This window comes from Hyperolius riggenbachi, chromosome 7 (assembly GCF_040937935.1).
Source record: "Hyperolius riggenbachi isolate aHypRig1 chromosome 7, aHypRig1.pri, whole genome shotgun sequence".
Classification (NCBI taxonomy): domain Eukaryota; kingdom Metazoa; phylum Chordata; class Amphibia; order Anura; family Hyperoliidae; genus Hyperolius; species Hyperolius riggenbachi.
In genome coordinates, this window is record NC_090652.1 from 163,672,998 (window position 1) to 163,817,176 (window position 144,179).

General features: G+C 45.3%; 2 protein-coding genes across 4 annotated transcripts in view; one reads left to right on the top strand and one right to left on the bottom strand.

Annotated features, from left to right (window-relative positions):
• The first annotated feature begins 1,319 nt into the window (after nucleotides 1-1,319).
• TBCCD1 (TBCC domain containing 1) lies at nucleotides 1,320-71,263 on the top strand. 2 transcript variants are annotated; one of them, XM_068246893.1, is made up of 7 exons: nucleotides 1,320-1,762; nucleotides 19,422-19,577; nucleotides 24,269-24,635; nucleotides 43,745-43,931; nucleotides 52,582-53,076; nucleotides 61,117-61,272; nucleotides 70,953-71,263. In XM_068246893.1, exons 1-6 carry the CDS (start codon nucleotides 1,427-1,429, stop codon nucleotides 61,244-61,246), a joined length of 1,671 nt encoding a protein of 556 aa, XP_068102994.1. In that variant the 5' UTR covers nucleotides 1,320-1,426; the 3' UTR covers nucleotides 61,247-61,272; nucleotides 70,953-71,263. The 2 variants fall into 2 exon arrangements, with proteins under 2 accessions (XP_068102994.1, XP_068102995.1); XM_068246894.1 differs by lacking the exon at nucleotides 19,422-19,577.
• A 71,139-nt stretch (nucleotides 71,264-142,402) lies between these two features.
• The window catches only part of VPS16 (VPS16 core subunit of CORVET and HOPS complexes), a 165,995-nt gene continuing 164,218 nt past the window's right edge, over nucleotides 142,403-144,179 (bottom strand). For both annotated transcript variants that reach the window (XM_068244836.1, XM_068244837.1), the window contains one exon: nucleotides 142,403-143,885. In XM_068244836.1, coding sequence (XP_068100937.1) covers nucleotides 143,741-143,885 — 145 coding nt within the window. In that variant the 3' untranslated portion in view covers nucleotides 142,403-143,740. The remainder of the gene's footprint in view (nucleotides 143,886-144,179) is intronic.

Consider the following 144,179-nt stretch of genomic DNA (forward strand, 5'->3'; position numbering starts at 1 on the left):
ATTAGAGCGCCCTCTACTGTTCAAACTTCCCCTGGACAGGATGTTCAGTGAAGCAAGCCAGCCGGACCGGAGACTAGCTCGGAGAAGAGAACAGCGGAGACCAGGGAAGTCGCGCAGGCCAGATCAGGTAATGTATAGCTGGCAGGCAGGTGGGCGGCAGCTTCACAGATTGTGATCGGTTTCATGCTGAAATCGATTCACAATCTGTTTGCAGTAAAGGCAGCCATACGATCCCTCTCTGATCAGATTTGATCAGAGAGGGATCTATTTGTTGGTCGAATCTGATGGCAAATCGACCAGTGTATGGCTACCTTTACTGGCATGGGCAGGAGACTCAATTCCACTGTGCTCTCTGCAGCAAAGTGCAGGCGACACCCATCCCCCAAACCTCCCCTAACTTGGGAATGGGTCATCGCATTAACTCGGGACCCAGTGCAAAGGAAAGCCGGGACTTTCAGCTTTCCAAAAATGGTTAGATCTGGCTAGAGGATCAAACAGAACTTTAACAAAAAGCTGCCAAACTTTCCAGACAGGATAATAGGTAAGTACCCTTTTTTTGTTGGGGATCTGTAGCAAAAGTAGAGATCAGATCTTCTGACTGCGGAGCAGTGCTTTTCGGCGCTGCTAGATTTGGGCACAGCCATAGACTATAACAGGAATCACAACTGAGTGGCGCTCAGTGAGTAAAGTCGGCGCCGTCACAAGACAGAGCCGAGGTTGCTTAAAAAACAATAATTTGGCCTCCAGCAATCGCTGGAAGCCAAATTATATCATTCCCCCACTATCCATGGCGGCCTGGAGGGGGAATAGTAATACGGCCCGGACTTGTGCAGAAGCAGGATCAGCCATATGTCGGCTGTATCCTGCGCCCAAGTCTACAGGTGCGGATTTCAAATGTATGCTCTGACTGTTCTCTTCTGTACACTCTGGACCTTTATCTAAGCAATAATAGTGAAAACTATCTAGTTATGTATAAAGTGACAATCAAGCTGATGGCACTTCATAATGAATCCCCAGTGTAAGCATGATGCTCTGCACTGTTTGTTTGTTTTTTAGGGTGTGATATTTATTTGTTCAGTATAATACCAAAATTATCCTCGATCGTAGTTCCTCTTTTGCAGCATGTCTTTTTAGGGCGAGATTATAATCGATTATAAATATGTGAGCAATATTGCGGATGTTTCCACAAAGAACATGCTTATCTTCGCTGTGAGGGTACAGGTACTTCGGTTACGATTTGCCTGCATGGCATTGGCTTCCTCCTTGTTCCTCCTGCTCCCGCCTCCCCGGCCGCCCCCCTCTCTCCGCCCCGGCGTCTCCTTGGTTTCCCATCACGCCCTGCCACTGCCACTGTAGTTGAGAGGCAAGTCCTCGCCGGGCCGGAGTGCGGCGGCAAGTTGTGGATGTTACTAATGTCTGAGCCGTAATGGAGTTGTACAGAGTACAGATGTGGGCGAGGACGGATCCATTTCTGATCGGAGTTCTGCAGTTTCCTCCTCCGGCCAAGTTCAGCCTGCATTACCTACGGAAGATGGCTACGTACGTGAGAACCCGCTCTTCGGACGGCTGCTATCCGCGCCTCAGGTGGCCTTCGTGGCGGCACATTGCCTGCGGCAAGCTGCAGCTGGCAGAGGATACGGCCTGGCTCTATTTCGAGGCGTTTCATTGCTTGTCTGAACGGAGCCCGCCAAAGAGCCTGGAGTGGGCTGAGGCAGTTTCAAGCTGCAGATCAGTGGAAGAATATGACAGACTGAAGAACAGGGTAAATTCTCTACAAGTTTCAGTGCATTATGATGAGAGTAGGAAATAGATACATATTTATTTATTTTATTTATGTATTTATATAGCGCCGAATTATTACGCAGCGCTGTACAGACTATATTGTCTTGTCACTAACTGTCCCTCAGAGGGGCTCACAATCTAGTTCCTACCATAGTCGTATGTATGTATCGTGTAGTGCATGTATGGTCTAGGGCCAATTTTTTGGGGGGAAGCCAATTAACTTATCTGTATGTTTTTGGGATGTGGGAGGAAACCGGAGTGCCCGGAGGAAACCCACACAGACACGGGGAGTACATACAAACTCCTCCTTGCAGATGTTGACCTGGCTGGGATTCGAACTGGGGACCCAGCGCTTGCAAGGCGAGAGCACTAACCACTACGCCACCTTGCTGCCCACATATTGATAAAGATATATTAGTTATAATTTGAGGAGGCCTTTCTGGTTAAGTATACAGTCTCTACAAAAGTAAACATACCAGTGCATTAGGGGACATCTCCTATTACCCTCTGACACAATTTCGCCGCTCCTCGCCGCACTAAAAGTGGTTAAAAACAGTTTTAAAAAGTTTGTTTATAAACAAAATGGCCACCAAAACAGGAAGTAGGTTGATGTACAGTATGTCCACACATAGAAAATACATCCATACACAAGCAGGCTGTATACAGCCTTCCTTTTGAATCTCAAGAGATCATTTGTGTGTTTCTTTCCCCGTTCTCATGCACTGAAGTTTCAAGAGAACCCGAGGTGGGTTTGAAGAATATTATCTGCATACAGAGGCTCGATCTGCCTATACAGCCCAGCCTCTGTTGCTATCCCAAACCCCCCTAAGGTCCCCCTGCACTCTGCAATCCCTCATAAATCACAGCCACGCTGCTGACAAACAGCTTGTCAGAGCTGGCTGTGTTTATCTCTATAGTGTCAGTCTGCTGCTCTCCCCACTTCCTGCAGAACTCCAGTCCCCGCCTGCATCCCATCCCTCCCTGCTGATTGGAGGGAAGGGATGGGGGCAGGGACCGGAGCTATGCAGGAGGCGGAGGAGCAGCTGAGACTGACACTACAGATGTAAACACAGCCTCACAGCACGGCTGTGATTTATGAGGGATTGCAGAGTGCAGGGGGACCTTAGTGGGGTTTGGGATAGCAACAGAGGCTGGGCTGTATAGGCAGATCCAGCCTCTGTATGCAGATAACATTCTTTAAACACACCTCGGGTTCTTTTTCAGGCTGCTTGTTTCTTCCGGCAAACAGCTTTGCCCTTGTCTGTAATTCTTCAGTATGTGAAAGGCCAGCCAGCTCAGAGGACGATTTATCCAGCTTGTAAAAGAGAAGAGAGAAGCTTCTCTAATCCTAAATAACACACAGGCAGTGTGCATAGAGGGGCCTGGAAGGGGGAGTCCATAGCAGAACCACAACACTGAAGAACTTGGCAGCCTTCCAGACACAGCCCGACAAGTCTGACAGGGGAAAGATACATTGATTTATTACAGAGACAGTGATAGTATAAAGTGCTGCAGTAAGCCAGAACACATTAGAATAGCTTTTTGAACTTGTAGGATGAAAAAAAACAGGATGTAATTTTTGTTACGGAGTCTCTTTAAGGACCAGAGCCTTTTTTTCCATTCAGACCAGTGCAGCTTTCACGGTTTATTGCTCGCTCATACAACCTACCACCTAAATGAATTTTACCTCCTTTTCTTGTCACTAATACAGCTTTCTTTCGGTGCTATTTTATTGCTGCTGCGAGTTTTACTTTTTATTATATTCGTCAAAAAAGACGTGAATTTGGTCAAAAAAATGACTTTTTCAACTTTCTGTGCTGACATTTTTCAAATAAAGTTAAAATTTCCTATACATTTGAGCACGAAAGTTATTCTGCTACATGTCTTTGATTTAAAAAAAAAAAATTCAGTGTATGTATATTGGATTGGGTAAAAGTTATAGCGTTTACAAACTATGGTGCCAAAAGTGAATTTTCCCATTTTGAAGCATCCCTGCCTTTTCTAACCACCTGTCATATTTCATGAGGTGCTAAAATTCCAGGATAGTATAAATACCCCCATAATGACCCCATTTTGGAAAGAAGACATCCCAAAGTATTCAGTGAGAGGCATGGTGAGTTCATAGAAGATTTTATTTTGGTACTTATCTGTTAGCCGGGCGCATCCGGCAGGTGGCGCTAATTACTATTCCCCCTCCAGGCCGACATGGATAGTAGGGAAAGATGTAACTCTGGTGGCGTTTTGTCGCCACCTAGAGGATGCGCCCGGCTAACGGATAAGTACCTTTATTTTTTGTCACAAGTTAGCGGAAAATGACACTTTGTGACAAAAAAAAAAAAGTTTCCATTTCTTCTAACTTGCGACAAAAAAAAATTGAAATCTGCCACGGACTCACTGTGCTCCTCTCTGAATACCTTGAAGTGTCTACTTTCCAAAATGGGGTCATTTGTGGGGTGTGTTCACTGTCCTGGCATTTTGGGGGTGCCTAATTGTAAGCACCCCTGTAAAGCCTAAAGATGCTCATTGGACTTTGGGCCCCTTAGCGCAGTTAGGCTGCAAAAAAGTGCCACACATGTGGTATTGCCGTACTCAGGAGAAGTAGTATAATGTGTTTTGGGGTGTATTTTTACACATACCCATGCTGGGTGGGAGAAATATCTCTGTAAATGACAATTTTTTTGATTATTTTTACACACAATTGTCCATTTACAGAGATATTTCTCCCACTCAGCATGGGTATGTGTAAAAATACACCCCAAAACACATTATACTACTTCTCCTGAGTACGGCGATACCACATGTGTGGCACTTTTTTGCACCCTACCTGCGCTAAGGGGCCCAAAGTCCAATGAGCACCTTTAGGATTTCACAGGTAATTTTGCGACATTTGGTTTCAAGACTACTCCGCACGGTTTAGGGCCCCTAAAATGCCAGGGCAGTATAGGAACCCCACAAATGACCCCATTTTAGAAAGAAGACACCCCAAGGTATTCCGTTAGGAGTATGGTGAGTTAATAGAAGATTTTATTTTTTGTCACAAGTTAGCGGAAAATGACACTTTGTGAAAAACACAAAATCAATTTCCGCTAACTTGTGACAAAAAATAAAATCTATGAACTCACCATACTCCTAACGGAATACCTTGGGGTGTCTTCTTTCTAAAATGGGGTCATTTGTGGGGTTCCTATACTGCCCTGGCATTTTAGGGGCCCTAAACCGTGAGGAGTAGTCTTGAAACCAAATGTCGCAAAATGACCTGTGAAATCCTAAAGGTACTCATTGGACTTTGGGCCCCTTAGCGCACTTAGGGTGCAAAAAATTGCCACACATGTGGTACCGCCTTACTCAGGAGAAGTAGTATAATGTGTTTTGTGGTGTATTTTTACACATACAGATGCTGGGTGGGAGAAATATCTCTGTAAATGACAATTGTTTGATTTTTTTTTTTTTTACACACAATTGTCCATTTACAGAGAGATTTCTCCCACCCAGCATGGGTATGTGTAAAAATACACCACAAAACACATTATACTACTTCTCCTGAGTACGGCGATACCACGTGTGACACTTTTTTGCAGCCTAGGTGCGCTAAGGGGCCCAACGTCCTATTCACAGGTCATTTTGAGGCATTTGTTTTCTAGACTACTCCTCGCGGTTTAGGGCCCCTAAAATGTCGGCAGTATAGGAACCCCACAAGTGACCCCATTTTAGAAAGAAGACACCCCAAGGTATTCCGTTAGGTGTATGGTGAGTTCATAGAAGATTTTATTTTTTGTCACAAGTTAGTGAAAAATGACACTTTGTGAAAAAAACAATAAAAATCAATTTCCGCTAACTTTTGACAAAAATTAGTCTTCTATGAACTCGTCTAGAACTTTTCTAAAAAGAGGTCACTTGTGGGGTTCCTATACTGTCCTGGCATTTTACGGGCCCAAAGCCGTGAGTAGTCTGGAAACCAAATTTCTCAAAATGACTGTTCAGGGGTATAAGCATCTGCAAATTTTGATGACAGGTGGTCTATGAGGGGGGCAAATTTTGTGGAACCGGTCATAAGCAGGGTGGCCTCTTAGATGACAGGTTGTATTTTTCTACATATATTATATATTATATCTTCAAACTCCTAAACAAAGGACTGTGTTTTCAAATCCATGCTGTCCATCCATACATCTCTGTGTAAGGACAATTCAGTCTATACAGGCCCTTTGATCTCTGCAGGATACCAGCCACAGCCGTGAAAGTTCACACCTTGACTTTAAATAGGGCCTTTCTTAGCAGGAGCCCTGAGCTGTCTCTTGTCCATCCTAATGTGTAAACATCAATATTCAGCACAGACACTTCTAGCTGTATACCAACCAAGAAATATATATCCAATTGACAAATCAACAATAATTCTACTCAAGTCTGTTGGAATCTACAGAAAGACAAAGAGAGGATCCAGGGGACGTGGGAAAAGACGTTATTCACTGCAGAACCAAAATAACTTTGTGACAAAATCTACAGAGTACACCCAGCCAACAACCCTAATAGCTCCAGCACAATCCAGCAGAGATGACAGCCACACATCTGGAGACTGTTCCCTCCTGGAGTCCTCAATCTCAGACCTCAGCTCCCAGGGTAGCCCCATCAAGGCTGTCCTCTGCAACGTCAGATCAATAAACAACAAAACAGCAATCATACATGATCTAATAGAGTCTTCTGATCTGGCCTGCCTGACTGAAACCTGGCTTTCTGAACCTGTTGGCCCCACCCTGGAGGCAGCTGTGCCAACAAACTATTCCGTGATATACTGCAACAGGAAAGAACGCAGGGGAGGAGGGGTTGCACTTTGCTTTAGATCAGCTTTGAAAATCAGACTACTTACTGTAGGTCCTACCAACTCGTTTGAATGCTTGGGGGTGCAACTTTCAGCTGAGGAAAACATTAACATATTGCTGATCTACCGCCCACCAGAAAAATACTCAGACTTCCTTGAGGAACTTGTAGACCTCCTATGCAACCTAACACTGGAACACCCCAGATGGATTGTTCTTGGAGATTTCAATACATGGGTGGACGACGACTCCTCACAATTTGGAAAAGAGCTACCTCGTGCCTTACATGAACTGGGCTTCCTCCAATCAATCAGCTCTGCTACTCACAGGAAAGGTCACACTCTGGACCTTATATTCCATACTGGGCTGTCAATAGCCAATGTGGAAATTAATCCTGTTGCCTGGTCAGACCATCACACTATCCACTTCTCCCTCTCAATACCAGCCGTCAAACACCAGGTCAAGAATCAAATAAAATATTGCCGCTTAAAAGGGCTAACACCTCAACATATCCGAGATAACCTTAGCTTTGATGAATTGACTGACTCCAGCTTGGACCCTGATACTCTGGTGTTTAAATACAACAAATGTGTGTCCTCCACCTTTGAGACCATTGCTCCTCTGCGCACCAAATATCTTACTCCACACCATCATGCACAGTGGTTTGATAACGCTATAAAAGAGCTGAAAAGACAAGGCCGAAAACTTGAGAGGCTGTGGCGCAAATCTCAGTCCCCAGAAGACAAACATGCCTTAATCTTCCACTTGAAGAGCTACCAAAAGGTAATCACGGGAAAAAAATCATCCTTTCTATCACAAGAGATTGCAAATGCAGTTAACAAACCAGCCCAACTGTTCCGCACAGTGGAAAAACTCTGCAACCCAGCATGTCAAAAACTTAATATCGAGTCTTCAAAGGACCTCTGTGACCAATTTGCCCATTTCTTCACAGACAAAGTCTCCGCTATAAGGTCCGCCATCCAACTTACAGCATCTGAGCCTAATATAGCGCCGAAGACCATTAGCAGAGACAATGTAACACCTTGGTCAAACTTCAAAGAAATTGATGAAGAAGTCACATCAAGCATCCTCCTTCACGTCCGCCTAACTACCTGTGACCTGGATCCTGGCCCAACACAGTTCATGTTGAACTGCCCCGACCTGTTCGTACCGGTATTCCTCAAAATTGTTAACTGTTCCTTACAATCAGGGATATTTCCTGCTTTACTGAAGGAAGCAATCATCAGGCCTCTCCTCAAAAAACCCTCCCTGGACCCAGATGCAATGACCAGCTACAGACCTGTCTCTAACCTCCCCTTTCTGGGAAAGCTAATTGAAAAAGCTGTATACCTCCAGCTAGAAGCCAGAATCCTACAAAATAACAGTTATGACCCATTCCAGTCTGGCTTCAGGAAACACCACAGCACTGAAACTGCCCTCATCCAAATATGCAACCACCTGCTCATGGCAAGAGACAGAGGAGAGTGCTCGATCCTCATACTGCTAGACCTTTCTGCAGCCTTTGACACAGTTGACCATGACATCTTGATAAACAGGCTACAGGAATACTGCGGCATTGATGGCATAGTACTTCAGTGGTTTCAATCCTTCTTGAGTGGCAGAACCCACAAAGTGTCTATGGGGCCCTTCCTGTCCACCCCTGTAACACTTAAGTATGGGGTGCCCCAGGGCTCAATCCTCTCTCCCCTGCTTTTCACGATTTACATGCTACCGTTGGGAAAACTAATCCAAAAACATGGCCTGACATACCACTGCTATGCAGACGACACCCAACTATATCTTTCCTTCAAGCCTGGTGTGACAGACCCAACTCTAACTATAAACGCCTGCTTACGTGAACTACAGCAATGGATGAATGACAACTGGCTGAAACTAAATGCAGACAAAACTGAAGTCCTTCTGATTGGAGGGCAGAGCATGATAACAAAACAACTTAACTTGCAGTCTTCACCACTGGGAATAGGAGGCACGGATCTACGCAGCTCTGATCATGTGCGTAGCCTGGGAGTTCTAATTGATGGGGATTTAAACTTCAGAACTCAAATCTCTGCTGTGGTGAAATCATCCTATTTTCACCTGAAGAACATTGCAAAAATCAAGCACCTCATACCCCCAGAAGATCTGCCAACCTTAGTCCACGCCTTCATCACATCCCGACTGGACTACTGCATTGCTCTCTACACTGGCCTTCCAAAAAAGGACTTGTACCGCCTACAGCTGATACAGAATACTGCTGCCAGACTGCTAACCAACCAACCCCGTCACTGCCACATAACGCCAGTCCTGCATTCCCTTCACTGGCTACCTATAGAATGGAGGGTCCTATTCAAGATCGGCCTACTGACATTTAAATCCCTGAATAATCTGGGCCCTGGATACATGAAAGATATGTTACAGCTGCGAAGCAATCCCCGCATTCTCAGATCCACAGGTTCTAATAATCTAGTCATACCCAGAGTCCACTTAGAAACTTTTGGTCCCAGAGTCTTCTGTCATGCTGCCCCTACGTTTTGGAACTCCTTACCTCAACAGATCAGGACAGCCCCATCCCTGGACGTGTTTAAATCCAGACTGAAAACCCACCTGTTCAGTCTGGCATTTGCAGAAATATAACTTTTGTTGTGTGAATACTTCATCCTACTAATTACTGAATCTGAGAGAGCCTAAGCGCTTTGAGTCCTATGGGAGAAAAGCGCTATAGAAATGTTATTGTATTGTATTGTATTGGGCCTGATCTGATGGATAGGAGTGCTAGGGGGTGACAGGAGGTGATTGATGGGTGTCTCAGGGGGTGGTTAGAGGGGAAAATAGATGCAATCAATGCACTGGGGAGGTGATCGGAAGGGGGTCTGAGGGTTTGGCCGAGTGATCAGGAGCCCACACGGGGCAAATTAGGGCCTGATCTGATGGGTAGGTGTGCTAGGGGGTGACAGGTGGTGACAGGAGGTGATTGATGGGTGTCTCAAGGTGTGATTAGAGGGGGGAAATAGATGCAAGCAATGCACTGGCGAGGTGATAAGGGGTGGGTTCTGAGGGTGTGGGCAGGTGATTGGGTGCCCTAGGGGCAGATAGGGGTCTAATCTGATGGGTATCAGTGACAGGGGCTGATTGATGGGTGATCAGTGGGTGATTAGATGGCAGAACAGATGTAAACCATGCACTTTGGAGGTGATCTGAGGGTAGGTCTGGGGCAATCTGAGTGTGTGGGTGGGTGATCAGATTGCCCGCAAGGGGCAGGTTAGGGGCTGATTGATGGGTGGCAGTGACAGGGGGGTAATTGATGGGTGGCAGTGACAGGGGATGATTGATGGGTGATTGATAGGTGATTGACAGGTGATCAGTGGGTTATTACAGGGAAGAACAGATGTAAATAATGCACTGGCGAATTGATAAGGTGGTGGCTGAGGGCAATCTGAGCGTGTGGGGCGGGTGATTGGGTGCCTGCAAGGGGCAGATTAGGGTCTATTCTGATGGGTAACAGTGACAGGAGGTGATAGGGGGTGATTGATGGGTAATTAGTGGGTGTTTAGAGGAGAGAACAGATGTAAACACTGCACTTGGGAGGTGATCTGATGTCGGATCTGCGGGCGATCTATTGGTGTGGGTGGGTGATCAGATTGCCCGCAAGGGTCAGGTTAGGGGCTGATTGATGGGTGGCAGTGACAGGGGGTTATTGATGGGTGATTGACAGGTGATCAGGGGGGATAGATGCATACAGTACACAGGGGGGGGGGGGTCTGGGGAGAATCTGAGGGGTGGGGGGGTGATCAGGAGGGAGCAGGGGGCAGTTTAGGGTTAAAAAAAATAGCGTTGACAGAAAATGACAGGGAGTGATTGATGGGTGATTAGGGGGGTGATTGGGTGCAAACAGTGGTCTAGGGGGTGGGCAGGGGGGGGGGGGGGTCTGAGGGGTGCTGTGGGTGATCAGGGGGCGGGGAGGAAATCAGTGTGCTTGGGTGCAGATTAGGGTGGCTGCAGCCTGCCCTAGTGGTCCCTCGGACACTGGGACCACCAGGGCAGGAGGCAGCCAGTATAATAGGCTTTGTATACATTACAAAGCCTATTATACTATTTACATGCGGCGATCCGGGTGCTAGTAACCCGCCGGCGCTTCCGAACGGCCGGCGGGTTACAGCGCGAGGGGGGCGGAGCCAGTCGCCGGCGGCTGATCGCGTCACGAATGACGCGATCGCCGCGTAACTACGCCTGCCTCCGCCGATGGGCGTATTACGGTCGTTAACGCCCAGTCTTTGCCGCCGCCCATCGGCTGGGGGCGGTCGGCAAGTGGTTAAATGCGATTGAGCTCTATTAAACTGAGTTTAGTAGCTCAAACGCATAGTGGAATTTGAAACACGATTGCGTTCGATTACAATCGTGATCGCGTTTCATAGCGGAAAAGAGCCCTGAAGTGTACTTTTCTTTGTATGCGACGCAATGCACAGTGCGATTTTCCTGTTCTGTTTGGGTTTTTGTAGGGAATGCTATGTCGAAAGCAGTGGCGAAGCTGTGGGTCCTGATGCAAGTTTGAAATTGGGGCCCCCTAAGCACTAATTGATATGACGCAGCAAAACTAAGGACAACCACAGTGTCGGAGGGGCAAAAAGGGGACAGGGGAACATTTTAAGGATTACTACTATTCAAAGTATCTATAGAAGTGAATATTATCAGATCAGGACCAATAAAGAGAGAATACTGTGATTGAGGGATGGCACCAAGGGCCCGAGGCGGTCTCAACCTTTGCACCCACTGTTTCTACGCCACTGGTAGAAAGTGCTTTAGGATAATGTGATCCATTACAATGCAGAGATGTGAACTTGCCCATACAACTATATGAGCAGTGCAATCACATGCAACACAGTGCGCATAGTGTGAACTTACCCAAAGCTTTACACACAGGTTATATGGTTTTCAGCCAAGGAGGCTGTTGGGACTGCCTTTGCCAATATTTTAGTGTGTGTACAGCAGTTCCAATGCGTCAGTGAGATATCTGGTCTGCAAGATGATCTTTTCTTGGTGCATGTTGAGGCATTTTGTTTTCCTTACCTCTCCTGCTCCATCGTGTGCCATGCCAATAGCACCCACAAGTGTAGAGAGCAACACAACATGGCGTGTCTGTGCAGGACTCAACCTTGACCCATTGCCTTAGAGATTGAACCCTGATTCTTATGAGCGGCAGTTCTCAAATGTGTGAATGAGGCTTGAGAGCTTAATTCTAGTTAAAGGGAACCTGAGATGGGGCTGAATTAATAAAATCTATACATAACTGGGGCTACCTCCAGGCTGATCGCTCCCACGCCGTCATCCTCCAACTTCCTGGAAAGTCCTTTGGGGCCAACTGCGCATGTGTGGCCCGGTTGTGTTCACGTCGCTGGGAGCGTTCTGCACCTGCACAGTACTACTGCTCTGGCACAAGGATTCTCACTGCCTCAGTTCAGTGTTGTTTCATTTTAAAGAGGATCTGTAACCTCAAAAAATCCCCTGGGGGGTACTCACCTCGGGTGGGGGAAGTCTCCGGATCCTAATGAGGCTTCCCACGCCGTCCTCTGTCCCATGGGGGTCTCGCTGCAGCCCTCCGTGCAGCCGTGACGTAATATTTACCTTCCTGGCTCCTGCGCAGGCGCTCTGACGGCTGTCGGCTCCGAACTACACGGAAATACCCGATCGCTGTCGGATCTGCTCTACTGCGCAGGCGCAAGTTTCCGGCGCCTGCGCAGTAAAGCGGACCCGACTGAGATCGGGTATTTCCGTGTAGTTCGGAGAGGAAAGCAGCCACAGCGCCCCCGCTGGAGCCAGCAAAGGTAAATATTGAAATTACAGTCGGGCCTGTCGCCGGCTGTTCAGAGGGCTGCAGCGAGACCCCCGTGGGACAGAGGACGGCGTGGGAAGCCTCATTAGGATCCGAAGGCTTCCCCCACCCGAGGTGAGTACCCCCCAGGGGATCTTTTTCATGTTACAGAGTCTCTTTAAACAACTTGGACCCAATATTTGAATTAACTTGTGAGCTGAATTCTATTTTCATTGATGCACTGGAGAGTTTCTGTTGCTGACAGTTTCTATTAGCTTTAAAGAGACTCTGTAACAAAATTTTCAGGCTTATTTGTTCTATCCTATAAGTTCCTATACCTGTTCTAATGTAGTCTGTCTTACTGCAGCCTTTCCTAGTTGCACAGTGGCTGTATTATCTCTGTTATATAATCTAATCTTCTTTCCTCTGACGGCTTTGTCGGGCTCAGGCACTCATGCTGGAATGTGCTGTGCTGCTTGTGATAGGATAGAAGCTATACACACCCTCTCCAAGCCCCCTGCAGGCTCTGTATGAGTCACAGACTGAGCTTCTCTCAGCCTATCACACTCTAATAAGCAGACATGTCTTTTGTTTGTAAACACTGCCTAAAACTGGCAATTAACCTCCTTGCCGGTTATCCCGAGCTCAGCTCGGGGTAACCTGCGCAGGAGGATTTCTCAGGCCCCGCTGGGCCGATTCGCATAATTTTTTTTCCCTACACGCAGCTAGCACTTTGCTAGCTGCGTGTAGTACGCGATCGCCGCCGCTCGCCGCCGATTCGCCGAGCCCCCCCGCCCCAGACCCCTGCGCAGCCTGGCCAATCAGTGCCAGGCAGCGCTAAGGGGCGGATCGGGGTTCCCTCTGACGTCTATGACGTCGGTGACGTCATCCCGCCCGGTCGCCATGGCGACCGGGGAAGCCCTGCAGGAAATCCCGTTCTCAACGGGATTCGCTGCATACTCTGATCGCCGAAGGCGATCGGAGTGGGTGGGGGGATGCCGCCGCTTAGCGGCTATCATGTAGCGAGCCCTGGGCTCGCTACATGATTTAAAAAAAAAAAAAATAAAAAAAAAGTGCGGCGCTGCCTCCTTGCCGGATTTTTTAGACCGGCAAGGAGGTTAAAAGCCAGGATTGCAGCAGGGAGTGGCAGAAACAGCACAGAGTGGCCCAGGAGAACATAATGAATAGAATGGTATGCTTTTTATTGTAAGAATTTTAGAGTACAGATTCTCTGTCCATTAATAACACAACATTACAACTTCTACCTAAAAAGTATCCATTTAGGCCTCTTTCACAGTGGGACTGTGCGTTTGATGCGACGTTAAAGTCGCACAACATGCCCCTAACGCAGCGCATGTAGGTTATAAAATTGGACATTATTTTGCACTGCGTTATGTGTCTCTTGGTGTGCTGTTTTCGTAGAATACTGAAGGAATGAAAACGGTGCATGCGTTACATTTAAAAAAAAAAAAATTACTGAGTATGTGCAACACACAACGCAGCAAATGTATTGCTAAACGCACAGCATGCAGCACATTCTGAATATTGCTACATCAGTGTTCTCCCCAGAAATATTTTCCAGCCGGGTGGCATGAAAAAGTAGCCGGGTGGGGAAGTAAGGTTACGCAGGGTGCTGCTGGGTCAGAAAGTAAGGAAACGCTGAAAGGAGAGTGAGGGTCATACTGGCTGGGGAATCGCACTGGCTGGGGAGAGGTCAGCATCACACTGAGTGCTACTGGGTGGGACGATAACTTGTTCAAGAAACAAAAATCGCATTGCGAATACTCACAAAATGCTGTATGCAGTGCATTTCTCATACAAATCGCAACTGCAGTGTGAATGCCACCATAGGGCAGCTTTGTCATAGCGATTCTCTGTTCGCTGGCGTTCAGCAAAGCTCTAAGGATTCCCTGAAAAGCACCTGTGTGAATGGGGCCTTAGTGCCATAGCCCCATCATCACATATATGACCTGACACCATTCACCATCCCTGCATGCAATGTATGTTACTCCTGCTGCTGCACACACTAGTTGCAGAGGAGTGCTGACTTAAAGCTGATCACACGGGCAGGCGACATGAGTGGTGAGAACTCCAGCGAAGACTTTGCAAAAGCCATGCTAGTTTAAAGGGGAACTGAAGTGAGAAGAATATGGAGGCTGCTATATTTATTTCCTTTTAAACAATACACATTGCATGGCAGCCCTGCTGATCTACTTGGCTGCAGTAGTGTCTCAATCAGACAAGAAACAGGCATGCAGCTAATCTTGTCAGATCTGACAACAATGTCAGAAACACCTGATCTGCTGCATGCTTGTTCAGGGGCTATGGCTAAAAGTATTATAGGCAAAGGCTCAGCGAGGCTGTCGGGTAAATAAAGATGGCAGCCTCCTTATACCTCTCACTACAGTTGTTCTGTACAGCACAGTGATTTGTGAACATACAAGTAGTCTGTCTGAACTCAATGGATGTATGTCTTTGTCAACCTAAATAACTAACTGCTGAGACAAAAAAAAAAGGCTAAACTTGATGTAAAATGCTGAACTAAACTTTTTGCCATTGCCCATACTGAAAGCTAGATAATACAGTGATGGAACTGAACTGAACAATTTGGGGTTAATAGCTAGCAAACCAAGTGTCAGCTTGTGATAAAGTGCAGAGACACAGGAGGCAGAATGAAAGCTGCCTTTTACAGCCTTTGTAAACCACTTATCTCTCTCACCGAATGCTCCAGAATAAAGAAACATGCTGATATGTTAATGTGCCACACTTCTTTGAGGTCTCTGACATTCTTGTGACCTGAAGGACCTGGGGAAGGGGGCATTGTACATGCTGCTCTGACAGGGAGAGGAAGAGAAGAGCGTCTGTCCACTGTAGTAGCCAGCGGGAGTGACTCACCAAAAGATAACAAATCAAACCGCACATTCTTTTCAGTGCGGACTCCAGCTGAAAGTTCCCTCGGTCTGCCTGTTCCTCTCTCTGCTATGAGATTTCCCCGCCCTTCCACGCTGCTGATAGGAAGGAAGGAGCTGAGGAGGAGGGCGGAGATGGTGTCTCTGCTTGCGTTCCAAGCTGTCATGTCTATCGTGCGGAGGAAAGAATTAATGATGCAGAAAGCGGCCAATCACAGCAGCCGGGCGGGGACAGAGATCTGGTGGGCGCTCCGCCCGGGTAATAGGCTCTGGGGAGAACACTGTACATGTTACACACAACGCAACATTTGCACTGTGAATGTCACACAGACTTTGTATTGCTGTGCGTTAGTCTGCGTTATAATTTTTTATAATGTGCGACTTTAACGTCCCACTGTGAAAGAGGCCTTAAAGTACATTCACTCAGATTACCCTTCAACTAGATAGATTTGGTACGACTGTACCATTAAGATGGTGTCATTGATTAGCACCTTTACATCTGTTTGTTTGTTTTTTTTGCTTCAATTAAATATGCAATGGATGAAAATGCACAGTTAAATAGACACACAAACTGTGAAATCTGAGTTGAAATTTGAACACCAGCACTAACGCTCAGGTCCCTATGAATGTCCGGGGGGGCTTTCTTCCCCCTACACGTATGCTCCTATGCAGAGCTTTATTGACATAGCGTAAGATCTGACAGCAATAACAAACACATGCGTTATAATGCAAGTTGTAGTGTATTAGCACTGGAATGGCCAGACCTGCCCCTTTTTTCTTTTCTCCCTGGTGGCTGATGAAGTAATTAATCTTTGTGTCCACCACATACACACATCACAGTGTTCTTGGCTTGCTCCCTTGTATGATCACTCCCCGCCTTTTGTTTTGGAGTGGTGTGGACCAGAAATTTCTGGAGAGTCAAGCATATACATGCAGTGTTCTCCCCAGAAATTTTTTCCAGCCGGGTGGCATGAAATAGTAGCCGGGTGGCATGAAAAAGTAGCCGGGTGGGGTGAGATGAGGATGCAGGGCCAGTGCTTCTGTGAGCAACTCTGCTTACAGCATAGGAAGAGGAGAGCCGATGACAGCCGGGTGGTCACCAAAACTAGCCGGGTGGAGTACCCGGCTAAAATAGCCTGGGGAGAACACTGTACATGCCTCTTTCCCCTGTTTACTTGCATGATAATGTCATTGTGGAGAGGAGCAGTTGACATTTGATAAATTCACCGCCTTCAGCTGCTAGTAGAAAAGAGGCCTAAAGCAACTATATGTGGAATAAAGACTTTTTGTTGTGTGTGTGTGCTGTGCAAGAATTCGGGTCAGCATTAATATGCATTGTTATCCTATCTGTTTGGATTGTTCCCAGCTAAGGAAACAAATGTAGCTGCCTGTATATTATAAAACTGAACTAATCTTGTGAAGAGGTGTTTAACCTCCTGAGCGTTATGCCACTCAGGAAGTTTTGTTACTTTTTTCCCGATTTTAAAATAAATGGGCCTAATGGCTGTAAATCCTCTAGCTAGCACTAGGTTAGCTAGCACCCTCTGATCGCCGCCGCTCCCCCGATTATACTTTACCCAGCCTGGATCCAGCGATCAGTGCAGCCTCCCCAGACAGCTCCGGTCTTCACTATGGGAAGGATCGCAGATGACATCATGCACAAACCCGATCCTCCCCATAGAGAGACCGAAGCTGTGCCGGGAGGCTGCGCGACCGCTGGTCCCGGGTGGGGGCGGGTAATGTATAAACGGGGAGATCGGCGGGGATCCATGGGTGCCGGACACTTACTAGCTAGCCTAGTGCTAGCTAGAGGATTTACAGCCATTAGGCACGTTTATTTATGAGGGACTCCTGGAGCCACAGAGCAGTATGCCCGACACAGTGTCGGGCATACCACTAAGGAGGTTAAAGAGGAGCTGTCAGCCATACTATGCAAGATAAAAAAAAGACATATATAAGTAGATAAATACTAGCTCTACTTGCATAACGTGTATTGCACGGTCCAAGTGTTGATTTCAGTGAACTTTATAAAATAAAAAAAGGTAAATGGAGAGAATTCTGTTCGCTGGCAGGGGCCATCTTTACTCCCTCCAACTGAAGCTAATGGTGAGGTAATTTCCTCCCTTACTCCCCCTCCTCCCCACGCCAATAGCGAGCATTGATTGTAAATGCAGGGAATCCCTAAGGAAATGGTAGCAGGGACGAGGTCCCCATGAATGCGATGCAGTGGTGGCAGCCACTGCCCACATGACTTAGAAGAGATGCCTGTCGGGCTGGCGTGTGGGGAGGGGGCAGACACGGACAGTCATGGAAGACAGCCAATGAGAGGAAAAGGAGTGAGAGTGACACAGGCTGCAGCCAATCAGACTGAACTAGCTGTGTCTGTGCAGAAACTCCCCCCCCCCCCCGCCCCAGCCTGCACTGCAACTTCTCTTCTGCGGCTGATTGCGTACTAAGGAGCTGGGGACATGAGGATTAATCTCTGCAATAAAAAAGTAAGATTGATTTTAAAGTTATGCATTGCCTTTTTAGCATTTCTTTTATATACTCTCATATAAGCATTACCTCCGAAACAAGGAACAAATAATTGACCCGCATATAAGCCCAGGGTGTGATATAGATCTGTGACTAGGGTGATAGCTATGGGTTTAGGGCTGTGGTGTGATGGCTCAGGGTTCAGGGATGTGGGCTGATGACTGAAGGTCCCCCCATATAGAGCTTTGGGGTGATGGCTGTTTGTGGGTCCAGGGATGTGGGCTGTTTGTGGGTCCAGGGATGTGGGCTGTTTGTGGGTCCAGGGATGTGGGCTGTTTGTGGGTCCAGGGATGTGGGCTGTTTGTGGGTCCAGGGATGTGGGCTGTTTGTGGGTCCAGGGATGTGGGCTGTTTGTGGGTCCAGGGATGTGGGCTGATGGCTGTCCCCAGATATATAGCTCTGGCTGTGCCAATGCAGAGCGCCTGTGTCGGATTCCCTGCCTGCCTGTCATGTGTTGTGAGGGTGTATGTAGTGATGGCTGTGTCCCGTGCCTCCTACCCTCCCACTCCAGAGCTAAGCGGAGTGCATACCTGATGCATGTGTCCCTCTGCCGTGTGTCCTCTGGAATGGCTCTTGCTGCTTTTTTTTCCGGTCTGCACCACGTTAGGATCCCTCTCGACTCAGTCGCAGCTTCATCTCTGACACTGGTAGCAGTACACGTGATGAGAGACGCCACTAGATGGCGTCATAGAAATGAGACTGCGGCAGGGAAGTAAAGAGCGGCACGGATCAGTGAGCAGGAGACGTAAGATCCGTTCTCCTGATGCCGTGCGGACACTTGTCAGAGGGACACAGGCATTAGGTTCGCATGCTGCTCAGCTCTGGGGAGGAGGGCAGGGGGAGCTGGACATAGCCATTAACCAACACTACATAAAACCGCACAACATTGCATATGACGGACATGCAGGGAATCGGGAGCCAGCTACCGCTAATATTGCATCGGTGCCACCTATTGCGGTAGTTTTTGCATACAGGGGGGTCGCTACCATCTGGAGACTCGCACATAAGCCGAGACCCCAACTTTTGGGCCACTTTTTTGGTCCCAAAAATTCGGCATATATGCGAGTATATACGGTAATCAACAGATAGAAATAGAGAATTGATTTTGTTTTTCATGCCTAACAGTTACCCTTTAAACAAAACTATTCCTGTAGTTGTTCCATTTCTGCCCACTGTACATTACTGTTACATGTGTTGAAGCTGGCAAGAGTTTTTTGAGTGCTGTTGATTTGAAAAGCTTTGCTAATGCAATGCTATAGGTGATTTTTTTTTTTATTATTATTATTTATTTATTTTTTGTAAAATCCCATCACTCAAGTGAGAACACACAAACACAGCATTACATTAGCAAGAGCTTTTAAAATGCTTAGAAAAAGCTTTTGCAGTATGAACCATCCCTGAGCTGTTTAGCCTTAGAGCTGTTTCTACCACGTAGGCTCTAATTTATCTACTAGATATAAAAAAAAAAAAAATAATACATGCTAGCAATTGGAAGCCTGTTGATTGGAAAGCAAAGAACTGTTTTTTTGTTGTTGTGTTATTTAATTTTTTTTAATGTTCCTATTTTTCCCCCAACAGTTGTCTGTGGACACTCTCCAGTTCCTTCTCTTTCTATATATTCAGCAAATAAATAAAGTTTCTTTGCGTACTTCTTTAATCGTAGATGAATGGCCGAGTCCTAGAGCCAGATCACCTACTGCTGATTTGGCTGGACAGTCGAGCTTTCATAATAAGGTATGTTTGTTTTCAGTTCATGTTTTAAATGCCACTATTGCTGAGAAGGTGGCAATCTGTTCAGCTCAGCTCTATACATTGCAGGGATCAACAGCAAGCCCAATTTCAGCTTGCTTAAATGTAAATTAGTAATACATGTATATAAAACCACTATTCAACACTCTTCCGAATGGAGACTGTGTTATTGGAGTGTACACATTTTCTGTCAGTGAGTGGATTAGTTCAGGAGTGGAAAATGAGTAACATGCTTCCGCTGTCTGCAACCAATTACTTTTGCAGCAAGATAGAAAGGTTCTAGGCTTTCCATACGTTGCAAAGAGAGTGCAATAGGTTTGAGACCCACTACAGTGCTTCTTGCAGCGCTTTCCGATCACTGGTAATTTGGCAAAGCCCTATGACAGTGTTTCCTCTTACAGCGTTGGATCCCTCTGGGATTCACTGTAATTCTGGGTATACACGGCACTTTCTTTCCTTATCAATCGAGCCGCTGATGGGCTCGATTGATAATATCTGACAGGTCCGATGACCTGCCGGATAGATTCCCCGCTTGATCCCTGCCGGCGGACAATAGTGAGGAATCTAGCAGCTGATGAGGAGCACCGGCGGGGAGGAATGGGAATCAATCCGAGCGGGGATGTGCCGGCATCGAGCCAGCGGCGCGATCCGGCGCATAATTGCATCCAGAAATGTGCCGTGTATGCCCGGTATTAGCCTTAGGAAAAAAACAAAAGCGTTGTCTCCTCTGCTCAGTGTAAATTTTCTGAATGAATTTGGTATAATACAGCTATTGTGATGGCAGGTCAAGCATTGCTGTATTCTATGCTAGGGTGCTTGTTGGCATTTATTTGGGGAATTGAAATGGTAGGGTCAGAATTTGGCATAAACATGTAAATATGGATCCATCAAGTCTCTTGTCAACTGTTCACTGGTGGTGTAATGGTGTGGGGGACATTTTCTTGGCACACTTTGGGTCCCTTAGTACCAGTTAAGTGTTCTCCCTAGAGATTTATTCCAGCCGGGTGCTTCTCTGCACAACTTTGCTTACAGTAAAGGAGGAGGTGAGCCAATGACAGCCGGGTGCTCGCCAAAACTAGCTGGGTGGAGCACCTGCCTAAAAGTCTGGGGAGAACACGAAGTTTAGCATGGTTTGAATGTCAGTCTGAATAAAGAGGCTATTAAGTGTGTATAAAGTAGGACATTTTGAATTGAGATGATACCATTTATTGGGTTACTTTAAAGGGAAGGTTCAGGGAGGGTGGGTAAAAAATAAAAATCAATTTCCACTTACCTGGGGCTTCCTCCAGCCCGTGGCAGGCAGGAGGTGCCGCCGCTCCGGTGGCCGACCCGACCTGGCCAGGCCGGCTGCCAGGTCGGGCTCTTCTGCGCTCCAAGGCCCGGCACTTCTGCGTCCCACGCCGGCGCGCTGACGTCATCGGACGTCTGCCGGGCTATACTGCGCAGGCGCAGAACTACTGCGCCTGCGCAGTACAGCCCGGCGGACGTCCGATGACGTCAGCGCGCCGGCGTGGGACGCAGAAGTGCCGGGCCTTGGAGCGCAGAAGGGCCTGGTCGGGTCGGCCACCGGAGACCACCGGGAGCCTGCGGAGCGGCGGCGAGGGCACCTCCTGCCTGCCACGGGCTGGAGGAAGCCCCAGGTAAGTGGAAATTGATTTTTATTTTTTACCCACCCTCCCTGAACCTTCCCTTTAAAAAAGAAAGAGTAAGCTTTTGGCTAATAAGCCTTCTTCAGACTCTATCCCTGTATGCTGAGAAGAAGTTAGAACACAGAGCTTATATAGGTACTTCAAACATTATAAGGAGGTACAGTGTTCTCAGAATGTTTCTCCAGCTGGGTGGCATAAAAAACTAGCCTGGTGGGGTACGACGGGGGAATGCAGGGCCGGCACAGCTCTGCTTACAGCATAGGTGGAGGAGCGGATGTCAGCAGGGAGTTTACCAAAATTAGAGCCTGGGAGAAAACCTCATACAGTGGAGGAAATGATTATTTGACCCCTCACTGATTTTGTAAGTTTGTCCAATGACAAAGAAATGAAAAGTCTCAGAACGGTATCATTTCAATGGTAGGTTTATTTTAACAGTGGCAGATAGCACATCAAAAAGGAAAATCGAAAAAATAACCTTAAATAAAAGATAGCAACTGATTTGCATTTCATTGAGTGAAATAAGTTTTTGAACCCCTACCAACCATTAAGAGTTCTGGCTCCCACAGAGTTAGACACTTCTACTCAATTAGTCACCCTCATTAACCACTTCGCCATATCTGGACGCATATATCCATCCAGATAGGCAGTGGTGCTGCAGCCGTGTGGTGCGCGCGATCGGGCGCCCGCGCGCGCTCCCGCTGCCTTCCGCTGCCCCCCCGATCAGTGAATGGGAATATAATTCCCATTCACCGATCTAAGTCCCTGGCAGAAATACCGACGCTTTCTCATCAGAGAGCGTGGTATTTCTGCCCCCAGGAAACTTCTTCTCTTCATTTTAGTTCCTAGATGCAACATCGTTCGCATCCAGGAATTTTTTGAATGTGGCCATCTTGTGGCCAAATAGTAAACTGCACCCACATACCTGTATTGAATAAAAGAATACATTATATTCCATCTAAAATTGGCTATTTACCTCCCAAACTAAAATTACCCAAATACATTTTTGTATTAAAAAAAATTACAATTAAAAAAAAAAAATTACATAAATAGTTACCTAAGGGTCTGAACTTTTTAAATGTACATGTCAAGAGAGTATCTTATTGAATTTTTTAAAATTATAAGCTTGTAAATAGTGATGGACGCAAATTGAAAAAATGCACCTTTATTTCTAAATAAAATATCGGCGCCATGAATTGTGATACGGACGTAATTTAAATGGTGTAATAAGCGGGATAAATGTGCACATAAAATGCATGGGTTTTAATTACTGTAGCATGTATTAATTTTAAACTATAATGGCCAAAAACTGAGAAATAATAATTTTTTTTCCATTTCTATCTTAATCTTCCTGTTAAAATGTATTTACAGTAAAGTGGCTCTTAGCAAAATGTACTACCTAAAGAAAGCCTAATTAGTGGCGGAAAAAACGAGATATAGATCAATTAATTTTGATAAGTAGCGATAAAGTTATTAGCAAATGAATGGGAGGTGAACATTGCTCGGATGCATAAGATTTTCGAAGCTGTAGGCTGAAGTGGTTAAGGACATCTGTCTTAACTAGTCACCTGTATAAAAGACACCTGTCCACAGAATCAATCAATCAAGCAGACTCCAAACTCTCCAACATGGGAAAGACCAAAGAGCTGTCCAAGGATGTCGGAGACAAAATTGTAGACCTGCACAAGGCTGGAATGGGCTACAAAACCATTAGCAAGAAGCTGGGAGAGAAGGTGACAACTGTTGGTGCGATTGTTCGAAAATGGAAGGAGCACAAAATGACCATCAATCGACCTCGCTCTAGGGCTCCACGCAAGATCTCACCTCGTGGGGTGTCAATGGTTCTGAGAAAGGTGAAAAAGCATCCTAGAACTACACGGGAGGAGTTAGTGAATGACCTCAAATTAGCAGGGACCACAGTCACCAAGAAAACCATTGGAAACACATTACACCGCAATGGAATAAAATCCTGCAGGGCTCGCAAGGTCCCCCTGCTCAAGAAGGCACATGTGCAGGCCCGTCTGAAGTTTGCCAATGAACACCTGAATGATTCTGTGAGTGACTGGGAAAAGGTGCTGTGGTCTGATGAGACCAAAATAGAGCTCTTTGGCATTAACTCAACTCGCTGTGTTTGGAGGAAGAAAAATGCTGTCTATGACCCCCAAAACACCGTCCCCACCGTCAAGCATGGGGGTGGAAACATTTTGCTTTGGGGGTGTTTTTCTGCTAAGGGCACAGGACAACTTAATCGCATTAACAGGAAAATGGACGGAGCCATGTATCGTGAAATCCTGAACGACAACCTCCTTCCCTCTGCCAGGAAACTGAAAATGGGTCGTGGATGGGTGTTCCAGCACGACAATGACCCAAAACATACAGCAAAGGCAACAAAGGAGTGGCTCAAGAAGAAGCACATTAAGGTCATGGAGTGGCCTAGTCAGTCTCCGGACCTTAATCCAATAGAAAACCTATGGAGGGAGCTCAAGCTCAGAGTTGCACAGAGACAGCCTCGAAACCTTAGGGATTTAGAGATGATCTGCAAAGAGGAGTGGACCAACATTCCTCCTAAAATGTGTGCAAACTTGGTCATCAATTACAAGAAACGTTTGACCTCTGTGCTTGCAAACAAGGGTTTTTCCACTAAGTATTAAGTCTTTTATTGTTAGAGGGTTCAAAAACTTATTTCACTCAATGAAATGCAAATCAGTTGCTATCTTTTATTTAAGGTTATTTTTTCGATTTTCCTTTTGATGTGCTATCTGCCACTGTTAAAATAAACCTACCATTGAAATGATACTGTTCTGAGACTTTTCATTTTCTTTGTCATTGGACAAACTTGCAAAATCAGTGAGGGGTCAAATAATTATTTCCTCCACTGTAGATTGTTTTGCAAATATAAATAAATGTCGTTCAGATGTCTTCATTACTGTGCTATATTTTGCACAGTATGCTTTTTATTATAGTATGCCCGCTACAGTTCTATTTCTTCTACAATATGTAATGGTATTATTTTCATGTGTTCCTTTTTAGAACTGGGATGATTATAGTCACCATCAGTTTATACAGAACCACATTCCGTACCTCTTAGAATTGCTTTTGGATCATGATCAGCTTACAAAATCTTCCCACTCAAGCGAATTCAGTCTTTTGTTTATTGAGGCAGCACAAGCACTGGGCTTCCTTATTGAAGGAACAATGGACAAAAATAGAACTATCCATCGCTTCATTGACTTGGCCACATGGCTACCTTTGCAATCTAGAAGTGGTTACTCAAAAACAACTGAATCATTTTCAATGAAAAAGTTACAAGCGTGGATAAAGGAGTGTTTGGTGGTGAATCCATTTGGGTTGTCTAATTGCATAAAGTCTGGTCAAATATTAGCATGGGCGCAACAAGGTAAGTTTAAATACTACTGTACTTCTGTCTTAATATGAATGGGGTTCTGGCAGATGAATATTGTATATTGTTCTTCTCTCATCACTTCATGGACCTCCAAGAGCCCATTTAGCTGGCCTGCTGACAGCTACCCAATCTCTAGAGCTCTTTTACAGTAGCTTCATCCCCATCTTCCTCAAATGCCTCAGGTTTCTACTAGCATGGCTTGCAGTCTCATCCTTGTTTGTTTAGTGGTGCACATACACTGTGTACAATAAAAATGTTCGATTTTCCTGTTCATTAGACCAAAACGATTGAATTGAAAAAGCTGAAAAGAATATGTAAGGAAAACTAATGATTATCCCGTTTTTGGTTTTTGTTTGTTTGTTTTTGGGGGGGGGGTTGTGTGTTTTTTTTTTTTTTTTTTTTTTTTCTCAATAAAAATCTGAACTTACATGTTGGAAAAATCTTTCTATTCAATCTAACAGAATAATCAAACAAAATGATCTAATCTAAAAAAAAAAAATGAAAACCTTGCACCAGAAGTTCCATACATGCCCTTGTGGGGAACCAATTAACCTGGCTGTATATTTTAAGGATGTGGAAGGTAACCTATGCAAACTCGGGTAGAACCTATAAACTCCATGGAGGTAGTGTCCTGGCCAAGATTTAAACTGGGGACTCTGGCACAGCAAGGTGAGGGAGCTATCCAGTACCTCACCATGCTGCTTCATGGTAGTAAAGGAAACCTGGTTTGACTACAGGTGTAAATGCATAGTCGACGTGGAAGGATACAGCATGTTTCACAAGGATAGGTTGGAAAGTGCAGGTATTTGTTTTGCATTCTACGATTGAGATTCAGCCTAGGATAAATAAACAAATACAAACATGACTCTTAAAGCGGAATATAACCCTGCATTTCAACTTTGCTCTAAAACATTATTTACAGCATATTATATGCAAAAAGCATTTTTTTTTTACTAGACCAGCATTGGAAGGGTTAAACACAGAGGTTTTAAGTTCCGTGCAGACATTCAGATGGTTACATTCTATTTAGTTAGTGTGTAACTGTTTATCAATAGATACATCTCTTTGGCTGTCCTCCAAGCTCCTTCTCAGTGAGAGAGATGAGTCATAATAAACACATATTTGTAAACAAAAAGTATCTAACTCAAGTTCGGATTCGGTTGCAGAAATCTCTAGGGACTTTAAAGCCCTGTGTAACCCTTCCAATGCTGGTCTAGTAAAAAAAAAAATGCTGGTTGCATATAATATACTGTAAATAATGTTTTAGAGCAAAGTTGAAATGCAGGGTTATATTCCGCTTTAAGTGCTAACTAGCAGGGCTGTGGAGTCGGAGTCGTGGAGTCGGGCAATTTTGGGTGCCTGGAGTCGGAGTCGGGAAAAAAATGCACCGACTCCGACTCCGACTCCTAATGAATTTGTAACTGTAATTAAAATAGAAAATATGATAAAATGTTCTATTTCTCAGATAATAGTCATTAAAAATAATGTATAAATACAGTATATATACAGTAATAGCTGTCCACAAAAATGAAATAAACCAATCAAAATTAGTTACTTGTGCTGCTTCAATAAAGCAGTTCCCGTATTTTTAAAGAGGAGCTGTTAGGTATAAGGTCTCAGAGAAAATAAACACATATATCAGTAGCTAAAGATTGGCTGTACTTACATTACATATGCATTTCACTGTCCACGTTTGGATTTCACAGAATTTGTATATAGTATATGCAGAGATAGATGCTCCTGACAGCTCATGGCAGGCTCCATGTTTTTCTGTCAAATGTGTCTTCATGTCCTGCCTGCTTCCTGATCACAGATAAGCTTGTACTGAATAACACCGTGTGCAGTGAATATTAATGAGCCATGTGGCTAGGAACAATAGCTGACTCCTGCAGTGTACTCTGCCCCGGAGATTTATCAGTGCTATGCGCTGGACTGAGTTACAAGCTGCTGAAACGTCTCATTAGCAGCCGAGGGGAGGGCCCCAGAATGCTTTGCAGTATAGTATGCGGCTTGCGTCCTCTTAGGTCTAACAGCTTTTCTGATAAGAACACATCAAAGGTAAAAGAGATTTTTATCTTCAATAATGCCTTTATGGCTTCCTTCTAAACTGTTTAACACAGGAGAATAGAGGTTTAAATTAGCTTCTGCAGCCTGACAGTTACTCTTTAAGGTCAGATATACATATCTGATTGTGACTGTACAGTATATATGATGTGTACACAGGAATCTCTTATATATACTAAATAACATCTATGCTGTAAGAATACAGCCTAATGTGTAGCTGTGTCACTAATAGAGATGGTCAATGAGATGGAAATAATTGTGCACTGATGCTGATTTATGCAAATGTATGCACTCCCTTTGCTGATGAAATAAAAAATTTGACATGTTGTTAAAATTTGGTTTGGTGACTACAAATTAAAAGGTACCTGAGACAGATGAAAAGTAAAGTTTTATACATACCTGGGGCTTCCTCCAGCCCCCTTCAGGCTAATCAGTCCCTCGCTGTCCTCCACCACCCGAAACTTCTGCTATGAGTCCTGGTAATTCAGCCAGTCAGCGCTGTCCGGCCGCATGCCGAACCCACAGCCAGGAACATTCTACACCTGCGCAATAGTGCTGCACAGGTGTAGTATGCTCCTGGCGGCGGAGAGTGTGCATGCGCACTACGCCCGACTGGCTCAAGTACCTGGACTCATAGCAGAAGATCCAGGTGGTGGAGGAGGACAACGAGGGACTGATTATCCTGAAGGCGGCTGGAGGAAGCCCCAGGTATGTATAAAACTTTAATTTCATCTGTCTCAGGTTTACTTTGTTACACAGTAGTACTATACTCTACATATGCACTCCCCACAGAGCTGCAGGGAATCCACTGAGAATGCTGTACACATTGAACACAGAGGTGTTGTCTGTCACCCATAAACCTTGTTCAGATTGTGCATGAAGAATGTGTAATAGAGGAAGAATCTCCTCATTCCCCTGCAGAGTACCTGCACATCATTCTTACATGTACCCACACTTACATTGCCTAGGGCCTGATAGATGTTCTTTGTTCCGGTTTGTACCTTTTACAAGTACTCTTACCAAGGACTAGTTTTAGTCTAAAGGGAATAAATATAGTAGTCTACATATCCTTCTCACTTCAGTTGTCTTGTAAAATTCCTAGGCGTTGGCAGTTAAGAGACGAATTTCATGTTATATACTTTTAATCAACAAAATTGTAATATGCAAATTAGAGGAGTCGGAGTCGAGGAGTCGGAGTCGGTGGAATCCTAAACTAAGGAGTCGGTGGATTTTTGGACCGACTCCACAGCCCTGCTAACTAGTGGGAGAAAAGGACACAACAATCTAACCTAAATGCCTACACTTATTAAAGAGGAACTGTCAAACTGTCATTCTGTAAACCCCACATACCTGTAGAGCTTTTAGCCAGTAACAATAGAAAGCTTTTCAGAAGTCTCTGATCACATCCTGTGTGAAAGGAATACCTTGTGTATCAGCTTTTTGTAACAAAGTCGGTGTCAAGACCAGAGCTGTACCATGTAGATAGGTGCTAGGCCTGAACGATTTTAGGGAAAAATTGAATTGAGCGATTTCTGTCTGAAATTGCGATTTCGATTCACGATTTACTTCAAATCAAGCTTTGTTCCCCCTCTTTGCCTAGTTGTTCCCTCCTCTGTCTCTCTTTGTGCCCCCTTTGCCTCTTTATGCCTTTTCTGGGTCTCTGTCTTGCCCCCTTTGTGTCTCTGTGCCTGCTCCTTTCTCTCTCTCTCTGTGCCTTCTCTGTCCCCCAAACTGCATCAGTTCTGGACATAGCCTCTAATGCACGGAATACTTCCTGTATGTCATGTGACATACAGGAACCCGGAGTTTTACCAAGCAAACTTCTTCAAACTTCTCCCATGTGGAAATGACGTGATCGCGATAATTGCCGCTTTGACGATTCCGAAATTGTGATCTTGGTGATCGCGATTTAGATTTAAATTCGATTTATTTTTCAGGCCTAATAGGTGCCACTTCCCTGTTACTGTTGACAGAGGAATGATTTACTGTTTGTTTCTGCCCTGCCCCCTCACACTGATTTCTTCTTACAGATCATATGAGAACAGTTGAGAGATTTTTCAGCTACAGAGAAATGATCTGAAGAGGAGCTGTATTTTATTCTTGTACTTGCATGCTTACACCCACCATTTAGAATGAGCTCTTCCTGCCTGCAATCTCTGTTTACTTTACATTGCGAGGTAGATGGACACAGGAGTAGCTGATGAGTTATTAACATAATATTTGATGCTATATTTCTGCATTCTATTATTCTGAAGATATTTCAGTCACATGATTACAGCCAGTGAGGACTGTTTCTGTATGCTGGATGTGCTGGACACAGTCCTACATAGTAATGCCCAGTGAAAACTGTTCTCTGTAAATGGCATATTTTCTTTACGTTAAAAATGAATATAAGCATTTGTATTACTATTTGCGAGTAATTACTGGAAATATGTGGCATTTAGCATTTTAGTTAACTTTGATAGTTCTCTAAAGTGTACCTGAAGGGACAGAATGGTAAACATAAGTATATGAAACACTAAGAACTACTAAAAAAATCGTCTGAAGTCCCTTTTTGCTGTCCTGAAAAGTAAATAAGGTAAAACGCACATTTTATGGCACCAACAAGGATCAGCTGATTTCACATAAGTGTAGTTTCTGGTTGCTTGAGAGTCATCGATAAAAATAGGGCTAGTTAACAGTATTATACATTGTATACTTGCCATAAACCTTGTATTCATAGTTATTTGGATTGAAAAAGACAAACGTCTATAAAGTTCAACCAGAAAATAAGGTAGCATGCATCCTCATATATCCATGTTGATCCAGAGGAAGGCAAAAACCCTTACAAGGCATGGTCCAATTGGCCCCAAAGAGAAATTTTCTTCCCAACTCCAGAAGCAATCAGATAAAATCCCTGATTCACCACCACCAGGAATAACCTAGTGATTTATAACCATGGATCTCTTTCAACACAATGAAAGTATCTAAGCTCCTCTTAGCCACAGGCATAGAATTTGCCTTAAAGTGGATCCGAGATAAACTGTCATTGCATAATTGTGTTCCTTTCATATAGTTTGTAGGGCTTTCCTCAAGCCAAATACTTTTTTTTGTTTTGTTTCAATACTCTAATTCCCTATAAACTAAAGCCTCGCAGCTTTTTAGAGTGCCTTGGCACTGTAGCAAGGGCTTATGGGAGCTCAGTCTGGGCAGGAGGAGGAGGTTACTAGCCAGAGATTTCAGAGGGAGAGGGGAGTGAATTTGTCACATTACACACAGGCAAGCTGATAGCATCTCTAGCCCTCAGCCTGTGACAAACAGAACATGGCTGCCCTCGTATCACAGGAATAAATAAACATAAACTGTTGAAGCTGTTTGCAGCTCGGTTTGCTGAGTAAATTATCTAAACTTTTTAGATAAGATATATAGACAAGTTTCCTGTTATAGTTAGTTTTTCGTCTCTGTTCCGCTTTAACTACTTCCTGGAGTAATGCATTCCACGTTTTAAGCACTCTTACTGTAAAGAACCCTTTCCTAAATAAATGGCCAAAGATTTTTTTTCTCCATGCACAGATCACTTCCTCTAGTCATTTGCACAAGCCTAGGGACAAAAAGCTTACCTGCCAAGCTTTAATATTGCCCTCTGATTTATTTATACATGTTAATTAGATCTCCTCTAAGGTGTCTTTTCTCCAGATTAAATAAACCCAGTTTATCTAACCTTTCCTGGTAAGTGAGACCTTCCATCCCTCTAATCCGTTTTACTGCTCATCTCTGCATATGCTCTAAAACTGCAATGTCCCTCCTGTAATGCAGTGCCAGGAGCTGAATTCCATATTCCAGATGTGGCCTTACTAGAGAGTTAAACGGGCAGTATTATGCTAGGCGCAGTACACTCCAGAGAACGTGGACTAAACGTGGAGTGGCTCTCGTGCAGGCACAGAAGATCCTGACCTGGCGTGGTCGCCATCGCGAACAGCTGCGGCAAGGGACATATCGGCTGCCCAGGGCTGGAGGAAGCGCCAGGTAAGTAGATGTCCATTTTTTTTAGTTCGGACAGTTCCTTTTTAAAGAGGGTCTGAAGCGAGAATAAATCTCGCTTCAGACCTCATAGATAGCAGGGGCACATGTGCCCCTACTAAACCGCCACTATCCCGCGGCTTAACGTGGGTCACTTCACCCCCAAATCCCCTCGTTTCAGCGGGGGAGCGCTTCCTGGTTGGGGCAGGGCTAACCGCCGCAGCCCTGCCCCACGCGCGTCTGTCAGCGTGTATCTTCGCCTCTCCCCCGCCCCTCTCAGTCTTCCTTCACTGAGAGGGGCGGGGGAGAGGCGGCGATGCACCGCTGACAGACGCGACTGGAGGCAGGGCTGCAGCCGTTAGCCCTGCCTCGAGGAGCGACCAAGTGTCGCAGTGGGGGGTTTAGGGGTGAAGGGACCCCCGTTTTAGCGGCGCTATAGCGGCGGTTTAGCAGGGGCACACGTGCCCCTGCTAACTATGAGCTCTGAAGCGAGATTTATTCTGCATCTGTAATTTGCAACAATGAGGTTTCCCTTGTGAAAACAGAAGCAAAGCAAGCATTTAATAGCGCCGCCCTACTTTGGTCATCGACAATTGCGTTTCCTACCTCATTCTTTAGGAGTCCACTACAGTCTGCGTTTCTATTTTTACAGTTAATATACTTGTAAAACTGTGGATTTGATCTGATATCCCCAGCGATTTCATTTTCAGCTTAAATCTTTGCCAATCTAATTTCTTTTTTATAAGTTTTAATTGCTTAACGCAACCTCGGTCACCTCCTGTTTTAAGGCTTTAGGCCTAGTGCACACCAGAGCGGACACACAGGAACAGTTTTTTTCCTCAAGCGGTAGCCATACTTAATGCTGAACCACGTTAGAGCTGCTAGGACTGAAAGTAATCAGCACAGAACTAAACATGAACAATTCTCACATTGCTTACTGCCACTATACTTATAATGTCCTTAACTTGTAATATTCACACTGTCTGTCCTTGTATTGTTTTTGTTTGTGTTTGTTAACCTCCTTGCCGGTTTTCCCGACCTGAGCTCAGGGTAGAAAAAAGCAGCTGCTATCGGTGATCCCGAGCTCAGGTCGGGGTAGACATTGCAGAGCTTTACCTTTAGTTGTGGAGTCCCGCGCGCGATCTCGCTGCGCAGCGGGACTCCAGCCTCTCTCCCCGGCAGTGTGGGGTCTTTCCCTGGCCGCCGGGATCCCCCATGTCCCCGCTATTCTTCCGGGGACCCGGCAGCCAGTTGGAGCAGCGCAGCCGTGGTGGTGGCAGCAGAGCGGTGGTGGCAGCGTGACGTCATCGGGGGCGGGGCTAACATTGAAAACGAACTTCTCTATATTAGAGAAATATAGAGAAGTTCGTTTATATGTATATTAGCGCCATCTTGTGGGCAAAGAGAAAACTGCAGCCCAGGAGCCCAGGAAGGTAATTTTTTTTTTATTTTGCTGCAGATCTCCCTGCCAGAATGATTTTTTTCATGTTTTAGGGTCTGAAAGAGTGAAAAAAAATTGCACCGCTTTTAGACCCTAAAATCTGGAAAGAATCAGACCGCCAAGGAGGTTAAGCAACTGCCAAGACAAATTCCTTGACGGTGCAAACTTACTTGGCGAAAATAAATTGATTCTGATTCTGATTCAGCAGCGTTTTGTGATCCGCTTGCGGCTGCAGATACGCTTGGTCAATGTATCTCAATGGACTGGTGCACACCAGAGCGGGAGGCGTTTTGCTGAAACGCATACTCCCGGGCTGCTGCAGATTTTGGATTGCGGAGGCGTTTTTGCCTCCAATGTAAAGTATAGGAAAAAACGCAAACCGCTCTGAAAAACAGCAGTTCAGAGCGGTTTTGCAGGCGTTTTTGTTACAAAAGATGTTCAGTAACAGCTTTACTGTAACAATATAAGAAATCTACTACACCAAAAACGCTTCCCAAAATCGCAAAATGCTAGGTGAAACGGTACAGAAAAATGAGAAAAAGCGTTTCAAAATCTGCTAGCATTTTGCGGATCTGCTAGCGGTTTTTGGTGTGCACCAGGCCTTATAGGCCATTTTTTTCCACTTCATTTTATCTCTAACCTTTCTATTCATCCATTGAGTCATCCCTCTAGTTGGTTCAGTTACCATTTGAGTCAGGTAACTGTCCTGTAGTGTTATCTGCCACTTTTTTACCTGAATGAGTAGCTTCAATATCCATCTGGATCAGGCGTAGGGAAGCTATGGCTCGGGAGCCAAATGTGGCTCTTTTGATGGCTGCATCTGGCTCACATACTAATCAGTAGTGATTGATTCACTAAGCTACACTGCTCAAGCAGCGCAGCTTAGTGTGGCAGCGCAAATAACATTTTTAAAGTAGTACTGCTGTATCATGCACTACTAACTTACTCACGCTACCCCAAAACCAACGGCTGCTCCAATTGTCCCACTGTGGACAATGTCAGGTCCAGTGACTTTGTAGGACGAGATACCCGCACTTTGATTGGCCCAATAGGCGGCATGTAACTTGAAAGGCAGCCTATTGGGCCGAGGTGCGGGTATCTTGTCCTACAAAGTGAATCAACCCCCAAGTCAGCTAGCTAATTGTACAAGCTGTTAGTCTGTATTTCTCCTGTCTGTTTTTTTGTTTTGTTTTGTTTCAAAAATTTTATTAAATTTTTCATTTCCAAAAGATACATTAAGGCTAACAATATTGCCATATAGTATCGTAACAGTCAATTTAACATTGGTCAGATGTCATACAATAACCGGGTGATAAACATAACATCGGTCAAATATCATGCAACATAAGAAATGATAACATAATCAAAATGTAAACTAGGGAATAGTGCATATTAGGAACTTTATAGAGATGTGACCCAGAGGACCATGTCCAGCTATCTGGGGCAAGTATATGGGTGGGAAGGGGGTGGTCCTAGCCGATGGCTAGGGAAAACTGTGATCCCCTGAGCCCATCGTCCAGCGATAGACGGGCAACAGAGAGGTCGCTCATGATAAGCTCAACTGAGGAGTTTAGGTAGAAGAGAAAGAATCAAGAAAGAGAGGGTGAGAGGAAGATGGAAGGAGAGGAGGAGAAAGGAAGAGGAAGAAAGAAAAAAGAAAGAGAAAGAGAAGGGCCGTCCCGACTCATAGCCTCCTGATCAGGGAATTCTCCATGAGGGGGTGTTCTAATTGGATCCAGGGGTCCCAAATCTTCTCGAATTTTTTGTGAGTATCCTTCAGGATACTAGTTAGCTTTTCATTAGTCATGAAAGAGTTGATTCTGGATTTCACCTCGTTAATGCTGACCGAGGGTTTTTTCCAGTTGTTGGCAATGGTCATTGTAGCTGCTGAAAGGACAAAAGAGGCCAGTTTGTTCTGGGGTAAAGTTAGCAATTCTATTTTTTCGTGTAAGAGAGCCTGCCAAGGGTTTTTGGGGATGGTTATGTGAAAAAGGGATGAAAGTAGCCTAAAAACTTGACACCAAAATCTAGTGAGCCTGGGACAGGTCCACCAGATATGAAGCATGTCTCCGTGTGATCTACATCCACGAAAGCAAAAGGGGCTGGCCGAGGGGAACACCTTTGCTATTCTTGCCGGGACAAGATACCAGCGGGTCATAACCTTATATGCCGCCTCTATGGTGTGAAGATTCGATGAGCAGCAGGAAATCCTGCTCCATATATTAAGCTAGTCCTCTCGGTCTCTCGTGCCCGACAGGTCGGATTCCCATTTGGTAATGTAAGCGTGGGTGAGTGGGTGTTCCGGGCGGGTCAGGAAGGAATAGATTGTGGAAATTAACCCTTTGGAATTAGGGCGGTGGAGACATATGTTCTCGTATGGGGTAGGGTCGAAAGGGGGTTCCCTATTTTGAGTGAGGGACTGCATCCAATGTCTTATTTGTAGGAATCGAAAGTATTCTCTCGGTGGAACCTGGAAGTTTTCTTGTAGGGCTGGCCAACTGTATACCCCTCTAGGGTTAATGAAGTGCATAACTTTGGTGAGGCCGTTATCGACCCACCATCTGAAGGCTTCCGGGTTCTCATACCCTGGGAGAAAGAGTGGATTGTTAACCAGAGGTAGCAGGGGGAGGTGGGGGGATAGGAGAAGGGAAGAATATCGGACTGAGTCCCAAACTTGTAGGCTATGAAGCATGGGGGGGCTAAGGGTAGTGGGCCGCGTCTTTTGAGGTACCCAAAGGAGGGTGCTCGGGAGCATAGGGGCACTGTCTGGGATCTCGAGAAACACCCATAGAGGGGTATCATGGGTTTGAAATACCCGTGTTAGTTGAGTTATAGTTGCTGCTCGGTAGTAAGAGCTAATCTGGGGGACTCCCAATCCACCGTCTAATTTGTGAGCAAAAAGGGTTGACTTATTAACTCTGGGATGTTTACGACCCCAGATAAAGGATTGTATTTTATGCTGGAGAGTGCGTAGATAATGGGGGGGCACTTTGACGGGGAGGGTCCGAAAGTAGTAAAGAAGCTTAGGTAAGAACGTCATCTTGATTGAGTTAATTTTCCCTAGCCATGAGAGCGGGAGTGTGGACCATCTATCTGTTAGTGTAGATAGGGATTTGAGCAGTGGCGGGTAGTTGGCCGCGAAAAGGGAGGCATAATTGGGGGTTAAGGTGATGCCAAGGTAGGGTATAGATTGGACCCATTGAAAGGGGCAAAATTCTTGGAGTTGAGTAGCGAGGTGCGGTGTAAGAGAGATGCCTAAGGCTTTAGATTTTGTCATATTAATTTTTAGACCAGAGACCAGAGCAAATTGTTCAAGGGCTTTGAGGGCGTTTGGGATGGAGATATGAGGCTGTGTGAGGAATAAAAGGGTGTCGTCTGCAAACATAAGTAGCTTATGGGCTAGGCCGGCCCTCTCTACCCCCCTAATGTCAGTGTTTTCACGTAGAAAACATGCGAGTGGCTCTAGAGCTAAAATGAAAAGTAAAGGGGAGAGAGGGCAGCCCTGACGAGTACCTCTCTGTATGGGGAAAATTTGTGAGGTGTGGCCTAAAAATCTCACCGAGGCTGTAGGAGTGGAGTACAGTCCCCCGACCCAATTCAGGAAGTAGGGATCAAGCCCCCATTTGCTTAGAGTATGTTTGAGGTAATTCCATGAGAGGGTGTCGAACGCCTTAAAAATGTCTAGGGATAAGGCTACACTTGGGATTTTTTGGGAGTGTAAGTAATGAGACAAAAGGACTGCTCGTCTAGTGCTGTCTTCCGCCTGACGGCCCGGGACAAAACCTACCTGGTCACGATGAATGAGATTTGGCAAAACTCTAAGCGTAAAGCTAATATTTTCCCCAGCAGCTTGAGGTCTACGTTAATGAGGGAAATGGGGCGAAATTGGTGGGGTGCAAGACAGTCCTGTTCGATTTTAGGAATCATAGAAATATGGGCGGATAGCAAGGAGCCAGGAGGCGGTTTACCCTCGCGTAGTTCATTGTAGCAATCAGCTAGGGTTGGGGCTAGTGAGGTTGCTAACTTTTTATAGTATTGTGCTGTGAAACCATCTGGGCCTGGGGTTTTGTTGACCTTGAGGGTTTTTATGGCGGAAAGAACTTCCTGAGAGGTAATAGGTGCACTGAGACTAGTAGCAGTGTCTGTAGTGAGTTTTGGTAGGTTTATTTGGTCTAAGAAATCATGTATGGCTCTATCGGAAGTGGAGTTAGTGTTGGTGTATAAGTCTGATAGGAATGTGGTAAAAATGTCCACTATCTTGCGGGGGTTGGCAGTTGCCTGACCAGAAGTGTCGCGTACTTTCAGGATGGTAGGGTGAAGGGGCTTGTTGTTAAGGCATTTAGCTAGAAGGGCCAAGGGCTTATTGGCGTTGTAGTAATATAATTGCCTTCTCCAACGCAGTTGCCGTTCTACTTTGTCCATTAGGAGTAAATCTAATTCTGTGCGGAGTTTGTCTTTGATAATTCTGTTGATCCGAGTGGGATGTTGTTTCCAAGTGTGTTCAGCCGCTTCGAATTTGTTGGTTAAGTCTGTAATCTTTTGGATACGTTGGCGTTTAAGTGAGCTAGCCAGGCCGATCAGAAAGCCCCGGATGGTAGCTTTGTGAGCTTCCCACAAGGTCAGTGAGGAGGATACGGAGCCTGTGTTATCAACAAAGTACTCCGTGACTTTGTCTTTTAATTGGTTGAGGATTTCTTCTCTAGAAAGCATAGAATCATTTAAACGCCAATGGAACTCTCTTTTAAGCGGGAGCGACAGTGAGCAGCAGATTGAAATTGGGGAATGGTCAGACCAAGTAGTGGAGTGGATTTTGGCAGCTGGAGCAAGGTGTAAATATTTCTGTTGGGTAAAAATATGATCGATGCGACTAAAGCTGTCATGGGGGTTTGAGTAAAAGGTAAAGTCTTTAGTGGTGGGATGAAGTTCTCTCCAGATGTCTGTATAACCATATTTATCAAGCAGTGCTTTGATTTTGATACCTTGGAGGTCGGTGGGTTCTGGAGAGGAGCTAGGGTTAGCAGATCTTTGTCTATCTATTTTAGGGTTGAGGGTGACATTGGTGTCGCCTGCGATTTATTATTTGGCCAGTTCCGTGTTGTGTTAGGACTTGGAGGAAGTGGGAGTAAAAGTTGGACTGGTGTGCGTTAGGCGCGTAATAAGAAGCAAAGGTAATTTCTCTATCGTATATAGAGCCAGTTAAAATGAGGTATCGGCCCGTAGGGTCAGCAATTTGTTTCGTGCAATTGAACGGGAAGTTTTTCCGGAATGCAATAATGACGCCTCGGACTTTGGTACGGGCGCAGGCAAAATGAGCGATAGGAAAGTGGCGGCTTAAGTGCCTAGGGCAGGAGGATTGGTCTAATCTGGTTTCCTGTAAGCAGACTACATCCGCTTGACATGCTTTGTAGTATGAAAATGCTTTGGAGCGTTTATTAGGGGAGCCAAAACCCTGGACGTTGTGTGAGAAAATTTTGAAAGTGTCAGAGGTCATGGAGGATCTGTATGAGGATCGAGCCAGGGGTGGGAGACCATGAGGCGGGAGGCCCAGAAGAGAAAGAGACAGAGAGGAGGAAGGAAAAGAGTGAAAGAGATAAGAACAAGTGTTAAGAGGGTAGACCTGAAATAGGTCAACAGTAAGACTAGCTCGGAGAGAGCAGAGTACCAGGTGGAGATGAGCTCTAGCCGGTACATAGGGAGAGCATGTGTAGACCGACTGCCCTGCCGGCTACATGAGAGCCTGAGATGATTGGGAGAGTCCCAACGACTGTAGTCAGGGTGGAGGAGGGGAAGAGGAGAGGTCGAGGTATGGGGTGTGTGAAAATGATAACCAAAGAAGACTGGAAAGGGTCAGAAACACTAAAAGCGTAATATTGAATATACCGGTCCACTCAATGGTCGCGGCAACAAAAGGTTTGGGAAATATTGGTGGTCTTTTGGCGCCACCTGATGGAAAAGGAGTGAGTTTATTAAATAAATGCAACGAGGGAGATCCCTCGTATTTGGCTTAGTCTGTTAAACAGGGGAAAGGCTGTGCAATTTGATGCCATGAAAGGTTAAAGGAGGGCAAAGGATTTAGAGTGCGACCAGTGAGTGTCCGGCATTCATTTTTATATGAAACCATACAAGAGTGGAGATAACTCCTATTAAGTTTAACAGAGGCTAACAACATTGTGATGAGCTAACCACACAATATATTGGTGTTCCAGTGCATATCATGGATGGATATTAAACAGCCAGGGGGAGAGGGAGAGGAATGCTCAGTGACGGAGGGGCACCCGTAGCGCCCCTGGGGTATAAGCAGGTATTGGTTAGGTTTAGGGGGAGGGATAGTGATAAGGTTATTAACGGGGGGGGGGGTAGGAAGAAAAGGGTCAGGGAGGGAGGAAGAGGGGTGCTCAGTGACGGAGGGGCACGCACGGTGTCCCTGGGGTATAAGCAGGTAGAGATCGAAAAAGGGGGGGGGGAGGGTATAGAGGCACATTGGTAATAATCCTGTAAGCATAAACGCGGTGAATGGCGCCTCATATGCAGGTAGCAGCACATATTATACACCAGTAGCTCATATTGAGCTAGATAAAAAGTTGGTAATCATGTAATAGAATAACCACATGTTATATCACTATTATAATACATATCCTGAAAGGGCTCGGGGGAGGGAGGGGGGGATAGGGAAGGAGGGAGATGGATGCTCAGTGACGGAGGGGCACACATGGTGACCCTGGGGTATAAGCAGGTAAAGGCCAGGTGTAGGAGGAAGGGTAAAGGGGAGGGAAGGTATAGGGGTACATTCAAGAGATCTTATAGTCATACAACAATAAATGGTGTCTTATCTGTAACTAGCAGCGCATTCTGTACACAAGTGGCTCATATTGAGCCAGATTAAAAGCTGGTAACCATATAATAGAATATCCACATACTGTATCACTGCCATAATACATAACATGAGGGTTCGGGGGGGGGGGGGTCGAGGAAGGAGGGAGAGGAGTGCTCAGTGATGGAGGGGCGCACGCGGTGTCCCTGGGACGCGAGCAAATAGTGGTCAGGTGTAGGGGAGAGGGTGGGGGGGAGGGAGAGAGGGTGTAGGGGCACTTTAGTAGGGTCCTATAGTCCTAAGCACAGTAAATGGCATCACATATGCAAACCACCGCACATTCTATGCCCAGGTAGCTCATTTTGAGCCAAGTTAAGAGCTGGTGACAATGTTCTAGAGTAACCACGTGCTACATCACTGCCATGATATACCGTCTAGAAAGACTCGGAAGGGAAGGGTGTAGGAAGGAGGGAGAGGGATGCTCAGTGACGGAGGGGCACACATGGTGTCCCTGGGGTATAAGCGGCTAGTGGTCAGGTATAGGGGAAGGGGTAGGAGGGAGAGAGGGTATAAGGGCACATTAGCAAAAATATGCAATCATAAACACAGTAAATGGCACCTCATATGCAGATAGCAGCTCATTCTATACACTGGTAGCCCATATTGGGCCAAGTTAAGAGCTTGGTAACAGTATTATAGGGTAACCACATGTTATATCGTTATCATGGTACATATCATGAGGGGACTGAGGGAGGAGGATAAAGGAGGGAGGAGAGGGAGCGCTCAGTGACGGAGGGGCACGCTAGGTGTCCCTGGGGTATAAGCAGATATTGGACAGGTACGGGCAGGAGGGTAGAAGGGAGGGTAGGTGTAAGGTGATATTCACAAAGCAGTTTTAACCGTAAAGATAACTGGTGGTGCAGTCAGTAGCAGTATGTCTCAGACGAGGGTACCATAGAATGAGCTTACTGGAAACTAATAACCGTGTTGAGAGTTCTCAACAGCAACAAGGCACACATGGCGATCCTTAAGTGTGAGCAGGGATGCAAAAAAAAAAAAAAAAAAAAAAAATTATTACTAAAAGCTGTTGCTCAAGCTAGGTCATTGTTCGCCAACTGGAAGCCATATGTGCGGGAGCTATAACAAACATCCTGCAGCACTGTTCGTACATGGGCGTTCTAAGGGGGTTAGGGAGCCCCTGTCCGGTTATGTCCCATGGGTGATCGGGATCTGAGGTGGGGGAAAAAAGAGAAAAGAAAAAGGGGGAGAGCAGCTCTCATAGTCTTACCCAACCGTGTCGGCAGATGGCAAGTTCAGCGTGGCCTGCGCACCGGAGAGGCCTCGGTGAAAAGTGTCAAAAGAGAAACGAGGAGTGGAGTCGAGGAGAAGCAAGACAAAAATCAATCTGGCGGTAGATTGCTGCGTCCGGGAGAGGCTCTTGCCTGGGAGCTGAGGTTGGATCTCGGTTTTCCGGTGGTGGGGACCTGTCGCCATTCATCTTGCAGCGAAGGTGACCTCTGGGAGGGCTGCTTCGGAGGAGATCTAGAGGTGCTAGAAGTGTCGGCCGGCAGGAGAAGGCGAAGCTGTTCCAAGAGCCGCTGAGCGTCATCCGGAGAGGACACTGCATAGGATTTCCCAGCGTGTACAAAAATCATTTTGAAGGGGAATCCCCATTTATATTTAATGCCCTGTGAGCGAAGGGCAGAGGTAAAGGGCTTCATAGCCTTTCTTTTTAGAATAGTAGCAGGTGCCAAATCCGCATATATTTGGTATGGATGATCTTGAAAGGTGAGCGGTTCTTTCTCTCGTGCCGCCTGCAGAACTGTTTCTTTGGTGCGATAGAAAGTAAATTTGATAAGGATATCACGCGGTGGTCCATTGGGTTTCTGGGGGCCCAGTGCCCTGTGAATCCTATCGAATTCTAAACGTTCTATGGGGATGGAAGGTACCAGTTCCTGGAACAGAGCTGTTGCGGTAGAGTTAAGATCCAAAATGGACTCCGGGAGCCCACGGATCCTTAAGTTACTGCGACGAGAGCGGTTCTCCGAGTCTACTCCTGTCTGGTTTTTAGGCAAATTGGTGATGTTGCTCAAACCCAAGTGAAGCTGAAGACGTGTTTGACACTAATGCTGCCTGGCGGATCGACTGTATACACATCGCCTTGACAACAGGGGCTTGAGCCCTCTACTGCGTGTGCGCACTGTCCCAGTTTGAAACATATTGTATGGCTCGCACAGAATTGCATTTTAAAATACGCGGTGTTTATGGCTCTCTCAGCCAAAAAGGTTCTTGACCCCTGATCTGGATAGTTGAAGTCGCCCATAATTTTGACCTCACTTTGCATCTTTTTCAATCTGCTGTAGCAGTTGCAGTTCTGCAGCATCATGAATATGTGGCAGCCTATCATGAATATGTGGCACCCTAATAAGCAATTGGAAACAGTTATTTCCATCATGAATATTTACCCAAATGGACTTCACATCTTCACAATCTGCATCCAGTTCATCGTTCATGGTAGCTGTAAAATAATTGTAACAGAGACAAACCCCCAGTTCTATCCTTCCTAAGCACTTTGTATCCCTCTGAATTTGCAATTCAATCATGGCTTTCATCCATCCATCCATGCCTCTGTTATTCCCACATTGTTATAGCCTTTTTCGATCAGAACGAACTTTATTTCATCCATTTTATTTGCAAGGCTCCTAGCATTGGTTACCATGCACTTTATATTTTTACCACTACCCCTATAATGCTAGGCTCTTTAAAGGGAACCTAAACTGAGAAGGATATGTATTTTTCCTTTTAAAATAATACCAGTTGCCTGACTCTCCTGCTGATCTTGTGTCTCTAAGGGCCCGTTTCCACTATAGCGTTACGAAATCGCCGGCGAATCACCGCAGGCAAATCGCATGCGGGTGCGATTCCGCATGCGTTTTTTGCTGCGATTTCGCATGCGTAAGGCTGTATGCGATTTTAACCATGTCACTGCCTGTGTGAATTAACATGGGTACCTATGCGAAATCGCATGTGAAATCGCGGCAAAAAAACGCATGGGGAAAACGCATGCGATTTCCCTATTAAATACATTGCGTGCGATTCGTCTGCATTCCACACGCAGGCGAATTCTGAGGCCCCTACCCTGCAGATTTTTTCTGCACAGAAAAACGTGCGGGGAAACGCACAAGTGGAAACAGTCCCATCCACTTGTACTGACTGTGCGAATCCGCATGCGTTGCCCGCATGCGGATTCGCGATAGTGGAAACGGGCCCTAATACTTTTAGCCACAGCCCCTCAACAAGCATGCAGATCAGGTGCTCTGATTGAAGTCAGACTGGATTAGCTGCATACTTGTTTCAGGTGTGCAATTTAGCCACTACTACAGCCAAAGAGATCAGCAGGACTGCCAGCAACTGATATTGTTTAAAAGGAAACATCCATAACCCTCTCAGTTAAGGTTCCCTTTAAATCTTTTCCAACTGTTTAACCATCTTCTCCTCCCAATACAGATGTACTCTCCCCATTTAGGTGCAGCCCATCCCTGCTGTAGAACCTGCCGCCAACTGCAAAGTCTGCCCAGTTCTTCAGGAACTCGCACACATTCTTCCTGCACCAATTTTTCATTCACTTATTTAACTCCATAAGATCCATCTGTCTCTCTGTGGTAAAACGTACCTCTGGTAGTATTTCAGAAAGTACCACCTTGGAGGTCCTTGCTTTTAGGTTTAACTCCTAATACAGTACCTGAAAATCCTTTGAGGACCTTTCATCTTACACTAACGTTGTCATTGGTACCACTGTGTGCCATGCCATCTGGGTCTTCCCCAGCTCCACCCAAATTAAAAATACAGCAAACAAATTAAGACCAAAAAAGACAAGCTTAACTTAATGTAACACAAGTTTATATATGATCCAAAAAGATATGAAACTGTTTGGCACGCTATATGGTATAAAATTAAAGAGAGGAAAGTCTTTGGAAAAGGCAAGATCACAGACCAAATTTACCCCATTCCATGTAGTATGAGAGCCATACCTACACAGTCTATTCTATGGAGCTGAACTCCCCATCAGCTAAAACCTTTGCAAGATGCTGCAGACAAAGATGCTGTACACATTCAAAAGATCATTATCTGCAAAAGATCTCTTCCTGCAAAAGATCCATTCCTGCAAAATGCATTCATAGTCTGAGATCTGCAGATCCTCATACACACCTTGTTTAACAGACTTCATCTGCATATCTCGCAATCATCTGCAGATCTGAAAATCCATCCTGGTGGATCTGATCTGCAGATTATCTGCAGATGATTGCCTGTTAAACAAGGTGTGTATGATGATCTGCAGATCTCATAGACTATGAATGCATTTTGCAGGAATTGATCTTTTGCAGGAACAGATCTTTTGCAGATACTGATCTGTTGCATGTGTACGGGCATCTTTGTGTGCAGCATCTTGCAAAGATCTTATCTGATGGGGAGTGCAGCTCCATAGAATAGACTGTGCAGGTATGGCTCTCATACTACATGGAATGGGGTAAAATTGGTCTGTGATCTTGCCTTTTCCAAAGACTTTTATCTCAAGTGTGTATGCAGCATTACACTCACACTCACTCACACACACACACACACACACGGTAGAATCGCATTAGCGTTTTCCACTATGTGCTATGGAAAACGCATATGCAATTCTGCCTAGAGTGTTCCTACCCTCCATTGTGTTTGTAGAATTTCATTTACATCCTTTTTGTTCCAGTTAATATTTTTTGACTGATTTATGTCTCTATTTTGTTTTAGTTGATGGATCCAGTAGAAAGGCAAAGATTGCTTGCAACGTTTACAAAGTTCCACCTGGTAATCAAATGGTTGTTATGAGTCACATATCCAAACAAACACTGGCCAAAAGCTCGGAAACTCTGGTAGATGCACGTGTTAAATTAATTAACTGCAACGAGTCGTATATATATTTATTATCTCCTTTAAGGTGAGATTACTGTACATATTTAAGTGACAGTTTGGAGAAATATTGCATATCCAGAGTATACTATTCACACTAGTTAGTGAGTTGAAATGCATGAATAAAAACGCATGAATGGGTTTGTTGTGCATTTTCATAACTTTTACATCTGGACGAGTTGAAATGCCCTGCACAGCAACTTGCTGAAGTAGTGTGAATGATAAAATGAGTCTATGGAAATTGTTACCAAGTAAAACGTACACTATGGCCTCGATTCATCAGGATTTCAGGATTCATCAAAGTTATCTACAGCTGTTAGCGAACATTCGGTAACGATTCGGTAACGATTCGCTAAACGGAATAAAGTGCAATTCATGAAAAAGAAAGTGGGCGTGGTTTAGCGTTACATTTAGGATTAGTTATCTCCTTCACTGCTCTGTCGTTATTCCTGTCAGATCATTGCTGACAGAGAAGGGAGCCATTTGAAGTGGTTAGGTATCAGCTGAGAGTGATTCAAAGGCACAGAAGGGCAAGAATAAGGTCTGCAACCATATAAATTTGTAAGAGAATAGATTTATTTGCTATAACACGCAGTAGCGTCCCTACCATAGGGCGGCAGGGGGCGCCCCGCACCGGGTGTCGGGCGCCCCAGGGGGTGTCATCAAGGCCTCCCACAGAGGCCTGTGCAAGACAGGAGGGGAAGCAGCACGGAAAGGAGGGGTGGCGGGGAAAGCGGCGGGGAGGGGGGCCGGACCCCCCACCTCCCTCACCTGGGTCCCCTCCTTCTGGCGCTTCCCCCTCCTAATTAGTCGCAGCGGGCAGCAGCGGGCAAGAGACTCACCTTCCTGCGTTCCAGGCGATGGCAAATAGCGTCATCGTCACGTGACGCTGGTCTCCGCCTTCTCCACCGCTCACTGTGCTTCCTGATTGGCGGAAGCACAGTGAGCGACAGAGAGGTCGGAGACCAGCGTCGCGTGAGGATGACGCTATGCGCCGCCGCCATCGCCAGGAGCAGGTGAGTGAGTCTTCTTCGCCGCTCCTGCCCGCTGCTGTTAATTAGGAGAGGGAAGCGCCAGAAGGAGGGGACCCAGGTGAGGGAGGTGGGTGGTCCGGCCCCCCTCCCCGCCACCCCTCCTTCCAGGCTTTCCTCACACTGGGGGCAATTGTACTAGCTATTCTGGGGGCAACTAAATTAGCTATACTGGGGGCACCTAAACTAGCTATACTGGGGGCACCTAAACTAGCTATACTGGGGGCAGCTATACTAGCTATACTGGGGGGCAGCTATACTAGCTATACTGGGGGCAGCTACACTGGGGGCAGCTATACTAGCTATACTGGGGCAGCTGTACTGGGGGCAACTAAACTAGCTATACTGGGGGCAGCTATACTGGGGGCAGCTATACTAGCTATACTGGGGGCAGCTGTACTGGGGGCAGCTATACTGGGGGCAACTAAACTAGCTATACTGGGGGCACCTAAACTAGCTATACTGGGGGGCAGCTATACTAGCTATACTGGGGGCAGCTATACTGGGGGCAACTAAACTAGCTACACTGGGGGCAGCTATACTAGCTACACTGGGGGCAGCTATACTAGCTATACTGGGGGGCAGCTATACTGGGGGGCAGCTATACTGGGGGCAGCTATACTGGGGGCAGCTATACTGGGGGCAACTAAACTAGCTATACTGGGGGCAGCTATACTAGCTATACCTGGGGGCAGCTATACTAGCTATACTGAGGGGCAGCTATACTAGCTATACTGGGGGCAGCTACACTGGGGGCAGCTATACTAGCTATACTGGGGGCAGCTGTACTGGGGGCAACTATACTAGCTATACTGGGGGCAGCTATACTAGCTACACTGGGGGCAGCTACACTGGGGGGCAGCTATACTGGGGGCAACTAAACTAGCTATACTGGGGGCAACTATACTAGCTATACTGGGGGCAACTATACTAGCTATACTGGGGGCAGCTGTACTGGGGGCAGCTATACTGGGGGCAACTAAACTAGCTATACTGGGGGCAACTAAACTAGCTATACTGGGGGCAACTAAACTATCTATACTGGGGGCAGCTATACTGGGGGCAGCTATACTAGCTACACTGGGGGCAGCTATACTAGCTATACTGGGGGCAGCTATACTGGGGGCAGCTATACTGGGGGCAGCTATACTAGCGATACTGGGGGCAGCTATACTAGCGATACTGGGGGCAGTATACTAGCTATACTGGGGGCAACTAAACTAGCTATACTGGGGGCAACTAAACTAGCTATACTGGGGGCAGCTAAACTAGCTATACTGGGGGCAGCTATACTAGCTATACTGGGGGCAGCTATACTGGGGGCAAATATACTAGCTACACTGGGGGCAAATATACTGGCTATACTGGGGGCAACTATACTAGCTTCACTGGGGGCAGCTATACTGGGGGAAACTGTACTAGCTATACTGGGGGCAACTATACTAGCTAATACTTTAAAATACAGTTAGCTCCGCCCTCATCTGGTCATGACGACGCCCATTTTTGCTGCGAAGCACGCCGCAGGTTGTGGCCACGCCCATTTTTTTTAGGAGCGGGGGTGTCTTTTAATACCCAGCACCGGGTGCCAAATGCCCTAGGTACGCCACTGATAACACGACATCTGCATTTCTCTTGAATCATCTTGTAAGAGAACACAGGCAGTGTCAGGGTTAACTAATTTGCTAGCTGCACTATAATTTTTTTTAGAAAAAACTCCTATCAAATTGTGGGATTGTCCCAACCACTTCCAGATTCCTGGTCCAGGTGTTAAGCCCTATTCAGAATGTTGCTACGTAGTGCTCAAAGGACTGCCTTTTACCCACAATTCCACAGTAATCTTATGGCCTTGTGTTAAATTACCACTGTAAAATGGAAATATCGACACGTTACCGAATGTTTACCGAATTGTTATCGAATTCACACCGAATGAGGAAAAACCTTGATGAATACAACTAGAAATCGCTAAACTTCGAATTCGGTAATTTAACAAACTGGAAAAAGTTATCTCAAAGAGAATGATGAATCGAGGCCTATGTGCAGTGAGTCAAGACTCGCTGCAATTCGCATAGTGTGAATGAGTTCTAAAACATTATTTTCTATAAGCATGGCAAGGAAACTTTCTAATCAGGAGAGATTATTCCATCCCAAGCTATTGTGTTCCTGTTGGTGAAGGTTTGTATCTATGAATAATTCTTAGATATTATATTTGGGTGCTCAGACTAGTCTCTTTTTAACCTCAAAGCAGAAATCTGTTTAATCTCTGTGGCAGAAATCTTAAATTCCACCTCCCATCTTTGTTTTATGAGTATCGTGTACTTTCTCCTGAAATCGATATAGCAAAAGGGAGGACATGCAGAAAGAGGAGCAATGTGAGAGTGTTTTGGCCAGGCGTGCATTCTGGCTTTGGCAGTTGGGCACATTTCATGTGAATGGATGTTTGTGCACACACTCACACGCACGGGCATACCTATGCATAAGGGCATGCCTCCAGAGCTGCTCGACTTGCTGGTGCTGGCCATTCTAAAGATAAAGACCTTCGTATAAATTTTATGAAGTTAAAATATAATGTGATGTTATATACACCTACTATTCACATACAATAGGAGTGCCATAATGTTGTTTGAAATCTGTGCTGAAAACCGTCTATCATTTCTTTTAGCGTAAGCTTTTCTTCTTTCTGTGACTAAAGAAAAAAATTACCAGCTACAAACAAGATAGTTTCTTTCACCTTGTTAATAAATAAAAAAAAATCATACCAGGAAACTGAAGCACCCTAGAATACCTGTGTAAAGTTGGAGAATCCCTGCTAGTGCTCCAGGAGATCTATACAGTGCATCCAGAAAGTATTCACTGAGCATCACTTTTTCCACATTTTGTTATGTTAGTCTTATTCCAAAATGGATTAACCACTTCAGAACCAGGGTAAAAAGTAATAGGTTTCCCCATTATAGATAGCCAGGCATAGGTATTCCCAGCAGGGTTTCTCACTATTACTTGTGGTTCAAATGAATTTAATTGGCGCAGGTGTGCGGCGGGGATACAAAGGGGTTATTTACCCATAATTCCGCTGTCCACCCTGCATTCCAAACCACTTACATGCGTCCTATTGGTCGCGTTGCAAGCCTCACACCGGCGCACTTCCGGCTTGAAGGAGGTAGTGCGCCGTGGTGAGGCTTGCAACGTGACCAATAGGACGCGTGCAAGCTGTTTGGAATGCAAGGTGGACGGTGAGTTATGGATAAATAACCCCTTGTCACGAGTAATTACTCATGAGAGCAACCCTGATTCCCAGTATAGAAAGCAAAGCTTAGGTGTCCCCAGTATAGGTAGCCAGCAATTACTCACCTCCCATAGATCCAGCGAGGAGCAGTTCTCCCCGTCATCCAGCCTTGCACTGCCACTAAGTTCCGGGTCCCGGCTTGACGACGTCATCAAGCCGGGACCCGACACTAGAGACAGTGCGAGGCTGGATGCTGAGCAGAGCAAAGGGGTGACTATCACCAGTGGAACGTCTGGGGTGAGTGGATCCTCTTCTCCCACCGCCTAGTGATCACTGCGATCGTAGCAATCACATGATCAGGAGCCAATCGCCATGGCTCCTGATCAGTGAGGGGAGATGTCTGCTGTCATACACAGCTAAATCTCCACATTCAGCTGCGTGCAATGGGATCTAGGGACGTTACGTCCATTCATCAGCACAGGACGTAAATGTAATGTCCTTGGTCCTGAAGGGGTTAAATTCTTATTTTTTCCTCAGTTCTACACACCCCATGATGACAACGTAAAATACAAGTTTACTGAGGTTTTTGCAACTTTATTTTAAAAAAAAAATTGATACAGGTGGATCATGTTCAGGGCTGCTCATCAGGATTCCGGGTAACCAACTTCCGGATTTTTTAAAAAATCAGGTTGGCTATCTGCGGATATTTGGCCGCATAACCCAGATATCCGCGGATATCCGGATCTGAAATACTGTAACTAAGGAGATGACATCCTGGAGTCAATCAGAGGGCTCCCAGCAGAAGCCCTAGCAACCAATCAGAGGGGAACCCTGGCCAGCCCCACCTGACCTCATTGAGCCAATCAGAGGGCCCCCAGCCTAAACCCTGGCACCCAATCACAGAAAGGAACACTGGCCAGCCCTCCTGTATAATGAGGCCTGCCATGAGACATATAGTCTTAGCTTGCTGAATGCTCACTGAGAGACATGCTCCAGTGCTGGTGGCCTAGCAAGGGGGCTGTACACCGTTATAAACCTAAAGCTGTGCAGTGATAAACCCCATCACTACTATTACTACACTATTGTTAATCGTTAATTAGCTTGATTGATGTCATAGTGTGACAGTCAGCGTGTGCTCCAGTACTACTGGGCCAAGGGCTGTACACAATAAGCTGTTCAGTGAGTAAGGCTACTTGCACACCAAGACGTTGCGTTAGGTGCTATGTTAAGGTCGCATAACGTGCACCTAACACAACGTATGGTGCTGCAAGTGAGGACGGTAGAGTGAGCCGCGTTAGGCGGCTCGATTCCTATAATGTCTCCCAGAGTGGCGCTGATTGGCCAGTGGGACCACGTGATGCGGAGCGAGACACTCCGCATCACGTGGTCCCACCGGCCAATCAGCGGCCGCCAGTGCAGTGAATATTAAGTAGCCATGTGCGCGGCTACTGTAGCTGGCTCTCCCCGCCTCCTCTCCGCCCCCCACTGCGCATGTGCAAACAGTCTAACGCGGCTATAGCCGCTGTAACGCCGTAGCATGCTGCACTTTCCGGAGAACGTGCAGCGTTACATGTAACGCAACGTGGGCTTTGTGAACAGCCCACTTGTGTTACATTGCTGTGCGTTGGGGGAGCGTTACAGGCGCCTGTAACGTCTTAGTGTGTAAGCAGCCTAAAGGTAGCCATACACTGGTTGATTTGCCATCAGACCGACCAACAGATAGATCCCTCGCTGATCGAATCTGATCAGAGAGGGATCGTATGGCTGCCTTTACTGCAAACTGTGGAGCTGCCGCCGACCCGACCCCCCCCCCCTCCTCCTGCATTGCAGGAGTCTTACAGCCACAGTCATGACTCATAAAGACAAATGCATTGTGGGACTTGTAGTTCCTTAAAGGGGAACTTCAGCCTAAACAAATATACAATCATCAAGTTACATTAGTTATGTTAATTAGAATAGATAGTGAATCTAATCTCTTACCCACCCTGTTTTAAAAGAACAGGCAAATGTTTGTGATTCATGGGGGCTGCCATCTTTGTCATGGGGGCAGCCATCTTTTTGGTTGAAAGGAGGTGACAAGGAGCAGGAGACACAGTTCCAACTATCCTGTGTCCTGATTACCCCTCCCAGCTGCACACACTAGGCTTCACATGTCAAATTCAAAATGTAAAAAAAAAAAAATAATAATTGCACCTAAACGGCAGAATGAGAACAACATCAGAAATCCCATCATGCTTTGCACAGCATAAGGGGAAAACTGCCCGGACAGTTTTCTTCTGTGCAGCTAAAAATGAGGCTTGTATAAGAGAAACCAAGTTCTGATGCTGTGAAACTGTTAAACACCAGGCCTTTCCAGTGCTGCTGAGTCTATTTTTAGTCCGGAGGTTCACTTTAACATCTAGAGGGCCAAGTTTGCCCATGCCTGGATTAGGGGATAGGAGGATTACTGTTATTGTGTAGTTAGTACTATAGTACTGCAGTCAGTGTGCTAGTAGTTGTTAGAGTAGTAGTACTACTGTGTTAGCTTTCTACAGAACTGCTGTGCTGTGAGCAGTGGCAGTGTGACAGTTAGTGTGCACTAGTGTCTTCTCCTCTGCTGTCTGACTATCACTCGGCACGTGTCACGTGGCACTTGCCAAGTGACACGTGCTAAGTGCCAATTGCAATGTGCCACATCCGACATACTCCTTGCACACATTACAAATGCTGCTGCTGCATTGCCCTGCTCCTGCAGCCTGTGCAGCTCCCACTGCCAGGCCAGGGTGCCACAGGCCACTGATACCACCTGTATTTAACCCAAAACACAATTGCTACGTAATTTTTTGGAGGTGTCTTGGCTGAAAACTGTCATGTACCAGTTGTGCGGTTGGACTTTGGACACAATGTGGGCTGCACGACCGCTGTCTGGAACCTAGGCCTAATGTTAATTGACAGCCATTTTTTTGGGGGGGAGGGGGGATTTTAAGTTCCCACATCATTAGTGTTCCCCTTTACAAATGAATGATGCTACATGCCTCATATACCCTAAAAAAAAAGTTTTTAAAGCCATTTAAAGGCCACTTCCGGTTTTCTACCCGGATTTCCGAATCCGCCGGATACTAGGGTCTGATATCCGATTCGGATCTGAAAATTTTGAACTCTGTTATCCGACCCCTTACATATAGTTTCTGGGGTTACACCCCCCCCCCACCCATGCTTATTTTCATTACACTAATAGATTATAAATCAAATAAACTATAGGAGCACTGCCTTCAACTCCTCCAATGCCTCTGTGTTCAGTCCCATGCTGCAATGAATCATAGAAGCTGAGCCTGGCGAGGAGGAAGGTCTCATTTACATTTGCCTACCCCACTGTGCGCAGATTGGTGGAGGCGGACAGTGGGGCTGGATCAGAGGCAGGAAGTCGCTGTGTGAGGAAGGGGCCATGGGCAGCGCACACTGGCATCTAGGCGGGCGGCCGATTCTCTTGTAACTGTCTCCTTCTGCTACTTAGACCCCATGTCACAGTCAGAGCGACCCGCTGGAAGGAGGAATGGCTGTTCTCGTTTTGAGGTAGAAAAGTAACAGACAAAATAACACTAACCACACCAACTAACCACACCAACTACACTACACTTCACTAACTAACCCCTTCTGCCCCCCCACCACCAACGACACTACACTATGCTACACTTCACTAACTAACCTCTGCTGTATCTCACCTGATCCTGCCGCCGCGCTCCTGTCCTAAGCTCTTTGGCGTCCCATCCGCCGTGTTCCTCATCGCTGCAGTCTCGGTATATAGACTGCAGCCTTCCTGTGTACTCGTTCCTCTGCCGATACTCTTCATAGTTACCGTGTGTCTTATATTCTGAAAAATACGGTAGGTTTGTCTGTGTTGTTGTTGTTGTTGTTGTTGTTGTTGCTAACGTTTTTGATGTAGCAAAATATAAGATTCTCCAATTGCTGTCTTTTTTTTTTTTTTTTTTTTACTTTTCAAAGTACTTTTGATGGTGGCAGCTTGGTACCGTATTTAAAGGACATCTGAATTGAGAGCGATATGGATGCTGCCATATTTATATCCTGTTAAACAATACCAGTTGTCTGGCATCCTGATGATCTTTAGCTGCAGTAGTGTCTGAATCACTTACCTGACAAGCATGCAGCCTACCCAGTCATACGATCGTCAGAAACCTCTGATTTACATGCTTGTTCGGGGTCTATGGCTGAAAGAGGCAGTACAGCCAGACAACTGATATTGTTTAAAAGAGAATACATATGACAGCCTACATATCCCTCTGTTCATGTGTCCTTTAATTTTTGTTTACTTTAGCCAGTTGAATTTTGCATATGATTTGTGGTTTTGTTTTTTTTAGTTTGTTTTCAGGTTTTCAAATATGTCATCTTTATTGAATCTAAGATATATTTTCTATTCATTGTCTTTTTAGGTGTGTGACCATTGAAAAATGTCGGAATAGCACATTTGTCCTGGGACCTGTGCAAATTGTTCTTCATGTTCAGATGTGTGACCATGTGAGAGTCATAAGTGTTTGTCAGCGACTGTCACTGTCTTCTACCACAAGTTGTACTTTTCACATCCTTACACCCACAAGGCCTGTTTTATACTCTGGCAATCAGAGTGTTACATTTGCACCATATCATACTCACTATGCAATGCTAGAAGATCACATGGGACATGCTGGTATAGCCACCCTACCAAATTATTGGGACAGGCCACAGTTTTTTTCTACAGAAAGTGACTCTCAGGTATGGAAACTTATGTCTCCTCGAGAATTTTATACATTTGTTGTGCCTTTTGAAATGGAAGGAGACACAACTGAAGTTCCTGGATCCTTGCCACCAGCATTCCTGAAATCAATTGAACAGAGACAGCAAAAGGTACAAATGTGGCAGAAAACTGTTAAAGAAGCAAAATTAACCAGGTACTTTTATTTTCCGTGACTCTTATCAATTCCCTATAAGTTTAACATAAATTGTGTGTAAACTGTTCGAAAGTATCCTAAAGCATGCCATACAAAATTATATAGCGCAGAATAATGGGTGTTTCAATTCACTATCAACAGCTAGCAGGATTTGCTAAACATCAGTTTTGTCTGACCAACGTGGTCAGATTTTTGAAGTCATGTTTTCAAATTTAGATCTTGGGAAAGCAATAGATATAGTATACTTGGATTTTTCAAATGCTTTTAACACTGTTCCCCACAATAGCCTGGTGTAGAACCGGAACAAGTTCTAGGGTATGAAGAAATAATCAAGGGACAGAAGGCAAAGAGTGGTGGTAAAACAATCCTACTCAAAATAGAAAACTACGTCTTGAAAGATTCAGTTCTAGGTCCAATTCGCTTAAATTTACTTGATAACCTAGTGTATTGAATAAAAATGTATGTTGCCATCTTCGCATATTGTAAACAATTATGCTGAATTGTCAACATGCATAATAATATAAGGATAATTATATATTACATCAGGATCTTGACAGCATTGGTATGTAAGCATGTATAACGCAAACTACATTTATTGTTGATAAATGTAAGGTCATGCACCTTGGATGTGCCAGTGGCAGAACACCATATAAAAGGCATACAGCTGGGAACATCAGACTTGCAGAAGAACTGTTTGATAACAAGTTAAGCAGCCATATCTGATGCCATGCAGCTGCAGCTAAAGACAGTCAAATTCTGGGATGCATAAAATGTGAAATCACGAGTTGCTAGTATGCTACTACCTTTGTATAAATCACTTGTAAGGCCACAACTGTGGTATGGGATATACTTTTTGGAGTTTTAGAACAGTTACAAAGATAAGCAATTAAATTAAAGGAAGGAAGGTCTTTCTTACCAAGAAAGGTTAGGAACTGGGCTTAATTGGCTTGGTAAATGACGGCTAAGAGGCAACCTGAACAATATGTATGAATACATTCAATGGAAATATAAAAGCTTGACAAATGCATGTTTTATCCCTAATCCTGTACAACTGATAAGACTTGATATATGCATGGTAGGAAAGGAGTTTGGATGCTTTCTTAACTTTGATTTATGAAGCTGGACCTGATGGAAATGTCTTTATTTTTTTTTTCCTAACTTGGTTAATTATGTAAACTTCAAAAGTTTGAGATTTTGTACATAGCTGGAGTGTTTGAGAAACTCAAGAGAATCTTCAACAAAGCTCATTACCTTGTTACTGCAGACCCAGTAACATCCACTGAAACAAACGTCTACATCTTTTAGATAAATTACATAAACCACAGCAAAGCAACTTAATTTTTGCAGCCCATATACTGAGGAGTGAAAAGATTTCTCCATTGGAAAGGCTAAGCAGTCATCCAGTATACTAAGGCTAACTGCAAAACAAAACTCTGCATTCTATCTATACCTCAAGGCAAATGGACGTCTTTTTGTGGATAATGATGTTCATATTTTGGACAGAAAATAAAACCAGTTCACAAAAAGGGAGTGAAAGTGGTCATCTGTGTCAGAACTCTATCTCATGGAGGTGGGTTTTTACACCACTTGTCATCAGCATACCTTGAAAATAAAGACCTTTACATTTAATCAATTAGGGAAACATTTTATTTATTTTAGACTCTCTGTCTTCAGTTTTTTTCTCTACATAATCTAGGGCTGTGGAGTCGGTACAAAAATCCACCGACTCCGACTCCTCAGGTTAGGATTACTCCGACTCCTTAACTCCTCTAATTTGCTTATTACAATCTTGTTGATTTGAAAGTATGTAATCTCTTAACTGTTTGTATCTCTTAACTGCCAACGCTTAAGGCAGCCATACGCTGGTCGATTGTCACCAGATCTGCCTACACTGCAAACAGATTTTGAATCGATTTCACTATGAAAGGATACATTACCTGATCCGGCTGGCACGAGTCCTCGCTTTCCCCGCAGTCTCTTCTCCACTCTTGGCTCCGGCTTCACTTTACTTCCTGTCGGCGGAAATTTAAACAGTAGAGGGCGCTCTGTTTAAACTTCCCCCGACAGGAAGTGAAGCCAGCTGGAGCTCAGCGCGGAGAAGGGACAGCGGGGACTCGCGCCGGCCGGATCAGGTAATATACTGTCACTAGCGTCGGTCGTCGGACATTCGACGCACTCCCAGCCCGCTGGCGATCAAACGAAATCTGGATGGAAATCGGTCGAACGGTCAGCGTTTGCGTATCGATTTCACAGCAGATTTGATCACAGTGATCGCATCTGCTGTCGGCAGGAAATAGTGTATGGGCACCTTTAGGAATTTTAAAGACAACTGAAGTGAGAGGGATATGGAGGCTGCCATATTTATTCCCTTTTAAACAGTACCAGTTACCTGGATATCCGGCGGATCTTCTGCCTCTAATACTTTTAGTCATAGACTAAAACTAGTCCTTGGTAAGAGAACTTGTAGAAAGTACACACAGGAACAAAGAACATCTATCAGGTCCTAGGCAATGTAACTGCGGGTACATGTAAGAGTGATGTGCAGGGGAATGAGGGAATTCTTCCTCTATTACACATTCTTCATGCACAACCTGAACATGGATCAGGCCCTAGGCAATGTAACTGTGGGTACATATAAGAGTGATGTGCAGGTACTCTACAGGAGAATGAGGCGATTCTTCCTCTATTACACATTGTTCAGGTACAATCTGAACCAGGTTTATGGGTACAACACCTCTTTGTTCAATGTACACAACATTCTCAGTGGATTCCCTGCAGCTCTGTGGGGAGTGCATATGTATAGTACTACTGTGTAACACAGTAATCCTGAGACAGATGAAATTAAAGTTTTTTTATACATACCTGTGGCTTTATACATACCACACGGCTGGACTGCGCTGACTGGCTGAAATACCGGGACTCATAGCAGAAGATCCAGGTTGTAGAGGAGGACAGCGAGGGACTGATTAGCCTGAAGTGGGCTGGAGGAAGACCAAAGTATGTATAGAACTTTAATATATATATAGATAGATAGAGATAGAGATATATACTGTATAGATATATATAGAGATATTGATAATAATAATGGCAGTATTTGTATAGCGCCTTTCTCCTGTCGGACTCAAAGCGCTTGCGAGGCAGCCACTAGAGCGCACTCAGTAGGCAGTAGCAGTGTTAGGGAGACTTGCCCAAGAAACTCCTTACTGAATAGGTGCTGGCTTACTGAACAGGCAGAGCCAAGATTTGAACCCAGGTCTCCTGCGTCAGAGGCAGAGCCCCTAACCATTACACCAGATAGATAGATAGATAGATAGATAGATAGATAGATAGATAGATAGATAGATAGATAGATAGATAGATAGATAGATAGATAGATAGATAGATAGATAGATAGATAGATAGATAGATTTATCAGAGAGTTTGCAGAACCCAGGGCAAGTCACATCTACTGATCAGATTGTGGATAATGAAATAGTGTGCAAAGATGATAGATGACTGGGAATACAGGTAACCTCAAATTACTAGATCTAGACTGAGGCAACAGTGCTATCAAATAAAATACAACATGCAGCCTGAGGCAGCAATGCCATTAAAAGTGCATCCTATTCTGCCTTTTTGGGTAGAAGAGGATCTTCAAAGGGTAGTGGTAGGATGCCCAACAGAAAAGTCCCATCACCACCATGCCATAGCACAATTGAATGGTGACTTTTAGTAACTTTTTTGCAGCCATTTCCCAGATAAGCACATAACCTAATATTGAACCATTTTGAAATTATGTAAAATCCACCTTTCTAGAGAACTGTGATGTATAGGTCCATCTGGTCCATCTTAGATCTAGCCATACCCTGGTTGATCGTAACCCGATAAGCTAAGCCGGTAGATCCTTATCAAATTGCAATTTGATAGTGATTAATTCTACGCAAAGTAAAATCAACAATTTCTGACGGTCGCAAACATGCAGCATGTAGCATTTTCCCAGCAATTGCATCGCAATTCTCATTCTCAGTTGCCAAAAAAACGCAGAACACAGCACATCTAGGCAGTTGCAATCGCTATTTGCAGTTCCAAGTGTGAACAGGGCCTAAAGGCGACCTGATCTCCTCACATAAACCAGTGACCTCTTTTCTTGGACATCCAGCCTTTGCTTCGGGACTAAGGGATGGAAAAGCCTTTCCAGTGGTGGGTTGGGGCAAAATTAACTACAGGTTATGATTTAATGTGTGATACACAAATTAAATCTTTGTTACTTCTGGGAACATAAGTTTGCCACTCACTGAAATGTTCCGCTTGCTACAAGAGGAGATATGGTGGTTATCTAATAAATATTGTATCCTCTAGTTTGTAAGCCTTCTGCAGGGTCCTCCTCCTTCTGTCTTTATGCACCTCCATTTCTGTACACCCATCCTATGGATCTGAGTGAACTCGAATTGCATTATCTCCATGCCATACCTCCCAACTTTTGAAGATGCCAAAGAGGGACACTTAAGCCATGCCCCCTGTGTGGCCTTAAGCCACACCCCTGCTTTTGCAGGAGGGTGACAATGGGATGGAGGAGGGTGCCAGTGGGTGGAAGAAGGTGACATTGGGTGGGGAGGAAGGTGCCCGTGGATGAGGAGGATGCCAGTGGGTGGGGAGGTGAGTGCCATTGGGTTGTGAGAAGGGTGCCACTGGGTGGGGAGGATGGTGCCACTGGGTTGGGAGGAGGGTTCCACTGGGTAGGGAGGAAGGGTGCCCGTGGGTGGAGAGTAGTGTCCATGGGTGGGGAGGAGGGTGCCACTGGGTGGGGAGGAAGGTACTCATGGGTGGAGAGTAGGGTGGGAGGAAGGTGCCCGTGGGTGGAGAGTAGGGTGTCCAAGGCTGGGGAGGAGGGTGCCACTGGGTCGGTGGGGAGGAAGGTACCCAGGGGTGGAGAGGGGGGTGCCATGGATGGAGGGTAGGGTGTCCATGGGTGGGGAGGAGGGTGCCCATGGGTGGAGAATAGTGTGTCCATGGGTGAGAAGGAGGGTGCTACTGGGTGGTGAGGAAGGTACCCATGGGTGGAGAGTAGGGTGTCCGTGGATGGGGAGGAGGGTTTCCAGGGGTGGGGAAGGAGGGTGCCACTGGGTGGGGAGGAAGGTACCCAGGGGTGGAGAGGGGGGTGCCATGGATGGAGAGTAGGGTGTCCATGGGTGGGGAAGAAGGTGCCTGTGGGTGGGCAGGAGGGTGCCAGTGGGTGGAGAGTAGGGTGCCTGTGGGTGGGGAGGAGGGTGCCACTGGGTGGGGAGTAAGGTACCCAGGTGTGGAGAGGGGTGTGCCACTGAGTGGGGAGGAGTGGGGAGAAAGGTGCCCATGGGTGGGGACGAAGGTACCAGGGGTGGAGAGCAGGGTGCCCATGGGTGGGGAGGAGTGGGGAGGTGAGTGCCATTGGGTTGTGAGAAGGGTGCCACTGGGTGGGGAGGATGGTGCCACTGGGTGGGGAGGAAGGTACCCATGGGTGGAGAGTAGGGTGGGAGGAAGGTGCCCGTGTGGGTGGAGAGTAGGGTGTCCATGGGTGGGGAGGAAGGTACTCATGGGTGGAGAGTAGGGTGGGTGGAGAGTAGGGTGTCCAGGGGTGGGGAGGAGGGTGCCACTGGGTGGGTGGGTGGGGAGGAAGGTACCCAGGGGCGGAAAGGGGGTTGCCATGGATGGAGGGTAGGGTGTCCATGGGTGGGGAGGAAGGTGCCACTGGGTGGGGAGGAAGGTGCCCATGGGTGGAGAATAGTGTGTCCATGGGTGAGGAGGAGGGTGCTACTGGATGGTGAGGAAGAGGTACCCATGGGTGGAGAGTAGTGTGTCCGTGGGTGGGGAGGAGGGTGCCACTGGGCGGGGAGGAGGATGCCACTGGATGGGGAAGAAGGTACCCATGGGTGGAGAGTAGGGTGGGAGGAAGGTGCCCGTGAGTGGAGAGTAGGGTGTCCATGGTGCCCATGGATGGGGAGGAGGGTGCCACTGGGTGGGGAGGAAGGTACCCAGGTGTGGAGAGGGGGGTGCCATGGATGGAGAGTAGGGTGTCCATGGGTGGGGAGGAGGGTGCCACTGGGTGGGGAAGAAGGTGCCTGTGTGTGGGCAGGAGGGTGCCAGTGGGTGGAGAGTATGGTGCCTGTGGGTGGGGAGGAGGGTGCCACTGGGTGGGGAGTAAGGTACCCAGGTGTGGAGAGGAGGGTGCCCATGGGTGGGGACGAAGGTACCAGGGGTGGAGAGCAGGGTGCCCATGGATGGGGAGGAGGGTGCCACTGGGTGGGGAGGAAGGTACCCAGGGGTGGAAAGGGGTGTGCCACTGGGTGGGGAGAAAGGTGCCCATGGGTGGGGAGGGGGGTGCCCATGTGTGGGGAGGAGGGTGCCACTTTGGAGAGGAAGATGCCTGGGCAGAGACGAGGAAAAAAAATGATCGAGGTGCCAGCCGGGCAATGCGGGGAGGGGGGGGGGGGGCGGCATCATTCCTCCGTCCCTCTGAATGAGCTTCCTACTGTGTGTCCCCCACCTGCATGCAGAGTTTGCGCAGCGGAGCAGTGATCATCTTATCAGTCTATGCACGCATACCGGCAGCCATCTCTTCTCTGCTAGTTCCTGTTTCCTATGACGCCATAGGAAACGCAAAGCAGAGTGATGACGGCTGCCGGTATGCGTGCATAGACTGGGAAGATGACCTCCGCTGCGCACACTCTGCTTGCAGGTGGGGGACACACAGTAGGAAGCCCATTCAGAAGGAGGGAGGAATGATGCCGCCCCCCTCCCCACATTGCGCGGCTGGCGCGCCTCGATAATTTTTTTTTTTTTTTTGCCTCTGCTTAGTGGCCAGGATATTGAGGGGTGATAGCGGGAGGGGCCCCCCAACCCGGGACAGTCCCGCAGAATCCGGGACAGTTGGGGGTCTTGTTCATGCTCCCATCCAATAACTGACTAAGCATTACCTTGGACTCATACTGTGCTGCATGATCTGGTTTGCATGTATTCCTGTATTGTCTTATTGCAGTATGTCACCCCTAAATATTGTCTGTAACCTTAACTAACATCCAGCGCTGTGTAATATGTTGGCACTTTATAAATACAATAAATAAATCCCAATAAAGATCATAATTGCCATTCAAGAAATGTTACATTTTGTTTTGGCACTGTATTGTTTTTGCAGAGGACAGGTCAAAAGTTCCTAGCCTGCTCTGTAAAATCATTTAGAATGCTGAGTAGTGTGTAAACTGCAAATATTAAGGAATGATGCAATGTTATAAAAAAAACTGTATAACTGAAAATAAAAATATATTTTCTTTGCTGCTAATGTTCTCGTAATTAACCGTACTACACAACCAATTCATTATATAATTTTGTTTTTGCTTCAATGTCTCGAACTCTCCCTCCCTTAAAGAGACTCTGTAACAACAAAAAGATCCCCTGGGGGGTACTCACCTCGGGTGGGGGAAGCCTCCGGATCCTAATGAGGCTTCCCACGCCGTCCTCTGTCCCACGGGGGTCTCGCCGCAGCCCTCCGAACAGCCGGCGACTGTGCCGACTGTCAGTTCAATATTTACCTTTGCTGGCTCCAGCGGGGGCGCTGTGGCGACTTTCGGCACGGAAATAGCCAGAAATACCCGATCTCCGTCGGGTCCGCTCTACTGCGCAGGCGCCGGAAACTTGCGCTTGCGCAGTAGAGCAGACCCGACGGCGATCGGGTATTTCCGCCTACTTCGGCGCCGACAGCCATCAGCGCGCCTGCGCAGGAGCCAGGAAGGTAAATATTGCGTCACGGCTGTACGGAGGGCTACAGCGAGACCCCCGAGGGACGCAGGACGGCGTGGGAAGCCTCATTAGGATCCTGAGGCTTCCCCCACCCGAGGTGAGTACCCCCCAGGGGCCGTTTTGTCGTTACAGTTCCTCTTTAATGTGCCAAAACCTTATGGTGGTCGATTTTATGATGCATTTGTTTTGGGTCACTACTGTATTTTATTCTTGGCTGTATTAATGTAACAGATTCATATAATGTTTAGCTTTGATACTTTTAACACAATTTATTTTTATTTTACCTTGCAGGGAGCAGAGAAAAAAGTTTCAAACACTTGTAGAACATAAGTTTAATGAATGGCTGGTTAAAACTGGAAACCGACATCAGCTGGATAGTCTGGTGCCAACAAATGATAGTACAAAACAAGCTGCTGGATAGCCTGTGCAATTAAGAACCAGAAAAAGGTAAGTGGGGTTTTGTGGAGTTCTCGGGCTTAGTGCACACATAACAAAGTGTGAAAGGTCGCGTTTTCTGTCATGTGCGTTTTTACTGTTAGCGTTTTTTTCCGCAGATGTGTTTTTCGAGCAGTTTGCATGTGTTTGCGTTTTTCAATTGCGTTTTTTGCTAATCACTAGGAAGACAACCGGGAGCGGAAATGCATCACAAAACAATAAAAAAAATGCATATAAAAACGCATGAAAAATGCATACTATTGCTTTCCCATTGACTTTCATTATGTGCGTTTTTGATGCGTTTTTGAATATTATGCAACAAAACCTGCGGTTTTTAAAAACGCATTTTTATAACCGCATGTGCGTTTTTTATACGCGTTTTTTCCTGCGGCCCATAGACTTCCATTAGCGACTAAAACAATTGCCTAGTGAGCTTGGTAAATCTATTCAGAATTAAAAAGAAAACCAAACACAACTTCCTTTCCCAAAAATGGAAATAAAAACATAAGGGCCCGTTTCCACTAGCGCGAATTCGCATGCAGACAACGCATGCGGATTCGCATAGGCAATACAAGTGGATGGGACTGTTTCCACTTGTCAGTTTTCATTTGCGTTTTTATGTGCAGGATTTTTCTGCACGGTAGACCCTGCAGAATTCGCCTACGTGTGGAATGCAGGGCGATTCGCAGGTAATGTATTTAATAGGGAAATCGCATGCGTTTTTTGCATGCGTTTTTTCCCGCGATTTTGCGTGCGATTTCGCATTGAAAGTAATGTAAATTGACACAGGCAGTGACATGGTTAAAATCGCATATACCCTGCCTATGCGAAATCGCGGCAAAAAACGCATGCGGAATCGCACCCGCATGCGATTTTGTCAACGGTGATATGCGGCGATTCCGCACCGCACTAGTGGAAACGGGCCCTTATACTTGAAAAAAATGAAAATTGTTTGACTATTACTTTTTATGAGTTTTGTTTTTTTTTTTGTTTGTTTTGTTTTTTTTAATTCAGAATTTTATGAACATATTGGTTTTCTGTTTTCTAGTACAGCAAGTGGGGGTTATCTATGCAAATTAGTTTGTTAAACAGCTTGTTGAATTTAGTATGTTTCCTTTGAAATTAAATGGAACCAAAAAGAGTGCGAGAGAGTAAATGGCCCGTTCACACTAGAGCGATTAGCGGGCAATTCCCGCTAATCGTAGCGCTAGTGCTATTCTAACCTTTGGCAGTGTTCTCACTGCTGCGATTGGCACCGACCGCAATCAGCGCCAATCGCAAAACTCATTACTTGCAGCATTTTTTTCTGCAATTCTGGAGCGATCACGGTACAGTGCTTAGTAAACCTCGCGGTTTTGCAATTTTAAATGGGAATAAGTTTAAGCTTAGGCTTGTGCTAAGATTTTAGCGCTGGAAAGTTCAAGGGACATTACTTCTGTTATTAATATTTTTTTCTTCAGCTGAGCTTGGCAGATTTGTCACAGCTGCTAAGAATTAAGTCTTAAAATTAAGTACCGTATATACTATAGTATAAGCGGACCCTGCCCCTCACCACCCCTCAACTTTTTATGTAAAAAAAAAAATTGATTCAAATATAAACCAGGGTAGGAAATACAGTGGCTATTGGTAAGCACACCATGTACTACGATAACTTGTACCAGCCAGCATAAGTAATACATCTCTCCAGACAGCATTAATAATGGAGAGGTTGTGTGCGTTTATGGGAGCAGATGGGAATGTACAGATAGCAATGGGACATTTGCAGACAAGCTACGCTATATCGTCCCCAGAGCAGTGTGGCATGTATAGCTGCACCCTGAGTGCACCCACCTTCACCTGTAGGTACAGCAGAGCTGAGCAGTGATGGCATGTATAGCTGCTGTTTTTTGCTATAGTGAATGTGTGCATGCTGATTTGCAGCCCCCAATGTACAGTGAGCTGAGGCCAAGCCACACTTCACTCCCAGTTTGCTGGTGCTATCAAGGCCATGGTCTCAGTCTCCTGCTGTGATGGCATATGTAACTGCCGTAGACTGCTAAAGTAAATGTGATTGTGCTAATTTGCAGCCTGTGATGTGCAGTGAGGTGAGGCCTAGCCACGCTGCTCTCACCTGCTTGATGGTTCTGCCCAGGCCACCCGCAGTGTCTCCCCTCCTCATTGGCCCTTCGCACCACTGTCCACTCCACCTCTTTTAGCAGCTCGGCACTTGAAACACAGTGCAGTAATTCTCGCTGGTGCTGCCCGGGACACCACCGGTGTCTCCCATCTTCATCGGCTCGGCTGTCGGGACACAACGCAGTGTCGTTGCCACAATTTTTACAGTGGTGCACGTGATTAACCTCCTTGCTGGTCTAATTAATCCGGCAAGGAGGCAGCGCAGAACTTTTTTTTTTTTTTTTTTTTTAAATCCTGTAGCGAGCCCAGGGCTCGCTACATGATAGCCGCTGAGCGGCGGCATCCCGTCCACCCACTCCGATCGCCTTCGGCGATCAGAGTAAGCAGGAAGTCCCATTCAGAACGGGATTTCCTGCAGGGCTTCCCCGGTCGCCATGGCGACGGGGCGGGATGCCGTCGGGACATCACAGGGAATCCCGATCCGCCCCTCAGCGCTGCCTGGCACTGATTGGCCATGCTGCGCAGGGCTCTGGGGCGGCTCGGCGGGTAGCGGCGAATCGACGGCGAGCGGCGGCGATCGCGTACTACACGCAATAGCTGCGTGTAGGAAAAAAAAAATTATGCAAATCAGCCCAGTGGGGCCTGAGAAATCCTCCTCCGCAGGTTACCCCGAGCTGAGCTCGGAATAACCGGCAAGGAGGTTAAAGGCGCCACTACAGGGTGCTACAGATATGAGACTGGTTAAGCGGGATTACTGTGCTGTGTCTTGAGCGCCGAGCTGCTGACAGAGGGGGAGTGGAGAGCAGCGTAAGAGGGCCAATGAGGAGGGAAGACACAGCGGGTGGCCCGGGCAGCACCAGCAAGGATTACTGCACTCTGTCCCGAGCTGCTGACAGTCCCCTTCTGTCAGCAGCTCGGGACAGAGTGCAGTAATCCTCGAATTTGGCCATGCACCCAAGAGAGCGGCGTGAGAGGGCCAATGAGGAGAGGGAGACAGCATGGGTGGCCTGGGCAGCACCAGCAAGCAGGTGAGAGCAGCGTGGCTAGGTCTCACCTCACTGCACATCGTGGGCTGCAAATTGGCACAAACGCATTCACTTTAGCAATACACGGCAGTTACACATGCCATTACTGTTCAGCTCCGCTGTTCTCATGGCAGAAGGTGGGTGCGCTCAGAATATTGACTCGCGTATAAGCCGAATGAGACCTAGTTCTATTAATACAATACAATTAATAATTGTATTTCAATTGCTGCACTTTTATGTTGTTTACAGTGTTTGATAGTAAACGCCTTCCCATCTTTACTTCTAAGGCACCTTTCACACTATCACGGTGTGTCACGTTGCCCTACTCTCCTCTGCCACTTGAACGTTGCAGTGGCCATTAGTGTCTATGTGACTGGTCACAGTACCCGCGGTGCGACGGAAGTGCTTCAGACGACCGAGGCTCTGGAGTGCATTGCTGAGCGGTACTGCTCGGCACGCAATTGCATTGGAGTTAATGGTAGCCGTGCTCATGCACAGATCGTTCAAAATCCTGTGATGTATTTCCTGTCCAGCAGGGAGCATGTCACTGTTCATGGGCGGAGCTAGTTAAATTACCGTCAGTGCTCTCTGGTGGATTATCTGTAAAATGGTGGTGTGATTGTCCTGCAGTGAGATCTCCTGCCACAGGACAATCACACTGCACCATGTGTGCAATTAGCCTGAGAGATTCCACCTCTTTGGGTGCATTGTTTACACCCAATCATATTGCTGACTCATGGCCCATTACCCTAATTGATTGTGAAATGGTTTACAGGGGTTTTCTTGTGTGTGTTGTTGTTTTTTTTCTCCTAGTTTTTGTGTTCTGCAGCTTTTGTAGGTTTTTGTATTTTGTCTTTGCTCCACCTAAGATTGTTGCTGAGATCAAATTCAAATTAAACATTAGTTTTTATATTTGTTGTCTTTGTAAACTATTTAGTAAACAGGGTTTATTGGCAAATCGATACGTTTTGGTTTACATGACAACCAAACTTTTTGGGAAATGTGGTTGCTCAGTTCCCACTGCTTTACATGCCCTCATAGAAACTTTTTTCCTAATAATTCCCATAGCTTTAGAGCTGTATTTCTCAGTTATTATGACATGTGCCCTTTTATAAAAGATGTTGTTTGCCAAGATTTCTCTTGTGAATTACATCCCAAGTACCTCTTGAGAAGCTTTATTTATGTATACATGATTTTATCAGACTTTTAATCCCAAAATTTACTGTAATTGACTGTATCCCCTAAACACAGTCAAGGTACTCGCACCACATGCTGAGAACTAGATATAGACGTCAATTCATCAAGCATTACCGCATTCGGTAATGCTGAAAACAGCTGAGTTTACCGAGCACTTAGGAAAATGTCAATTCATCAAGGCTGTTACTGCAAGTAAAGCTGAAATTACTGAGCAGTAGGGTTGCTGCGGTGCGGTATGACGGTATACCACGGTTTCAAAATGCATGATATGATATATATATGAAATGCACCATACCATGCACGCAGGGGAGCCCTCTCCTCCCGAGTCGCCTCACATTGTCTGCCTTCCTCGCATCCACCACCACCAGGCTCAAACAGAAGACACGACCAGCTAGTGTCCTTCACACCACCTGCAGATGCCGCTGCTCCAGCGGCAGACTAGGCCACCCATGTAGAGGAGCACCTACCACCTATGCTGCAGTCACCTATCCTGGCGGCTACACTTATCCCTGGCTACCTACGCTGCAGATACCTATCCCTGACTACCTATGCTGCAGGCACCTATCCTGGCTACACCCATCCCTGGCTACCTTTGCTGCGGCCACCTACTACTGGCTACACCTATTCCTGGCTACCTATGTTGCAGCCACCTACTACTGGCTACACCTATTCCTGGCTACCTATGCTGTGGCCACCTACTACTGGATACACCTATCCCTGGCTACCTATGCTACGGCCACGTACTACTGGATACACCTATCCCTGGTTACCTATGCTGCAGCACCTATTACTGGCTACACCTATCTCTAATTCCACCTGGACTTTTGCAGGAGCAGAATGAGCCTTTTTTCCAGTTTTACCCAGAGCCCCAAATCTCCCGGCGGCTTAATCATGTATGCCGAAGGAGTGGGGTACCCCACACTGGGGTGGGGCACATTATTTAATGTAAGGGGGCCCCAGGTCCAAATAATTGTATAATACCGTCATAAAGTGGTGGTATTCTTTTTTTCGATGGTTATCATACCATGGAATTTCATACTGTTGCAACCCTACTGAGTAGTGAGGTAAATTACCGACTTATTCGGTAAATACCTCCACAAATGTCAGTTCATCACGGTTACAGCATGGTAAAACACATTACTGGCAGTTCTCCTCTGTCAGAATCGGTGCAGGATTCGCAGAAGCAGAGACCATTACCTATGACTGACAGAAGCAGAGCCAATAGAAACAGCCCCTGCCTCCTGCAAGTCCCATTGATAGGACCTGCAGGTTTCTCAGGCGGGTCTGGCTTTTCTACCCCCCAGACAGCGAGCAGAAAGAGATCTAACACAACAGGTTTCCCCCTACCCTGACAGTTTAACCGCTTAGGTTCCTGTTTAAAGATGCAGATGAGCTTTTGGGGAAATCACCTAAGCAGGGCAGGTATAATGTCTCTTGGAAGTTTATCTAAGCTGTGGCAATTGAATAAAATGTTCTGAAAGACTAATGGAAAAGAATAGACAGATTTAGAGCAAGCAGAGGCATTATAACAAACATCTAAAGGGCTGTCTCTTACCATTGTAATGCTGTCTCTGCAGGGAGAACAATGGGCTTTGGTAAATTACCGAACTTCTATTGTACCTGTAAAAATATTGATGAATTGGCACACAAAAGTCTAAAATACTGAATGCTGTATTTTCCCAGATTTGTGTTTTGTTTTTGTTTTTTATCGAGCAGCCTTTGATGAATGCATGTGCGAGTAATGTTGTGTGCACCATCAATTGTTAATTAAAATGTAGCGATAAAATGCATGGTAACTAATGCAAGAAGCCTTGCTAATAAAATTGAAGATCTTGGTTTTTTTTTAATGGGACATTATGATATTGTGGCCACAGATGGCCAGTGAAAGGCTAAGAATCCTGTCTTGCAAGCACATTTAATGCCAATTGTATGCATCTTGGAAATGAGCCAGGCAAAATCGGTAGGCAGTGCATATGACTGGTCTAATCCCAAGCTACATAAAATTGTATTCAAGCTAAAATTTATAGGATCTTATTGACCATCTTTAAAGTGAATCTGAAGCCAATTTAAAAACCAAAAACAGATAATTAAGGAGAGGGAAGGCTCTGGGTCAAACAAACAACTTCAGAATATTGTACTGAGGGTAAAGAAATATAATATATGGGGTCCTAAGGACAGCCCTGTGCAGTACAGAGATATAAATGTTTGCTTAACCACTTGATGACCCAGCCTTTACCCCCCCTTAAGGACAAGCGCTGATTTCACTGATCTGTGCTGGGTGGGCTCTATAGCCCCCAGCACAGATCAAACACCAGGCAGAGCGACCAGATCACCCCCCTTTTTTCCCCACTAGGGGAATCGGCGATCGGCGGCCCGCAGGCTATTCACGGAGCCCCCCGCTGTGAATTGACAGGAAGCAGCCGCTCGCACGAGCGGCTGTTTCCTGATTTATTAGCCTGCAGCCGGCGACGCAGATCTGCGTCGCTGGTCCTGCAGCTGCCACTTTGCCGACGCGCGTTATGAGTGCGCGGTCGGCAAGTGGTTAAGTAGCAACAGGCAATGTATCGATATTAAAATAAAAGCCCCCCAAACCGGCTTATGTGGGAGGTACTAGTGTGAAGCACATCAGTGTGCTGGTGATCCCCCACCTCCCCGTGTGTATGTCTCAGGGAGGGGTGTATCTATCCAGCACACCGGTGGGACAAGGAGAGCATAATACAACTGGGTAAGTAGATCAGTCCGAGGGGCAATGTTATCAACCACCTCAGGTCCTGTGCGATACTACTCACAGCAGTTGCTCAAACATACTGAGAAAGACAAACATAGGATGCAAATATATAGTGACACAACTTTGACATTTCACCCAGCAGGGCCTCGTCAGAAAGTAAGTACAGTGTAACAGAAATACAGCTGTTTACAATATCTCCCCAGCAGAATTCCCAGTAGTAGAGTTTTCCTGGTCTCCTCGTTTCCCCACAGGCTTCACGCTTTAAATCTCCCACTGCGGGAGACTTCGGAAGCACTCGGGCTTCTGAAGTCAGGGGTCTCTGTACTGCGCAGGTGCGAGTGCCGAAAGAGGGCGTGTGCGCAGTACGGAGTGGCCCGAGTGCTTCCGAAGATTGCCAAAGTCTCCCCAACCCGGAAGAGAGCAGTCCATGATCGAATGGTCGTGGACTGCCAACGGGGGAGCCTGCTGGGGAACACGGACACTGGGAGAACGGGAAGGCTCTATAAAACCCAGAGCCTTCCCTCTCCTTCAGAATCAGAATTTATTTATTTCGCCAAGTACAACGCGAGTTGTACCCGGAATTGCTTTTGGCACAACAGGGTCGGTGATGGTACAGTAGATATGTACAGTGCATACAGATACATCATTAGATACATACAGTAAGTACAATGCATATACAGATCATAGCATATACAGAGCATAGAATATAAGGCATAAGTAGAAGGTACTGTAGAAGATGGGCCCAGGAGAAAGGACCAGGTGGTAAATCCGCTGCCATCTTAGGCACTCAAAACGCTTCTTCAGCGATAAATTGAATCAGATACCCTTCCAGTCCATCCTGGGAAAGAGAGAGCGAGGAGAGAGGAAAAGGATAAAGGGAAAGATAGAGAGAAAAAGTGAAAGAACAGTGAAAGTCCCCTCAGGATTGCGGTTTGGCCCATTCGTGTCCCGTTTGGCTGGCTGGCTTGCAGCAGTGATGGATCCGCGGCATCTGGTGGCTGCACAGGGCTGTGCAATGGAGCTGATGGCCGCTCAGGGCTGTGCGATGTAGTTAGTGGCCGAACAAGGCTGTGCAATGGAGCTGGTGGCTGCCTGGGGCTTTGCAGCTGGGTCAATTGGTGGAGCAGGGACAAGCAGCCCAGGGGCCAGGAAAACCCCAGCAAGTTCAGCAGTGGATGGCCAGGCTTCTCAGGGAGCAGATATGGTGGTCGCACAGGGCTGTGAGTTGGAGGTGGTGGCCGCACAGGGCTGTGCAATGTAGCTTGGTGGCTGCCATGGGCTGTGCATCTTGGCCAATTGGTGGAGCAGGGGCAGGCAGCTGAGGGGCCAGGAGGACCCCAGCAAGTTCAGCGGTGGATGGTCAGGCTTACAGCAGAGATGGTGGTTTGGCGTGGGGGAGCAGCAATGCTATCAGGCTAACCTGGGCAGGGCAGCCCGACAAGCGATTGTTGTGATCTGCCCTGCAAACGGCGGCTCTCCTTGCAGCCCGGTCAGACGAGGGAAGCATCCCGTGTGTGCCCGAGGTGGCTCCCCGGCAGCAGCGGCGGCGGACGATGACGCCGAGTTCCCTGCCCGAGACAGGGCGAAGCAGTGCAGCCCAGCGCCTGGGCCCCGCGATCGCTCCACGTGGGTGGCGGTGGATGCAGCCCAGCTGATCTGTTTTTGCGATGCTCCGACGCCCTGGCAGTCCCCCGTGCATGCAGAGAGCGGTGTTCCGGCGGACCTGCGGCTCTGCGGAGAGCAGAGAGACCCGATACACATGCCTGTGAGCGCATGCTGCTCCGGGCTTCCCCAAGGTGCTCGTCCTGTCCTCTCCACTACAGTGGACGGTCTCCTCGCGGCAGAGCAGACCGAACAACTGATTGCAGCCTGCGATGCACTCCCGTGGCCCCCGCATCTCACCCAGGAGGATGGAGGATGTTGGTGAGAGCAATTGGGGGGGATTAGAGAAAAAGAAAGAAAAGAGGCCGGAGCCCTGTGGCCGTGGCGTCCGCATCCGGCGCCATCTTGATGAACTTAGGTACCTTCCTTAGGTAAGTATCTGTTTTTTTATTTTAAATTTTGCTTCAGTCTGTTTTTTAAGGTGCGTGCACACGCACTACGGCAATGAACGACTGGTCCGTCAGACCCTCCCGCTGAGCGGATCATTCAGAAACAGCCTTATCAGTCTGCCTGACAAACTGTACACACGCACTACTGTCGCTGGAACGCCCGCCCAGCGGGAGGGTCTGACGGACCCGTCGTTTATTGCCGCAGTGCGTGTGTACGCACCTTAACAGAAAATGATGGATGATGGCTATGATTAGATGGAACATTTGGAGGGGAACCGTGGGCTTAAGTCGCTTGCCAGTTAAAAAACAAGCACAAGCAACCAGTGTTGGACACCCCCCTCCCAGATTACCTAGAGTAATTGGTTATAAAAACTTGAAGTAAATAGTTGCAGCAACATAATGGAGGTCAAGTGATTGCTACTGATTTGTATAATGTATAGCCCTTTATTGATGTTTATAATGCTGACCTTGTGCCTGTTTATTCTGTGCAGATGGTAAAATTCAGAGCTTGCTGCAAGTTAATTGTATTGTTTTGTCTTTAATGGTATCCCTATATTTCTGCTCTCTTTTAAACAGATATTTCTGCTTGAATTCTGCTGGATATGCTTTAAAGAGTATTTAACGTCAGATGAACAATTTCAATATTTGTTTTATTGTTCATGGAGGATGGGAGTCTTTGTTCTGTTCTGTTTTTTGTTTTTGTTTTGTTTTTTTCTTAAGAAAAACAGATTGCAGGTCATTGCAGAAGAAGCCATCCACCAGAGCCAATTATCATGAGCACTTTTGTTAATGTACGTTGATATTTATTTTAGATGTAGTAACGTTTGTTTATTTTTAAATGGAAAGATGTAAGCATTGCATAATTATAGTGTTATAAAAGTAAATATGTGGCCTTTAATTATTAAAATATTTTACTATTATTGGTTTTATTTTATTTCAGCTTCAGTTTAGTTTCACTTAATATTTCTAGTAGAAAAATAGTTTTATCCCCAGTTAGCAGAGAAAAATGCTGTCAGAAAGGGATTCAATTGGTTAGTTTTCAAGCTGCATGAATCTGCATGCAGAATTTCCATACTCCTGCATCAGCTCAGGATTATTTCCCTCATTGACCAATCTCCACTGTCAGGATTCTTAGTGCTGGCAGGTGACATAGGTTCAATGGCGTGGCATCCAAGTGGCCCCTTAAAATTTACCAGAGCATCCCACAAGGAATTATGAGCTCAGCAATCTAAGTGGCCCCTGGTTTTCTTCACATCAACCTGGAAAGAATTAGGGCTGTTTCACACGGACGTCTGTCCCGCGTTTACCACCGGCGTTCAGGACTTGGTGTTAAACACTTCCATTCAAGTGAATGGGAGAGTTTGTACCGAGCTTTTACAGGCATTTGCGCAAACGAGGTGTTCCAATCCTGATTTTCACTGGCGTTTGAGGTGACCCTGAACGCTACATGTAGCGTCCTGGGATGGTTAATGTCCACCTGTGGGGATGAAAACCGCCGACAGCAATTGACAGCCCAAACGCGACGCTACCGAAAGCTGGGCAGACGTCCGTGTGAACCAACCCTTAAGAGCTCTAAACTGCAACATAGGCTTGCACTATCAGGAGTGGCAAAGGACTGGAGGGCTTTAATTTGGACTCAAGTGGATGGGTTTGGTAACGGTAGACCGCTCACAGATTAATGCAGGCAGAGTATGGAGGCAATATAAGTGAAATGGTAAGCTTTCTTAAGGCAAATAGCATCTTGCATTATGTAGGGCTGCGTGGAGTTTTGATTAGCCAATTAAAGGCACATACTCTACAAATACACTCCACACACACATACAGAAGCTGAAAGCCAAACTACCAATTGCTGTTAAATATAAATTAAAAACGCTGGTTTCGCAAACTTACAGTTATGAGTTTTATATGGGAACATCACACTAAGGCTGGTTTCACACTTCACACAAAATTTTACTGTTTTCAGCAATCGATAAAACTGGCATGTTGATGGATCTAATATTACCTGTTGGACCCATTCAGACTTGTTCATTTTCAATGCATCTGCTGTCTCCACTGCAGTAGCAGAATGCAGTGTCCGTCCTGCATGATACTTTTGGATGCCGCATAAACTCCATATACCAATGGCCCCATCCTGTTGCCTTAAGTTTTTCAATGTAATTTCAACATGATTGACAACTTCTTGCTGGGCTCTATATAAACTCTCCCTGGTCCATGCCCCCTTAGAGACAACAAGGCGAGTAAAGCAGCACATGGCAGCAGACATGGAGACTGCCACCTAGTTCAGTGTGGAAGGGCCTGATGGTGACAGCGCAGGAATACCCTGCATTGTATTATAAAAGCCCATCCAGACTACAAGGACCTGGTCAATCTTGCACATTGTGGGAGGACATTACCTGCAGATACTGCAGAAATTTTAATTATCTGCCCAACAGAAGATAAGGGGGGATGTGCTGCTACTAGGTATGGTCAATAAAATGCATATAATTCTGAGTTTATGCAGCCTGAAAATGGACCCATCAAATACCACCTTGACAGGATTTGACTGGTCCCTTTCCATTTTCAAGCTGAATAAATCTGCATACAAAATATATTTGCATCTTAATGACTGTCCCTAGTGGCTACTGTGTTCTGTATTTTATTCTCCATTTCTCAGCATACATATTTTATGGGTGTTTGGCAATGGAAGGATGAAAAAAGTGGTATCTACAAATTTGCATTAATTAAAGAGACACTGAAGCGAAAAAAAAATTATGATATTATGATTTGTATGTGTAGTACAGCTAAGAAATAAAACATTAAAGGGGCCCATACACTCAGCCGATTTTCTGGCCGACCGATCGATCCCGATTGATCGATCGATAGATAGATTGCAAATCGGTTGGCCAATCGACCGATCGATGGCCGATTTCGATGGATTTCCATCGAACTGGCAGGGTGGAAAATTTAGGTCGATCTGATGAGATTGCTTATCAGTTTGCATTGGCCTTAATGGAAATCTGATGGTAAAAAAATGCCATCAGATCGAATTTCAATAGATTTCCAACTGAAATCTATTGGAATTCTATCCTGGTAAAAAATGTTCTAAAAACGCATCAGATAGATCATCAGATGCATTTCTTATCTATCTGCTGCCAATCTGACGAGTGTATGGGCACCTTTAGATCAGATACATCAGTCTAATTGTTTCCAGTACAGGAAGAGTTGAGAAACTCCAGTTGTTATCTCTATGCAAACAAGCCATTAAGCTCTCCGACTAAGTTAAGGGGCCCATACACTCAGCCGATTTTCTGGCCGACCGATCGATTGATCGTTTGCAAATCGTTGGCCAATCGACCGATCGATGGCCGATTTCGATCGATTTCGATGGATTTCCATCGAGCTGGCAGGATGGAAAATTTAGGTCGATCTGATGAGATTGCTTATCAGTTTGCATTGGCCTTAATGGAAATCTGATGGCAAAAAAATGCCATCAGATAGAATTCCAATAGATTTCAAACTGAAATCTATTGGAATTCTATCCTGGTAAAAAATGTTCTAAAAACGCATCAGATAGATCATCAGATGCATTTCTTATCTATCTGCTGCCAATCTGACGAGTGTATGGGCACCTTTAGTCGTGGAGAGGGCTGTTATCTGACTTTTATTATCTCAACTGTTCCTGGACTATTTACTTTTCCTCTGCCAGAGGAGATGTCATTACTTCACAGACTGCTCTGAAAGAATCATTTTCAATGCTGAGTGTTGTGTAATCTGCACATATTATAGAATAATGCAATGTTAGAAAAAACACTATATACCTGAAAATAAAAGTATGAGAATATTTTCTTTGCTGCTAATCTTCTAGTAATTATTCATAGTACACAACCAATTCATTATATCATTTTTTTTTTCGCTTCAGTGTCTCTTTAAATCCTTAAAGTAATACAGTATAACAGGAGAAAAGTGGTGCACGGGTAAAATAAAACACTTTAAAAACAATAAAATTGAAAATGAAGAGGAGGCTTACCTCAGAGGTGACACTAGTTGTGGAAAAATTAAAACACGTATGTGCACTATGGCAACGCATTTTGTGAGCACATTTGATCACTTCCTCAGGCCAAATTTCAGTGCTTACAAATATTAAAGTGACAATTTTTGAATGTTTAACCAAGGCGCCTCTTTTCTCGTGTTGTATTGTATACCCTCCCTCGGAGGATGGCTTCTTGTCAGCACCTAGTGTCTAGAACTTTTATGGAGAGCAACCATCAAGCACAGAGAGACCTACACAGGCCTTATTGGTTGGTTGCCGTTTGCAACCTTATTTTGTGAGTACTTTCATTTTCATATAAATTTCTTCCATTATCCAAACATACTACACCAGTATGGCTCCTGTTGTCTGTTTTTGTTTTTTTAAGGTTAACTCATTGCGGGCTAACATGCCCTAACCCCTTAGAGGATCTGTAATGAATAAAAACCCCTCTGGGGGATACTTACCTAGGGAGGGGGAAGCCTCTGGATCCTTACGAGGCTTCCTCCGTTGTCCTGGCAATCCAGCGCTGTGTCCCCCTGAAGTGCGGCGAGGTAAATACCTACCGCGATCCTGCGCAGGCGCTCTAGCGGCTCTTCCGGAAAGGCGGAAATGGCTGAACCCAACCGTATCCGCTCTACTGTGCAGGAACAAGTCCTTTGCGCCTGCGCAGTAGAACAGATATGATCAGGCTCGGCTATTTCTGCCTAGCCCGAACAAAGAGCCGCTACTACGCCTGTGCTGGATCCCGGAGAGGTAAATCCTCGCTATTCGGGGGAACCAGCGCTGGATTCCTGCTATCTTCAGAGGTCGGGGGGAAGCTTCATTGGGACCCTGAGCCTTCGCCTTCCTGAGGTAAGTATCTCCCAGAGGGTTTTTTTTTTTTTTCTTTAGAGTCTCTTTAAAGGACAACTTGCTGCATAGTTTTTCTGTTGATTCAGACACTACTGTAGCCAAATAGATCAGCAGGACTGCCAGGCAACTGGTACTGTTTAACCACCTCAGGACTATAGGCTTACACCACCACCACCACTCCCCAACCACAACCCCCCCAGTGCCCAGGCTATTTTTTTTACAGTTTAGGCCACTGCAGCTTTAAGGGCTCGCTGCAGGGCTGCACAACTCGGCACACAAGTGGTTCAAGTGATTCTTCCCCTCCCCCCACTTTTCTGCCCAACAACAGAGCTTTCTGTTGGTGGGCTCTGCTCAGTGGTGCAGGGCTTTGTTTATTTATTTTAAATATTAATTTATCCAGTGATCCTCTGGGACAAGACTCCGAGATATCCACGCCCCTTCCAGGAAATATTTAAATCCCTCCCCTCAGTATGATATATTTCCTGCGTGAGAAGGATGTTTCTTTCCCTCAGGTGAACCAGGTCTGTGGTAGGTAGGGCCTGGGGAACCTTGTAGGGGGCCGAGACTGAGTTGGTCAGTCTGGCAGCATCAAGGTTTCTTACCTTGCCTCATGTTTGCTCCCTTAGGGAGAAGGGAGAAAACGAGAAGGTGTCCTCGATCCCTCTGTCCTGGTTGGAGGTGGCAGCTGGGCTGTCTCGCACGCAGCTGGAGACAAGCGTCAGTGGAACAAAAGATCCACCAGGTATGTTGTGGGGAAGTTTAATAGCCGCTGACGTCACTTCCGGCGGAAGCTGGGGCGGAGTTTGGCATAAGGGAGGTGGTGGGACGCGCCGGCGTCCTCTCACACTGCACTGGTGAGCGAACAGGACAGTCGCAATATCTGTGGCTCCGGGGGAGGAAGTTGCTGGTCCATCTAAGGTATTTTACGGCTGATAGCAAATACTTAGTAGTATCTGGGCGACCTTTTCCCTTTCTAATGGGGGGTTATTTGGATCATGTTTTTCAGGCAAAAGATGGATCTAAGAAAAAGTGCCCAGTATGCAATGCACGCTTACCAACTGAATGGGAAAAGACGCTTTGCAAACCCTGCTCAAAGAAGGTTTTGGCAGAAGATGGTCTCTCTGTAAAGGATACTATAAGAGAATTTAGACGAGATGGCAGATACTATTAAACAGTTTAAATCTTCTTTGGCTGAAACTAAGGCACATTCTAATAAACCAGAGCCTTCTGTAGCAGCAGTTTCTTCTACTTCAGAGGGGGAGGTGGGTTCAGATTCCCAGGATAGTGCAGAAGAATTTAAAGAGACCCCGTCTAAATTGAGGACACAGAGGGCCTTATTGATGCAATTATAGATACCTTACAAATTGATAAAGGGAATTCGGATTCGTTAACTCCTCATGATAAACTTAATGAAGGTTGGCAAGACATTGTTTTTCCATTTCATAAGTCTATTTGTCAGTCTATCCTGAAGGAGTGGAGCGAACCTGATAAAAAACTTATTTTTTCTAAAGGAATAAAGAGGAGGTTTCCATTTAATGAAGAAGAGGTTAATGTATGGGGTAAATGTCCTAAACTTGATACGCCTTTCTCTCGAATGGTAAAAGAGGGAGAATTGGCTTTTGAAGATCTGGGTTCTTTAAAAGATCCGTTAGATTGGAAAACAGATGCCTTTTCAAAACGTACATGGGAAGCTATTTCAGCTATCTTTAGGCCGACTATAGCTTCTACTTGTGTATCTAGGACCATGTTGTTATGGTTGGATCAATTTAAAACTAAAATTCAGGAAGGGGCTTCTAAAGAAGAACTTCTGGAAGCTTTAGAATTACTTTTTAAAGGTACCAGCTACCTGGCAGATGCATCAGCAGAAGGCATTAAATATACGGCTAGGGCTGCTGGGTTAGCTAATGTTACTAGAAGGTCAGTTTGGCTCAAAACCTGGGAAGGGAGTATCACTTCAAAATCCAGGTTATGTTCAGTTCCCTTTACAGGTAATCTATTATTTGGACCTGAATTGGATGCTACTTTGGAAAGGACTTCTAGTAAAAAGGTTTTCCAAAGAAAAAGGTTACACAACCTAGCAAACGTCCTTTCAATAGGCCACGTAATCAGCGTAAAGGACAAACTAAAAAGAAGGGATGGTCCTTTAACAAAAATGGTAAGGGGGGTTTTCTTATCAAACCCCAGGACAATAAAAAATCCCAATGACCATCAAGTGGGGGGATGACTGAAGAAATTCAGCGAGGTTTGGAGAAATTCAGTCGCCAGCCCATACATTTGCTCAATTGTGGAAATGGGTTATCGAATAGAGTTTCATTCTGTTCCTCCCAACAGATTTATGATAGCAAAAAGTCCGGAGGTTGCGACAATGTCGCAAGAATTATCTCTGATACTGAAAGACATGGTAGATCAGAATGTGATTATTCCAGTTGTTCGGTCGGAACAGGGAAGGGGGTTTTACTCTTCCGTGTTTCTGGTAAAGAAACCATCGGGGAAATTCCAGTTAATTCTCAACCTAAAGAAACTGAATCCGTTGGTCAAGTACAAACGATTCAGGATGGAATCGATTCATTCTATCAGAAATCTGTTGGAGGCAGATTCGTTCATGATCAACTTGGATCTGCAAGATGCGTTTTGGCATGTTCCCATTCACCCATATTCACAGAAATACCTCAGATTTGCCGTATCTCTAGAAGGCACTCTGTGTCACTACCAATTCACTTGCCTTCCCTTCGGGATCAGTTCAGCTCCTTGCATTTTTACAAAAATTATGGCAGAGCCTTTAGTTCCTCTTCGGGAGCATGCTATCCAGGTGATTTTTTTATCTCAACGATATTTTGATTTTTGCCGATTCAGTGGAGCTTTTGAAGGCACAACTAGAGACTTCTTTGAGACACCTGGCAGATCTGGGGTGGTTGGTAAATCGAGACAAATCTGTTTTGATACCAACCCAAACTTTAAAATTTCTAGGGATGATAGTAGACACCTCAGTTCAAAAAATGTTCTTGCCACAAGAGAAAATAGACAAGGTTATGAACGAAATAACCTGTCTGCAACAGAACCCAAAAATTTCCTTGAGAGTGATAATGAGAACTCTGGGACTTATGTCTTCCACGGCTCCAGCTGTGCAGTGGGCCTTAGCACACCAAAGACTGCTTCAGTCCTTTCTATTAAAGAGCTGGGACAGATCTCAGCGGAACTTGGATCAGGAAGTGATGCGTCCCGGGAGGGACAGTAATCAGGGATTTAAACTGGTGGCTAAACAAGGGAAATCTGTCACGGGAATTTATGGATATTCCCGAGAGAAGTAACTATCACAACAGATGCCAGTTCTTGGGGGTGGGCTGCACATGTGGAGCATCAAGCCTTTCAGGGACAGTGGAGTCAGGAAGAGAAGAGATTTTCGTCCAATCAGAGAGAATTGAGGGCAGTAAAAATTGCCCTCATTCAGGCACAAAAGTTTGTAAAAAAACAAACATGTTATGGTGAGATCGGACAATTCCACGACTGTGGCATACATAAACAAACAAGGGGGCACGAGGTCGGAATGGTTGCAAAAGGAGCCAGAGGAAATCTGTGCTTGGGCCCAAGAAAACGTACTATCTCTGAAGGCTTTTCATCTGAAGGGTCTTCAGAACTTAGACGCGGACAAGTTAAGCAGGAATGCTGTTCTTCCAGGAGAATGGTCCCTAAACAGAGAAGTTTTTGCTCTGATTTCAGAGGTTTGGGGGTTCCCTCAATCGATCTTTTTGCGACAAAGCAGAATGCTCTTCTGCCAATTTTTTGCTCAATAAATCCAAGGGACGATTCTTGGGGGATAAATGCGTTGTCACAAATATGGAACTTTCCTTTGGCGTTTGCATTCCCTCCTCTGCCTCTCATCCCATTAGTCATCAAGAAATGGAAGGAAATAAAAGCCCCATTAATTCTGATTGCGCCAGTTTGGCCAAAAAGAAGTTGGTTCCCAATTCTAAAAAAAGCTTTCTGTGGAGCCTCCTCTAAAGTTACCATACAGGAAAGATCTACTGTTCCAGGGGAAGCTTTGGCATCCGGAGGTGGAAAAGTTAAAACTAGCAGCCTGGATCCTGAGGTAGTATGGCTTAAAGAGAATCTGTATTGTTAAAATCGCACAAAAGTAAACATACCAGTGCGTTAGGGGACATCTCCTATTACCCTCTGTCACAATTTCGCCGCATTAAAAGTGGTTAAAAACAGTTTTAAAAAGTTGGTTTGTAAACAAACAAAATGGCCACCAAAACAGGAAGTAGGTTGAGGTACAGTAGGTCCACACATAGAAAATACATCCATCCACAAGCAGGCTGTATACACCCTTCCTTTTGTATCTCAAGAGATCATTGTGTGTTTCTTTCCCCCCTGCATCTCTCATGCACTAAAAATTTCAGGCTGCTTGTTTTTCTCCTGCAAACAGCTTTGCCCTTGTCTGTAATTCCTCAGTATGTGAAAGCCCAGCCAGCTCAGAGGACGATTTATCCAGCTTGTAAAAGAGAAGAGAGCAGCTGCTCTAATCTAAATACACAGGCAGTGTGCAGAGAGGGGCCAGGAAGTGGGAGTTCATAGCAGAACCACAACACTGAAGAACTTGGCAGCCTTCCAGACACAGGCCGACAAGTCTGACAGGGGAAAGATACATTGATTTATTACAGAGATAGTGATAGCAGAAAGTGCTGAAGTAAGCCACAACACATTAGAATAGCTTTTGGAACTTGTAGGATGATAAAAAACAGGATGCAATTTTTGTTACGGAGTCTCTTTAAGAGCAAGGGGCTTTCTAGTAAAGTTATTCAAACTTTATTGAAAGCAGAAAGGATTCTACCAGAAGTATGTACATTAAGTATTGGAAAACGTTTTTTCATTGGTTAGATTCTTCCTCTTATAATTCTTTTTCTATTCCAGCATTATTGGAATTTTTGCAGGAAGGTTGGGAAAAAGGATTATCGGTTAGCACATTAAAAGTGCAGGTATCAGCCTTGGCAGCCATGACAGGTAAAAAATTAGCTGCAGAGGATTTAGTGGTAAGATTTTTTTTAAAGCTATCAGTAGATAGGTACCAATTAAAGCACCTAATGTGTCCCCTTGGGATTTGCCGTCTAAAAGGGTTATCCGGGGCCCCATTTGAACCATTGGATCAGTGTGATTTGTTGCATGTCACAATTAAAACTGTGTTCCTCACTGCCATATCTACAGCTAGGAGGGTCAGTGAGATACAGGCGTTATCCTGTAAGCCTGCATATTTTCAGGATTTAGGGGACAGGTTAGTGTTGCAAACGGATCCAGGGTTTCTTACTAAGGTGGTATCCAAATACCATAGGTCCCAATCTATTGTTATCCCTTCCTTTAGTGGGGGAAAAAGGATAAAGATCTGTACTTAGTCGGTCAGAAGGTGTATTTTACACAGAGTTACGTCAGAATTTAGGAGGTCTGATTCTTTGGTTGTTTTATGTGGGGGGAAAAATAAAGGTTGCGCAGCATCCAAATCTACTATTTCTAGATGGATTAAGAAAGCAATTAATATTTCTTATTCTTCATTAAACTTGGAACTTCCGTTGTCCTTTACGACACATTCAACCAGAGCAGTGCATCCTGGGCACATAATTCAGGGGCTACCCCGGAGCAAATTTGCAAAGCCGCTACGTGGTCAAGTTTTAACACATTTGTTAAACATTATAAATTGGATGTGTTATCGGAACAACAACAGGCCTTTGGTCGTAAGGTCTTGAAGGCTGCTACCCACCCTGAGGTTTCATGCTTGCTTATCTCGGAGTCTTGTCCCAGAGGATTACTGGATAAAACAATAGTTACTCACCGGGTAACGTTCTTTCTAGTGATCCTCTGGGACAAGAGTCCCACCCGATTTGGGTATAGTTGAATTATTCTGTAAGTTGTATGGAGTGGTTCATAGTATAAATGAGTGAAAGGAAGAGTTCTAGACAGTTATTATTTAAGACTGAGGGGAGATTCTCATGGCCTTTCTATTATAGGGGAGGGATTGAAATATTTCCTGGAAGGGGCATGGATATCTCGGAGTCTTGTCCTAGAGGATCACTAGAAAGAACGTTACCCGGTGAGTAACTATTGTTTTTGTATTTATTTTTTCCCCCCGCCAGCCAATGACAGCGATCGGCTGTCATAGGCATGAGCCTATGAGAGCCGATTGCTCCTAAGTCTATTTTAGGGGATAGCCAAGTGACACGGATGTCCCCAGTACAGCGCTGCTATAGATTGCTGCGCTGTACAATGTAAACAGACGGCGGTTTCGCCGTGTAACAGTCTTCTAGCTCTGTCATTCAAGCAGAGATGCGTGCGCGAGGGAGATGCTGCGTTGGCTCTTGACCGATGTCTTTAGACAGCTGAGTTTTGTGCCCACACGGATGCATAACCGCATCCCGTGCACGGGAGACGGTGGTGTTAAAACAATGCTGCGTCAGGATTAAGCAGCCACAAGTGCAGTGTAGTTTTAACTGTACTCAGTCCTGAAGTGGTAAATTAAATGCCTTGTATCCCTCAAGTTGTATACATGGTAGATATGGATGGATTTACATCAGTAGGCCTGATTATTTTGGAGTTCCCGCCATGTGCAGTAGATCCCTCCCATTCTATGTGAACCAGTACAGACAATGGTGCCATTTTGCTCCCTCCACATTAAACCACCATTCCTGACCATAGTGATCCAAGGCCTGGTCCTTTGACTTGGAAGATAAACAAACAAGTATATGTGTGTGTAATATATAGAATTCTATATTGTATATATAAAACAATATACTGTATATTTGTTTAACATTTTTACAAAAATAAATCCATACAACTAATGAAAAGTGAAGTTTATGGAAGAGGGTGTATTATGTTTTCGTAAGCACAAATGTAATTTCAAATTTTTTTTTTCCAATAAAATTTTTATTGAAGTAAACACCATACAAGACCACACTACTAGTACATCCATGTCAACATAAGTAGCAAAAACCATGTCCAATGCAAAGAATATCAATCGTGTTGTTAACATATTGCATCAAAAGCAGGTGACCTGTAATCTTCTAAGTGTAGTCACAATGATGTATAAATACCGTAAGCAGTAGCTTATAATCCAACCTAGTAATATGCTTAAATTGACTGACATCAAATAAATATCCTAGAGCAGATGTCTATACGATATACTTTCTAAGTTTCATCTCTCCTGGCAAAAGGCAGCACTTGTCATATTCACTACAGGTCTATTTACCTCTGAGCTAAGAGGAGTCCCTATCCATATTTAAGTGGGTAGACTTTCTCAAAAACAAAGAAAAGAGGAAATTGGTGCCCCTGAATAGTATGCCTTCCTATATAAACTGCAACTGGGTATCAACTACCAGACCAGCTGTGCATTATTTATGCGCCAAGTTTGGAGCATTTGCAGAAGGCACCTATGAAGTGCGTGCCACCAACAGAGCTTTCTGTTGGGGTCGGAGGAGTGGGTTACTTCATATGCACAAGCATGAGCTATAGCAATCCACCATCCCCTTTGAGCAAATATTTAATAATTAGAGGAATTTACAGTATATTGATGGACTTTATACACCATACTATGCATGACACCCTATGGATGTTCCAAGTAATTGGACTGATAAGACTGATATGTTCTCTGTCGCTCAGTAATCTACACCTGCATAAAGAATCTAGTTTGACAAAAGGAAGGTTACCTATACAGTTTTGTATTGTTTAGTTTTTTGGTATATTTTGTTTTGTTGCCTATAGGGTTCTGCTTTCTTTTATCAGTCAGCTGATTATAGAGACAACTTGAGACTTGCTACAATCCATAATACAGGTATGTTTAGCATATGCCACTCAATACTTTTTCTTTATGTGCACACATGAAATTTGTTTGTCCTTTGCTCTTAATGTTGCAGTAAAAGTAAGTTAACCTCCTTGGTGGTATTCCCGAAAAAAGAAAATTCTGGGAACAGTAATCCTGAGCCAGGGTCGGGGTAGCTGCTGGGAAGTATAGGCAGAGCCTGCAGCAGAGCAGTGATTGTAATTCCCCTCCCTCGGGATCTGGATGCTTGCTGCCGATCATCTTCCGGTCTTTGAAGGCTCTCAATCCCTTGGGTGAGATCGCTGTTTATCATGTGACAACAGATGGTGATCTCACCATAGGGGTAGAGCTCCACCTGAAGTACAGGAGGAAGAATTGCAGCGCTGAATCCAAGGAAGGTGAGTAATGTGCAGGAGCTAATGCAGATTTCTCAGCGGTATGATTTTTATTTCTGAATTTTAGGGTCTAAAATCGAATGACCCTAAAATCCGGAAAGAATCATACAACCAGAGAGTGTAAAGAAAGTAAAGTTTCTTTCAACTTTAATGTAATATAGTAGTAATACAATTATTAAAAAAAATATATAATTTATTTCGCCAAGTACCACGTAAGTTGTACCCGAAATTGATTTTGGCACAAACCGGTTCAGTGATGGTACAATAACAGAATAATACATTGAGTATACAGTAGGTACAATAGATATACAGTGGCATGCGAACGTTTGGGCAACCTTGTTAATCATGACTTTCCTGTATAAATCGTTGGTTGTTACGATAAAAAAAAAAGTTAAATATATCATACAGAAGACACACACAGTGATATTTGAGAAATGAAATTAAGTTTATTGGATTTACAGAAAGTGCGCAATAATTGTTTAAATAAAATTAGGCAGGTGCATAAATTTGGGCACTGTTGTCATTTTATTGATTCCAAAACCTTTCAAACTAATATTTGGAACTCAAATTGGCTTGGTAAGCTCAGTGACCCCTGACCTACATACACAGGTGAATCCAATTATGAGAGAGTATTTAAGGGGGTCAATTGTAAGTTTCCCTCCTCTTTTAATTTTCTCTGAAGAGTGGCAACATGGGGGTCTCTAAACAACTCGCAAATTACCTGAAGACAAAGATTGTTCACCGTCATGGTTTAGGGGAAGGATACAGAAAGCTGTCTCAGATTTCAGCTGTCTGTTTCCACAGTTAGGAACATTGAGAAAATGGAAGACCACAGGCTCAGTTCAAGTTAAGGCTCGAAGTGGCAGACCAAGAAAAATCTCAGACAGAAGCGATGAATGGTGAGAACAGTCAGAGTCAACCCAAAGACCAGCACCAAAGACCTACAACATCATCTTGCTGCAGATGGAGTCACTGTGCATGGAGGTGCTGTATGCGAGAGTGATGCAGAGGAAGCCTTTTTTCCACCCACAGCACAAACAGAGCAGCTCGAGGTATGCTAAAGCACATTTGGACAAGCCAGCTTCATTTTGGAATAAGGTGCTATGAACTTATGAAAGTAAAATTGAGTTATTTGGGCATAACAAGGGGCATTATGCATGGAGGAAAAAGAACAGCATTCCACAAAAAACACCTGCTACCTACATTAAAATGTGGTGGTTCCATCATGCTGTGGGGCTGTGTGGCCAGTGCAGGGACTGGGAATCTTGTCAAAGTTGAGGGATGCATGGATTCCACTCAGTATCAGCAGATTCTGGAGACCAATGTCCAGGAATCCGTGACAAAGCTGAAGCTGCACCGAGGTTGGATCTTTCAACAAGACAACGACCCTAAACACTGCTCAAAATCCACTAAGGCATTCATGCAGAGGAACAAGTACTACGTTCTGTAATGGCCATCTCAGTCTCCAGACCTGGATATAATTGAAAATCTGTGGTATGAGTTAAAAAGAGCTGTCCATGCTCAGAAGCCATCAAACCTGAATAAACTAGAGATGTTTTGTAAAGAGGAATGGTCCAAAATACCTTCAACCAGAATCCAGACTCTCATTGGAACCTACAAGAAGTGTTTAGAGTCTGTAATTTCTGCAACAGGAGGATCTACTAAGTATCGATTTCATTTATTTTTTGTGGTGCCCAAATTTCTGCACCTGGCTAATTTTGTTTAAACAATTATTGCACTTTCTGTAACTCCAATCAACTTCATTTCACTTCTCAAATATCACTGTGTGTCTCCTATATGATATATTTAACTGACATTTTTTATTGTAACAACCAATGATTTATCCAGGAAAATCATAATGATTAACACGGTCCCAAACGTTCGCTGCCCACTATATATACACACACACACACACACACACACACACACACACACACACAGTGGTGTGAAAAACTATTTGCCCCCTTCCTGATTTCTTATTCTTTTGCATGTTTGTCACACTTAAATGTTTCTGCTCATCAAAAACCGTTAACTATTAGTCAAAGATAACCTAATTGAACACAGAATGCAGTTTTAAATGATGGTTTTTATTATTTAGTGAGGAAAAAAAACTCCAAATCTACATGGCCCTGTGTGAAAAAGTGATTGCCCCCCTTGTTAAAAAATAACTTAAAGGTGGTTTATTACACCTGAGTTCAATTTCTGTAGTCACCCCCAGGCCTGATTACCGCCACACCTGTTTCAATCAAGAAATCACTTAAATAGGAGCTATCTGACACAGAGAAGTAGACCAAAAGCACCTCAAAAGCTAGACATCATGCCAAGATCCAAAGAAATTCAGGAACAAATGAGAACAAAAGTACTGTAATTGAAATCTATCAGTATGGTAAAGGTTATAAAGCCATTTCTAAAGCTTTGGGACTCCAGCGAACCACAGTGAGAGCCATTATCCACAAATGGCAAACACATGGAACAGTGATGAACCTACCCAGGAGTGGCCGGCCGACCAAAATTACCCCAAGAGCGCAGAGAAAACTCATCCGAGAGGCCACAAAAGACCCCAGGACAACATCTAAAGAACTGCAGGCCTCACTTGCCTCAATTAAGGTCAGTGTTCACGACTCCACCATAAGAAAGAGACTGGGCAAAAACGGCCTGCATGGAAGATATTCAAGGCGCAAACCACTTTTAAGCAAAAAGAACATTAAGGCTCGTCTCAATTTTGCTAAAAAAACATCTCAATGATTGCCAAGACTTTTGGGAAAATACCTTGTGGGCCGACGAGACAAAAGTTGAACTTTTTGGAAGGTGCGTGTCCCGTTACATCTGGCGTAGAAGTAACACAGCATTTCAGCAGAAGAACATCATACCAACAGTAAAATATGGAGGTGGTAGTGTGATGGTCTGGGGTTGTTTTGCTGCTTTAGGACCTGGAAGGCATGCTGTGATAGATGGAACCATGAATTCTACTGTCTGCCAAAAAATCCTGAAGGAGAATGTCTGGCCATCTGTTCGTCAACTCAAGCTGAAGCGATCTTGGGTGCTGCAGCAGGACAATGACCCAAAACACACCAGCAAATTCACCTCTGAATGGCTGAAGAAAAACAAAATGAAGACTTTGGAGAGGCCTAGTCAAAGTCCTGACCTGAATCCTATTGAGATGTTGTGGCCTGACATTAAAAAGGCGGTTCATGCTAGAAAACCCTCAAATAAAGCTGAATTACAACAATTCTGCAAAGATGAGTGGGCCAGAATTCCTCCAGAGCGCTGTAAAAGACTCGTTGCAAGTTATCGCAAATACTTGATTGCAGTTATTGCTGCTAAGGGTGGCCCAACCAGTTATTAGGTTCAGGGGGGCAATTTCTTTTTCACACAGGGCCATGTAGGTTTTGAGGTTTTTTTCTCACTAAATAATAAAAACCATCATTTAAAACTGCAATTTGTGTGCAATTATGTTATCTTTGACTAATAGTTAACGGTTTTTGATGAGCAGAAACATTTAAGTGTGACAAACATGCAAAAGAATAAGAAATCAGGAAGGGGGCAAATAGTTTTTCACACCACTGTATATATATATATATATACACTCACTCACTCTCTGCCGATGCATACAGTAGATACCTGCGGTAAGTACAAAGCTTATATAGGCATAGATTATAGAGTGTATGGCATAGTAGAGGAACCTGTAGAAAGATAGAACCAGGGGGAAATCTGCTGACGTCTAGGCACTCAAAACACTTCTGCAGCGATGCTTTGAATCAGATGTCCCCCAGTCTATCCTGGGAAAGAGAGGGAAGGAGATGAAAGAGAGAGAAGGAAAGCTAAAAAGAGAGAAGGTGAGCGTGAGACCCCTTGGGATTGCAGTGTAAGCCTGGCCGGTTAGTGTCCCTGATGACTGGCTTTGTGGCTGTGATGGGTCCACGGCCGCTTGTGCAGGAGCAGGGTAAGCCATATATCGGCTGTATCCTGCGCCCAAGTCTCCCGGTGGCAATTCCATAGGTACAGCCCTTGTTTTCATCAGATGATCGCTACCTCACTATCCTTGGATCGCCCTACGCTTTCCCTGTTCACCTGTCTCGCCTCTCCATCTCTCTTACAACCCCTACTCTATTGACTTCCACTCCACTCATGCCTTACACTATCCATTCCTACTGTCTGTGTTCTGCCTAATATGCACATAACTGCTAGTCGCCACTTGCCATCAGCACCTTTCTTCTGTGCTGCGCAGTTCCTTCCATCTTACAAGCAAGTGGCGGGCAGCAAGAAGAAAATAAGGTTCCCAGGGAGCTTCCCCTGGATTGACTTAAAGTAGTCTGTCTTTATGATGAAATCTGTGAAGAGAAGTTCAGATGTGCAGTAAGTCTGATGGGACATTACTGGAATTACATTTACTAAGTGGGATCTTTGTTTGTAATTCTTCTGTTAACCCCATTTACCACCTTTAACCACACACACATAACTGCATCCTTTCTCCTACCTCATTTTCACTTACAGGGCAACTCATCCTAACCCTCCTTCAGTTTGCTTCAGAACAGCTCCTTACTTCCTCTCAGAAGGTAAAAGACCGAAAGAAGACATGGTCGATAACAAGGAAGACAGAAGATTCTTTGGGGGCTTTCCCAGGAAGTAAAGAGTAATAGGACAGAGGTTTCTCCAGAGATAGGAGAGTGTATGTTAAGGCCTTTACATGCTTGCAACTTTGGTAACCCATAATGACCATCCAAAATCATATTTGCCACCTTGTCCAAGCATGCACAGGTGTACATCAGACTTTTAACTAAAAGTATCACAAATTATTGTTTTAGTCATCAAATATGTAATGTCTGTGCTTGATGAACCTTTCCATTGACCCCCATCCACTGCCCTGGATGAAGGCTGTCAATGTGTTTGATACAGATAGTTGGTAAAACCCCACTACGGTTTTTTCTTGTTGGATGACAGGTACAGAAGGTCTGGAAGGCAGCCAATCTGGTTTTCATAATATGCTATTAAGGCCTGGTGATATCCACAGTGGCAATACTTGGGGACCTGCTATCACAGCATGGTGGCATAGTGGTTAGCACTCTTGCCTCGCAGCGCTGTGTCCCTGGTTCAAAACCCAGCCAGAGCACTAGCTGCGCAGATGACAACCTGCTATCCAGTTGGACAGCAGTTTCACCTGATGCAGAATTGGATTGGAAGCCAGCAAATGACTGCTCACTGGCTTCTACAGTATGTGGATGGGTGGTGCCAGCACTGCTATTGTATATGCGGGCCGCCAATATTCACAGGTGCAGTGGACTGCATCTATAAGTTTACATTTTGTGTTTGGGGGCCAGTGAAAATGCTTTGCGCTGATTGGCTGAATGACGAAGCTGTGGTGCCGCCGTCAAGACTGTCTGCGCCTATCACCAGCAGCCTCCAGCAGTGCCGCTGATTCAGTTGGTCAGATCATGAAGCCAGCGTCTGCTCCTAAGAACAGCGTCTGCTGTTTAGCAGCTTCTAATTGGCAGAACATGTAAGTCTGCTAGTGTTTAATCCCATGGGGCCGTTACAGCGCTTAATGCACCTATTAATAACAATAGGCAATGCAAATTTTTAGCACGTTTCCAGTGAAAGATTTATTTTTTCAGATACACCAAAGTAGTGGTTCTCAGCACTGCTTATCCTTATCATCGGCTTCTAATTGGCAGCACTTGGATGCCACTGGTCCGGTTGGGCACCTGCACTTACAAGGGACATGACGCATACATTGTAGGCAAGCTACCTAGTTCAAGATGGCACCTGAAAGACCATGCAAGGGGTACAGAAGAGGACACTGGGATAGAGGAAAGGACGGAAACAGAGGAGTGCACAGGAGGTCATAAGGTGCAAGGGGGGGAAACAGGCACACAATGGGGACATAATAATTGGGGGTAGAAGATCCATAAAACGCCCCTGCACCATGGACACGCTGGGTTTAGTATATTTTTTTTCCTAGTTTTTGTCCTCTAAACTTAAGGTGGCCATACATCAGGTGACTTGGCAGCCAATCGACCATCAAATTCGATTATTATAATCGAATTGGATGAAAATTGGTGCTGACAAGTGCATGCCTGATCGACAAAGCGAACCATTTCGGGACGGAAATTTGTTGCCTGGTCGATCGCGCATGCCGCAAGATGTAGTGCCAAAGTTGCTTGGTCAGGTGTGGTGCGGTACGGTGGCAGATTTCGGAACGAGCGACGAGACGAAACCCCTGCTGTTGCAATGCATAAATGTTCCCCCCAGTGAGTGCATTTATACATTACCTGTCCTGTTGCAGCATCCGCGCGGTGTCCGTAACCTCCGAGTGGCTTTCCATACAAGCTACTAAGGCATATTGTCTGACGTCAGATGCTATACGCCAGTAGCGTGTACGGAGAGACGCCCGGAGGTAACGGACACTGTGCGGAGGCTGCTACAGGACAGGTAATGTATAAATGCACTCACTGGCGGGGAACATTTATACATTGGGGGCAGCGGCGGTGCCGATTCCCTGAAGATTTCATTCTGAAATCGGACAGGAATCGGCATGTAGTGTATGGGCAGAATCAACAAAAAGCCAAATTTATCTCTTATCAGATTTGATTAGCGATAAATTTGTCTCTTTGTCGAATCTGCCCATAATCGTTAGGTCTATGGGCACCTTTAGGTGTGTCTTATAGTCCCAAAAAGTACGCACTGTAGCAAAAACCCCTATTTATCTCAGAATCAAATATCATCATCATAAATTGTCACAGGAACATACTATAATCTGTTTTGTGATAAACAGCCAATAGCCAAATAAAATGTGTGGATTTTATCTACAGTAGAGCTGTTACAAAAAAAACTAATGGGTAAAAACTGAGAAATATATTTTTTTCAGTTTTATTTTTCTTTTTTACTTACTTACGTTTACTTTACTTTGTTTTTACTTGAAAAGCATTAAAAAAAACTAAATTATTCTTGGGAGCAAATACCTCCCACAGAAAGACTAGTTTGACAAAGCTGCAGTTATTTACACACTATTTTGATGCTTTCTGTCGTTCTGAAGACATTTAAGTCACAGGATTACAACCAGTAAGGACTGTTTTTGTATGCTGGATGTACTGCCTCCGTAGTAATTCCCACAGTTCTCTGCAAATGTCATTTTCTTCACATAAGAAATGAAAACATGAAACAAAGCCTTTGTATTGCTATTTGCTAGTAATTACTAGAAATATATGGGGCATTTATAACCTTTGAATCCTATATAGCTGTGATCTGCAAACTTGGCTCTCCAGCTGTTAAGGAACTACAAAGGGCACCTAATTTGAGAGACCGGTTTGTCCATGCAGATATGGAGGGTACGGCTTATCAACAGAGATCTACACGTAAATGCACAATCCCATGCTTGAATTGTGTGCACTGCAATTCAGTCATTAAGGGGATGAAATTACATATCTCTACAGGGGGACAAAATTCAAGATCAAATGTCATACATGTGACTACACGTATGTAGTATATGCTTTAAAGTGTCCATGTAGAATTCTATATATAGGTCAGACGACTCAGAAAATGAAAAAACGGCTTTCGTCTCATAAGCATGCCATACAAAAGCGTCTGGATGAGCAAGCCGTCCCATACCATTTTGTTGCAGCCAATCATAATGCCAGTCAGCTGAGATACATGATTATAGAGCATGTCTTGCCATCCAGGAGGGGTGTGGATATAATTAAGAAGCTTCTCTGTAGGGAAGCATATTGAATTAAGGTCGCATTCACAGTGGGACATTGCGTTTTAATGCAACAAAGTCGCAACACACTGCAAGCAATGAGTTACCATAACGCAACATTTTTCAACGCGACTTTAATGTCGCACTGTGAACGGGACGGATTATCATTGCAGTGCGGTAAGCTGCGTTATAAGACTTTATAATGCAGCTCCGCAACGTGCCACTGTATATGGGCCCTAAAAAATTAGAGTGTAATGATACACATGGACGTTGTAAGGTAGGTGCCTGTTTTTTGGGAGGTGGGTGCAAGTCACTCTTACCGGCACCGCCCACGCTTGGAGGGGTCGCCTGCACTTCCCAGCCTCCCCCTCCGGGGTGCTGCTACAGGGTTTCCGAGCAGTGAGAGGGCTTAGAGCTCTGCGGCTCCCTGGTTGATGGGGGGCCTCCCCGTGATGCCCCTGGACAGTGCTAAATGTTGCGTGAACTAATCCCCGCAGGGAAACAGTAATGTGGTAAATTAGTTTTAGACCCTGCATATTATTGCATGCAAAAGCAAATGCAAATTTGTATGAGCAATGCCTCGTGATTAAGCCAATTAGGCCAAATTCACAAAGCCAGATAGATCAGGTTTTAACTTGGTGTTTGATGCACACATTCCTCTGCTGTTGCGTGCCTAAAAAATTAGATACTATGAAACCAAGAGGGCTTAAAGAGACACTGAAGCGAAAAATAAATGATGATATAATGAATTGGTTGTGTACTATGAATAATTACTAGAAGATTAGCAGCAAAGAAAATATTCTCATACTTTTATTTTCAGGTATATAGTGTTTTTTCTAACATTGCATCATTCTATAATATGTCCAGATTACACAACACTCAGCATTCAAAATGAGTCTTTCAGAGCAGTCTGTGAAGTAATGACCTCTCCTCTAGCAGAGGAAAAGTAAACAGTTCACTTACAGTTGAGATAATAAAAGTCAGATAACAGCCCTCTCCACGACTTTGAAAGTCGTAGAGATTAATGGCTTTTTTGCATAGAGATAACAACTGGAGTTTCTTAACTCTTCCTGTACTGGAAACAATTACACTGATGTATCTGATCTTAATGTTTTATTTCTTAGCTGTACTACACATACAAATCATAATATCATCATTTTTTTTTCGCTTCAGTGTCTCTTTAATAGGGAGCTGGATTTGCTTCCCTTCATTTACATAGTGTCTCTTGGGTAGCGAGTTCAACCATGTCCCTACTACTATTTAAAGCCTTTTTATTTTTCTTAATTTTTATTTATCCGATATATAGGACTTCTGCACTGTTATTGGATATTTCCCTAATTTGTTTGGTGTATGGCCCTTTTAATAGCATTCTAAATCTTACCTTTAGACCTATGAAGTTCCCAGGTGCTTACTGAAGTCCACCCTTTTTTCTTTATTTGTTTATTTTTGATGGATTACCTGGTGTGCCGGGTGCTTTTTGGCGTATATTGTATTATAAATAATGTTTTTGCTCGTTTTGTATGTACTAATTCCTCTGATTGGTCGCCGCTGCAGAGCTCTTCCTTATTTACATCTAGGACGTGCAGGACTGGATGCGCCGGCTCTGCAGTCAAGCAGAAGTGGAGGCAAGCAGAAGCCAATAATTACACTTACCGGTAATTGGATATCTGCGTAGCCTCCACAACAGGTGAAGACAACAGGTTGCCCTGCCTGCCAAGGGGACAGGATGCACAAGATGCAATTAAATAGCCACATCCTCCTACCTAGCCTCAGTGCGTAGACTATTACCTTGACTTTAGTAGGAGGCTTACCGTTAGATTTGGGTGGGTATGTCCACCTGTCGTGGAGGCTACGCAGAAATCCAATTACCGGTATGTGTAATTATTGGCTTCTGCTTGCCTCCACTCCTGGTGAACGATGAGCGATAGAATATTACCTCTCTGAGGGCGGCACCACCGCAGACAATACTTTGCGACCAAACCCCAAGTCTTGGTTACTTGGTAAGTCCAAACAGTACTTTATGAAGGTGTCATAAGAGGACCATGTGGTTGCCTTACAAATTTGAAGTACTGAGGCAGAATTTCTTTCTGCCCAGGAAGAGGAGACAGCCCTAGTAAATTGTGCTTTGACATTGACAGGGGCTGGCTTACCTGCTAATTCATTAGCTTTGCTTATACATAACTTTAACCTTTACGAGCAGCCTGAAACTGAACAAATAAATTATCCTCCGTTCTCCATTCAGCAGGTTTATCTAAATAAAACAAAAATCATTTTCCTGACATCCAGGGAACTAAACTTTTCTTCTTTGCGGTTTGAAGGATTCGGACAAAAAGAAGGGATGAAGATTTCCTGTTCTCTATGGAAATCTGTCACAACTTTTGGAGAAAAACTCGAAGGTAACTTAAAAGTGACTCTATCCGCCTGAATAGACACAAATGGTGGCTTTATGTTTAAGGCTTGTATTTCCCCAATACGCCTAGCCCCAGTAATCGCTACAAGAAAACGAGTTTTTAGCATTAAGTCCTTTATGGAAATTTGATTCAAAGGGGAATGTAATAAGAGAATGTAGGACTAAATTCAAGTCCCAAGGCGGAACAGTTGTTTTTTCACCACGGATTTCCTTTTAACTGCCTTGATAAACCTTTTAATCAAAGAATTTGAGGTAAGAGGAAAATCAAAGTATGCACCCAGGGCTGCTAACTGCACCTTAAGGGTGTTCAACTTTAAACCCATGTCTAACCCTTTCTGCAGGAAGTCTAGAATATTTGGGATAGAAAACGTTACAAGATTTTCTAGAGCACGTGTCGAACTCCAGGCCTGGAGGGCCAGATCCATGCCAGTGTAGGATGGACTGAGAATGAGAGGAATGTGTTCTACCTGATGGACCACACCTATCCTGATTCAGACCCATTGAGCTGTGTCAAAAATGTGTAAGGACCTTGGCCCTCGTAGGACCGGTTTAACATACCTGTTCTAGAGTGTCTTTGTTAAATTCACAAAACACTTTCCAAATCCTGAGATAATGGAAGTGACAGATTTCCTTGCGTGTAGCAAAGTAGAAACCACCTTCTCGAATAGGCCTTGATTCAATAATAAGCGCCACTCAAAAGCCACGCCTTCAGGTTCAGACTGGTTACAGGGATGGTATACTTGTCCCTGATTCAGCAGATCTTCCCTGATCGGCAGGATCCAGGGACCCTCTACTGCTAGGGAGAGTAACAGAGGATACCAAGGTCTTTTTGGCCAGTCTGGGGCGATAAAAATTATCGTGGCCCAGTCTTTCATCACTTTCTGTAGTACCCTCCCGATCATTTTCAAGGGTGGGTGTACAAACACACTCTCCAGTTCCCAGTGAAGCAGGAATGCATCTAAACAAACCGGGGAGCCCCTGGGATTGAGGGAGCAACATATGGGAAGAAGTGCATTGTCCCAGGCAGCAAACAGGTCTAAGGATGGAAAACCCCACTTGCTGCAAATCATCAGAAAGACCTCTTTGTTCAGACACCAGTTGCTCCGATTTAGTTGCTGGCAGCTTAATCAATCCGCTAGAACATGGTCTTTTCCTTTGAGGAGAAGCGACTATAAGGAAAGAACCCTGTTCTCCGCCCAGCGGAAAATCTGCAGAGATAGATAGATTAAAGGAGGACTGAGTTCCTCCTTATTTGTTTATGTGAGTCACTGATGTCTGGTTGTCTGACTGAACCATCACATTCTTGTTTACAAGCAGATTTTCCCATCTCTGTAGAGACTTCCAAATCACCAATAACTCTTTGTGATTGGACGAGAAGGTCTTTTCTATTGGTGAACCCCTGCCTTGGATGTATTCTCGACCCAGATGAGCTCACCAACCCCAGAGGCTCGCATCTGTTGTAATAATCACTGGATTTTGTGAGATCCAACTTACACCTTTTTGTAGGTTTTGAGTGGAAGTCCACCAATTCAGAGAATTAATCACTGGATTTGACAAATAGATCTTTTGGTCTAGATCCTCCCATCTGCCCAACCACTGACACAGTATTGTCAGTTGAAAGATTCTGTAATTTTCCTGAGCCCAGACCACGGCTGGAATACTTCCCGAGAACTTGCCTAGGAGAGAGATAGATTGTCTTACTGTGACAGACTTTGCTCTCAGAAGTTCCTGAGTAGAAATGATCACCTGATCCACTTTCTTTTGTGGCAGACAGGAGATCTGATTCACTGTGTCCAGTGACACCCCAAGGAATTATTTTCTCTGATCTGGGGTAAGGTCGGATTTCTTTAGATTCAAAATCCATCCCAGGTCCTCCAGAACTGTCAGAATCCTCTGAATATGCTCTTGGAGAGTATCCTTGGATTTTGCCGCCATCAGCAGACCGTCTAGGTAAGGTACTAGAATGCTCTTCTGCATTCTCAGATGTGCTGCAACCTCTATCATAAGATCCTGGGAGCACTTGAAATCCCAAAAGGGAGTGCCTTGAACTGCATGTGAAGGACCTGGGATCGAGTGCAAACTGCTGTTCTCAAGTATTTCCAGTGAGCAGGAAGACTGGGTACATGATACTATGCTTCCATGAGATCTATTGACACCATGAAGTAATCCTTCCCCAGAAGCTGAATCGTGGAAGAAATTGATTCCATGCGAAACTTTTTGTATTCTACAAAACAATTCAGAAACCGAAGATTTATTATCAGGCGAAAATCACAGTTCGGTTTCGGAACCAGGAAGAGTGTGGAGTAAAAACCCTTTCCTCTTTCCTGAACTGGAACCTCTTCCACTATACCCTTCTGGAAAGTACTTTTCACAGCATCTTCCATAGCGGCCTGCTTCACTGGGGACTGTAGAAAACCTGTTACCCGGAAAGTTTTTGGAGGTTTTCTGGAAAATTGTATTCTGTACCCTTCTTTGATCGTTTGGCAAATGTATTTGCTTTTTGAAATTTTCTGCCAAGCTGGGTAAATCACTTTTAGGCTGCATTTCCACTTGTGCGGTGCAAATCGCCGCGGTAAAAATTCGCATGCGGATACGAATTTCGCATGCGGGTCTATGCGAATTTTCATGCGAATTTGCATGGATGACAATGTATGCAAATTTAACCATAGCAGTGCTGGTGTGCTTTTTCATTATTTCTATGTGAATTCGCATGAAAATTCACATACCCAAACCTCATGCGAATTTCCTATTAAATACATTGTATGCGATTCGCATAGCGGTATGCGAATTCTGATGGCTCTGCCATGCAAATTTTTTCTGCACAGAAAAACGCAAAGGAATCCTGACAAGTAGAAAACAGTACCATTCACTTGTATTGCTATGCGAATTTGCATGAGAAAAACGTATGCGAATTCGCTATAGTGAAAATGAGCCCTTAACCACTTGAGGACCGTGGGCTTTACCCCCCTTAAGGACCAGGCACTTTTTTTCCATTCAGACCACTGCAGCTTTCACGGTTTATTGCTCGCTCATACAACCTACCACCTAAATGAATTTTGGCTCCTTTTCTTGTCACTAATAAAGCTTTCTTTTGGTGCTATTTGATTGCTGCTGTGAGCTTTACTTTTTATTATATTCATCAAAAAAGACATGAATTTTGGCAAAAAATGATTTTTTTTTTTTACTTTCTGTGCTGACATTTTTCAAATAAAGTAAAATTTCTGTATACATGCAGCGCGAAAAATGTGGACAAACATGTTTTTGATTAAAAAAAAAACCCATTCAGTGTATATTTATTGGTTTGGGTAAAAGTTATAGCGTTTACAAACTATGGTGCAAAAAGTGAATTTTCCCATTTTCAAGCATCTCTGCCTTTTCTGACCACCTGACATGTTTCATGAGGGGCTAGAATTCCAGGATAGTATAAATACCCCCCAAATGACCCCATTTTGGAAAGAAGACATCCCAAAGTATTCACTGAGAGGCATAGTGAGTTCATAGAAGATATTATTTTTTGTCACAAGTAAGCGGAAAATGACACTTTGTGACAAAAAAAAAAAAAGTTTCCATTTCTTCTAACTTGCGACAAAAAAAATAAAATCTGCCACGGACTCACCATGCCCCTCTCTGAATACCTTGAAGTGTCTACTTTCCAAAATGGGGTCATTTGTGGGGTGTGTTTACTGTCCTCGCATTTTGGGGGGTGCTAATTTGTAAGCACCCCTGTAAAGCCTAAAGGTGCTCATTGGACTTTGGGCCCCTTAGCGCAGTTAGGCTGCAAAAAAGTGCCACACATGTGGTATTGCCGTATTCAGGAGAAGTAGTACAATGTGTTTTGGGGTGTATTTTTACACATACCTATGCTGGGTGGGAGAAATAACTCTGTAAATGGACAATTGTGTGTAAAAAAATCAAAAGATTGTCATTTACAGAGGTATTTCTCCCACCCAGCATGGGTATGTGTAAAAATACACCCCAAAACACATTATACTACTTCTCCCGAGTACGGCGATATCACATGTATGGCACTTTTTTGCACCCTAACTGCGCTAAGGGGCCCAAAGTCCAATGAGTACCTTTAGGATTTCACATGTCATTTTTGTTTCAAGACTACTTCTCATGGTTTAGGGCCCCTAAAATGCCAGGGCAGTATAGGAACCCCACTAATTACCCCATTTTAGAAAGAAGACCCCCCAAGGTATTCCGTTAGGAGTATGGTGAGTTCATAGAAGTTTTTATTTTTTTGTCACAAGTTAGCGGAAATTGATTTTAATTTTTTTTTCACAAAGTGTCATTTTCCGCTAACTTGTGACAAAAAATAAAATCTTCTATGAACTCACCATACTCCTAACAGAATACCTTTGGGTGTCTTCTTTCTAGAATGGGGTCATTTGTGGGGTTCCTATACTGCCCTGGCATTTTAGGGGCCCTAAACCGTGAGGAGTAGTCTTGAAACCAAATGTCGCAAAATGACCTGTGAAATCCTAGTACTCATTGGACTTTGGGCCCCTTAGAGTACTTAGGGTGTAAAAAAAGTGCAACACATGTGGTACCGCCGTATTCAGGAGAAGTAGTATAATGTGTTTTGGGGTGTATTTTTACACATACCCATGCTGGGTGGGAGAAATATCTCTGTAAATGACAATTGTTTGATTTTTTTTACACACAATTGTCCATTTACAGAGAGATTTCTCCCATCCAGCATGGGTATGTGTAAAAATACACCCCAAAACACATTATACTACTTCTCCCGAGTACGGCGATAATACATGTGTGACACTTTTTTGCAGCCTAGGTGCGCTAAGGGGCCCAACGTCCTATTCACAGGTCATTTTGAGGCATTTGTGTTCTAGACTACTCCTCACGGTTTAGGGCCCCTAAAATGCCAGGGCAGTATAGGAACCCCACAAGTGACCCCATTTTAGATAGAAGACACCCCAATCAATTTCCGCTAACTTTTGACAAAAATAAAATCTTCTATGAACTAGTCATACACCTAACAGAATACATTGGGGTGTCTTTTTTCTAAAATGGGGTCACTTGTGGGGTTCCTATACCGCCCTGGCATTTTACGGGCCCAAAACCGTGAGTAGTCTGGAAACCAAATGTCTCAAAATGACTGTTCAGGGGTATAAGCATCTGCAAATTTTGATGACAGGTGGTCTATGAGGGGGCGAATTTTGTGGAACCGGTCATACGCAGGGTGGCTTTTTAGATGACAGGTTGTATTGGGCCTGATCTGATGGATAGGAGTGCTAGGGGGTTGACAGGAGGTGATTGATGGGTGTCTCAGGGGGTGGTTAGAGGGGAAAATAGATGCAATCAATGCACTGGGGAGGTGATCGGAAGGGGGTCTGAGGGGGATCTGAGGGTTTGGCCGAGTGATCAGGAGCCCACACGGGGCAAATTAGGGCCTGATCTGATGGGAAGGTGTGCTAGGGGGTGACAGGAGGTGATTGATGGGTGTCTCAAGGTGTGATTAGAGGGGGGAATAGATGCAAGCAATGCACTGGCGAGGTGATCAGGGCTGGGTTCTGAGGGTGTGGGCGGGTGATTGAGTGCCCTAGGGGCAGATAGGGGTCTAATCTGATGGATAGCAGTGACAGGGGGTGATTGATGGGTAATTAGTGGGTGTTTGGAGGAGAGAACAGATGTAAACAATGCACTTGGGAGATGATCTGACGTCGGATCTGCGCGCGATCTATTGGTGTGGGTGGGTGATCAGATTGCCGGCAAGGGGCAGGTTAGGGGCTGATTGATGGGTGGCAGTGCCAGGGGGTGATTGATGGGTGGCAGTGCCAGGGGGTGATTGATGGGTGGCAGTGACAGGGGGTGATTGATGGGTGATTGACAGGTGATCAGTGGGTTATTACAGGGAAGAACAGATGTAACTAATGCACTGGCGAATTGATAAGGGGGGGTCTGAGGGAAATCTGAGCGTGTAGGCAGGTGATTGGGTGCCCGTAAGGGGCAGATTAGGGTCTGATCTGATGGGTAACAGTGACAGGTGGTGATAGGGGGTGATTGATGGGTAATTAGTGGGTGTTTGGAGGAGAGAACAGATGTAAACACTGCACTTGGGAGGTGATCTGACGTCGGATCTGCGGGCGATCTATTGGTGTGGGTGGGTGATCAGATTGCCCGCAAGGGGCAGATTAGGGGCTGATTGATGGGTGGCAGTGACAGGGGGTGATTGATGGGTGATTGACAGGTGATTGACAGGTGATTGATAGGTGATCAGGGGGATAGATGCATACAGTACACGGGGGGGGTCTGGGGAGAATCTGAGGGGTGGGGGGGTGATCAGGAGGGGGCAGGGGGGGATAAAAAAAATAGCGTTGACAGATAGTGACAGGGAGTGATTGTTGGGTGATTAGGGGGGTGATTGGGTGCAAACAGGGGTCTGGGGGTGGGCAGGGGGGGTAGAAATCAGTGTGCTTGGGTGCAACATAGGGTGGCTGCAGCCTGCCCTGGTGGTCCCTCGGACATTGGGACCACCAGGGCAGGAGGCAGCCTGTATAATACACTTTGTAAACATTACAAAGTGTATTATAATGCGGCGATCGCGGGGTTAATATCCCGCCGGCGCTTCCGTATGGCCGGCGGGATGTTGCGGCGGGTGAGCGGAGACAGGTGCCGGCGGAGGATCGCGTCACGGATGACACGATCGCTCCGCCCATGCCCCTAAAAGGACCGCCGCCTCTGTGGGTGAGCTGGTCCTTGCGGGCTCCACTTCCCGGCCGCCCCTGTGCGTTAGGCGGTCGGGAAGTGGTTAGCCTGCCCCCCCACCTGCACATAGTCATTGTGCAGGGTTTGATTGCTTTGGGGTATTCGAGTATTGAACAGGAAGCCCTTGGCTTTAGGCCCTTTTTTCGATTGCCATTTCTTATTCAATTCTTTACTTTTAGAATTTTTTTTCTAGAGCCCCAAAATCTTCTGGGAGCTCGCTTTTTCTTATGGGGAGGAAAACTCATTTTCTTTTCAGCTGCCTTTTCTAGGGCTTGTTCATGAGCAGAACCAAACAACAGGTCTCCTTCAAACCGAAGACTACAAAGTTTGTTTTTGGTTGCTATATCTCCCCCCAATTTTTTAGCCATAAACACCTGCGAGCAGATTTAATCAAAGCTAGAGTTCTAGCAGAAATTCTGACAGCTTCACTGGAAGCGTCTGCAAGGAACTTAGCAGCTAATCTTAAGACAGAAACTGATTTAGAAATATTCTCAACTAAAGATCCCCCTTTTAATTGAGCCTGCATCTCCTGCAGCCAGACAATTAAACACTGAGCAGTGCAGGTGGCTGCTAAATTAGGAGATAAAGCAGAAATTTCCTCCCAGGCTTTCTTAAAGGAATCGTCAGACAAAAACAAAAAAAATAATAATTTCACTTACCTGGGGCTTCTAACAGCCCCATGCAGCCATCCTGCACCCTCGTTGTCACTCACTGCTGCTCCAGACCCCCGCCGCCAGCAAGTTTCATTTTTGCTGACCCCGGGGTCGGTGGGCCGCCATGCGTACATTCTTACGCATTCCCACTGGTGCAGGACCATTAACACATACATTTTTACGCGTTAGTGGAGAAAATTTACATGTTGCACCACTAACATGTAAAAATGTATGTGTGTTAATGTTCCTGCACCAGCAGGAATGCGTAAAAATGTACGCAATGCGGCCTGCTGACCCCGAGGTCGGCAAAAATGAAATTAGCTGGCGGCGGGGGACTGGAGCAGCAGTGAGTGACCATGAGGGCACAGGATGGCTGCATGGGGCTGGTAGAAGCCCCAGGTAAGTGAAACAGATTTTTTTTTTTTTTTGCCTAACGATTCCTTTAAGCAGAGTCTCCAGCTTTCTATCTGAAAGGTGTTTCAACAAAACTGTATCCTCAAAAGGAATAGCAGAATCTTTTGACAATTTTTAAATGGCAACATCAATTTTAGGCCAATTAGATAATTTAAGCATGTCTTCCTCATTAAAAGGATATCGTCTTTTGAATGCTTATTAAACAATTTCTTGTCCGTTCTTTCCATTCGCTAACAATTAAATCCATCATTGTTTCATGCACTGAAAAAAACACTGGTTTCAAAACTGTCTGTTCTGAATACATATCATCCTCAACAGAAGCAGGTTTAGGCTTATCAATAGGAATATTGAAAGCCGCACAAATGTACTCTTAACAATTCACCAGTTTGATAAGGTAATAGTCTTGGGTGTCTCTTCTTCTAGAGCGGAAGATTCGCCTACATGATCTATTTCCTCCGAAGAGGACTCCAAAACCTTTTGAGCCCCCAAAACGTTAGGCGAGTCAGAGCCTAAGGTTGGTGGGGCTTCCACAGAAGTGCCTGGTGCAGTCGGAGCTTCTTTTGCAGCAAGAAATCTGCTCTTGAAACTTATAAAGCATATCATTAAAGTGAACCTAAAGTCCCCCAAAAAAAACGAGATGAACTCACCTGGGGCTTCCCTCAGCCCCCAGCAGACGATCGGTGCCCTCGCAGCTCCGCTCCGATGCCTCTGGACCCGCCGGCGAGCACTTCCGGTTTGGCCGTCACCGGCCGACAGGCATGGGAACGCGAGTGATTGTTCGCGTCGCGTTCCCATGCCTGTCGGCCGGTGACGGCCAAACCGGAAGTGCTCGCCGGCGGGTCCAGAGGCATCGGAGCGGAGCTGCGAGGGCACCGATCGTCTGCTGGGGGCTGAGGGAAGCCCCAGGTGAGTTCATCTCGTTTTTTTTGGGGGACTTTAGGTTCACTTTAAACATGTTGCCACTTTCATGTTTTACTATTTGCAGTATACATGCATTGCATAAGGGTTTGGGATAGGGAGGAGCAAGCTTTTTATGGCAGATACCACACTCTCTGTTACTTGAACTGTCTGTGGATCTGAGTGGCATGGGGGTCTGAAACACAAAGAAAGAGAGAGACCCAGTATTAATAAAGTATATTGTGTCTTTATAAAAAAGCTTTCCCCTTAAAACTGACATCAAAAGACCTGGTCTGTGTCAAGGTGTCCCTCGGCGTCCCTGCCCTGAGCGGAGGTGTCCTTCATTGCAGATGGCAGAGGGAATGTGCTGTAGCCAGCCACCCGGTGCACTGTGTCTTGTTTAAAATAGATGCTGTCGGCATTCCACGAGGCCTTCCCTTCCGGCGGAAGTCCGGGAACGCCACCAGTGTCAACTTCCGCCCCTGCCTCAGTCGGATTGCGCTGCCCCTCGCTCCTGTGCTGAGCATACAGCTGCAAGCGGAGGGGAATCTGACCCGCAGCCGCAGGGTTGAGTCTGCATGTGCAGGGTCCCTTGCTCCAGCCACCACTCTGCCTCGATCCTGTGCCATTCTCATTGGATCGCCTGCAGGTTTTCCTGCCTCAGTCCCCCGCAGGCAGGCATGGATGGCTGGTCTTACCCTTGGGCCTCCCGCAGCCCAGAGATTGCATCCTGTCTGTCCAAGGGAGAGGAAAGCACTGAGGCTAGGTAGGTGGATGTGGCTATTTAACCACTTGAGGACCGTGGGCTTTTCCATTCAGACCACTGCAGCTTTCACGGTTTATTGCTCGCTCATACAACCTACCACCTAAATGAATTTTGGCTCCTTTTCTTGTCACTAATAAAGCTTTCTTTTGGTGCTATTTGATTGCTCCTGCGATTTTTACTTTTTATTATATTCATCAAAAAATACATGAATTTTGGCAAAAAAAATGATTTTTTTTAACTTTCTGTGCTGACATTTTTCAAATAAAGTAAAATTTCTGTACACGTGCAGCGCGAAAAATGTGGACAAACAGGTTTTTGATTTAAAAAAAACCCATTCAGTGTATATTTACACACAAATGACCCCATTTTAGAAAGAAGACACCCCAAGGTATTCCGTTAGTAGTACAGTGAGTTCATAGAAGATTTTATTTTTTGTCACAAGTTAGCGGAAAATGACACTTTGTGAAAAAAAACAATAAAAATCAATTTCCGCTAACTTGTGACAAAAAATAAAATCTTCTATGAACTCACCGTACTACTAACAGAATACCTTGGGGTGTCTTCTTTCTAAAATGGAGTCATTTGTGGGGTTCCTATACTGTCCTGGCATTTTAGGGGCCCTAAACCGTGAGGAGTAGTCTTGAAACAAAATTTCTCAAAATGACCTGTGAAATCCTAAAGGTACTCATTGGACTTTGGGCCCCTTAGCGCAGTTAGGGTGCAAAAAAGTGCCACACATGTGGTATCGCCGTACTCGGGAGAAGTAGTACAATGTGTTTTGGGGTGTATTTTTACACATACCCATGCTGGGTGGGAGAAATAACTGTAAATGGACAATTGTGTGTAAAAAAAATCAAAAGATTGTCATTTACAGAGGTATTTCTCCCACCCAGCATGGGTATGTGTAAAAATACACCCCAAAACACATTATACTACTTCTCCCGAGTACGGCGATACCACATGTGTGGCACTTTTTTGCACCCTAACTGCGCTAAGGGGCCCAAAGTCCAATGAGTACATTTAGGATTTCACAGGTCATTTTTGTTTCAAGACTACTCCTCACGGTTTAGGGCCCCTAAAATGCCAGGGCAGTATAGGAACCCCACTAATGACCCCATTTTAGAAAGAAGACACCCCAAGGTATTCCGTTAGGAGTATGGTGAGTTCATAGAAGTTTTTATTTTTTTGTCACAAGTTAGCGGAAATTGATTTTAATTGTTTTTTTTCACAAAGTGTCATTTTCCGCTAACTTGTGACAAAAAATAAAATCTTCTATGAACTCACCATACTCCTAACGGAATACCTTTGGGTGTCTTCTTTCTAGAATGGGGTCATTTGTGGGGTTCCTATACTGCCCTGGCATTTTAGGGGTCCTAAACCGTGAGGATTAGTCTTGAAACCAAATGTCGCAAAATGACCTGTGAAATCCTAAAGGTACTCATTGGACTTTGGGCCCCTTAGAGTACTTAGGGTGTAAAAAAGTGCCACACATGTGGTACCGCCGTACTCAGGAGAAGTAGTATAATGTGTTTTGGGGTGTATTTTTACACATACCCATGCTAAGTGGGAGAAATATCTCTGTAAATGACAATTGTTTGATTTTTTTTACACACAATTGTCCATTTACATAGAAATTTCTCCCACCCAGCATGGGTATGTGTAAAAATACACCCCAAAACACATTATACTACTTTTCCTAAGTACGGCGGTACCACGTGTGACACTTTTTTGCAGCCTAGGTGCGCTAAGGGGCCCAACGTCCTATTCACAGGTCATTTTGAGGCATTTGTTTTCTAGACTACTCCTCGCGGTTTAGGGCCCCTAAAATGCCAGGGCAGTATAGGAACTCCACAAGTGACCCCATTTTAGAAAGAAGACACCCCAAGGTATTCCGTTAGGTGTATGGCGAGTTCATAGAAGATTTTATTTTTTGTCACAAGTTAGTGAAAAATGACACTTTGTGAAAAAAACCAATAAAAATCAATTTCCGCTAACTTTTGACAAAAAATAAAATCTTCTATGAACTCGTCATACACCTAACAGAATAGCTTGGGGTGTCTTTTTTTCTAAAATGGGGTCACTTGTGGGGTTCCTATACCGCCCTGGCATTTTACGGGCCCAAAACCGTGAGTAGTCTGGAAATCAAATGTCTCAAAATGACTGTTCAGGGGTATAAGCATCTGCAAATTTTGATGACAGGTGGTCTATGAGGGGACGAATTTTGTGGAACCGGTCAAAGGCAGGGTGGCTTTATAGATGACAGGTTGTATTGGGCCTGATCTGATGGATAGGAGTGCTAGGGGGGTGACAGGAGGCGATTGATGGGTGTCTCAGGGGGTGGTTAGAGGGGAAAATAGATGCAATCAATGCACTGGGGAGGTGATCAGAAGGGGGTCTGAGGGGGATCTGAGTGTTTGGCCGAGTGATCAGGAGCCCACACGGGGCAAATTAGGGCCTGATCTGATGGGTAGGTGTGCTAGGGGGTGACAGGAGGTGATTGATGGGTGTCTCAAGGTGTGATTAGAGGGGGGAATAGATGCAAGCAATGCACTGGTGAGGTGATCAGGGCTCGGGTCTGAGGGCATTCTGAGGGTGTGGGCGGGTGATTGAGTGCCCTAGGGGCAGATAGGGGTCTAATCTGATAGGTAGCAGTGACAGGGGGTGATTGATGGGTAATTAGTGGGTGTTCAGGGTAGAGAACAGATGTAAACACTGCACTTGGGAGGTGATCGGACGTCGGATCTGCGGGCGATCTATTGGTGTGGGTGGGTGATCAGATTGCCCGCAAGGGGCAGGTTAGGGGCTGATTGATGGGTGGCAGTGACAGGGGGTGATTGACAGGTGATCAGTGGGTTATTACAGGGAAGGACAGATGTAAATAATGCCCTGGCAAATTGATAAGGGGGGGGTCTGAGGGCAATTTGAGCGTGTAGGCGGGTGATTGGGTGCCCGCAAGGGGCAGATTAGGGTCTGATCTGATGGGTAACAGTGACAGGTGGTGATAGGGGGTGATTGATGGGTAATTAGTGGGTGTTTAGAGGAGAGAATAGATGTAAACACTGCGCTTGGGTGGTGATCTGATGTCGGATCTGCGGGCGATCTATTGGTGTGGGTGGGTGATCAGTTTGCCCGCAAGGGGCAGGTTAGGGGCTGATTGATGGGTGGCAGTGACAGGGGGTGATTGATGGATGGCAGTGACAGGGGGTGATTGACAGGTGATCAGTGGGTTATTACAGGAAAGGACAGATGTAAATATTGCCCTGGCGAATTGATAAGGGGGGGGGTCTGAGGGCAATCTGAGCGTGTAGGCGGGTGATTGGGTGCCCGCAAGGGGCAGATTAGGGTCTGATCTGATGGGTAACAGTGACAGGTGGTGATAGGGGGTGATTGATGGGTAATTAGTGGGTGTTTAGAGGAGAGAATAGATGTAAACACTGCGCTTGGGTGGTGATCTGATGTCGGATCTGCGGGCAATCTATTGGTGTGGGTGGGTGATCAGATTGCCCGCAAGGGGCAGGTTAGGGGCTGATTGATGGGTGGCAGTGACAGGGGGTGATTGATGGGTGATTGACAGGTGATCAGGGGGGATAGATGCATACAGTACTTGGGGGGGGGGGGTCTGGGGAGAATCTGAGGGGTGGGGGGGGGGTGATCAGGAGGGAGCAGGGGGGGATAAAAAAAAAATAGCGTTGACAGATAGTGACAGGGAGTGATTGATGGGTGATTAGGGGGGTGATTGGGTGCAAACAGGGGTCTGGGGGGTGGGCAGGGAGGGGGGGTCTGATGGGTGCTGTGGGCGATCTGGGGCAGGGGGGGGGGGGGGGAATCAGTGTGCTTGGTGCAGACTAGGGTGGCTGCAGCCTGCCCTGGTGGTCCCTCGGACACTGGGACCACCAGGGCAGGAGGCAACCTGTATAATACACTTTGTAAACATTACAAAGTGTATTATACACTTTGTATGCGGCGATCGTCGGGTTAACATCCCGCCGGCGCTTCCGTATGGCCGGCGGGATGTTGCGGCGGGTGAGCGGAGAAGAGCGGCGGCGGAGGATCGCGTCACGGATGACGTGATCGCTCCGCCCATGCCCCTACAAGGACCGCCGCCATTTGTCTATATGGCGGTCCTTGCGGGGTCCACTTCCCGGCCGCCATTTGTCAATACGGCGGTCGGCAAGTGGTTGATTGCATCTTGTGCTTCCTGCCCCCTTGGCAGGCGGGGCAATCTCATCGTTCACCTGGAGTGGAGGCAAGCAGAAACTGCTGTTTTGTTTCTATGGGTTTGATCAGCCTGCCTTAATTCAGTATCCCTGCATGCTATGTGTGCTATTGGCAGCATAGCGTGAATAATCAGGGCACTCTGCGCACGCTATGCTGCCGAATTGCAGCATAGCGAACGCTAGTAGCTTAACGTCGGCTCCACTCCTCCCGCCCTGAGCCCCAGCGGGTCCAGTCACATTAAAGGACCTGATCCCTGCACTCTGACTGGCCCAATAGGTGGTCTGTATAGCCAGGGAGGTTAATATTGCAAGAATGAAAACTAAACATTAGCTTACCTGGTAATTTAATTTTAAGTAACCCTCCAGGACAGGTATACATCGAGATTTGGCCCCTCCCAGGAAACAGGAAACATCCACAAGCCTCTCTATAAATAAAAAACTTTGTCAGGTAAAGACAAAGAAACATTCCAACAGGTCTCAACTACCTGACACCTAACCATTCATAATAGTGTCTTATATACCTTTATATATAATTTATACCTTTGCATTTTAAACACTATGTATCATAAAAGGAAATGGGGTGGGTTATCCCACCTGTCCTGGAGGGTTACTTAAAATTAAATTACCAGGTAAGCTAATGTTTAGTTTTTTCCATTAACCCTCCAGGACAGGTATACATCGAGATGATTCTCAAGTAAACACTAACTTTAGGGTGGGCTGACCGCCTCCAAGACTTTTCTTCCAAAGTCTTGGTCTGATGAAGATATCTGATCCAATCTGTAATGCCGCATGAACGTTCCCAAGTTCTTCCACGTTGCTGCTATACAGATTTCCAGAGGAGAAGCACCAGCTCTGAAGGCTCAAGTTGTTGCTGTCCCTCTAGTAGAATGAGCTCTCAGATCTTTCGGCGGAGCCGTTTCCATCACTTTATAGGCCTCCATAATACATAATTTGATCCGGTTAGCTATCGTTCTCTTCGAAGCCCTCTGTCCCACTAGTTTCCCCCTGAGATTTACAAAAAAGGGCTTCAGTTTTCCTTAAACTCTCTACTCTCTCCAGATAATCTTTAAGAATTTGTCTTATGTCCAACAAATGTCGTTGTTTCTCATTAGCATTTGTTGGATTAGGATAAAAGGTTGGTAGTATAATTTCCTGAATTCGATAGATCAATAGAAAATATCCCCAACTTTCGGAATAAATTCTGAACTGGTTCTAAGGACTACCCTATCATTATAAAAAATACAATAAGGCTCCCTGCAGGATAAGGCCTCAAGTTCACTCACTCTCCTTGCTGAGGTGATTGCTACTAAAAATATTGTTTTGAACGTTAACAAACGTAAATTTATGTTACTGGCACAGTCAAAAGGAGGCTTCGTCAAAGCCTTCTATTGATTTAACAAACCATGCAATCAAAGGATGACCAGCCAATTGTTTGTCTAAAAAAAAACTAAAGTGCTGAAATTTGCACCTTAATCGTACTTAAGGCCAATTTCTTATCAACTCCACTCTGGGGAAATTCTAAAACAGTAGCAACTTCATTAGATCTAAATCCTGACTGTTCCTTACATAAATTATAAGTTTCCCAATATTTCAGGTATATTGTTCTAGTGTTCTTTTTTCGAATCTTAATCAGAGTATCTACTACCTTATCTGATAGTCCATACGTCTTTAGAATGCGCTCTTCAGTAACCAGGCTGTTAACTTCCATTTGTTGATGTCTTGAACAACCTGCCTCTGAATCAAAATTAAATTGTCCAGAAAAGGAAGAAGTATCGGCTCCGCCACTTAATTTCAGAAGCAGAGGATACCACGACCTTCGTGGTCAATTTGGAGCAATAAGAATCACCTTTGTCCTGGATGCTGCAATCTTTCTCAGTACCCACGGTAACAGATTCAGCGGAGGGAATGCAAATGCTAGATTGAAATCCCATGTCTGTGACAAAGCATCCACTGCCGTTGGATTGTCTTTGGCGTTAAGGGAAAAAAACTGACGACACTTTGTATTTTCCCTGTTGGCAAACAGATCTATGACAGGCGTCCCCCACACAGACGTTATCCATTGATATACGTCGGGGTTCAATTGTCATTCTGTATTCTACAGCTGTTTTTGACTTAGTAGATCTGTTAGTACATTAATAGACCCTTTCAAGTGAATTGCTGTAATTAACAACAGAATCTGTTCTGCTATGCCCAATATTTTCAACGCCAGGGTCAATAGCTTGTGTGACCTTGTTCCCCCCTGGCGATTTATATACGCCACTACTGTGGAATTGTCCGTCCTGATTTGCACCTGCTTGAATGCTATCAAATGTTGAAATGCTATCAGAGCCAATTTCACCGCACTCAATTCTCTGTGATTTGCAGACTGATTCTTCATATGATGCTGCCAAAGACTCTGTGTTTTGAAATCTTGAACATGGGCCCCCCAACCTAACAAGCTTGCATCTGTGGTCAAGACTACCTGAGTTGGAAATTGCCATGGTCTGCCCTGAGATAACGAGTGGGAAATAGTCCACCAATCTAGACTTTCCTTTACCTGCACCAGAATCTGTACTAACTGATCCAAAGTTTCGATTGTCTTTTCAGAATTAGATGATACTTGCCCTACGTTTTTTTCACTAGGAAGATTTTTGAATAAAAACCCTTTCCCTGCTCCAGAACTGACACCAGAGTGACCACCTCTCTTGCTAACATATCTTGTAGAATGCAAGATATGGCCCTCTGTTCTTCGTTTGACCTCAACTCTTTTGTCACTATGAACTTTGTTGAAGGTCTTTGTTAGAATACAATATGGTATCCCAACTCGATCAGATTGAGAATGAATGGGCTGGTCGCAAACTTCTGCCACTACGGGAGGAAGGAGCCCAACCTTCCTCCTACAGCTTCTTCACTGTCACTGCTGTTTTATTGTAGTGGAGTCTGAGCCGCCAAACAATGCATTTGGCTTGTTCTGCTCGCGAGAGAAGGACCAGGGTTTACGTCCGTTTTGGGGTTTAGTTTTATTCTCTTGTCCTTACGAAAAAACTTTTTCCCCCTGTTAACCACTTGAGGACCTAGGGCTTTCTACCCCTTAAAGAGTAACTGTCAGGCTGCAGAAGCTAATTTAAACCTCTATTCTCCTGTGTTAACCACTTGCCGACCGCACACTCATAACGTGCGTCGGCAAAGTGGCAGCTGCAGGACCAGCGACGCAGTACTGCGTCGCCAGCTGCAGCCTAATTAATCAGGAAGCAGCCGCTCGTACGAGCGGCTGCTTCCTGTCAAATCACGGCGGGGGGCTCCGTGAATAGCCTGCGGGCCGCCGATGGCGGCTCGCAGGCTAGATGTAAACACAAGCGGAAATAATCCGCTTTGTTTACATTTGTACGGCGCTGCTGCGCAGCAGCGCCGTAAGGCAGATCGGCGATCCCCGGCCAATCAGCGGCCGGGGATCGCCGCCATGTGACAGGAGACAGCCTGTCACTGGCTGCACAGGACGGATAGCGTCCTGTGCAGCCCGGCTTACCAAAGGGGGCCAGGTAGGAGAGGGAGGGGGAGCATTTCGCCGCGGAGGGGGGCTTTGAGGTGCCCCCCCCGCCAGCCACTCGCAGGCAGCAGAGATCAGACCCCCCCCAGCACATCATCCCCATAGGGGGGAAAAAAGGGGGGCAATCTGATCTCCCTGCCTGCACCCTGATCTGTGCTGGGGGCTGCAGAGCCCACCCAGCACAGATCAATCAAACTAGCGCTGGTCCTTAAGGGGGGGTAAAGGGTGGGTCCTCAAGTGGTTAAACAGTTTAGAAGGAAGCCCAAAAGCAATTAGTGAAGATAAAAATCTCAGTTACCTTTGATGTGTGCTTATCAGCAAGGCTGTTATTCTTAAGAAGACGCAAGCCGCATACCATACTGCAAAGCATTCTGGGGCTCTCCCCTCGGCTGCTAATGAGACGTTACAGCAGCTTGTAATCGCGTAGCACTGATAAATCTCGGGCAGAGTACACTGCAGGAGTCAGCTATTGTTCCTAGCCACATGGCTCATTAATATTCACTGCACACTGTGTTATTTAGTACCAGCTTATCTGTGATCAGGAAGCAGGCAGGACATGACGACACATTTGACAGAAAAACATGGAGCCTGCCATGAGCTGTCAGGAGCATCTATCTCTGCATATACTATATACAAATTCTGTGAAATCCAAACGTGGACAGTGAAATGCATATGTAATGTAAGTACAGCCAATCTTTAGCTACTGATATATGTGTTTATTTTCTCTGAGACCTTATACCTAACAGCTCCTCTTTAAGGACCGGCCACTTTTTTTCCATTCAGACCACTGCAGCTTTCACGGTTTATTGCTCGCTCATACAACCTACCACCTAAATGAATTTTGGCTCCTTTTCTTGTCACTAATAAAGCTTTCATTTGGTGCTATTTGATTGCTCCTGCGATTTTTACTTTTTATTATATTCATCAAAAAATACATGAATTTTGGCAAAAAATGATTTTTTTTAACTTTCTGTGCTGACATTTTTCAAATAAAGTAAAATTTCTGTATACATGCAGCACGAAAAATGTGGACAAACATGTTTTTGATTAAAAAAAACCCATTCAGTGTATATTTATTGGTTTGGGTAAAAGTTATAGCGTTTACAAACTATGGTGCAAAAAGTGAATTTTCTCATTTTCAAGCATCTATGACTTTTCTGACCCCCTGTCATGTTTCATGAGGGGCTAGAATTCCAGGATAGTATAAATACCCCCCAAATTACCCCATTTTGGAAAGAAGACATCCCAAAGTATTCACTGAGAGGCATAGTGAGTTCATAGAAGATATTATTTTTTGTCACAAGTAAGCGGAAAATGACACTTTGTGAGAAAAAAAAAAGAAAAAGTTTCCATTTCTTCTAACTTGCGACAAAAAAAAAAAATGAAATCTGCCACGGACTCACCATGCCCCTCTCTGAATACCTTGAAGGGTCTACTTTCCAAAATGGGGTCATTTGTGGGGTGTGTTTACTGTCCTGACATTTTGGGGGGTGCTAAATTGTAAGCACCCCTGTAAAGCCTAAAGGTGCTCATTGGACTTTGGACCCCTTAGCGCAGTTAGGCTGCAAAAAGTGCCACACATGTGGTATTGCCGTACTCAGGAGAAGTAGTATAATGTGTTTTGGGGTGTATTTTTACACATACCCATGCTGGGTGGGAGAAATATCTCTGTAAATGACAATTTGTTAATTTTTTTTTACACACAATTGTCCATTTACAGAGATCTTTCTCCCACTCAGCATGGGTATGTGTAAAAATACACCACAAAACACATTATACTACTTCTCCTGAGTACGGCGATACCACGTGTGGCACTTTTTTGCACCCTAACTGCGCTAAAGGGCCCAAAGTCCAATGAGTACCTTTAGGATTTCACAGGTCATTTTGAGAAATTTCGTTTCAAGACTACTCCTCACGGTTTAGGGCCCCTAAAATGCCAGGGCAGTATAGGAACCTCACAAATGACCCCATTTTAGAAAGAAGACACCCCAAGGTATTCCGTTAGGAGTATGGTGAGTTCATAGAAGATTTTATTTTTTGTCAAAAGTTAGCGGAAAATGACACTTTGTGAAAAAACACAATTAAAATCAATTTCCGCTAACTTGTGACAAAAAATAAAATCTTCTATGAACTCGCCATACTACTAACGGAATACCTTGGGGTGTCTTCTTTCTAAAATGGGGTCATTTGTGGGGTTCCTATACTGCCCTGGCATTTTAGGGGCCCTAAACCGTGAGGAGTAGTCTTGAAACTAAATGTCTCAAAATGACCTGTGAAATCCTAAAGGTACTCATTGGACTTTGGGCCCTTTAGCGCAGTTAGGGTGCAAAAAAGTGCCACACATGTGGTATCGCCATACTCGAGAGAAGTAGTACAATGTGTTTTGGGGTGTATTTTTACACATACCCATGCTGGGGGGGGAGAAATACCTCTGTAAATGGACAATTGTGTGTAAAAAAATCAAAAGATTGTCATTTACAGAAGTATTTCTCCCACCCAGCATGGGTATGTGTAAAAATACACCCCAAAACACATTATACTACTTCTCCCGAGTACGGCGATACCACATGTGTGGCACTTTTTTGCACCCTAACTGCACTAAGGGGCCCAAAGTCCAATGAGTACCTTTAGGATTTCACAGGTCATTTTTGTTTCAAGACTACTCCTCACGGTTTAGGGCCCCTAAAATGCCAGGGCAGTATAGGAACCCCACTAATGACCCCATTTTAGAAAGAAGACACCCCAAGGTATTCCGTTAGGAGTATGGTGAGTTCATAGAAGTTTTAATTTTTTTGTCACAAGTTAGCGGAAATTGATTTTAATTGTTTTTTTTCACAAAGTGTCATTTTCCGCTAACTTGTGACAAAAAATAAAATCTTCTATGAACTCACCATACTCCATACGGAATACCTTTGGGTGTCTTCTTTCTAGAATGGAGTCATTTGTGGGGTTCCTATACTGCCCTGGCATTTTAGGGGCCCTAACCCGTGAGGAGTAGTCTTGAAACCAAATGTCGCAAAATGACCTGCGAAATCCTAAAGGTACTCATTGGACTTTGGGCCCCTTAGCGTACTTAGGGTGTAAAAAAAAGTTCCACACATGTGGTACCGCCGTACTCAGGAGAAGTAGTATAATGCGTTTTGGGGTGTATTTTTACACATACCCATGCTAAGTGGGAGAAATATCTCTGTAAATGACAATTGTTTGATTTTTTTACACACAATTGTCCATTTACATAGAAATTTCTCCCACCCAGCATGGGTATGTGTAAAAATACACCCCAAAACACATTATACTACTTTTCCTGAGTACGGCGGTACCACATGTGTGACACTTTTTTGCAGCCTATGTGCGCTAAGGGGCCCAACGTCCTATTCACAGGTCATTTTGAGGCATTTGTTTTCTAGACTACTCCTCGCGGTTTAGGGCCCCTAAAATGCAAGGGCAGTATAGGAACCCCACAAGTGACCCCATTTTAGAAAGAAGACACCCCAAGGTATTCCGTTAGGTGTATGGCGAGTTCATAGAAGATTTTATTTTTTGTCACAAGTTAGTGAAAAATGACACTTTGTGAAAAAAACCCAATAAAAATCAATTTCCGCTAACTTTTGACAAAAAATAAAATCTTCTATGAACTCGTCATACACCTAACAGAATACCTTGGGGTGTCTTTTTTTTCTAAAATGGGGTCACTTGTGGGGTTCCTATACCGCCCTGGCATTTTACAGGCCCAAAACCGTGAGTAGTCTGGAAACCAAATGTCTCAAAATGACTGTTCAGGGGTATAAGCATCTGCAAATTTTGATGACAGGTGGTCTATGAGGGGGCGAATTTTGTGGAACCGGTCATAAGCAGGGTGGCCTTTTAGATGACAGGTTGTATTGGGCCTGATCTGATGGATAGGAGTGCTAGGGGGGTGACAGGAGGTGATTGATGGGTGTCTCAGGGGGTGGTTAGAGGGGAAAATAGATGCAATCAATGCACTGGGGAGGTGATCGGAAGGGGGTCTGAGGGGGATCTGAGGGTTTGGCCGAGTGATCAGGAGCCCACACGGGGCAAATTGGGGTCTGATCTGATGGGTAGGTGTGCTAGGGGGTGACAGGAGGTGATTGATGGGTGTCTCAAGGTGTGATTAGAGGGGGGAAGATGCAAGCAATGCACTGGCGAGGTGATCAGCGCTGGGGTCTGAGGGCATTCTGAGGGTGTGGGCGGGTGATTGAGTGCCCTAGGGGCAGATAGGGGTCTAATCTGATAGGTAGCAGTGACAGGGGGTGATTGATGGGTAATTAGTAGGTGTTTAGGGTAGAGAACAGATGTAAACACTGCACTTGGGAGGTGATCGGACGTCGGATCTGCAGGCGATCTATTGGTGTGGGTGGGTGATCAGATTGCCCGCAAGGGGCAGGTTAGGGGCTGATTGATGGGTGGCAGTGACAGCAGGTGATTGATGGGCGGCAGTGCCAGGGGGTGATTGATGGGTGGCAGTGACAGGGGGTGATTGATGGGTGATTGATAGGTGATTGACAGGTAATCAGTGGGTTATTACAGGGGAGAACAGATGTAAATATTGCACTGGCGAATTGATAAGGGGGGGTCTGAGGGCAATCTGAGCGTGTAGGCGGGTGATTGGGTGCCCGCAAGGGGCAGATTAGGGTCTGATCTGATGGGTAACAGTGACAGGTGGTGATAGGGGGTGATTGATGGGTAATTAGTGGGTGTTTAGAGGAGAGAATAGATGGAAACACTGCGCTTGGGTGGTGATCTGATGTCGGATCTGCGGGCGATCTTTTGGTGTGGGTGGGTGATCAGTTTGCCCGCAAGGGGCAGGTTAGGGGCTGATTGTTGGGTGGCAGTGACAGGGGGTGATTGATGGGTGATAGGTGATTGGCAGGTGATTGACAGGTGATCAGTGGGTTATTACAGGGAAGGCCAGATGTAATTAATGCACTGGCGAATTTATAAGGGGGGGGGGGTCTGAGGGCAATCTGAGCGTGTGGGCGGGTGATTGGGTGCCTGCAAGGGGCAGATTAGGGTCTGATCTGATAGGTAACAGTGACGGTTGGTGATAGGGGGTGATTGATGGGTAATTAGTGGGTGTTTAGAGAAGATAACAGATGTAAACAATACATTTGGGAGGTAATCTGACGGCGGGTTTGCGGGCGATCTAATGGTGTGGGTGGGTGATCAGATTGCCCGCAAGGGGCAGGTTAGGGGCTGATTGATGGGTGGCAGTGACAGGGGGTGATAGGTGATTGGCAGGTGATTGACAGGTGATCAGTGGGTTATTACAGGGAAGAACAGATGTAATTAATGCACTGGTGAATTGATAAGGGGGGGTCAGAGGGCAATCTGAGCGTGTGGGCGGGTGATTGGGTGCCCGCAAGGGGCAGATTAGGGTCTGATCTGATAGGTAAAAGTGATAGGGGGTGATTGATGGGTAATTAGTGGGTGTTTAGAGGAGAGAATAGATGTAAACAATGGATTTGGGAGGTGATCTGATGTCGGATCTGCGGGCGATCTATTGGTGTGGGGGGGGTGATCAGATTGCCCGCAAGGGGCAGGTTAGGGGCTGATTGATGGGTGGCAGTGACAGGGGGTGATTGACGGGTGATGGACAGGTGATCAGGGGGGATAGATGCATACAGTACATGGGGGGGGGGGGGGGTCTGGGGAGAATCTGAGGGGTGGGGGGGTGATCAGGAGGGAGCAGGGGGGGATAAAAAAAAAATAGCGTTGACAGATAGTGACAGGGAGTGATTGATGGGTGATTAGGGGGGTGATTGGGTGCAAACAGGGGTCTGGGGGGTGGGCAGGGGGGGGGGGGTCTGATGGGTGCTGTGGGCGATCTGGGGCAGGGGGGGGGAAATCAGTGTGCTTGGTGCAGACTAGGGTGGCTGCAGCCTGCCCTGGTGGTCCCTCGGACATTGGGACCACCAGGGCAGGAGGCAGCCTGTATAATACACTTTGTAAACATTACAAAGTGTATTATACACTTTGTATGCTGCGATCGTCAGGTTAACATCCCGCCGGCGCTTCCGTATGGCCGGCGGGATGTTGCGGCGGGTGAGCGGCGCCAGGCGGAGGATCGCGTCACAGATGACGCGATCGCTCCGCCCATGCCCCTAAAAGGACCGCCGCCATTTGTCTATACGGCGGTCCTTGCGGCGTCCACTTCCCGGCCGCCTCTGTGCGTTAGGCGGTCGGGAAGTGGTTAAATTGCCTTTTCTTTAGGGAAACCCTTCAAGGATTTCATCCAACTGGGGACCAAACAATAGGTCACCTGAGAAAGGAATGGTACCTAACTTGTTTTTAGAAACATTACTACCCTCCCAGGTTTTAATCCAGATATTTCTTCTGGCCACGTTAGACAACGCCGCCGCTCTTGCGGTCAAACGGATAGATTCCGTTGCCGCATCTATAATGAAGTTTATAGCCTTAAACATTACGGTAAATGAATTTAAAATAATTTCTTTACTTGACCCCATCTTAATGCGACGCATTACTTGATGCATCCATAAATCTAGGGTACGGCCTACACATGTAGTAGCAGCAGCAGCAGCAGGACGGAAGTTTGCGCAGGTAGCTGACCAAGTTTTCTTTAAGGCAAACTCAGCTTTTTTTTTTCTTTCTTTTTTTTTGCTTGTTCTTTTAGAAAACCTAGATCTTCAAAGGATAATTCATTTTCCTAGTGGACCTGCGAAAAGACTGCATCCAACTTAGGGCATTTATCCCACTGTTTACAGTCCTCTTCTGCAAAAGGGAATCTCTTTAACCACTTCCCGACCGCCCACTACACAGGGGCGGCGGGGAAGTGGAGCCCTGCAGGACGGCCTCACCCACAGAGGCGGCGGTCCATTTAAGGGCATGGGCGGAGCGATCGCGTCATCCGTGACGCGATCCTCCGCCGGCGCCTGTCACCGTTCGCTCGCCGCAACATCCCGCCGGCTATACGGAAGCGCCGGCGGGATGTTAACCCCGCGATCGCCGCATACAAAGTGTATAATACACTTTGTAATGTTTACAAAGTGTATTATACATGCTGCCTCCTGCCCTGGTGGTCCCAGTGTCCGAGGGACCACCAGGGCAGGCTGCAGCCACCCTAGTCTGCACCCAAGCACACTGATTTCTCCCCCCCCTGCCCCAGATCGCCCACAGCACCCATCAGACCCCCCCCCCCTGCCCACCCCCCAGACCCCTGTTTGCACCCAATCACCCCCCTAATCACCCATCAATCACTCCCTGTCACTATCTGTCAACGCTATTTTTTTTTTATCCCCCCCCCCCTGCTCCCTGCCCCCTCCTGATCACCCCCCACCCCTCAGATTCTCCCCAGACCCCCCCCCCCAGACCACCCCCCCCCTGTTTACTGTATGCATCTATCCCCCTGATCACCTGTCAATCACCTGTCAATCACCTGTCAATCACCCGTCAATCACCCATCAATCACCCGTCAATCACCCCCTGTCACTGCCACCCATCAATCAGCCCCTAACCTGCCCCTTGCGGGCAATCTGATCACCCCCCCACACCAATAGATCGCCCACAGATCCGACATCAGATCACCTCCCAAATCCATTGTTTACATCTATTCTCTCCTCTAAACACCCACTAATTACCCATCAATCACCCATCAATCACCCCCTATCACCACTTGTCACTTTTACCTATCAGATCAGACCCTAATCTGCCCCTTGCGGGCACCCAATCACCCGCCCACACGCTCAGATTGCCCTCTGACCCCCCCTTATCAATTCACCAGTGCATTAATTACATCTGTTCTTCCCTGTAATAACCCACTGATCACCTGTCAATCACCTGCCAATCACCTATTACCCATCAATCACCCCCTGTCACCCCCTGTCACTGCCACCCATCAATCAGCCCCTAACCTGCCCCTTGCGGGCAATCTGATCACCCACCCACACCATTAGATCGCCCGCAAACCCGCCGTCAGATTACCTCCCAAATGTATCGTTTACATCTGTTATCTTCTCTAAACACCCACTAATTACCCATCAATCACCCCCTATCACCACCTGTCACTGTTACCTATCAGATCAGACCCTAATCTGCCCCTTGCGGGCACCCAATCACCCGCCCACACGCTCAGATTGCCCTCAGACCCCCCCCCCCCCCCTTATCAATTCGCCAGTGCATTAATTACATCTGTCCTTCCCTGTAATAACCCACTGATCACCTGTCAATCACCTGCCAATCACCTATCACCCATCAATCACCCCCTGTCACTGCCACCCAACAATCAGCCCCTAACCTGCCCCTTGCGGGCAATCTGATCACCCACCCACACCAATAGATCGCCCGCAGATCCGACATCAGATCACCACCCAAGCGCAGTGTTTCCATCTATTCTCTCCTCTAAACACCCACTAATTACCCATCAATCACTCCCTATCACCACCTGTCACTGTTACCTATCAGATCAGACCCTAATCTGCCCCTTGCGGGCACCCAATCGCCCGCCTACACGCTCAGATTGCCCTCAGACCCCCCCTTATCAATTCGCCAGTGCAATATTTACATCTGTTCTCCCCTGTAATAACCCACTGATTACCTGTCAATCACCTATCAATCACCCATCAATCACCCCCTGTCACTGCCACCCATCAATCACCCCCTGTCACTGCCACCCATCAATCACCCCCTGTCACTGCCACCCATCAATCAGCCCCTAACCTGCCCCTTGCGGGCAAACTGATCACCCACCCACACCAATAGATCGCCCGCAGATCCGACATCAGATCACCACCCAAGCGCAGTGTTTCCATCTATTCTCTACCCTAAACACCCACTAATTACCCATCAATCACCCCCTGTCACTGCTACCTATCAGATTAGACCCCTATCTGCCCCTAGGGCACTCAATCACCCGCCCACACCCTCAGAATGCCCTCAGACCCCAGCCCTGATCACCTCGCCAGTGCATTGCTTGCATCCATTCCCCCCTCTAATCACACCTTGAGACACCCATCAATCACCTCCTGTCACCCCCTAGCACACCTACCCATCAGATCAGGCCCCAATTTGCCCCGTGTGGGCTCCTGATCACTCGGCCAAACCCTCAGACCCCCTTCCGATCACCTCCCCAGTGCATGGATTGCATCTATTTTCCCCTCTAACCACCCCCTGAGACACCCATCAATCACCTCCTGTCACCCCCCTAGCACTCCTATCCATCAGATCAGGCCTAATACAACCTGTCATCTAAAAGGCCACCCTGCTTATGACCGGTTCCACAAAATTCGCCCCCTCATAGACCACCTGTCATCAAAATTTGCAGATGCTTATACCCCTGAACAGTCATTTTGAGACATTTGGTTTCCAGACTACTCACGGTTTTGGGCCTGTAAAATGCCAGGGCGGTATAGGAACCCCACAAGTGACCCCATTTTAGAAAAAAAAGACACCCCAAGGTATTATGTTAGGTGTATGACGAGTTCATAGAAGATTTAATTTTTTGTCAAAAGTTAGCGGAAATTAATTTTTATTGGTTTTTTTTCACAAAGTGTCATTTTTCACTAACTTGTGACAAAAAATAAAATCTTCTATGAACTCGCCATACACCTAACGGAATACCTTGGGGTGTCTTCTTTCTAAAATGGGGTCACTTGTGGGGTTCCTATACTGCCCTGGCATTTTAGGGGCCCTAAACCGCGAGGAGTAGTCTAGAAAACAAATGCTTCAAAATGACCTGTGAATAGGACGTTGGGCCCCTTAGCGCACCTAGGCTGCAAAAAAGTGTCACACATGTGGTACCGCCGTACTCAGGAAAAGTAGTATAATGTGTTTTGGGGTGTATTTTTACACATACCCATGCTGGGTGGGAGAAATTTCTATGTAAATGGACAATTGTGTGTAAAAAAATCAAACAATTGTCATTTACAGAGATATTTCTCCCACTTAGCATGGGTATGTGTAAAAATACACCCCAAAACGCATTATACTACTTCTCCTGAGTACAGCGGTACCACATGTGTGGCACTTTTTTACACCCTAAGTACGCTAAGGGGCCCAAAGTCCAATGAGTACCTTTAGGATTTCACAGGTCATTTTGCGACATTTGGTTTCAAGACTACTCCTCACGGTTTAGGGCCCCTAAAATGCCAGGGCAGTATAGGAACCCCACAAATGACCCCATTCTAGAAAGAAGACACCCAAAGGTATTCCGTACGGAGTATGGTGAGTTCATAGAAGATTTTATTTTTTGTCACAAGTTAGCGGAAAATGACACTTTGTGAAAAAAAACTATTAAAATCAATTTCCGCTAACTTGTGACAAAAAAATAAAAACTTCTATGAACTCACCATACTCCTAACGGAATACCTTGGGGTGTCTTCTTTCTAAAATGGGGTCATTAGTGGGGTTCCTATACTGCCCTGGCATTTTAGGGGCCCTAAACCGTGAGGAGTAGTCTTGAAACAAAAATGACCTGTGAAATCCTAAAGGTACTCATTGGACTTTGGGCCCCTTAGTGCAGTTAGGGTGCAAAAAAGTGCCACACATGTGGTATCGCCGTACTCGGGAGAAGTAGTACAATGTGTTTTGGGGTGTATTTTTACACATACCCATGCTGGGTGGGAGAAATACCTCTGTAAATGACAATCTTTTGATTTTTTTTACACACAATTGTCCATTTACAGAGGTATTTCTCCCACCCAGCATGGGTATGTGTAAAAATACACCCCAAAACACATTGTACTACTTCTCCCGAGTATGGCGATACCACATGTGTGGCACTTTTTTGCACCCTAACTGCGCTAAAGGGCCCAAAGTCCAATGAGTACCTTTAGGATTTCACAGGTCATTTTGCGACATTTGGTTTCAAGACTACTCCTCACGGTTTAGGGCCCCTAAAATGCCAGGGCAGTATAGGAACCCCACAAATGACCCCATTTTAGAAAGAAGACACCCCAAGGTATTCCGTTAGGAGTATGGTGAGTTCATAGAAGATTTTATTTTTTGTCAAAAGTTAGCGGAAATTGATTTTAATTGTGTTTTTTCACAAAGTGTCATTTTCCGCTAACTTGTGACAAAAAATAAAATCTTCTATGAACTCGCCATACTACTAACGGAATACCTTGGGGTGTCTTCTTTCTAAAATGGGGTCATTTGTGGGGTTCCTATACTGCCCTGGCATTTTAGGGGCCCTAAACCGTGAGGAGTAGTCTTGAAACGAAATTTCTCAAAATGACCTGTGAAATCCTAAAGGTACTCATTGGACTTTGGGCCCTTTAGCGCAGTTAGGGTGCAAAAAAGTGCCACACATGTGGTATCGCCGTACTCAGGAGAAGTAGTATAATGTGTTTTGTGGTGTATTTTTACACATACCCATGCTGAGTGGGAGAAATATCTCTGTAAATGGACAATTGTGTGTAAAAAAAATTAACAAATTGTCATTTACAGAGATATTTCTCCCACCCAGCATGGGTATGTGTAAAAATACACCCCAAAACACATTATACTACTTCTCCTGAGTACGGCAATACCACATGTGTGGCACTTTTTTGCAGCCTAACTGCGCTAAGGGGTCCAAAGTCCAATGAGCACCTTTAGGCTTTACAGGGGTGCTTACAATTTAGCACCCCCCAAAATGTCAGGACAGTAAACACACCCCACAAATGATCCCATTTTGGAAAGTAGACCCTTCAAGGTATTCAGAGAGGGGCATGGTGAGTCCGTGGCAGATTTCATTTTTTTTTGTCGCAAGTTAGAAGAAATGGAAACTTTTTTTTTTTTTTTTTTTTCCTCACAAAGTGTCATTTTCCGCTTACTTGTGACAAAAAATAATATCTTCTATGAACTCACTATGCCTCTCAGTGAATACTTTGGGATGTCTTCTTTCCAAAATGGGGTCATTTGGGGGGTATTTATACTATCCTGGAATTCTAGCCCCTCATGAAACATGACAGGGGGTCAGAAAAGTCAGAGATGCTTGAAAATGGGAAAATTCACTTTTGGCACCATAGTTTGTAAACGCTATAACTTTTACCCAAACCAATAAATATACACTGAATGGTTTTTTTTTTATCAAAAACATGTTTGTCCACATTTTTCGCGCTGCATGTATACAGAAATTTTACTTTATTTGAAAACTGTCAGCACAGAAAGTTAAAAAAATCATTTTTTTGCCAAAATTCATGTCTTTTTTGATGAATATAATAAAAAGTAAAAATCGCAGGAGCAATCAAATAGCATCAAAAGAAAGCTTTATTAGTGACAAGAAAAGGAGCCAAAATTCATTTAGGTGGTAGGTTGTATGAGCGAGCAATAAACCGTGAAAGCTGCAGTGGTCTGAATGGAAAAAAAGTGGCCGGTCCTTAAGGGGGGTAAAGCCCTAGGTCCTCAAGTGGTTAAAAGCCTCTAGATAAAAAGACCTTCCTATCAGGTTCTTCCACTGACTATTAATCAATTGTTTAGTAGATGAATGTACTGGAAAAACCATTGGTTTCTCTCCTTCCATGCCCGCATATAATGCATCATGCGTAGAGACTGAAGAAAGAGCGTCATCCTTCAAACCTAAAGAATCATAACTTGCCTTTAACCACTTGAGGACTCAGCCTTTACCCCCCCCTTAAGGACCAGCGCTGTTTTTTCCATTCAGACCACTGCAGCTTTAACGGTTTATTGCTCGGTCATACAACCTACCACCTAAATGAATTTTGGCTCCTTTTCTTCTCACTAATACAGCTTTCTTTTGATGCTATTTGATTGCTGCTGCGAGTTTTACTTTTTATTATATTCATCAAAAAAGACATGAATTTTGGCAAAAAAATGATTTTTTAAACTTTCTGTGCTGACATTTTTCAAATAAAGTAAAATTTCTGTATACATGCAGCGCGAAAAATGTGGACAAACATGTTTTTGATGAAAAAAAACCCATTCAGTGTATATTTATTGGTTTGGGTAAAAGTTATAGCGTTTACAAACTATGGTGCAAAAAGTGAATTTTCCCATTTTTAAGCATCTCTGACTTTCCTGACTACCTGTCATGTTTCATGAGGTGCTAAAATTCCAGGATAGTATAAATACCCCACAAATAACCCCATTTTGGAAAGAAGACATCCCAAAGTATTCACTGAGAGGCATAGTGAGTTCATAGAAGATTTTATTTTTTGTCACAAGTTAGCGGAAAATGACAGTTTGTCACAAAAAAAAAAAAAAAAAAAAGTGGTTTCCATTTCTGCTAACTTGTAACAAAAAAAAATGAAATCTGCCATGGACTCAACATGCCCCTCAATGAATACCTTGAAGTGTCTATTTTTCAAAATGGGGTCATTTATGGGGTGTGTTTACTGTCCTGGCATTTTGGGGGGTGCGGAATTGTAAGCACCCCTGTAAAGCCTAAAAGTAGTCATTGCACTGTGGGCCTCTTAGCGCAGTTTGGCTGCAAAAAAGTGTCACACATATGGTATCGCCATACTCGGGAGAAGTAGTACAATGTGTTTTGGGGTGTATTTTTACACATACCCATGCTGGGTGGGAGAAATATCTCTGCAAATGACAATTTTTTGATTTTTTTTTACACACAATTGTCCATTTATAGAGTTATTTCTCCCACTCAGCATGGGTATGTATAAAAATACACCCCAAAACACGTACTACTTCTCCTGAGTACGGCGATACCACATGTGTGGCACTTTTTTGCACCCTAACTGCGCTAAGGGGCCCAAAGTCCAATGAGTACCTTTAGGATTTCACAGGTCATTTTGAGAAATTTGGTTTCAAGACTACTCCTCACGGTTTAGGGCCCCTAAAATGCCAGGGCAGTATAGGAACCCCACAAATGACCCCATTTTACAAAGAAGACACCCCAAGGTACTCAATTAGGAGTATGGTGAGTTCATAGAAGATTTTACTTTTTGTCACAAGTTAGCGGAAAATGATTGTTATTGGGTTTTTTTACCAAGTGTCATTTTCCGCTAACTTGTGACAAAAAATAAAATCTTCTATGAACTCACCATACTCCTAATGGAATACCTTGGGATGTCCTCTTTGTAAAATGGGGTCATTTGTGGGGTTCCTATACTGCTCTGGCATTTTAGGGGCCCTAAACCGTGAGGAGTAGTCTTGAAACCAAATGTTTCAAAATGACCTGTGAAATGCTAAAGGTACTCATTGGACTCTGGGCCCCTTAGCGCAGTTAGGGTGCAAAAAAGGGCCACACATGTGGTATCGCCGTACTCGGGAGAAGTAGTACAATGTGTTTTGGGGTGTATTTTTACACATACCCATATTGGGTGGGAGAAATATCTCTGTAAATGACAATTTTTTGATTTCTTTACACACAATTGTCCATTTACAGAGATATTTCTCCCACCCAATATGGGTATGTGTAAAAATACACCCCAAAACACATAATACTACTTCTCCTGAGTACGGCGGTACCACATGTGTGGCACTTTTTTGCACCCTAACTGCGCTAAGGGGCCCAGAGTCCAATGAGTACCGTTAGCATTTCACAGGTCATTTTGAGAAATTTGGTTTCAAGACTACTCCTCACGGTTTAGGGCCCCTAAAATGCCAGGACAGTATAGGAACCCCACAAATGACCCCATTTTACAAAGAGGACATCCTAAGGTATTCCGTTAGGAGTATGGTGAGTTCATAGAAGATTTTTTTTTTTGTCACAAGTTAGTGGAAAATGACACTTGGTAAAAAAAACCCAATAAAAATCATTTTCCGCTAACTTGTGACAAAAAGCTAAATCTTCTATGAACTCACCATACTCCTAATTGAGTACCTTGGGGTGTCTTCTTTCTAAAATGGGGTCATTTGTGGGGTTCCTATACTGCTCTGGCATTTTAGGGGCCCTAAACCGTGAGGAGTAGTCTTGAAACCAAATGTTTCAAAATGACCTGTGAAATGCTAAAGGTACTCATTGGACTCTGGGCCCCTTAGCGCAGTTAGGGTGCAAAAAAGGGCCACACATGTGGTATCGCCGTACTCGGGAGAAGTAGTACAATGTGTTTTGGGGTGTATTTTTACACATACCCATATTGGGTGGGAGAAATATCTCTGTAAATGACAATTTTTTGATTTCTTTACACACAATTGTCCATTTACAGAGATATTTCTCCCACCCAATATGGGTATGTGTAAAAATACACCCCAAAACACATTATACTACTTCTCCCGAGTACAGCGATACCACATATGTGGCACTTTTTTGCACCCTAACTGCGCTAAGGGGCCCAGAGTCCAATGAGTACCGTTACCATTTCACAGGTCATTTTGAGAAATTTGGTTTCAAGACTACTCCTCACGGTTTAGGGCCCCTAAAATGCCAGAGCAGTATAGGAACCCCACAAATGACCCCATTTTACAAAGAGGACATCCCAAGGTATTCCATTAGGAGTATGGTGAGTTCATAGAAGATTTTATTTTTTGTCACAAGTTAGCGGAAAATGACACTTGGTAAAAAAAACCAATAACAATCATTTTCCGCTAACTTGTGACAAAAAGTAAAATCTTCTATGAACTCACCATACTCCTAATTGAGTACCTTGGGGTGTCTTCTTTCTAAAATGGGGTCATTTGTGGGGTTCCTATACTGCTCTGGCATTTTAGGGGCCCTAAACCGTGAGGAGTAGTCTTGAAACCAAATTTCTCAAAATGACCTGTGAAATGCTAACGGTACTCATTGGACTCTGGGCCCCTTAGCGCAGTTAGGGTGCAAAAAAGTGCCACACGTGGTATTGCCGTACTCGGGAGAAGTAGTACAATGTGTTTTGGGGTGTATTTTTACACATACCCATATTGGGTGGGAGAAATATCTCTGTAAATGGACAAATGTGTGTAAAAAAAAATCAAAAAATTGTCATTTACAGAGTGATTTCTTCTACCCATCATGGGTATGTGTAAAAATACACCCTAAAACACATTGGTCTACTTCTCCCGGGTACGGCGATAGCACGTGTGGCACTTTTTTGCAGCCTAACTGCGCTAAGGGGCCCAACGTGCAATGACTACCTTTGGGCTTTACAGGGGTGCTCACAATTTAGCCCCCCCCCCCCCCCCCCCACATGACAGGACAGTTAACAAACCCCACAAATGACCCCATTTTAAAAATAAGACACCACAAAGTATTCCATGAGGGGCATGGTGAGTTTATAAAAAAAATTCTTTTTTGTCACAAGTTAGCAGAAAAGGATACTTTGTGAAAAAAACAAAAAACAACAATTTATGCTAACTTGTGACAAAAAACAAAATCTTCTATGAACTCACCATGCACCTCACGGAATACTTTGGGGTGTCCTCTTTCCAAAATGGGGTCATTTGTGGGGTCTGTCCTGGCATTTTAGGGCCTCTGCAATCATTACATGTATGGCCAGTATTTCTGCTATACTCCTTATATTGGGCATACAGGTAGTGCATTCTGGGCTGAAAGGAAAAATGAACGGCAAACATCCCTTCATTCGCATCGATCAATGTGGATGAACAAATATCTGACAAAAAATGTGAAACAAAAAGAAAAGAAAGAGGGACATAGGAGCTGCCACCCCAAAAATCCAAACCCACCAGCTCGTATGCCCAGGCAATCCTGATTTATTCATCCACATTGATCGATGTGAATGGAGAAATCATTGCTTGAGTTCTTTTTTGATACAAAGTGCTTGCCAAAGCATATGAATCCCCAACACCACACCTTGGCCCATATGCCTCGGCAAACGTATCTTTTTTACTGTGGAGGAGAAATCTCGTCCTACAGCGCTGCATGCACTGATTTTGTGTAACCTGACAGAAGCGCAATGCTTCTGTCAGGATGCACCATCAGTGCTGCAGCTGATTGGTCGGTCGGTCGGTCGGTCTGGATAGAAAAGAGAGAGAAGAAAAACGAAAAAAACAAAACAAAAAGGAGGGGAAGGCGTCCGCCTGGACATAGGAGCTGCCACCCCAAAAATCCAAACCCACCAGCTCGTATGCCCAGGCAATCCTGATTTATTCATCCACATTGATCGATGTGAATGGAGAAATCATTGCTTGAGTTCTTTTTTGATACAAAGTGCTTGCCAAAGCATATGAATCCCCAACACCACACCTTGGCCCATATGCCTCGGCAAACGTATCTTTTTTACTGTGGAGGAGAAATCTCGTCCTACAGCGCTGCATGCACCGATTTTGTGTAACCTGACAGAAGCGCAATGCTTCTGTCAGGATGCATCATCAGTGCTGCAGCTGATTGGTCGGTTGGAAAAAAAGAGAGAAGAAGAAAAAAAGAGCAAGCAAGCAGCAAAGCACTTCAATAACATTAACTTTTTAAACTTTATTAAATATGTTCAAACCAAACAATAACATTGGTAACCAAATATTAACTTTTTTGCTTACCTGTTTTTTTTGTTTTGTTTTTTTTACCTGCGAGCTGAGGATAAACTTCTCCTCCCCCATGGGTCAATGTGCAAAGTGCAAATCGCACAGATATGTGGCGAAGTACATTATGCATTCTGTCCCAAGTGAAAGGAGAGGTTTCTGGCAGGCCAGTGTATTTGGATCTCTCAAAACCTGATGTTTGGGTTCACACTGCATACTGGCCTATCCGGTCGGTCGAGCCCGCCGCACCGTCTCGCCCAAAATAGATCTTCAGGGAATACCACAAGAGTAGCATTCGGCCTAGTAATTAACTGCGTCGCCGTAGACTAACATGACTTCCGGGCCGACCCAAATTGCCGCAGAAGCCACGCAGTAACGTAGGCATGCACTAGCGTTAAGTCAAGCACTTCCGGCGTAGGGGGGGACCGCAAAGTGTGACTTTTGCTAGGCAATTTGCCCTAACGCATCGCGCCAGTGTGAAATAGCACTGAGAGACCCTTGTGTGCCTACTGCTGTGTCTGTAGTTCACTAGGTTCTAAAAGTGTGTCTTCTCGTGGTACCTCTCATAACACTCCCCTAGGCATAGGCCAGGCTGGTCAGGACAGCGGGGACAGTAAACGGGGGTGTCACGCCTTATTCCAGCCTTGCTGCAGACACGACATCTTTTTCTGGGGTTGCGTTGAGTTTGGGTACTGGGAATCGGGTAGGCGTAATGCCTTCCATGCAGCCGGCTAGTTGCATTTGGGGGTTGGGCTCTGGCACCTTCTGGATAGAGGAGTGCCGAAAACCAAAATTAGCTTACCTGGTAATGCTGTTTTTAATAACCCTCCAGGACAGGTGCTTACATATGAGATTAGGCCCCGCCCCCAACAGGAAACACAAAGAACTAGCTCTCTATAAGTTCCACCTCTAACCTCTACCTGCCAGTATGTTCCAATTAACTGTTCCGATAGATTATTCTACTTCACACATTACCTAAATATCCGTTTATAGTTAAAAAAACCTTTTTATGACCACATGTTTACACATCAAATTATTTACATGCAACCATAAGTTTCTAGGGTGGGTCACCTGTCCTGGAGGGTTATTAAAAACAGCATTACCAGGTAAGCTAATTTTGGTTTTTTCAAATAACCCTCCAGGACAGGTGCTTACATATGAGATGATATGCAATAAATAACACTAACCTTAGGGAGGGATCACAGCCTGAAGAACCTTTCTTCCAAAAGTCTGTTCCTCTGCCGATAATAGATCCAACCTGTAGTGTTTGATGAAGGTGTTCACCGTCTTCCAGGTGGCCGCCTTGCAGATTTCGGTTGCCGTCGCTCCAGCTCTGTAAGCCCAGGAAGTTGCAACTGACCTAGCCGAATGTGCTGTTACTTCTCTTGGACCTGGAACTCCCTTAAGCCTATATGCTTCCTTAATGCAGGATCTGATCCATCTTGCTATAGAGGCCTTAGACATGCTTTTTCCCTTTGCTGCTCCAGAAAAATTCACAAATAATGCCGTAGATTTTCTAAACTCCTTTACTCTGTCTAAATAAAATAGCAAACATCTCCTGACATCTAGTTTATGCCATTTAATTTCCCTTGGATCTGTTGCGTTTTTACAAAAGGATGGCAATACAATCTCTTGCATCCTATTGGACAGGGTAGCAACCTTTGGCAAGAATTCACTCGTCGTCTTCAGGACTACCCTATCGTGAAAAATTAAACAAAAAGGTTCAACCGAGCTTAGTGCCTCCAGTTCGCTTATCCTCCTTGCTGAGGTCACTGCTACCAAAAAAACTGTTTTCATTGTTAATAATCGTAATGAAATTTCATTTAATGGCTCAAAGTCCTCACTCATTAAGACGTTTAGAACTAAAGTTAAATCCCATCTTGGGTATGAACGTTTCATTACTGGCCTAGAACGTTCTACCGATTTCAGAAATCTAATAACTAAGGGTTCTAAGGCTAACCGCCTATTAAGAAAAACTGAAAGGGCTGCAATCTGCACTTTCAAAGTACTTAATGCCAGTCTCTTGTCGACTCCATCCTGCAAAAATTCTAATACTGAGGCCAGTCTGTTGGATTTCAGACCTGATTGCTCTTTCCAATTACAAAAGGTCTTCCAATACTTTAAGTAGATTGCCCTCGTAACGCTTTTCCTACTGTTCAGTATCGTTCTTGTTACTCTGTCAGAAAATCCTCTTCTTTTTAAGATTTGCCCCTCAGAAACCACGCTGTCAGCTGAAGATTGGGAATCTGAGTCCACTCGTCTTCTCTTTTGAGGAGGCTGTGTCTGTCTCTCAATTGGATCGGTTTGTCCACCAACATCGATTTTATCATTGGGAACCAGACTCGTTTTGGCCAATTGGGTGCAATCAGTATCATATACATTGTAGTTGATCTTAGCTTTTGTAATACTACTGATAATAGAGGGATTGGCGGGAAGGCATAGGCGATCTGAAAATCCCATGTCTGAGCCAAGGCATCTACTCCTAAAGCTCCTTTTGGATCTAGGGAAAAAAAGTGGTCGCAGTGTGTGTTCTTCCAGTTGGCAAACAGATCTACTTGAGGACAACCCCACTTCTGTGTCAACTCCCTGAACACTCTTGGGTTTAGGCTTAGCTCTGAATTTGACAATCTTTTTCTGCTTAATAGATCCGCCATAGTATTCAGTGACCCCTTGAGATGAACTGCTGCAATCGATTGAAGGTTCTGTTCTGCCCAATCTAATATCTGTAGTACTAGGTTTAGAAGCTGTTCTGACCTCGTACCTCCTTGTTTGTTCAAATACATCACTACTGTGATGTTGTCTGACCTGACTTGGAGATGGTGGCCTCTTATCTTGTCGGCCGCCTGTATCAGTGCCTCCTTTACTGCTAGCAATTCTCGAAAGTTTGACGAGTGAGTCATTACTTCTTTCGACCAAGTACCCTGTAAATAAATGCCTTCTATATGAGCCCCCCAACCTCTCAGGCTGGCATCTGTCGTTAATACCCTCGTTATCGGATATCTCCATAAACGACCCTGTATCAGTCTGTCCTCCTGGACCCACCAATCTAGGCTCTGCTTTATCTCTGCTGGCATACAAAGGGTCTGATCTATGGCCGTTTGAACTCCTCTCCAATTCTGCAGAAGCCATTGCTGTATGTGTCTTATGTGCCTCAGTGCCCAGTATACTGATGGAGCTGTGGAGGTTAAAAATCCTATCAACCTCATTACTTGTCTTACTGTTGTGACTGTTTCCCTCTGGTATTGCTGTACCATTGTCTGGAGTTTCATTATCTTGTCCTGTGGAAGATATAATTTTTGAGACACTGAATCCACCCTGAACCCCAGGAATTGAATCTGCTGTGTTGGAATGAGGTAGGATTTCTGAAAATTCACTAGCCAACCTGTCCGCTCTAGGAGTTCTATCACCAACTTCTTGTGGTTTTCCAGTGCTTGAATACTGTCGGCTAGTACTAACAAATCGTCCAGGTATGGGATTACAAGAATGCCCCTGAGGTGTAGAGCCCCCACAATTTCTGCCATTACTTTTGTGAAAATTCTGGGTGCTGAAGAGATTCCGAATGGAAGACCGCAAAATTGAAAATGTTCTGGACCTGAACTCGTCTTTATACTGAATCGAAGGAAAACTTGAGATTCTTTCCTTATTGGGATATGCCAATAAGCATCTGTTAAATCGATATTGATCATAAAACAATCTGGGAACAGTAGGTTTCGCATCGTAAATACTGTCTCCATTCGGAATCTCTCGTATTTTATATATGGATTCAGAGGTTTGAGGTTTAATATCAAACGATATTTCCCTGTGGGCTTCTTCACCAAAAAGACTCTGGAGTAGAATCCCCTTTCTTCCTGATCTACTGGAACTCTGCAGACCACGTATCTTGCGAGCATATCCTGCACTATCTGTAACATCGCTCTCTTTTCCTCTGGCACTCTTGGGGCCTGAGTAATTACAAATCGATTGGGAGGAGGTTTTGAAAATTGGATCTTGTATCCATTTTCTACTAGATCCAAAATAAATTTGTTTTTTGTTATTTCTTTCCAACCTAGTAGGAACTTTTTTAACCTGCCTCCCACCTTGTTGGCGTCATGGTCTGTCCTTATTTTCCGTTGATCTGAACAACGGATTTCTTTTGGTAAAACCTCTATTGCCTGCCCAAGGCTTACGCCTCTGCTGTTCCTTACCCTGTGCCTGTCTTTTACGAAAAAACGGCTTCTTTTTTGGCTCAAACTTTCTCTTTTTAGGAAAGGTTGTCTTTTTGCTGGCTGTACGCTCTAATACCTCCTGGAGCTGTGGACCAAATAATAAATCTCCTGAGAAGGGAAGACTACATGCCCTGGCTTTTGATGTCTGACTCCCATCCCAAGTTTTTAACCATAGATTCCTACGTGCATTATTTATTAGTGCCGTGGATCTTGCTGTTACTCTTAGTGATTCTGAGGCTGCATCAATCACATAATCATTACCACCCTCAACCACCTCAATGGCTTCAAGAATATCTTTCTTAGGTGCATCTTCGTCAACCAATCTTTTAATCCTTTCCAACCATACAGACATAGTGCGGGATACACAGGTCGTTGCTGCGGCTGGTTTGAAGTTGGTCGCACAAGCTGACCAAGCCTTTTTAAGTGAAAATTCAATTCTCTTATCCCCTGGATCCTTAAGTCTACCAAAATCCTCGAAAGCTAACTCATTATCTTTCTCGACTTGGCTAAAAGCTGCGTCAAGCTTGGGACATGACTCCCATAACTTCGCATCCTCTTCCGCAAACGGAAAACGTCTCTTAAATCCCTTTGAAATAAATAATCTTTTCTCAGGATCTTTCCATTGTAATGTAATTAAATTCTTCATAGAATTATGCAAAGGAAAACAAAGTTGCTCTGATGGTTCCATTCCCATATACAATTTGTCATGCAAGGATTTTTCTGACGTCTTTTTCTGTGGTATATCTAGCGTTGAATAAATTGCCTTAAGCAGCTCTTCTGTCTCTTCTGAGGCAAATTTAAACTTTGATGCCTTATTTGCATCTTCAGTCTCCTCATGTTCAGACAATTCCTCAGAAGACACAGAGTATGGTTCACCCGTTTCGTGGTGACTCTCTTGCTCTTCTTCTGATGAATAAATAATTCTAGGGGATTTACTTGTGGCTTTTTTAGGTTTAACTACCTGCTCAGGCTGCCGCCCTTGTGCAGAGGTGGTAGGTAGACTTTCTCTAAATGCCTTAAAGGTCTCAACCATTTCTTGGCGCATTGTAAACATAAAGTCTTTACAAGAGGCTGTATTATCTTCATTAATGATACTTGAAATACATTTCTGACAGGATGCTTTTGGCCAGTGCAGTTGTAAGGGTTTATTACAGAGAATGCAACTCCTGGGCCTTTCAGAGCTATCAGACTCCATAGCATCCTAAGGGAAACATACAAAATAACCCCATCAATATGTTAAACAGCCACCTTACTCTATATCAACATGATTGAATAATATGAGCGGCCTGGATCCTAATTCAATTCGTATAATAGCCTAAACAAAGTCTAATTTGCATCAGGACAATTGCACTGACAGCCATTCCCTGTGCATATCCAATATACAAATATATCAGTAATTGCCAACATCCCATAATCACCTGATATAACTTAGATGCTTTTAATTGGTTTAACAAAAACACCATATGCATTAGGATGATTTAAACTGAATAGTAATCACCTAATATCCACCTTAATCACATATAAATTTTTATGTTGGGACCATAAATAATGCCGATGTAAATTTAGCATATACTATATCCTATATTAACCATCTAAGCATCTGTTTAATACAATATCAGACCTCTGAGATCAGACTGCGGGATAGGTAAACATTAACTTTCCCCCCTTAGCAGACCTCAATCAGACAGCGGCTACTAACATCAGACCTTGCAGATCAGACGGGCGAATGTCCTCCGACGTAGCCTCCACTTACCTGATCTGCTGTCTTCTGCTTTGCGTCCATCTCCTCCTACACACAAACGCATGTGGGGATGGACGCCGCGGCCTCTAAGCAGGCACCCAACCCGGAACCGGAAATACGTCACCGTAAGGGCGGAAGTTTCGCATAGCCAGCGTTACTGCCCTCGCTTCCGCCTGGACACGCTGCCACACTCCCGCACACTCCAGAAGCCACCATTCCGCCTCCGCATGGCGCCAGCTTCCTCCGTTGGGTGTATGGCCTCCGCCTTAGCTGCCTCCGCTGCCGCTCCCCTGGTCACCACTGCACCTGCCGGCCATCCCAGGAGAATCCACCACCCGGTGGATAAGGTAAACCTCATCATTCCACCTGGACCAGGCTACCCTTTACTAGTTCCTAATGGCCTCAGCACTGCCTGGCTGCTGACCACCTCTCCTAGCCAGAGAGCTAGGTGTTCCCCGGAACAGGAAACACAAAGAACTGGCAGGTAGAGGTTAGAGGTGGAACTTATAGAGAGCTAGTTCTTTGTGTTTCCTGTTGGGGGCGGGGCCTAATCTCATATGTAAGCACCTGTCCTGGAGGGTTATTTGAAAAACAATGTCTTCCTGGAATTGAAGGAAAGATCCAGTTCTCCCAGCCTTACTGTAGAGAACAAAGCTGTTGTACATCGCCAATTGAATTAAATACACAGACACTTTCTTATACCAGCGTCTGGTTTTCCGGGAAATTAAATAGGGCCCTAACATCTGGTCATTGAAGTCCACCCCTCCCATGTTGGCATTATAGCTGTGGACGGCGAGGGGCTTTTCAATGACCTCTGTTGACCGTGTAATTTGTACTGTCGTGTCTGTGTGAATGGTAGACAGAAGGTAAACGTCCCTCTTGTCCTTCCATTTCACCGAGAGCAAGTCATCGGTACACAAGGCGGCCCTCTCCCCCCGTTGAAGTCTGGTGTTAACGAGCTGTTGGGGGAAGCCCCGGCGACTAGGCCGCACGGTGCCACAGCATCGGATTCCTTCTAACTTTAAGTGCTGAAAGAGGGCCACACTTGTGTAAAAGTTGTCCACATAAAGATGGTACCCCTTCTGGAACAAGGGTGACACCAAGTCCCACACAATCTTTCCACTGCTCCCCAGGTAGTCAGGACATCCGACCGGCTCCAATTTTGAGTCTTTTCACTCATAGACCCTAAAACGAGATGTATAGCCTGTGGCCCTATCACAGAGCTTATACAGTTTCACCCCATACCGGGCGCGCTTGCTTGGGATGTACTGTTTGATGCCAAGGCGCCCGGTAAAATGTACGAGGGACTCATCTACACAGATGTTCTGTTCAGGGGTATAAGCATCTGCAAATGTGGATGACAGGTGGTCTATGAGGGGCCGAATTTTGTGGAGCCGGTCATAAGCTGGGTGGTCTCTTTCATGACAGGTGTCGTTGTCATTGAAATGCAGGAAGCGCAGGATGATCTCAAATCGCGTCCTGGACATGGCAGCAGAGAACACGGGCATGTTATGTATTTGGCGTGTAGACCAATAAGAGCGCAATACATTTTTTTTAGTAATACCCATGTTGAGGAGAAGGCCCAAAAAAATTTTAAGTTCGGAAACTTGGAGTGGTTTCCACCGAAAAGGCTGGGCGTGGCAGCTTTTCGGATGGGCGGTTATAAATTGTGTGGCATATAGGTTGGTCTCAGCCACAATTAAGTCAAGGAGATCCTGGGTGAGGAACAGTTCAAAAAAGTCTAGGGCCGATCCTAGTTCAACTGTCTCCACCTGGACTCCAGACTGGGCGGTGAAAGGGGGCAGTATGGGTGCGGCGGGATCAGGGGAATGCCAATCAGGGTTTGCCAGCACCTCTGGAAAACCAATGGGAGTACGGGCCCGTCTACTTGGTGGCTGCGGATCGGATCTTAATTCACGTACCACCGAACCAGTTTCTACTTCCAGGATGGTGTCCGCCACTTCATCAGGGTCTTCTGCGGAAGTACTGGTGTTGATAGGCCCAGGAGATGCTGCGCTGCTGGTGCATGCCTCACCAAGAAAAATCAGATCAGCGCCACTCTGCTGCCCTTGAGACTGATCTTCCGCCACCTGCAGTCCAGTGACATGGGGTGTGGTACGCCTGGCTCTAGCCGGGACCTCAACCTCGTCATCGGAACTATCGGTCTGAGAGCCACTGCTGTCTACAGGATCGTACTCTGAACCCGAAGATTCGTCGAATAAGTCGACCCAATCATCCTCATCCGACTGGTCCATGTACCTGTAGATGTCTTCATTGGAAAACCTCTTTTTTGCCATGGTGGCCTGCTAAATTTAGGAGGTATTCCTCGGAGACTACCCAGGAAAAGAGCACCTACCTAGCGAAAGGGAGTACTTGAGAGGTAGAAAGCTGTGGTCACTGAGTTTAGATTAAAAAAATCAAAACTGATGTTTACAGTGCCACAGCTTGTGTACAGTGTTTTTTGCAGTGATCAGAAAAAAGAAATTTCTGTCACTGCGGTGGGGCGGGCTGAACGCAGTGCAGGCGAACGATCAGGTCTGATCGGGCAAACACTGCGTTTTTTTGTGGATCCTAGAGACCCTAATATAGATCTGACTGTGATCACTAATAATCACTTAGGGCCCGTTTCCACTAGGGCGAATTCGCATGCGTGGCCTGCATGCGAATTCGCATAGGCAATGAAAGTGGATGGGACTGTTTCCACTTGTCATTGTTTTCGTGCGTTTTTCTGTGCAGGATTTTTCTGCACGGTAGGGCCTGCAGAATTCGCCTGCGTGAGGAATGCAGGCGAATCGCAGCCCATGTATTTAATAGGGAAAACGCACGTGCGTTTTTTGCATGAAAAGTAATACAAATTGAGTCAGGCAGTGACATGGTTAAATTCGCATAGACCCTGCCTATGCGAAATCGCATGCGAATTCGCGGCAAAAACCGCACGCGGAATCGCATCCGCATGCGATTTCGCCAGCGGTGGAATCCCATGGATTCGCACCGCACTAGTGGAAACGAGCCCTCACAGATACTATATAGTACCAATGCTGATTAGCGACAGTGATGACGCTAATTAGTGACTGTGGTGCAGTGGGCTGAGCACTAAATGACACTAACAACCCTTTTGCTTAGCTAACTGGCCTAACTGTTTGTTACCACTAGTGATACTAAAAAAGTTTTTAGATTACTAGGATAGTGATAGTGATGGTGAGGGGGGGGGGGGGGGGGGGGGGATCAGAGAGCAATCACAAATAATCAAAAACAATCACGAGACAATTACAACACAATTACAGCAATCGGCGCAATCAAAGCCAATCACGGACCAATTGAATCCAATAACGTGACAATCAAAAACCAATTACGTGACAATTGAAGCCAATCACACGACAATCGATGCTAATCACAGGGCAAAACAGCCAATCAGTGGGCAATTGGCACAATCAAAACCAATTACGGGCAATTGAAGCCAATCACGCGACAATCGAAGCCCAATTACGTGACAATCGAAGCCAATCACACGACAATCGATGCCAATCACAGTGCAGTTGAGACAATTGTAGCCAAACAAAGCACAATCAAGCCTTACAGACAGGAGATAAGATACACAATGGCAGGGGGGAGAATATACGCAATCAATGAACTAGGACGGTGTGGGGAGGATCGGAAGGGGGTGGGGGGGGGGGTGATCAGATACCCCTAAGGGGTAGTTGGGGGTCTAATCTGATGGATAGGAGTGACAGGTGGTGACAGGGGGTGATAGATGGGTTATTGATGGGTAGGTGATAAGTGGGTGTTTACAGGGAAAAACAGATGTAAACAATGGACTGCTGATGTGATCAGGGGGGGTGTCTCGGAGGGATCTGAAAGGGTGGGTGGGTGATCAGAAGCCCCTAAGGGGCAGTTGGGGGTCTGATCTAATGGGGGGCAGTGACAGGTGGTGACAAGGGATGATTGACAGGTGACTGATAGGTGATTGGCAGCTGATCACTGGGGAGATAGACAGATGCAGGGAAGATAGATAGGTTCAGTATACAGGGGGGGGGGGGGGTCGGGGGGGAGATCTGAAGGGGTGGGGGGTGATCAGATAACCCTAAGGGGTAGTTAGGGGTCTGATCTGATCAATAGGAGTGACAGGTGGTGACAGGGATTGATTGATGGGTGATATGGGGGTTGGTTAGGTCTGATCTGCGTGCTGCAGGGGGGTACAGGGGGGTGTCTGATGGGTGCTGCGGGTGATCGGGGGGTCTGTGGGGCTCCTAATGTGTGTGTGTGTGTGTGCTGATACTATGCCTGCTCTCCTCGCTGGTGGTCGATCGCTAAGTGTGACCACCAGCGGGAGGCAGGCAGTATAATACAGTTTGTTACCTAAACAAACTGTATTATACGCGTTCTATTGGTGGTTTTGAAATTTTACAGCCCGCCGGCGCTGCTGATTGGCCGGCGGGCTGAAGTCACATGGGGGCCGAATAGTATGACGTAGCGATCGCGCGGCTACAGCCGCGCGATCGCTCGTTAATTAGGCTGCAGCTGGCGACGCAAGTCTGCGTCGCTGGTCCTGCAGCTGCCACCTTGCCGACGCGCGTTATGAGTGCGCGGTCGGCAAGTGGTTAACAATTACTCTGTCTCGTTAGCAGAAAATCTAAATTTAGACATTTTATTCTGATCCTTTTCAGACAAGTCCTCATCAGAGTCACACTCAAGAGATATCATCAGAGTATTCCTCTGGTTCAGAATCTGACAAGACAGGACGATTTGTTTTAGCAGATGCTTTCTTATGCCCTGTTGCAGATGGTGAGGATTCTTCCATAGGTCCACCAGCAGCTCCTGTCAGCAGGTACTGCTGTTTGATCTATAGGATAGTTAGGCATAACAGTAGGTGATTTGAGCAATGACTACTGGTTGTTGTACAATTGGCTGTGGCACCGTAGCAGCTGAAAAAAACAGAACCAGACAGCACTTGTGCAATAACAATAGGTGAAGGATTAACAACAGATTGAGCCGACATGGATTCTCTAAACACTTTCATTGACTCTGTCATTTCCTTGCGAACCATTTTAAGGAAATCTTTATAAGCCACAGCAGACTCTTCATTCAAAACACAAGTTGCACACTGCTGACATAACTTATTCCAAGGTACTGGTAGCTTCCCATTACAAGAGGGAAAGCGTTTTTTTTTTTTTTTTTTAGGCCTAGCAGTATCCAATGCTTCAATAGCAGTAGCAGATGGAGCAGAGGATGAAGCTGCTGTACTCTGTAATAAAATAAACATAATACAGATATTGTTTAACCTTTTCGGGACCATGTGAATGAGATCCTACGCCGCACTTGTGGCTGTTCTAGCCTGATGCGGCGTAGGATCTACGCCGGCCCGCAATTTCCGCTCCCGACGCGATCGTGCGCACCCGGAGGGGGAGATTAAGCTGTCATATGACAGCCGACATCTCCCCCGAGTGATCAGCAGCCATCGCGTATGGCTGCTGATCACACGATCACTACGATCGCCGTCGGATCGTAGTGATCTGTTTGACAGCTGCGGCGGCAGGGGGGGAAAGAAGAGGATCCACTCACCTCCCTGCCGTTCCAGCGACGATCGGCGCCCCCCTCCGCTCTGGCCGGCATCTCCGCTTCATCTGACGTCAGCGCCGGGTCCCGGCTTGATGACGTCATCAAGCCGCGACCCGGAACTGCTCGTCAGACAGAACGGAGATGCCGGCCGGAGAAGAGGGTCCCGTGCGGCTCATCGCTGGAGCCTGGAAGGTAAGTGAAGGCTGCGGGCAGAAGGGGGAGGCACAGGCCACCATGGGGGACACCACTCTAGCCAGCCACACACGGGATCCGGCCGCCTGACCCCCCCAAACGCGCGCACCCCCTTCCCGCGCAAAATGCCTGGTCCTTAAGGGGGGGTAGGTGGCCGGTCCCAAAAAGGTTAACTGCCATGCAGCCAGAGTAACCACAATCCACCACAGTGTGAGGCAACTTCCCACAAGAAGCTATTCACCAACCAAAAAATTCCCCATAACACAGCCAGTCCAGTGAGCCACCTTAGAACAGCCTTCACACAAACAACTGTTTTACATGTGAAAAACGCGATACCTTAGTATCCGGCTTAGGCTCATGTGCCCTGGGACCTCCTGAGCAGCCTACAGGCCCCCGCTCGTCCCAGGCACTGGTTGTGCTCCATCTTGCGTCCTGCACAAGTGCCCAGACGCGGGGAATGCTGCGCATTCTTCAATCCGACGGGCGGAAGTGACGACATAAGCGGAAATGGAAGTGTCCCGTCCGCCATCATGGATACTGGCACGCTGCGCCCGCTCGGCCTCCGCCTTCCCTGCAGCGTGCCCTCGTCCTTCCAGCCGGCGGCGCCTGCCAAGCAAGAAGCTACCACAGCCATGACCCTCCACAGCGGCTATAGAGAGAGGTAAGCGGCTGACAGCAGATAACATTGCCTCATGATCCTCACCTGTCCCCGCAGCACCAACAGTCCCTAGCCCCCCAGGCTCTCCAGGACATGCAGCGCAGGTATAGAGAGACCTGTCCCTGGAACAGGAAACATACATACTGCCGGATACCTGACAAAGTTTTTTATTTATAGAGAGGCTTGTGGATGTTTCCTGTTTCCTGGGAGGGGCCAAATCTCGATGTATACCTGTCCTGGAGGGTTAATGGAAAAATAGTTTTAAATGCACTTTACATGGAAAACTGCATAAAAAGTAAGGCCTAGTGCACACCGGAGCGTTTCCGCTGCGGTTTGCGATCTGCTTGCGGGTGCGGATCCGCTAGGGTAATGTATTTCAATGGGCTGGTGCACACCAGAGCGGGAGGCGTTTTGCAGAAACGCATACTCCCGGGCTGCTGCAGATTTTGGATTGCGGATGCGTTTCTGCCTCAATGTTAGGTATAGGAAAACCGCAAACCGCTCTGAAAAACGGCACTTCAGAGCGGTTTGCCAGGCGTTTTTTGTTACAGTAGCTGTTCAGTAACAGCTTTACTGTAACAATACATGAAATCTACTACACCAAAACCGCTACACAAAACCGCGAAACGCTGCAGAAAAATAAGAAAAGCGTTTCAAAATCTGCTAGCATTTTGCGGATCTGCTAGCGGTTTTTGGTGTGCACCAGGCCTTACTGTATAGAAAATACACACATACATACACATACACACACACACACACACACATACACACACACACACACACAAATATTTGAAGACACATTAAAAAAGGCTCAGTCAAAATCAGCATTAGTTTACACAATACATTTTATTGCCCTTTATTGATGGCCACAAGACAATGACAATAACTGGATTACTGATATGAAAAGAATTTGAGATTTAACCACTTTAGGATCCTTGGTACGCATATCCACGCCCCTTTAAACTTCACGTGCGGATCAGGGGCGTAGATATGCGTACTGCTGCCTTACCGTCGAGTTCACGATCCCCGCGCTGGTTTCCACCGATCTACCGTCGCAGCCCCCTCCATCTGTGATCAGGATGTGACAATCTTTTGTTTCTCAATCCCTATCACCGTTCCATGTCTTCGGAGAGCTTGTTAAGGTCGCATAAGCTCTCAGACCCGACACTTCGGTGTTTGGCTGTGTTCTATTAATAGAAACACGGTCTCAATAGCACCATCTTGTGGCCAAAAAGTAAAATACACCTATTTATGCCACTATACTGTTTTCCATAGCAAGTTTATTATTATTATTATTTTTTTTATTATTACTTTTAACCCCTTCCATCCCTGCCCCACAGTTACAGAAATAAAACACTTGTTAAAAAAAAAAATTACATCATTTAATTTTTTTTTACATAAATAGTTACCTTAGGGACTTTTGTAATATGGATGTCATGAGTATATTTTTTCAAAAAAAGTTCTTGTAATAAGTGAAAAAGTATTAAAAATCCCTAAATGGAAAAATGCACCTTCATTTCCAGTTAAAATATAATATCACCATACATTGTACTAGGGACACAATTTAAACGTTGTAATAAACCGGACAAATGGGCAAATAAGATGTGTGGGTTTTATGTACCAAAGCACATTTTATTTTAAAACTTTAATGGCTGAAAACTGAGAAATAATAATTTTTTTTCTTTTTTATTCCCTTTACAATGAATATAAAATAAAATGCAAACAAGTAGTTTGACCCAGCACTCTCAATGGAGACAAGCGTGCTATAGCTGATCAGAACTTGTTGGTCATCAAGTTCAAAAACAGCAAAAAAAGAAATAGCAGCAGCACCGCTACAGTGAAAAAGATAGCTCTTTTATTTGTGCAATAAAATCACATAGCAAGGATAGAGCTGGAGGCAACCAGCCTCCAGCTCTATCTTTGCTATGTGATTTTATTGCACAAATAAAAGAGCTATCTTTTTCACTGTAGCGGTGCTCCTGATATTTCTTTTTTTGCTATAAAATAAAACAAAATAATTCAGAGCAAAAACTACCACCCAAAGAAAGCATAATTTGTGGTGAACAAAAACAATATATAGATCATTTCAGTGTGATAAGTAACAATAAAGTTATCGCTGAATGAATGGGAGGAGCGCTGAGATGTGAAAGTTGTTTTGGTTTTTAAGAGGAAAAACCTGGGATCCTGAAGTGGTTAAACTAAAACAATATTTACATTGTGGCTTGTGCTCATGTATATTTGCAACCTTACACACGCACTACGGCAATGAACGATGGGTCTGTCAGACCCTCCCGCCGGGCGGGCATTCCAGCGACAGTAGTGTGTGTGTACAGTCTGTTGGCAGACTGATAAGGCTGTTTCAGCGGATTAAAGGACACCTGAACTTAAAGAGATGCGTAGTCTGATACATGTATTTACTTTTAAACAATGCAAATTACCTGGCTATCCTGCTGATCATCTGGCTCTAATACTTTTAGCCAAAGACCCTGGACAAGCATGGAGATCAGATGTTTCTGACTGAAGTCTGACTGGATTAGCTGCGTGCTTGTTTCAGGTGCGTGAATTACATATTACTGTAGCCAAAGAGATCAGCAGGAGTACCAGGCAACTGGTATTGTTTAAAATGAAATAAATATGGCTAATCATGTGACGCTTGGTGTAATGGAGCGCACACGCAGCCCAGGGGAGGCAGAGGAATCAGCGTGCTTCTGAGCCGATCGCTATGCGCCGGCCAGAAGTGAACAAGGGAGGACATACTGCGCACACAGGTGGGGGGGGTTCAGGCGAGTCGCCAGACACCGGGAGGAATATTAGACTAACGGCGGCAGACGGAGGGGGCAGGAGGACGAGAGGTATGTAATTTTAACCCCCAACACACTGCAGCTATAATTTTTTTTCCGGTTGAGGTATCCTTTAAAGGCTTTGCTCTTGGCTTGAAAACGATTTGCAGACATCCCAAAAAAAAGCTGAAAAATCCCAATTCAGCCAGAGGTTTTATACTGAAAACCATCCCCTTACACCTTGTATTTCAGTGTTCAGAGAGATGGAGTGAGTCTGGGCATGCAAATTACATTTCACACATAAAGCCTCTTGTGATCACAACTTGATTAGCAGGTCTTAATTACATCTCAAGTAACAAAAGAAGAAAAGGAAAGTAGAAAAAAATCTACAAAGGATTGTATTTACATATTTGGAAATAACACAGAAACATTGTGAAAGTAATCTAACAACTATTTGGACATGTTGCTTTTGTAACGATGTTAAATAATTTAAATAAGCATACAGTATAATATAAATGCAGCACTGAATAAGACTGGAAGATGAATTATTTTTTGAGCAGCTGAGCTTTGGCACGTTCAATCTTCTCCACTGTAGAAGTATCAGTAACTGAATTACATTTTGACAAAACCAAGTTCATTTCATTTTCATTTTTGTGCTCAATGGCAGTTTCAGCAGCGTGATCTAATTCTCTGTTAAAAGAAAAAATATTTTTACTAAAGTTATGACTATAGCTATAGCAGATGAAGGAATGTGCAATATAACCATTTAATGTGGAAGGCTGGCTTTGGTAAATCATGCATAATTAAATAATCAAGTACATAACTGAGTATTAAAATCAAAGTTTGAAAATCTTAAATAGTTTTACTGCAGATTTGAGGCTAGTTTTACACATGGTGTAGTGCGATTGTCCTGCGGCATGAGAGCTCAGGACAGGACAATCGCACTGCACCATTTCCCCTTTCACATTGCCCTGTGGCAGAGTG

What these genes read in the sequence shown, in the direction of transcription:
- TBCCD1 (XM_068246893.1), top strand. Translation starts at nt 1,427, where the DNA reads ATGGAGTTGTACAGAGTACAGATGTGGGCGAGGACGGATCCATTTCTG. An exon ending in ATGACAGACTGAAGAACAGG is followed by an intron (nt 1,763 to 19,421) that starts GTAAATTCTCTA and finishes TTCCCCCAACAG; the next exon opens with TTGTCTGTGGACACTCTCCA. An exon ending in AGTCGAGCTTTCATAATAAG is followed by an intron (nt 19,578 to 24,268) that starts GTATGTTTGTTT and finishes GTTCCTTTTTAG; the next exon opens with AACTGGGATGATTATAGTCA.